We start from the raw sequence: 108,200 nt of genomic DNA on the forward strand, positions 1-108,200 counted from the left end.
TCCATACCATGTGACGTCATGCTCAGTATATGAACGGTAGGCGTGATCCAGGAAGTGCCGATCGCTACTTGGTTATCGGTCAGCGCGGGTGGTGAGCAATTGCATTGTGCATCACTCATTTTGTATATTCTATCATTATTTATTATCATTATTCTCCCTTTTCTGTTCTATTAAACTGTCTTTATCTCAACCCACAAGTTTTTCTCACTCTTACCCTTCCGATTCCCTCCCCGTCCCACTGCAGGGGCGGGGGGAGCGAGTGAGCGGCTGCGTGGTATTTGGCTGCCTGCAAGGTTAAACCACGACAGTCCTTTTTTTGGCGCCCAACGTGGGGCTCGAAGGGTTGAGATAACGATAGATCTGACCAAAGCGTGTTAAGGCAAAATTGTTATAAGCATTCATTATATTGATTGGTCACAATGTTGATGTATTGGCTGTCAAAGTTGTGGGGCTGGCTCTCAATGTTGGGTCATGTAATACCTTGTTTGCAGTATGTGTTCCCTTTTGTGCTGTTTATCATTAGTCGGAACTGGGCCAAGATTATCATTTTGCTGCTGTTTTATGAGGTGATAAGATCATTGGTCGTAAGTCTAATTTGGTATCTGTACTCAGCACTGCCGTCATTTCTGTACCTCGGGAACCACCTCTTAGAAATTATTAGTAACTGCACTTTTTTCTCCTCGGAGAACGAATTTAAGGGCGAGACAGGATGGGACACTTTCTCCCACTTGTTCATCTTCCCTTCCACATCGTCAGAAACTCTTTTTTCTTCTATCCTCTTCATGAAGATGTCCACAATGTTCCCTGAGAATTTTGAATATCCTTGGGATGTTCAAACAAGCATGTTCATATTGCTATGTATCCTGAATGTGGTTCAGGCCTTGTCTAGGGTTAAACAACTATTCAGGAATACTGTCCAGAGATCAACCCTCAGGAACAAGAAAAGAGGGAGGGCAAACAGCGGTGCCTTGTCGGGGCAGGCGGAGCGGCGGGTCCCGGGGGCAGCGGGAGATCAACCCCGGCAACAGACACGGTGGCTACTCAAAACCCCACGACGGGCACTGCAGCTACGTCAACCCCCACGACAACCCCTGTGGCTACTCAAACCCCGGCAACACTCACCGTAGCTTCTCCAACCCCTGCAACAGGCACTGCAGCCACTCAAACTCCGGCAACAGGCACTACAGTTACTCCAACCCCCATGACAAGCACTGCAGCTACCCAAACCCCAAACCCCAGCAACAGACACTACAGCTGAACCAGAGGACCAACCCTTGCTGGTATCCGTTGCCCCTGTACAGAAGAGGAAATCTTGGAAGCGGAGGTCAGGTCGTTTAGAAAGGGATGATGGAAGAGCAGGGCCATCACGAGGAGAGGAAGAGGAAGAACTCATAAACGAGACGGAAACGACCCGATCCCTATCCCTGAGTGAGCTGCGAGATATGCGGAAAGATTTCAGCCGTCGTCCAGGCGAGCACATTGTTACCTGGCTGCTCCGATGCCGGGATAATGGGGCCAGTAGCCTGGAATTAGAGGGGAAGGAAGCCAAACAGCTGGGATCCCTTGCTAGGGAAGGGGGCATTGATAAAGCAATTGGAAGAGGGACACGGGCCCTCAGCCTCTGGAGGCGACTGCTGTCAGGCGTGAAGGAAAGGTATCCCTTCAAGGAAGATGTTATATATCGCCTAGGCAAATGGACCACTATGGAGAGAGGCATCCAGTACCTGAGAGAACTAGGCGTGCTGGAGGTGGTTTATAGTGACCTGGACAACGACCAAACACCCAAAGATCCAGATGAAGTCCAGTGCACGCAACCCTTGTGGCGGAAATTAGTACGGAGCACACCAGCGTCGTATGCCAGTTCGTTGGCAGTACTGTGCTGGAGAGAGGAAGAAGCACCAACGGTAGATGACATGGTTAGCAATCTCCGGGAGTACGAAGAAACTGTCTCCTCCTCCCTTGTCTCAGCTGTGGAGAAACTGTCCTGGGAGGTCCAGCAACTCAAAGACGATAGGTCCTATTCTCCGCCTGTACGGACCAGTATCTCAGCCATTAGGAGTCAGCGTTCTTCTCTCAAGAGAGAGGATATAGAAAGCACACACCACGGGGCACCCTGTGGTTTTACCTGCGTGACCACGGAGAGGACATGAGGCAGTGGGATGGAAAACCTACCTTGACCCTAGAGGCACGTGTACGTGAGTTGCAAGGAAAAACAATCACACAAGGGGGTTCTCCCAGGAAAAATGCTGCTCCAGTTTTCAGAAAAAACCTGTCTCACGACGGTCCGGTTTCCAGTGAACAGTTCCCCAGACAGAGTAGAAGGGCTGATCTTACTTTGGATTATAACGAAGGAATTCTTGACTCACGTTTGCAAGAAGTGAGAAACAGATACCATGACCAGAACTAGAGGGGCCCTGCCTCCAGCCAGGTGGAGGAAAGGGACAACCGGGTTTACTGGACTGTGTGGATTCGATGGCCTGGCACATCAGATCCACAAGAATATAAGGCTCTAGTAGACACTGGTGCACAGTGTACCCTGATGCCATCAAGCTATAAAGGGGCAGAACCCATTTGTATTTCTGGAGTGACAGGGGGACCCCAAGAGTTAACTGTGTTGGAGGCCGAAGTAAGTCTAACTGGGAATGAGTGGCAGAAGCACCCCATTGTGACTGGCCCAGAGGCTCCGTGCATCCTTGGCACAGACTACCTCAGGAGAGGGTATTTCAAGGACCCAAAAGGGTACCGGTGGGCTTTTGGTATAGCTGCCCTGGAGACAGAGGAAACTAAACAGCTGTCCACCTTGCCTGGTCTCTCAGAGGATCCTTCTGTTGTGGGGTTGCTGAAGGTTGAAGAACAACAGGTACCAATCGCTACCACAACGGTGCACCGGCGGCAATACCGCACCAACCGAGACTCCCTCATCCCCATCCATGAGCCGATTCGTCGACTGGAGAGCCAAGGAGGGATCAGCAAGACTCGCTCACCCTTCAACAGTCCCATATGGCCAGTGCGAAAGTCTAATGGAGAGTGGAGACTAACAGTAGACTACCGTGGCCTGAACGAAGTCACGCCGCCACTGAGTGCTGCCGTGCCGGACGTGCTAGGACTTCAATACGAACTGGAGTCAAAGGCAGCCAGGTGGTACGCCACCATTGATATCACTAATGCGTTCTTCTCCATCCCTTTGGCGGCAGAGTGCAGGCCACAGTTTGCTTTCACTTGGAGGGGTGTCCAGTACAGCTGGAACCGACTGTCCCAGGGGTGGAAACACAGCCCTACCATTTGCCATGGACTGATCCACACCGCACTGGAACAGGGTGAGGCTCCGGAACACCTGCAATACATTGATGACATCATCGTGTGGGGCAGAGGAAGTTTTCGAGAAAGGGGAGAGAATAGTCCAAATCCTTCTGAAGGCCGGCTTTGCAATAAAACGAAGTAAGGTCAAGGGACCTGCACAGGAAATCCAGTTTTTAGGAATAAAATGGCAAAATGGATGTCGTCAGATCCCAACGGACGTGATCAATAAAGTAACAGCCATGTCCCCACCAACTAGCAAAAAGGAAACATAAGCTTTCTTAGGCGTTGTGGGCTTTTGGAGAATGCATATTCCAGATTACAGCCTGATTGTAAGCTCCCTCTATCAAGTGACCAGGAAGAAGAACGACTTCAAATGGGGCCCTGAGCAACGACAAGCCTTTGAACAAATTAAACAGGAGATAGTTCAGGCAGTAGCCCTTGGGCCAGTCCGGGCAGGACAAGATGTGAAGAATGTGCTCTACACCACAGCCAGGGAGAATGGCCCTAGCTGGAGCCTCTGGCAGAAAGCACCAGGGGAGACTCGAGGTCGACCCTTAGGGTTCTGGAGTCGGGGATACAGAGGATCCGAGGCCCGCTACACTCCAACTGAGAAGGAGATATTGGCAGCATATGAAGGGGTTCGAGCTGCTTCGGAAGTGGTTGGTACTGAAGCACAGCTCCTCCTGGCACCCCGACTGCCGGTGCTGGGCTGGATGTTCAAAGGGAGCGTCCCCTCTACTCATCATGCAACCGATGCTACGTGGAGTCAGTGGGTCGCACTGATCACACAACGGGCCCAAATAGGAAACCCCAGTCGCCCAGGAATCTTGGAGGTGATCACGAACTGGCCAGAAGGCAAAGATTTTGGAATATCCCCAGAGGAGGAGGTGACACGTGCTGAAGAGGCCCCACCGTATAACAAACTACCAGAAAACGAGAAGCTATTTGCCCTGTTCAGTGATGGGTCCTGTCGCCTTGTGGGGAAGCATCGGAGGTGGAAAGATGCAGTATGGAGTCCTATATGCCAAGTTGCAGAAACTGCTGAAGGAGAAGGTGAATCGAGCCAGTTTGCAGAGGTGAAAGCCATCCAGCTGGCCTTGGACATTGCCGAACGAGAAAAATGGCCAGTGCTTTATCTCTATACTGACTCATGGATGGTGGCAAATGCTCTGTGGGGATGGTTGCAGCAGTGGAAGCAGAACAACTGGCAGCGCAGAGGTAAACCCATCTGGGCTGCCGCATTGGGGCAAGATATTGCTGCCCGGGTAGACAACCTGACTGTAAAAGTACGTCACGTAGATGCTCACATACCCAAGAGTCGGGCCACTGAGCAACACCAAAACAACCAGCAGGTGGACCAAGCTGATAAGATTGAAGTGGCTCAGGTGGATCTGGACTGGCAACATAAAGGTGAATTATTTATAGCTCGGTGGGCCCATGACACTTCAGGCCATCAAGGAAGAGATGCAACATATAGATGGGCTCGTAATCGAGGGGTGGACTTAACCATGGACGCTACTGCACAGGTTATCCATGAATGTGAAACATGTGCTGCAATCCAACAAGCCAAGCGAGTAAGGCCTCTTTGGTATGGAGGACGATGGTTGAAGTATAAATGTGGGGAGGCCTGGTAGATTGATTATATCACACTCCCACAAAGCGCTATGTGCTCACCATGGTGGAAGCAACCACAGGATGGCTGGAAACATACCCTGTGCCCCATGCCATCGCCCAGAACACCATCCTGGGCCTTGAAAAGCAAGTCCTGTGGCGACATGGCACCTCAGAAAGAATTGAGTCAGACAACGGGACTCATTTCCGAAACACCCTCATAGACACCTGGGCCAAAGAGCATGGCATGAAGTGGGTCTGTCACATCCCCCATCACGCACCAGCCTCTGGGAAAATCAAACGATACAACAGGCTGCTAAAGACTACGCTGAGGGCAATGGGTGGTGGGACATTCAAGCATTGGGACACACATTTAGCAAAAGCCACCTGGTTAGTCAACACTAGGGGGTCTGTCACTCGAGTTGGCCCTGCCCAATCCAACTCTTAGGTACTGTAGATGGAGATAAAGTCCCTGTTGTGCACATAAGAAATATGCTGGGGAAGACAGCCTGGGTTGCTCCTGCCTCTGGCAAGGGAAAACCCATCCGTGGGATTGCTTTTGCTCAAGGACTCGGGTGCACTTGGTGGGTGATGAGAAAGGATGGGGAAGTCCAGTGTGTACCTCAAGGGGATCTGATTTTGGGTGAAAATAGCCAATTAACTGAATTTTAGGATGTCAATTGTTATATGATATTGTATATCATTATTTCTATGGTTGCTATCAATGGTATAGCAATGAAAATCACCCAGATTAACGAAGAATGAACTAACTCCGATGAAACCGAGCAAAGTGCAACGATGATAGAACTGGACGAGCGCAGCAGTACCGAAATGAGAACTGGCTTCAGGATGCAACAGCCCAACACCACACACCATCTCTCCGGCCCTGAAAGACTGTTATGACAGATGGAGCCCAAAGTTGTGGACTAAATGAATTCAATGGACATTTTGATGGGATAGTCCATAGACTAAGGGAATGATATCTGTGTGTGCGCGCATATATATATATGTAGAGATAAAAAGAAAGATAGTGGTGATTAATTGAAATGTATCGAAAAAAGTCAGACCTAAGCATAACGTAAATGGTATAGAATAAGGGGTGGATACTGTCCTGGTTTCGGCTGGGATAGGGTTAAATTTCTTCCTAGTGCTGTGTTTTGGATTTAGTATGAGGAGAATGTTGATAACACACTGATGTTTTCAGTTGTTGCTAAGTGCCCTCCTAGTCCAAGGACAGCTCCCGTGCCTACTGACTGAGCTAGGTGCACAAGATGGGAGGGAACATAAGCAGGACAGCCAGCCCAGCTGGCCAATAGGGTATTCCATACCATGTGACGTCATGCTCAGTATATGAACGGTAGGCGTGATCCAGGAAGTACCGATCGCTACTTGGTTATCGGTCAGCGCGGGTGGTGAGCAATTGCGTTGTGCATCACTCATTTTGTATATTCTATCATTATTATTATTATTTTCCCTTTTCTGTTCTATTAAACTGTCTTTATCTCAACCCACGAGTTTTTCTCACTCTTACCCTTCTGATTCTCTTCTTGTCCCACTGGGGGGGGGGCGGGGGGAGTGAGTGAGCGGCTGCGTGGTATCTGGCTGCCTGCCAGATTAAACCACGACAAAAACCCAAAACACCCCAACAAAACCGAAGCTCTCAATCAATAGGAAGCTGTGATTGCTGCTTGCTCATTAGCGTCCTCACAGTGATTGGGAAATACCACTCACAAGGGAAACAGATGCTGGGCCTTATGATGTATCAAAAAGTACGGCAAGAAATGAGACACAGAAGAACAAGAAACAGATCTTAAAATATTAGATTACTCTTCTGGTGAATCTTCCAGTTAGGTTTTATTCATTATCGATAAAGCTAACCAGGGAACCCAAAATGTGCACTGATACTTTCATGTGACACAACTCTCTTGGAAGTCCGACAACGCTCTTCGAACACTTATGTTGTACCATACACTCTCAGAAACATCTTCTTCCTTTGAAGGGAAAGGTAAGTAGGACTTTCTCTAAGTGACAAGTGCTTTCTGCCTGTACTAATTATAATTCTTTCAAGTCTGAAAAAAGCACAGAGAATATTATAAAATAAAATGCAATATTTACTCTTCTATATCTATACTGTTTCATCAGTCTGATAAATCAGTCTGCATAAAACTTAAGTAACATTGTCCAATGCACTCAGAATGGTCCCAAATTCAATTACAAGTAAACCACATTAAAGATTTACTGTACAGTAAACAAATGGGTGAAAAACTGTAATTTATTGAAACTCATAACTCAAAAAATATAAGATGCTGTAGTGTACAATATGTTACACAAAGCACCCTGGGGTGCACATTCAAGTCAAGTAATAACTCCATCGCCCCCCAAACCCTGGTACCCTAGTACTTGTTCCATATACAATCATGCACATTTATTCTTCAAGAGGAAGTCCCCAGTATTCTGATGTGTTAAATAGCACCAAGATCAGCATAGTCCATTGAAAATAATGGGGAGCTAAATTAACTTGGCCAATACTTTTGACAGATATTATACATTCATGGAATTAAGCAGTCTAAACTAACCTAAACAGTGTGTACTGTAACAATTACTGTTCTAATTTGAAGTTCTCCCCATATAGCAGTAGTGGAGGCAATCTGCTCTAAGCAAAACTACTTACGTACTTCCTACACAAAGCTCATCTGCCTTTTTTGTTGGAAATAAGTCTATGAGGGGTGTGGAAAACTTGGATCTTTCAAGAACAACTACTGGTCTTAAGTAATGAAGCTGTTTTAAGGCAAGGTCTCCACAGTCTGTTAGTGCCTTGTCCAAGATCGCCCTCAAATTTTCTAAAGAAGGGGCAGATGATGATTCTGACAACAAGGGCTGGATTTCTGTTAGCTGCCCATGATTATTTTGGGTTATGATTACATTTTTGTCATTTACAAAGTTGTTTACTGGTGTATCCCCTTGATCGTCTCTCTCTTTTTGCAAGGTTTTATCTACTGGCAACTGCTCAGGAGACTCCCATTCTACTACCTCATCAAAATCATCATCATCGTCGTCATCCTTTCCCTCACTTTCCTGAATAAATTTTAAAAATGAAGACTCAAATCCCATTGGTTTATATGTCTTTAAATCAAATGGTTTGGACATTGGAGGCTTCTGAAATTTGTCTTTTGTAGCACAAAGTATATTTCTTTTTGCATTTTGATTAACTGCACTATGTTGACATCCTTCTGGGTCTTTCTCTCTTGGCAACTCTAATTGCAAACTAGAGAAATAAGAGCTATTCTCTCTTTCACTATTTTCAGAAAAATCTTCAGTTTTACACATAACTGTCTCCCTGATGTTATGCTCTTCAAAACAGGTGTTCTTTGAACTGTGGTTATATTTTAAAGTGCCTGAATACATAAAGGCACTTGCATCAAAACTCACACTACTCGATGGACATCTTTTTTGGTCTTCATTGCTTACATCTTGAGGATCACAGTCAGTATTTGGAACAAGAGGCTTTTCACTTTCCTGCACATATTCAGGATTACCTGATTTATCTTCTTTAACTTTTACACCTTTTTTATCCAAGTCTAAAGCTGTTTCGGAGCAGGACTGTTTTTCAATCATTATGCCACATTTAACACAAACAACAAGTTTCTGAATCCGTTGCTCTATATACATATTGGTCATCTGATGTGTGCGCTTATAGTGCCTCACTATACTGCTTTCCAATTTGACAACAGACAAACATCCCTGAACCATGCAAGGGTACTGGGTCTGGTTAGACTTCTCTTTGCACATTTGTAGGGCTTCCTCTTTTGTTTTGAAATTCATCAAATGCTTTTCTCTACTTCTGCTAATTCTTTTAGATTTTTCTTTTAACTCCTTCCCATTCTGCTTGCTTATGTCAAAACTGTTTTTCAAATAACTTTGTTCATTTTTATCTTTATCTTGATTATCTTCCTCCTCTTTCTGATTTCCAAAGAGACTATCATAATATTCACTATGTCGGAAATACACATGTTGAGAGTAGTGACTGTAATTTGTGAAAATTCGATCACAGCCATTAAGGTCACAATGGATTTCAAAATCTTTGTTTAATTTTTCTTCATTGGCATGTTCTTCTATTAGGTGCTGTTTAAGCTTATTAAAGGTATAAAATACAGCAGGGCACTGGGCTTGGTTACAAGCAAATCTTGCAGATTCAGCTTCAGAAAGCAGTTTTTGATCCTCTAAGTGTTCATTGTGGAAGTCACTACAATGCTTAGCAAGAGCTTTAGAACATAAAAAACGCTTACCACACTCTTTGTATTTGCATGCAAATATTTTTTTACATTTGACAAGTTCCCTTTTTGTTCCTGCTTTGTCTTTTTCTAAGCAGAGCTGTTCCTTATTATACTGGTGAACGGTTCTATAATGGCGAATCAAACCTTTCTGGTTGGTAAATGCCGAGTTGCAACTTTTATGTATACAATGAAATGGTTTGTGGTACTTATGCAATATGTAACATAAGTTTCCTTTAGCAACCGTTCTTTTGCTTCCTCTTCCCTGTCTTGCTTCCAGTTCTTCCTTATGACTGTCCAGAGAAGCTATGTTAGATGTTTTTCTTGTTACATTATTGTCTGTCTCTTCACTGGACTCCAAATCTGTCTCGGAACTACAGTCTTCCTTTTTAGGATGACACAGCTGTTCAGAGTGGTCTGAATGTTCAATGAATTCAACGTTGGTTGCACAGACAGGTGTTGGAACAGTGCTATTTTTATGCATGTTATCTGTACATAAACCTACATGATCAAATTTTTCATTAGAACATACCTTGTGAGCTACCCTCTCACAGCCAATTTGATGTTTGTTTCTATAGTGAATTCTAAGGTGTGTTTTTCTTGTAAACGATCTTTGGCAAATATGACACTTAAATGGTGAGTACCGATGCTGGAACATATTTAACTGAAGAACCATTTCCTTTGAATAGTTATGCTTTTTAACATAATGCATTAAGAGAGCTTCTCTGGTCACAAACTCACACGTACATCCTTGACATTCACAGAAAAACGGTTTAGCTGCCAGTTGAGTAAGGTACTGGCTGGGTAAATTATCTTGTTGCTCTTGAAGCTGAAATTTTGAGGTAGTTTCATCTACTGACTCAGGGCACTTGGCATCCCTAGATGAATAGGACTGTAAAGAGCCCAAAAAAGGCTTGTGTCTTGAAGAATTCTGAATGTTAGAATTTTTTAAGCTTAGATGTTTCAGGCCTAACATTAGTTCCAACATGTTATCTTCAATATTTGATTCTTTAGAACTGTCATAAACAGATGTTTCTGGGGAAGAAGGACAAGTTTCTTCCTTCAGGCCATTGCTTCCTTTAGCATCTATAGTACAATACAAGCTTTCTGGAGAGTCAGCATTTGTATCTGAATTATGACCTAGCTCTGTACTAATGTCTGTAGGGGATTTACTGTCCTGAGCGTCACTCAACAGATCGAGAAAGTCTTTAGTTTTCATCTCCATATTTTTTTTACCTTTAAAGTTATATGGATGGGCCCTGCGAAGGTGTTTTTGCACACTTCTGGAATTTTTGTGTGTGGAACAGCAGCCTTCAAAACCACAGGAAAGTTTTTTTTCATCAAAGCAAACTGCCAAACTGGAACACTGTTGTTTCACATCTGCTGGATGGAAGACTCCTTCCTGGGACATGAGGAAACCTGAAACTGATTGATTGTGAGCCGTTGTTTCAATCGGTAGAGGAGACACCTGGCCTTCGTTTACTGCAGTATCTGCGCTGTGGTCCCCACAATGAAGACTGGAATTACTTTCACTGTCTAGATCTTCACTGTCAGAGAGAGCTTCTTCCTTAATCTGTGGAATTTCCTGAGAGCCTGAGGGATCCAAGTTATCATTCAGACTGGAATTTTCAGATTGTTCAAGCAGCTGAGCCTCTGGAAGATAACTGCATTTGTCTTTTGAAACCAGCTCTTCAAGTTTTAGTGTTTGCTTCACTTCCCCATTTGACACGTCAATATTATGCACTGCAAGGTGATTCTGAAATTCAGTTTTTGAATAGTAAAACTTTTTGCAGCCAAAGAAGTTGCAGGTGTATGATGCATCTCTGAAGTGCTGTGCCTCGTGGTGGTAAAGTTGCCCTAAGTCACTGAAAACAATATTACAGCCATTTAGCTCACATTTATAACGAAGATCATCATGTGTTTGTTTGTGATTGAGAAGCTCATTAACTGACCCAAATCTAGCATAACAATCCATTGACACACACATATACGGTTGAGGTCCACAGTGCACGCGTTCATGCTCCCGCAAATGAAAGGATGTCATGAAGTGTCGGCGACAGAAAGCACACTTCTCTCTCCTGTTTTTCATATCCAAGTAATGTTTTGCATTCTCATCGTTGTTTTGATGTTCAGCTTTCAGATGTACACTTAAGTATTTAAACTGTTTAAACACTCTAGAACAATCCGTTCCGGGACATGGATAGATGTCTCTGTCTTGTAGCTGGCAATTCTCCAGTTGGCTAAATGTGACATATTCATGTGTGTCATTTTCAAAGTTTTCGGGCAGCTGTGGTTGATGTGACTTTTCCTGAAACGCTGGGGGCGGGCTGCTGGAAGCTGTTGTCTTTTGTGGTGATCTCTCTTTTTTCAGTATTATTTTCTTTTTAGGTCTGTGTGTTCTACTAGGTGGCATTTTAACATGTTCCATTACATGTGGTACAAAAAATTCCTTCCTCTTGAACTTTTTTGTACACACTGGACATGTATAAACACCATCTTCCATATGCATCTTAGAATGATGCAGTATTCTAGCCTCTATACACTCCCTTTTGCAGAGCACACAAAAAAATTTGTATTGAAGCCATCTCTGGTATCTTTCTGAAGAACCAATTGGTTTTTTTACTCTTGCTTTTTCTTTAGGGTGGTTCATTGTGTCTTTTCCATCATAATATTTATGTTCTTTTGTCTCATCGTAGTCACTAAAGAAAGTTTCTAACATGTCGGTTTCATTGATTGACATATTACAACTTGCATCATCCTCGGAATCAGAAGCTACTTTCCCTAACAGTTTAAGGCAATGCCGCTTTAAAGTCTTCCAGTCCCAAAATTCAGGATCAAATGGCCAATATGCTTTTAAAGCTAACAGCAGCTCACAACGGAGTGAATTTGGAACCAGTGCATTTTCTTCATCAAATTTTTGATCTGGTTGCATATAGAGCTCTTCCAACACATTAAATGCACTCAAAGTTGGCTCAAGTAAAAATTCTGTGAGCTGACAAGCTCTTCTAACTTCAAGGTCTTCTGGTAAAAGGCATGCAATTGTTTTACATACTGATGTCTTCATTTCATCACTTCCATTTGATCTGATCTGAAGGGCTCTCACACATAACAAAACAGACACAGCAAGTCCTGCTTCTTCTGCCTGTTAAAAAAAAAAAAACCAAAAACAAACAAACAGCCACAAAACAAATGTTACTTTTCTTTGATAAGTACATTCTCTCTAGAACTGCTCTATGAAAAAAACGTGCAATGAGAGCATCCAATAGACCACAGCCCATTCAGAAAGTATTCAGGCTTCTGAGTGTTAAGTGCCTGAGTCACTGAGCATACTCTAAAAAGTTGTAGTTTACTAAAATGTGAGGAACCTCTTCTACTTTTCAAGCGAGGGGAGCCACTTCACATTTAGTGCACTCTGTGGAGGAGTCACACAAACTAGTTTAGGCATTTAACTCCCCTCTCTCTCTTCATTGAGTGACTCTCAATCATAACTAAGTCAGATGTCTAAAAGAGAATGGTATAAATCTTCCATATACATTCCTGCCACAGCATCCACGCAGGATATATTAATTTAGAACATGCAGTACTATGTAATAAGGAAATTAATGTAAATTCACACCCTGAAACAAAATAACCTTCAACAGCATAAGCAGTACAGTAGCAGAAATGATTCCTGATGAAGATAACTGGCATTTCACTTCCAAACATTTTCTGAGGAGTCTGTGCAACTTTGAGGTGCTGCTCAATAGTATCAGGAAGATACCTACAAATATTATTCACACACTGATTTTAAAAAATAATACATTCCAAATTCTGCATGGACAAAATTGAAAATTACCTTGTTCCAAAAGCACACTTTTCATCGTAAAGAATCTGAATGCATGAAGTAAATATTCAGTCATTATTAATAAAGATAAGTAACAGTCAAGGTATTTATGAATAGTGTAGAGAGATGATATGTGGCTAACACAACCACATCCACACCAGCTCAGATGGTAAAGATCCAGAAGAACTAAGAACAAGTTAAGCGAATTATCAAGCTCTCATACTCACTGTGCACTGCCTACCGGAAGTCATGCAGTACCTTCTTTAATTCAGTAACAGTGTTAATTTGCTAGACAGCAATAAAAAAGCTATTTTCCCAGGAGAAGAAATTTTAATATGCTTTAGCAGGAAACACAGAAAGAACTGGTATATAGTTAACAATGTATTATGCTTTATGTATAAAGTGCACATTCATGCACGTTTTAAAAGTAGAAATAGGCCAACTTTAGAGAAACTAGGAGCAAACATTTCTCTGTGCAATCACTACCGGAATTCATCTCTGCCAAATTAGAGTTCCGGACTCTCCTCTATGATGTGTCAAAAGGACAATCATGTAGTTAACCTTTATCTCTATTTTGACTCTAAAACAGGGCTCTGATTCTTGCTCTTCTCTTACCAAATCACACTTAATAACTCATTTGGTTCACAGGATTAACCTCTAGTCAGTGAAAGAGACTCTCAGGCAAACAAATCTGAAGCAGGAGAGAAATTTAATTGAAAAAAGGAACTGTGTCTGTTTTATTCATAATCCATTTGATGCCTTAACTCTGAATTAACTCATGTCCATATAAGAATGCAAAAAGATGAACAAATTTGGGAGGGTACTGTTAATTGAAACATTCATGAAACTGAAGTTCATATTCTACTCTACATGTGCAAAACTATGCTGTTTTTCAGGAAGAAATATCTGAAATCTTTTGGAAATGGTGACATTCCTAAGGGAAAATCCTGTATCTAATTTAAGGTCCATGATCTGTGTAATACTGTTACTAAAACAGTTAAAATCCTGCTAATATCAGCTAGCTTATTTTTCCTCCATTAAAGTGTGCATGATTCATTTTCATTCATAATTGCGCTCCTCAAACCTACTGTCATATAGTGACCAGACACAGGAAATTTCAGTCTAACTAATTCCAAGAGTCACAGTAGCCATCAAAGGAAGACAGAAACATCCTATTGAGCAACCACCCAGATTAACCATAGCTGTCCCTTCCGCTCTGCTTATGAAGAGCATGCTATATTTGCCTCCTGGTAGATGGATCAATTAAAGTCTTTCCGTTACTCCTCAAACAGAGATTATGAGTTTATAAAGACTGCTGTTAAGCAATTTTTTGAACCTCTCTGCAACTTTCTAAAGATAGGCATCAGAATAGAAGGTAGAAGTCCAGATGTGATTGCATCACACATTTTGAAGAAAAGGTATTTTCTCAGAATATAAAAATATGAGACGTTTCAGCCAAGTCTCCATCTCTTAGAGATGCTGCAGAAAATTGTTGCTGTGCCTCACTTCTAAACAAGCATCAGATCAAAATACAGCCATGCTTTGTTTGCAAAATACTGTCATACTGTATTTTCAGAGTAACAAACAAACCATTCCACATTGATTGAAGGCCACTTCAATGTGTCAAGCTGACACAAAACTAAAATGGCAGGTATTTTTCAGAGATTTTTATTAGTAAGGCACTTAATCAGAAAATATGAATAATGAAGTAAGCTGTATTTCATATCAGTTCAGCAGAATTATTAAGAAAACAATAAATTCTTGTAAACAGTTCTGGCTGTGTCCAAAGACTCTGGACTGCAGCTTACTTACTTCAGATTGTATGACTCTTATCAAGAAAAATAAATGCTGTAGTGTCTTGGCAATGATGCCAAACTGGCGACATCTCTCCAAAAAGGAATCTAAAGAAGGATCTATTCTTCTCTGCAGTTTGCTCCAGAAAAGCGTCAGTTCCCTGCAAAGAGTTGAAAGTGGAACATAAGAACATTGCAGATATACACAATACGTCCAGAGTCTACACACTTTCATTCAGAGTTGACGCCACAATAATTTAAGTGTTATTAAGAAGCAGAACACACTTCAATCAGGTCTACATCTCCGAAAGATGCTGAAGACTACTGTTACTGTGCCTTATTCCTAAACAAGCGTCAGATCAAAACACAGTATATCTCCTGTTATTTAATGGGGAAAGACACTGGCAATGGGATTCACCTCACTTACTGCAGGCATCTATAGCTGCATAGACTTCCTCTATAGACAAGAAAAAAAACCCCACACTGGCAGAGCCTTAACTTTTCACATAGAAATTTAAAATAGGTAAGATGAATCATAATGTAAAGTAGCCGCTTCTCTCCCACTAGGCAAGCAGCTGAGATGTTGACACCTGCATTCAAATGATGTAACTGCCACTCAGTGCTTTAAAAGATACCTCTAACAGAATGCACTTTACAAAGTGTTACATAAGGGACATGTAAGCTGAGGGCTTTGTCTACTATCTTTGAGCAGTTATCTGCTTTACTGCTCGTACCATTTGAGCACAGAGCTGTTCTGTTAAGCAATTTATTATAACCAAGGCAACATAGCCATTGAACGAGGCAATCTGTCACTTTGTGTTGCTTGCCACCACAATGAGTACTACAGAAATGGAAAAGCAGCAGAGTGATAGGATCTGTATTTTTTATATCACTTGAAAAAAGTTTTTCTTCTATTCCTTTAATAGAGCAAACTTCACCTTTGCTAACTTAACCACTCTGTGCGTCAAATTATACATATAGGTTTCTAGATGCAAGGTCAATCATAGCCTCTAGAACCAAAAATCAAGAAAACACACCTAGGCAAACTTTACACTGAATATTGGCAAGGTTTTTCCTTTGAATTATTGCAATCCTACTCTTGAATGCTAAGCCAAGTGAAAAGGAATGAGGCCTTGTTATGGATCTGACCTGGGATACATTTATTGCACAAAAATGGACAATATTTACTGTTAACAGTTTTGGGGGGTTTTTGTTTGTTTGGGGTTTTTTGTTTGTTTTGTTTAAAGGCCTAAAAATGCAATTAACAGCCTTTCATAGTCAGGAAGAGACAGCTGAGAAGCTAGATCGGCCTACAAGAAACTAATATACAAGCAGTATAATTCAAGGTGTTTTAATTTTAAATCCTAAAACAGAACTAGAGAGGGAAAAAAAGGTAGACACCCAGAATATCGGCAACTTTTTCTACTATGCTTTAGGCCCAAGAAGCTGACAAAATGTAAAATTTAATTGAACATCAGGATGACTAACATGGAAGAATTGTATGAAGCTTACGCAAGGAAGGCACAGAAAATATATATATGAAGTATTACAAAAAATTTTAACTCAGCATCACCACAACAGAAACAAACAAACTTGAAAAATTGTTTATCAAGACATCAGTCATTTTGTATATCTATTCAGTACATTTACATAGTTGGGAGTTGGAAGAGTAGTGAGAGAAGGGCTTCACTCTGGGTAATCCCTTATTCCTAAGAGTTTTTGGCAGAGCAAAAAGTTTTCAGTGTTTGCCCTGTTCTCTTTCTCATCCTGTCCCTTCTTTCTGCAAGCTAAAGCACGTTGTTGGAAGGGGTCCTCAAGGATGGTGATGTAGAAGTGTTCCTCAGACAATCTTCACACATATGGAAAGGCAAAAAAGGACAACTCTCAGTATTTGGGCAATTTTCCATTTCAAAATTGATGTGAGGCAGTGCAGAGAACAGAAAGAGCTCCAGACAGACAGATACCTAGTAATACTTAGAAGTAAAAAAAAAAAAAAAAAAAAAAAAAAAATCATCTTACTAGCGTATCAGACCAGAGAGTTTTTTGCAGTTGTGCTTAGCTACAGTTCATACTTAATGCCACTTGCGTTAATGCTAAAGACTACATTATTTTATGGATTGATGAATTGCCTGACTCCTTGGAGACTAAGGCAATCAGCTAGCTCAGAACTACTGCCCAGAGCAGCACTACTTCTTAGATAAAGTTCCAAACACGGCAGATACCTCCAGTCTTAAAAGTAACATTACACATTACTTTATGATTATCAGCAACAATCATTGCAAAATCTTCCAATTTTGGTGAGGAATAACATATACAAACCGAAGTCTGCTTTCATCTTCAGCTGTGAAATGAAGCTTCACACCAACAGCACTAATTCACATACATATATGGTTTACTAATCTTCTCTTGGAGTTACAGACTTGAGGTTACAGGATGAGTTGAGCTAAGCTAATGAAATAGCTTAACCTCTCTAAATATGCAAGAATAATAGTAAGAGGTGCTGCGTTGGAGAGTTAGCACTGTGCCATCAGGCAGATGCTAGAGCAGTGAAGATGGGAGGGAAGGGAAGTAGATTTCCCCCTTCTAGAGCGATGTTACAGCTGAACAGATTTAACAGCTACAACTTCCAGAAGCACCAGTGTTGCACTTCTTCGCTGGTAGTTGTCTGACCACATGGTAAACTAATCAAGCATTAATCTGTAGAAAGCTATACACAGTTTTGGCTGGGTTAGATGAATGTGCTCATTACAGATGGGCCCAGACCCAGAACAACAGGTGAGGCAGACTTGTGCAGCTAGCATCACAACATGGCAAGAATTTATCTTCTGCTTTTCGGCAGCAGCAAATCGTTAGGACTGGCTCAAGTATGAGTATGGCACCAAAGCTCTATCTTCATCCACTGTGTAAGACACTCATCCACACTAAGAGAGTTTCAAAAGCATCGTCACTTTCATCTCCTGTTCACAGGTGTCAACAGGTCTTTTCCTTTGCCTAAACCAGAATACTTTCAATCTGGATCACTTACACTGGCTCACTCTGATACTGCATAAAGCAAGATATGGAGCAGAATAATGGGAATGGGTGGCTGGCAGCAAGCAGGATTGCATTGGACAACACTGCTTGCTTACAGTGTCTGTTAAAGGCCAGCCAGGGGCTACCAAAAAATGTTTCATCAATGTACTGCTACTCTAAAAATCAAAAAGGATGTCATCCAGAAAATTCTGCAGGAAACAATTTTATTTAAGGATCCTACAGATGAGTGAAACGTTTCCAAATACGTATGCTAGAGCTTGTCTGTTGAACTGAATCCATTAACAGCACAAAGGGAAACGACACTGTACCAGAGGGTCTCTGCTCTTCTTACTCCCTGCTCTCCTCTCAAAGATCTTTACTAAACGTTTTAGTCACCACTCAGTTCTGGTCTATCAAATTACATAATGCACCAGAAGTACACTATGAAAACTGATTAAAGCTTAAATCATTTATTGACTTGAAACATCATTATGCAGACTTATGATTAAATACGCACAACAAAAAGTTACATTTTATTATTAACAATCAAAATCCAAAACATGTTAATGACATTGCTAGAAAAATTCTGAGTCCAAATCATCAGCAGAACAAGCATGACAGAGTAAAATAACCTTTCAACTACAATCCTGTCTTTTTGAACTAGACAGGCCCTTCTTTGAAGTGAATTAAGCAATTGCTGCCCCCTAAAACGAGCAGTTGATCACAGAAAGGAGTATGTGTCAGTTTATGTATTCAATTTAACTAAGTATTTTAAGTGTATATTTATGCTCTGCTTAAGCCTATTTAATGGCTAGCAAGCAACCTCTAGCATGTGATTCCTCCACATTAATTTTAGCTGTAGGATTAGGCTAAATATGCATATTGCAGTGAGTCCACCTTAACATTTCCTGTCCTTCCAGCCAGCTCTGACATTTGTCACGCTTTTGACCGAGCTCAATTTATTAATGCAGAGAAAGCAACATTACCTTATCCCTTTTCCAGGGTACTGATTCAAATCAGTTCTGCAATGATTTCAGTGATCACCACAGTTTGTGTGGAGCAGAGGCCTCCTCATTTTTGTGAGCCATAATATCCACTACTTCTGTAATGTGTAATCTCATGCTGCATTAGTTAAGCTAGCTGATCTGACAAAAGTAATCCTCCAAATTAAAAGCTTTATGTCATATCAGCCACTTGAATTCATTTACCTTGTGGCTAAATAATCATTAGATCTGCATCTGCCACAAGGAAAGTAGGTGGAGGTCAATAAAAAAAGGCCACTCTATCAAACAGCCGTTCACCATTAGACCAGCAAGGCATCCTTATTTTCAAGCAACAGTACCTTTTAAACAGACTTAGAGGTACAGCCTCAATGTGAGAAAGTAATCTGATGGTCAAGAAGTATTACACCAGTTTCACAAGACAGGAGTCTATCAGAAGGTGAACTTCTTCAATCTGGGCTCCAGCATCCTGGAAGCTTTGCTCTTCAGTGGGTACAGACCGCATCAGTTGTGTGCAATTCTGTTGTACAAGGAGTGCTATGTATGATACTAGAATTTGAATTTATACACCTATACAATTTCATTCTCCTGTCTCGTCCCTGAGGTAAGGCAGCTGGAACGTGAGGATTTTGTCCAGATAGCAGCAGAGGGGGCAACTGTGGCATGCATGGACATAGCACCACAGTTTGAACCAGCACCTTTCATTTGAACAACCACTAACAACAGTGTAGACGTAATGACATGACTTCAGCACGAGTGACACAAACCTGCTAACACCTTCTGTGAGTAGGAGCATACTTGTGTTGCTAGACTGTGCTAACATTTGTATCTTCAAGCTTTCTCTGCTTGTCACCTAGGCTACCCAATTTTAAAGCTGATGTGGAAGTACCTACTTATGTTACAGCTGCACCATGTTTTGTGTAGACTTATCCTTAGGCAGGCCCCAGACTGGCATGGAGATGAGAAATCTACAGCTCTAATTGATCTCTCCTGACTTATTAGTCAAGAGAAAATGTAGGTTAGACAGAGTTACTGGACCTGAAAGTTTCATTCAAATTCTAACTAGTTTCAGTTCAGACTTCATACTGCAAGCAAAAAATCTACCCACATTTGTTGTCACAAAAAAGAGATGTTGTTCTGTAACAGTAAATGCTACATCACTGAAGTCTGTTCTCCAGTCCCAATAGTTTAAAAGTCTCAGCTACACATGAAGTCCAACTCTCTTCATTTGCACCCTAGGGATACAGCTTTTAAATAGAACTGCTTAACAAGTCTCCTTGGACAACAGCAAATCATTTAGTTCACCCTGAATGAATGTTAGTTGTTGGGGTTTTTTGTTTATTTTTGTTTGCTTGTTTTTTCTTTAAAAAGAGATCATGGGATGGACTTCAGCTTCGCATCTCTTTGGACATGGCTCTAATCTAATCTCTAATGACACATTTCGGTAGTGAAAAACAGTCAGCCTCTAGAACTTCTCAAGTGTGGTGGACCCTCTCCTCTTGAGTCTTTCACAAATTCATTTCTCTCTACAAGGTATGCTTTTGCTCAAAAAGACACTTCTGACCTGAAACAGAAGCAATATGTAAATACTTCTGGCCTTTTTGTACAGATGATTGGACCAGACTAAACTATCATTCATCCTGCTGACACTTAAGTGCTATGAAAACTTTTCTTTATGGCTTTAAAATGTGGAGTGAGTGAACGAACAATGCCACAGCTGACTGAATCCAAATTCCCAAGATATACTTGAAATGTCTGGTAATGTAAAGCTTTATCCAGATCAGCATTTAAACAGGAGAAAACTACACATTCAGCCATGCCTTGAAAGCCAAAACTAAAAACCCATTTTGTAAGGGACAGAAAACAGCTTCCCTGCTTTGGCTGTACCAGTTTGCCACTGCTGAAACAGAGATGCAAAAAGTTTTGATCTCCAGCCACTTAGGAGGGCAGAGAAGTTTTTATAGTCACAATTTGGCCAAGATCTAGTAATACAATTCTCAGTTATAGAAATTACAAAAATATGAAAAGGCTCTTGGGGTGAGGGGGAAGGGAAGTTACAGGGTGCTGCCTCTGCACATTCCTACTACTTACATCTCTGTGGAAGAAGAGAAAAAAGGCATCAAACTCTCATGGGTCTAAGCATTCAAGAGGGAAGAACTGAATTACAACACACTTTGTGGAACCACAAAGCTTAGGAGTTTAATATCAACCCAGACAGCACTGAACCAACACTACTTACAGAGCTACTATATTGTTGAAGCATTACTGTTAATGCCAACAATATGAGTGTTGTATCATTTTTAAATGATTTAAACATTACTTTTGACTAACTGCTCTATTACTGTAGCAAGATGAGTCTTATTTATTTTGTCACAAGTTATCCAGAAAGTACTTCAGTGTGATGTACTTCTCAAGTTAAAGATATATCCACTTTCTCTACATATTTTTGTACTATATTAGTTCAATTCTCTTGCATGGAAACGAGTGAGGAACAGTTAGGAGTAGCAGTAATGCTTACTACCTACCAAGAGCAATACACATTTGCTGTTTGAAGCTGATGAGTAAGGTATGTTGTACAAAGAATAAATGCAGTGTTTTCTTGTCCCTCAGATTCCAGATTACATATGATGTCCAGTACTTCTTTGCAATCCACCTTTGCAATCTTAAAGGAAAAAAAAAAGAAAATTAGAAGGAAAGGCACTTTATTCTCAGTATGTTTACAAAATAAATACATGTTTACTGTATCAAAGGAAATGGTCTCACCAACACACGAACAAAACATTTCCTTTTAATAGCCAGAATAAACCATGTCCTTTTAATACCAGAATTCTTATCACACCTTTCAACTACAGAATGGCATGAGAAGTTCACATAGGTTAGTTCTGATCCCTTCTCAGTATTAGTTTTCTTTGGGACCATCTTCCCTTTTGGGCAGCTTAGCAAATACTTACATACAGGCAACAGTCTATCTAAAACTTCCCATTCCTTCTCTGCACTTGCAGGCATCCCTGTTTTCCTCTTGAAAATTAAAACCCAGGTCCAAAAAGGTCAAGAGATGTGAAAAAGCCAGTCTCTTGTCCTCTTTGTCCATAAGTGCCGATCCTGAATCGCATTCCAACGCATGATGTTAAAAATAGAAGTGTTCAGAGGAGAGACAAATCCCATGGAAGTTCTGGAAAGCCTACTTAAAGATAGTAGCTATCTGTGTAACAAAATAGGGCATTAGCTTGGTTATAAGCCAAGTATTTTAGACCACAAACAGTAATGATGAAGTCCTTTTACTATTAAGATAACACTATTTTTAATACATTTTTTCCACCCGATCTATTCCAATTCACAGAATAGGCTGTACTCAGGCAACATCTACTTTAATCAGCTGTTGCTAGTATAAACAATTCAAACCTCTTGTTAACCATGAAAAATAATGACATAAAAAGAACAAAGGGAAGTTAAAATATACCAAACTAATTTTCACAAACATCTCATTCAGCAGGAGCAGCAGAAGCAGGTATATTACCCGTTTCCCATACTGGCTTGACACTGGAGTTCATTCAGCAACGTCACATTTTCTAGGGTCCACTGACTTTTGGTGTTCAACTTGAGACCCATGACTGATCTTTTGCAGCAGACATTTTTAGAGCAATTCACAAACTGCAAGTGCTTGCAGATGTGTCAGTTTTGCATTTGAAAAAGAGTAAAATGTAGCAGATTATTTTGGTCAGGGGTTTTGTCACTGATTCACCTCTGGCAAGAGAGAACTGATTCAAGTGACAATGCTTTGCTAACTAAGGGGACAGACATCATTGCTCTTTGCATGTTAGAGATAATAAGCACTTACAATATCTGCAAATCAAGTGCCACCTCCATCAGGTTGGGGAAGATGGAAAAGCAAGCCCAAACCAATGACCACATGAAAGAATTTTTAAGGTGTTCATCACTGCAAAGGGGAGAACATGGCTGTTCTAGCTTGCAAATTAAAAAAAAAAAAAAGGATCCTGCTGCATACCATCTCCCTCCAACATCCTTTGCTAGCAGTACCTTTCTTATGTTCTCATCTACCTTTGGTTCTTACAGGCACACAGGCTCTCAGCTTGTGTGCTAAGTCTAGTTGAATACATGTCTGATAGCTGGGCAACTCCAGTCTTCTCACAGTATTCTACCACCTCTCTCCATTCAGCTATTCCTATTCTTTATAGATTACAATTTCCATCAGCACATTTTATAAAGCAGATTAGGAAAACAAAGCTAAGTGACCCAAAGTTTTGTCTTTGATAATTTCCACAATTATACACTGCCATCTCCTCAATACTGCAGCAAACATTCTTAAATAATGCAAGAGACTGCCTGCCTTTGATACAAGCCTGATCTTCCAGGTCTTGGTTTTTAGAAAAACAAAAATTGTCAGTGCATGTAAATATGGGATACGTTTCCTCCACAAATCTGAAAATGACGTGGCAGACTATCTGTGATCTACTTGGCCAGGTATCAATTGACAGAGATCATGCTCAGTTTCCCAGTTCCATTAAAGGAATAATCACTGAACAACACTACCATTGTTTTAAAAACTACAAACTTAAAACCTACTTACTAGGGTTTCTTAGGCTACAGAATGATAAAACCTACATTTTTAATAGCCATCAGTTACTCCTCACTCAGACTCACACTGTAACAAGACCTGGAACTTCTGCTGTGTGCTGGACCAGCAGGAACAGCACAAACATCAGCTCCAGCAACAGGCATGTCTATGGCACTTGGAGCAGCCTGCAGTCACACAGCACATTGGATTCGCTCTCCTTCTCACATAGAAATTTGATCCTTTTTGGCTAAACCCACTCATATTCAGGACATGAACTACTGAGTAAGCAAGTTTTCAATTCCTGTTTGTTTCGAACTTTGTCAATGATCCATCTCATTTCAGACCTTGGTTTTCTGTTGTCCAAATGCACAGCTTGAAATCATCCAACAATATCCAGTCAGTCACTTCAGTGACTAAATGAAAGTGGAACCTGGAATGCTGACCAGTGCTGTTATTCTGTTAGAAACCCAACAAGACCAACAGCTGAATGAATGTTCAGAGCCTACAGAATGAACAGTACTAAGCTATTTTAAATTAGAATTGTTGAAAAATGCTGTCATCCTCCCCACATTCCATTAACAAGAGGGATGCCAGTTTACTCCTCAAAGTTATTCCATGTAACATACAACCACGTAAGATTTATCTTGTCTTTGTCTTCCATGTCATTTTAGTTTGAAGTTTTACATTACAAAAATATTTCATTTTTGTCATCATAAAAATTTCCTTCCACTAACCTAAGCCTTCTACTGTTTTTTTTTAGTGGGATATCATGTTAAAAAAAAGGGCACCCAATCTGCTTATCTAGGGAGACCTACCCTCCTTTCAGGAGCTACAGATACACCATGAACCGACTAAAAGCAATCCCCCCTAGCTGAGTTGGGACAACATACTCTTGAGTCTGTAAATGCAAGCTACTCTTCTGCAGCATATTACCTTATTTACATTAAATAATGCTGCTACAGCTGCAAGAATCTGGAACCTGCTAACTCAAAATTTAATAAAAAAACATGTTTTATATAAAAAATATTTCATTAGGCATAGACAGTTTGCAGGGCAAGGAAGACTTGGGTTAAGTCCTTGTAATCTTCCAATCAAATTGGAAATTACAGAGGGAAGAGAACACTTGGGTTTAACTTGATAATGGAAACAACACCATAACTAAGAATATTTTTGCCAGCAAACTCATGATAAGCAACTATCCTTCCCCAGTATTTTAACAAGCTTCGTTGTCTTTCCCTCTTGCTCTTTTAAACATACAACCCAAGACCAATTCTTTATTCTGTAGGCAGTGTCTGGAGAGGGCCTCCAAAAGATGACTGTTCTTAAGCTCCTCAGTTGAATTTTTTATGAATGGGATAATAGGCATTTGCTTAAATTCAGACTTCCTCAAGTGCTTTACTCTCAGATTTTTGAATGGTCTTTCCCAAAGAAAGTCCAGACTAAAAAAATCCTACATTAATTGTAAGAGATGGCTATATGGAGCTCAAATGCAACCTAGCAAACAATCACACTGACATTCTAGAGAGATGACCAGTTATGATTAAAACAATCGATCTGGCTTTAATTTTAACTGTTTTTTTTTTAAATTTGAAAACTCTGTTTTATTGCTACATGTGGCTGACACTTGCCTTGCAGAGAAAGCCATCTTAGACTATGGAACATCTGGGGCTTCATGCTTTTTGCAACAGTAGAGTGTTATTAACTACTTGTTAGCTACTGTGTCAGAGAACCCCTTTAATTAGCATATTAATTGGTTCAATAAAATTGGCAAATTCAAGCCAAACATTGGAATCAGTAAGTCAGACAGCAATTGTTACGTTTTATGTTTTTGACAAAGCAGCAAAAGATTCTTGTGAACAAATAATTACAAAGTCACATTATTTGTTACATGTATGCCTTAGGATCAATTCGAGGTACCAGAAGGTACCTGGTATGCAAGGGACAACTTTATATATAGTGTATATACACACACACACAGAGTTATAACCATATATATGTATATACACACATACATACATATATGTATGTACATATGTGTATAACATATGTTATTGCCTATAGATATAGATAGAAGTATACTTAGCCTTAAATTTTAGGAGCTCAGCAATTTAACTTCCAAGCCTGACCTAGCCATTCCAATCACTTCCAGTTTCTGGAAAGGGATGACCATACATTGTCTAATCTTCCAAAACAAGTTCTTTCTCTCCAGTCCTCCCCAAGCTATCTTCACTCATATTCACCCTTTTTGTAACATCTACTTTCTTAGCTAAGCCCTGTTCCTCCATCTACCCCATCCCACTCTGAACTTCAAATTTCACTTAATCCTTGTTTCTTTTATTACAGTTAATTCCCTCTTCCACCCGCTGGGTTCTCAGTCATTGCCACCTCTCGTTCTCCAACAGCTGCCATTCTTTGAACTCTTCATCTTTCATCTTTTTTCCATCTCTTTTCCCACTTGTCATTAGACCTGATAACTTTCTACCTGAGGAAGACGATAGGTAACATGAAGATATAACACAATTCTTGCCTTCTGAAAACAAAGGTGGAAACAAAAGTGTTTTAGAAGTCTCAGATTTCAGCAATTCTGTAAAGAGTGCCAACTACACAATACCCGTGACCAAGCATGCACAGAAACATTACATGCAAATCTTCATATTGCCAATTATTTGAGTCAACTTTCTGGCACTGTAACACCACTGACTTTACACTTTTTACAGTGTTGTCTACAGGTCCAGTTAAGTCAATAAATCATACTGTTTTAAGATACTGCTTTGATGCTTAGTGGCTTCACTTTCCATAAAAGGTTTAATTAAGTGATTACCATAATTTGATTCAATTCATCAATCTATGTTCTAGCTTTTATACTCGACTGGCAAGTAAAGACTTGTCTGAGTATCTAGGTAAAACATAGAATCATAAAGGTTGGAAAAGACCTTTAAGATACAGCTACACTTTTCAACTCAAGTGAAACTAAAAACCGAACACAATTTAATGTGATTTCTATGCCATTCATCATTAGTAGCCAATCCAATCAAAGAACATGTTGCATATTACCCATTTATCCCCAATGCCTCCAGTATGCAGATCGTGTCTGCAGTGAGCTGTTAAAAGCATTCATTGCTCCTACAGTACAGCAAACAGAGGGGAATCTGGCTCAGACTGAAGAGACTGTCTGAGGGTACACCTATCCAATATTTATTTCTCAAAAGAAGTATTTTTAAAGGAATGCTTTTAAAATGGTTTACATGTATAACAAGAAACACTCCAAACAAGTCTGCCACTCACGCAAGAAGTGCAGACATCAGAATTGCTTTTTTTTTTTAATATGTGAAGCTTCCCCCAGTTTTACAGAGGCTTACTCAAAATATTCAAGTCTCACATTTAAAACTACACCAAATCCATACAACTCTAACAACCGTGAGATTGATAAAATAACAGATGTGTGAAATCAAGAGGCAACAGTTGTATGACCGCTGTTAAGATTGCAACGTGTTAACACAAATCATTGCTATGACTGCTAAAAATGAGTTTAGAGTTCTGGAGCAACAACTCTAAAGGGGTTTTTGTTTGTTTGTTTTGTGGGGGTTTTTTTGTTTGGTTGGTTTGGTTTGAGTTTGGTTTTGGTTTTTTTGTTTGTTTGTTTGTTTGTTTTTTAAAAAACTTTTCTTTCCTAGGTCAGAATGACTAGAAGAGAAGTAACTGCTCTAGTACTAGTATTTGAGTCAGAAAAGACAGCTTTCCAATTATATTTTGCTTACAAGGGGAACTGAAATGACAAGCTTTATTTTAAGCTTTCAAACACATCTAACCTCAAATGCAAGCATATAATACATACTTATCTACACCAGCAGTCAATACAAACGTTCTTTCCTACTGCAGTCTGCAATAGATTGTTTCTCTTCTGGAACTCTGCTGCAACAGTTTCAGCTTCAGTTCTTAGTATTGCAGAAATAAATTCTAAAATGCTTGACAAATATACATTAAAAAGGGACTATGGATTACTAACCTCCTTAATGGAGTCTTCATTAGGCAGCATAGAACACACACATGTGATGTAGGCTTGGCGAAAAGATGAAACATTTGCAATTTCTGGAGAATCTGCACACAATTTTGACAAGAAAGTAGCCTGTGGGATGCAGTTTGACTTCATCAAATGTTTTATTCGCATCTGCAGAAAGGAAGGCCCTTCTCGTGTAATCAATTTATTAGCTAGGAAAAGAAAAAAGCCTTTGAGAATACACCAATTTACGGCTGACACTTAACTGAAATTGTCTCACTGCATTCACCCTTTATTTTATTACAAACTTGTATAAGTATGGTCAGCTTTCTTAGGAAACTCTAGGTGTGATAAAAAGTGACAGCAATAAATGGAATATTTTCTCCCAAACAAATTCAGATCAACAGTGTAGAGAGAGAATGTTGGGCTGAAGAAAACAGACACCCCCTCCCCCCCAACCAAAAGATAGCATCCATTAACACAATAAGGAAGTATGCTACAGCAGTGGCTAAAGGACATTGATTAGACCATATAACATTTTGAACAAGATAGCAGTAGTTTAGCTGAGATTCAAAATCTTCGACTTTTAATTGTAGCTTCATATTCCAAAGAACTGAAAATATTTCAAACAAAGCATTACGTACTTTTCAACCGGACATTTTTCCACCCAAGTTGTTAAAACCCCATATAATGCCAAAATATACAAAATAAAGTTGAGGGTGAAAATATTATCTTTGTGGTACTTTGGAAGAACTGTGTTTAAGACACGCTAGGCTTATGCTCTAGATCAACCAAATATAACTAACCATTATGACACTTGAACTAATTCAATAGTAAAAATGTAACTTCAGATTATTTTTGTAAGTAGTTAGCAAAATTTCCTTAATCTGATTAAAAACCTCACAGATTTAGTTTGATTCTCTTCCCAGGTACTTATCATAGAATCACAGAATATCTTAAGTTAGAAGGGTGTCCTCGTTTCGGCTGGGATAGGGTTAAATTTCTTCCTAGTGCTGTGTTTTGGATTTAGTATGAGGAGAATGTTGATAACACACTGATGTTTTCAGTTGTTGCTAAGTGCCCTCCTAGTCCAAGGACAGCTCCCGTGCCTACTGACTGAGCTAGGTGCACAAGATGGGAGGGAACATAAGCAGGACAGACAGCCCAGCTGGCCAATAGGGTATTCCATACCATGTGACGTCATGCTCAGTATATGAACGGTAGGCGTGATCCAGGAAGTACCGATCGCTACTTGGTTATCGGTCAGCGCGGGTGGTGAGCAATTGCATTGTGCATCACTCATTTTGTATATTCTATCATTATTTATTATCACTATTTTCCCTTTTCTGTTCTATTAAACTGTCTTTATCTCAACCCACGAGTTTTTCTCACTCTTACCCTTCCGATTCCCTCCCCGTCCCACTGCAGGGGTGGGGGGAGCGAGTGAGCGGCTGCGTGGTATTTGGCTGCCTGCCAGGTTAAACCACGACAGTCCTTTTTTTGGCGCCCAACATGGGGCTCGAAGGGTTGAGATAACGATAGATCTGACCAAAGCGTGTTAAGGCAAAATTGTTATAAGCATTCATTATATTGATTGGTCACAATGTTGATGTATTGGCTGTCAAAGTTGTGGGGCTGGCTCTCAATGTTGGGTCATGTAATACCTTGTTTGCAGTATGTGTTCCCTTTTGTGCTGTTTATCATCAGTCGGAACTGGGCCAAGATTATCATTTTGCTGCTGTTTTATGAGGTGATAAGATCATTGGTCGTAAGTCTAATTTGGTATCTGTACTCAGCACTGCCGTCATTTCTGTACCTCGGGAACCACCTCTTAGAAATTATTAGTAACTGCACTTTTTTCTCCTCGGAGAACGAATTTAAGGGCGAGACAGGATGGGACACTTTCTCCCACTTGTTCATCTTCCCTTCCACATCGTCAGAAACTCTTTTTTCTTCTATCCTCTTCATGAAGATGTCCACAATGTTCCCTGAGAATTTTGAATATCCTTGGGATGTTCAAACAAGCATGTTCATATTGCTATGTATCCTGAATGTGGTTCAGGCCTTGTCTAGGGTTAAACAACTATTCAGGAATACTGTCCAGAGATCAACCCTCAGGAACAAGAAAAGAGGGAGGGCAAACAGCGGTGCCTTGTCGGGGCAGGCGGAGCGGCGGGTCCCGGGGGCAGCGGGAGATCAACCCCGGCAACAGACACGGTGGCTACTCAAAACCCCACGACGGGCACTGCAGCTACGTCAACCCCCACGACAACCCCTGTGGCTACTCAAACCCCGGCAACACTCACCGTAGCTTCTCCAACCCCTGCAACAGGCACTGCAGCCACTCAAACTCCGGCAACAGGCACTACAGTTACTCCAACCCCCATGACAAGCACTGCAGCTACCCAAACCCCAAACCCCAGCAACAGACACTACAGCTGAACCAGAGGACCAACCCTTGCTGGTATCCGTTGCCCCTGTACAGAAGAGGAAATCTTGGAAGCGGAGGTCAGGTCGTTTAGAAAGGGATGATGGAAGAGCAGGGCCATCACGAGGAGAGGAAGAGGAAGAACTCATAAACGAGACGGAAACGACCCGATCCCTATCCCTGAGTGAGCTGCGAGATATGCGGAAAGATTTCAGCCGTCGTCCAGGCGAGCACATTGTTACCTGGCTGCTCCGATGCCGGGATAATGGGGCCAGTAGCCTGGAATTAGAGGGGAAGGAAGCCAAACAGCTGGGATCCCTTGCTAGGGAAGGGGGCATTGATAAAGCAATTGGAAGAGGGACACGGGCCCTCAGCCTCTGGAGGCGACTGCTGTCAGGCGTGAAGGAAAGGTATCCCTTCAAGGAAGATGTTATATATCGCCTAGGCAAATGGACCACTATGGAGAGAGGTATCCAGTACCTGAGAGAACTAGGCGTGCTGGAGGTGGTTTATAGTGACCTGGACAACGACCAAACACCCAAAGATCCAGATGAAGTCCAGTGCACGCAACCCTTGTGGCGGAAATTAGTACGGAGCACACCAGCGTCGTATGCCAGTTCGTTGGCAGTACTGTGCTGGAGAGAGGAAGAAGCACCAACGGTAGATGACATGGTTAGCAATCTCTGGGAGTACGAAGAAACTGTCTCCTCCTCCCTTGTCTCAGCTGTGGAGAAACTGTCCCGGGAGGTCCAGCAACTCAAAGACGATAGGTCCTATTCTCCGCCTGTACGGACCAGTATCTCAGCCATTAGGAGTCAGCGTTCTTCTCTCAAGAGAGAGGATATAGAAAGCACACACCACGGGGCACCCTGTGGTTTTACCTGCGTGACCACGGAGAGGACATGAGGCAGTGGGATGGAAAACCTACCTTGACCCTAGAGGCACGTGTACGTGAGTTGCAAGGAAAAACAATCACACAAGGGGGTTCTCCCAGGAAAAATGCTGCTCCAGTTTTCAGAAAAAACCTGTCTCACGACGGTCCGGTTTCCAGTGAACAGTTCCCCAGACAGAGTAGAAGGGCTGATCTTACTTTGGATTATAACGAAGGAATTCTTGACTCACGTTTGCAAGAAGTGAGAAACAGATACCATGACCAGAACTAGAGGGGCCCTGCCTCCAGCCAGGTGGAGGAAAGGGACAACCGGGTTTACTGGACTGTGTGGATTCGATGGCCTGGCACATCAGATCCACAAGAATATAAGGCTCTAGTAGACACTGGTGCACAGTGTACCCTGATGCCATCAAGCTATAAAGGGGCAGAACCCATTTGTATTTCTGGAGTGACAGGGGGACCCCAAGAGTTAACTGTGTTGGAGGCCGAAGTAAGTCTAACTGGGAATGAGTGGCAGAAGCACCCCATTGTGACTGGCCCAGAGGCTCCGTGCATCCTTGGCACAGACTACCTCAGGAGAGGGTATTTCAAGGACCCAAAAGGGTACCGGTGGGCTTTTGGTATAGCTGCCCTGGAGACAGAGGAAACTAAACAGCTGTCCACCTTGCCTGGTCTCTCAGAGGATCCTTCTGTTGTGGGGTTGCTGAAGGTTGAAGAACAACAGGTACCAATCGCTACCACAACGGTGCACCGGCGGCAATACCGCACCAACCGAGACTCCCTCATCCCCATCCATGAGCCGATTCGTCGACTGGAGAGCCAAGGAGGGATCAGCAAGACTCGCTCACCCTTCAACAGTCCCATATGGCCAGTGCGAAAGTCTAATGGAGAGTGGAGACTAACAGTAGACTACCGTGGCCTGAACGAAGTCACGCCGCCACTGAGTGCTGCCGTGCCGGACGTGCTAGAACTCCAATAGGAACTGCAGTCAAAGGCAGCCAGGTGGTACGCCACCATTGATATCACTAATGCGTTCTTCTCCATCCCTTTGGCGGCAGAGTGCAGGCCACAGTTTGCTTTCACTTGGAGGGGTGTCCAGTACAGCTGGAACCGACTGTCCCAGGGGTGGAAACACAGCCCTACCATTTGCCATGGACTGATCCACACCGCACTGGAACAGGGTGAGGCTCCGGAACACCTGCAATACATTGATGACATCATCGTGTGGGGCAGAGGAAGTTTTCGAGAAAGGGGAGAGAATAGTCCAAATCTTTCTGAAGGCCGGCTTTGCAATAAAACGAAGTAAGGTCAAGGGACCTGCACAGGAAATCCAGTTTTTAGGAATAAAATGGCAAAATGGATGTCGTCAGATCCCAACGGACGTGATCAATAAAGTAACAGCCATGTCCCCACCAACTAGCAAAAAGGAAACATAAGCTTTCTTAGGCGTTGTGGGCTTTTGGAGAATGCATATTCCAGATTACAGCCTGATTGTAAGCTCCCTCTATCAAGTGACCAGGAAGAAGAACGACTTCAAATGGGGCCCTGAGCAACGACAAGCCTTTGAACAAATTAAACAGGAGATAGTTCAGGCAGTAGCCCTTGGGCCAGTCCGGGCAGGACAAGATGTGAAGAATGTGCTCTACACCACAGCCAGGGAGAATGGCCCTACCTGGAGCCTCTGGCAGAAAGCACCAGGGGAGACTCGAGGTCGACCCTTAGGGTTCTGGAGTCGGGGATACAGAGGATCCGAGGCCCGCTACACTCCAGCTGAGAAGGAGATATTGGCAGCATATGAAGGGGTTCGAGCTGCTTCGGAAGTGGTTGGTACTGAAGCACAGCTCCTCCTGGCACCCCGACTGCCGGTGCTGGGCTGGATGTTCAAAGGGAGCGTCCCCTCTACTCATCATGCAACCGATGCTGCGTGGAGTCAGTGGGTCGCACTGATCACACAACGGGCCCAAATAGGAAACCCCAGTCGCCCAGGAATCTTGGAGGTGATCACGAACTGGCCAGAAGGCAAAGATTTTGGAATATCCCCAGAGGAGGAGGTGACACGTGCTGAAGAGGCCCCACTGTATAACAAACTACCAGAAAACGAGAAGCAATATGCCCTGTTCAGTGATGGGTCCTGTCGCCTTGTGGGGAAGCATCGGAGGTGGAAAGATGCAGTATGGAGTCCTATATGCCAAGTTGCAGAAACTGCTGAAGGAGAAGGTGAATCGAGCCAGTTTGCAGAGGTGAAAGCCATCCAGCTGGCCTTGGACATTGCCGAACGAGAAAAATGGCCAGTGCTTTATCTCTATACTGACTCATGGATGGTGGCAAATGCCCTGTGGGGGTGGTTGCAGCAGTGGAAGCAGAACAACTGGCAGCGCAGAGGTAAACCCGTCTGGGCTGCCGCATTGGGGCAAGATATTGCTGCCCGGGTAGACAACCTGACTGTAAAAGTACGTCACGTAGATGCTCACATACCCAAGAGTCGGGCCACTGAGCAACACCAAAACAACCAGCAGGTGGACCAAGCTGATAAGATTGAAGTGGCTCAGGTGGATCTGGACTGGCAACATAAAGGTGAATTATTTATAGCTCGGTGGGCCCATGACACTTCAGGCCATCAAGGAAGAGATGCAACATATAGATGGGCTCGTAATCGAGGGGTGGACTTAACCATGGACGCTACTGCACAGGTTATCCATGAATGTGAAACATGTGCTGCAATCCAACAAGCCAAGCGAGTAAGGCCTCTTTGGTATGGAGGACGATGGTTGAAGTATAAATGTGGGGAGGCCTGGTAGATTGATTATATCACACTCCCACAAAGCGCTATGTGCTCACCATGGTGGAAGCAACCACCGGCTGGCTGGAAACATACCCTGTGCCCCATGCCACCGCCCAGAACACCATCCTGGGCCTTGAAAAGCAAGTCCTGTGGCGACATGGCACCCCAGAAAGAATTGAGTCAGACAACGGGACTCATTTCCGAAACACCCTCATAGACACCTGGGCCAAAGAGCATGGCATGGAGTGGGTCTGTCACATCCCCTATCACGCACCAGCCTCTGGGAAAATCAAACGATACAACAGGCTGCTAAAGACTACGCTGAGAGCAATGGGTGGTGGGACATTCAAGCATTGGGACACACATTTAGCAAAAGCCACCTGGTTAGTCAACACTAGGGGGTCTGTTAATCGAGCTGGCCCTGCCCAATCAAGACTCTTATGTACTGTAGATGGAGATAAAGTCCCTGTTGTGCACATAAGAAATATGCTAGGGAAGACAGCCTGGGTTACTCCTGCCTCTGGCAAGGGAAAACCCATCCGTGGGATTGCTTTTGCTCAAGGACTCGGGTGCACTTGGTGGGTGATGAGAAAGGATGGGGAAGTCCAGTGTGTACCTCAAGGGGATTTGATTTTGGGTGAAAATAGCCAATTAACTGAATTTTAGGATGTCAATTGTTATATGATATTGTATATCATTATTTCTATGGTTGCTATCAATGGTATAGCAATGAAAATCACCCAGATTAACGAAGAATGAACTAACTCCGATGAAACCGAGCAAAGTGCAACGATGATAGAACTGGACGAGCGCAGCAGTACCGAAATGAGAACTGGCTTCAGGATGCAACAGCCCAACACCACACACCATCTCTCCGGCCCTGAAAGACTGTTATGACAGATGGAGCCCAAAGTCATGGACTAAATGAACGCAATGGACATTTTAAAGGGACAGTCCATAGACTAAGGGAATGATATCTGTGTGTGCGCATATATATATATGTATAGATAAAAAGAAAGATAGTGGTGATTAATTGAAATGTATCGAAAAATGTGAGACCTAAGCATAACGTAAATGGTATAGAATAAGGGGTGGATACTGTCCTGGTTTCGGCTGGGATAGGGTTAAATTTCTTCCTAGTGCTGTGTTTTGGATTTAGTATGAGGAGAATGTTGATAACACACTGATGTTTTCAGTTGTTGCTAAGTGCCCTCCTAGTCCAAGGACAGCTCCCGTGCCTACTGACTGAGCTAGGTACACAAGATGGGAGGGAACATAAGCAGGACAGCCAGCCCAGCTGGCCAATAGGGTATCCCATACCATGTGACGTCATGCTCAGTATATGAACGGTAGGCGTGATCCAGGAAGTACCGATTCCTCCTTGGTTATCGGTCAGCGCAGGTGGTGAGCAATTGTGTTGTGCATCACTTATTTTGTATATTCTATCATTATTTATTATTATTATTTTCCCTTTTCTGTTCTATTAAACTGTCTTTATCTCAACCCACGAGTTTTTCTCACTCTTACCCTTCCAATTCTCTCCCCGTCCCAATGGGGGGGGTGGGGGGAGTGAGTGAGCGGCTGCGTGGTATTTGGCTGCCTGCTAGATTAAACCACGACAAAGTGACCCATAAGGATCATCGAGTCCAATTCCCTGCTCCTCGCAGGACTAACTAAAACTAAACCATACGACTAGGAGCATCATCCAGATGCGCCTTGAACTCTGACAAGCTTTGTGCCATGATCACTTCCCTGGGGAGACTGTTCAGGGACTCACCACCCTCTCAGTGAAAAGCCTTTTCCTAATGTCTAATTCTGAACTTCCCCTGACGCAGCTTCAATCCGTTTCCTCGTATCCCATCACTGGTCACCAGAGAGAGGAGATCAGCACCTCCCCCTCCACCGTCCCCCTTGAGGAAGGTGTAGACTGCAATGAGGTCACCCCTCAGCCTTCTCTTCTCCAAGCTGAACAAACCAAGTGACTTCAGCTGCTCCTCATAAGCCTTGCCCTTAAGGCCTTTCACCTTCTTGGTTGCCCTCCTCTAACAGTTTGATGTCCTTATACTGAGGTGCCCAAAACTGGACACAGTACTCTAGCTGGGGCTGCACCAGGGCAGTGTAGAGTGGGACAATCACCTCCCTTGACTGGCTCGCTATGCTGTACTTGATACACCCCAGGACACGGTTGGCCCCTTTGGCTGCCAGGGCACACTGCTGACTCCTATTCAACTTGCCATGAACCCAAACCCCCAGGTTTCTTTTCGCAGGGCTGCTCTCCAGCCTCTTGTCCCCCAGTTTGTAGGTATAACCAGGATTACCCCGTTCCAGATGGAGAATCCAGCACTTGCTGCTGTTTAATTTCATATGGTTGGTAATTGCCCAGCCCTCTAGTCTATCCAAATCTCTCCGTAAGGCCTCTCTACTCTCAAGGGAGTCCACAGCTCCTCCTAATGTATTATTATTGGCAAACTGCCTTACTGTACATTTGACTCCTGCGTCCAGATCATTTATAAAAACGTTAAAGAGCACTGGCCCTAAAATTGAGCCCTGGGGAACCCCACTGGTGACTGGTCGCCAGCCTGATATAACCTCATTTACTATAACTCTTTGAGCCCGACCCATTAGCTAATTGCTCACCCAACGTATTACGGACTTGTCTAGCTGTATGCTGGACATAGCCAGCGGGATACTGTGAGAGACAGCATGAAAAGTTTTGCTAAAGTACATGTACTTTGCCTTAGCTGACAAAATAGTATGCTTCAAGACAGCTATGGTGCTACTTCCAGCTTAACATAAATATTTACAGAAAGGCTTAATACTAGTCTCCAGATTAGTACATATTTCAAAAGACCCTTGAGAATTAAGAAAGAAGAGTCAATACATTCTTATACCGCATGCAATAATACATATCAAGGAACAAACTGTCTGATGATTTGTAGAAGAAATTATGGAAATGCCCGAGACATTCTGATTAAAACCTGTGTTCTGCAGCAGCTGTAGTCAACCAGCTACCTGTAAAGCCTGCAAGAGACTCTGGATTAGCAAATAAGAAAGTTTGCTTTAGAATAACAACTTATTGGAAGAGCCATTGCATAACAATATTTTCCCTATGTTAGTATCTTATTATTACTATGTGAAATGGGTAGCTAAGAAACCAATAGTATATAAATTTCTGAATGAAAAGACTGTACGTAATACAAATCAAGAAAATTCTCATGCTTTCTGCACTTAAATTATTGTCCGAACAGAAAAAGAACATGTTCTAACAGATACTACACCAGTTGGCAGAAGGCTTACAATGTGCACCTAAACAGAAAACTCATTTCAGGGGCCAAGTACATACTACATGCTTGTAGTGAGACTTACTAGTATTCTGCAAGTAAGTTTGCTTAGTGGCCCATTAGACGTCATTTTAAGATTCAAGTCTATGATACTGGTTTCCATTTTTCACAGGAAAAACCTCTGAGCAGTAAACTCTTGACATAGCTGACACTGACACTTCACATTAACTTCAATGGAGAAGGTAAAAAAAGCTGGCTGACCAAGACAGAGTCTGCAGTAAGATCTCCAGTTGCCAGGAAACAAACCTCCTCTCTTTCTTAAAAATTACATCTGTATATGACACTGTGCTTGAAAATTTATCAAGGAAAACTAATAGTGCTTCAATATCCATCCTATTTCATGTAAGAGATTGCTACCACAACAAGGTGGCCAAGAGATCACTGTTAAGAAAGAACTCTAAGAAGGCTTGCTTACTCAACATCAGAACAAAGTCATCTATCCAGGTGAAGCATACTATTCATGGGCATGTCAGCAACAGGTTTTTGTGCCTACAAGCATTCAAAGCAGTTCTGTACTCCATTTCTGCAGCTCTTGGCTCACAGAATAATTAAAAATTTTTTTCAGGTCCATGAGAAGAATAAAAGAAATACTAGGAAAAAATAAGATATTCTATTTACCTGCTCCAAGAATTATTTAGATTCCTCTTGTTTCTTATTACACAGCTAGACATGCACTTAGCAATTGCTCAACCGAAGTTTTTACTGACATGTCAGAGCCAAGACATGGGAAGTGTTTTAAGAGTACCTGCAGTCAGCCAGACAAATTCAATGTTTTCAGGTTAACAGTCACACTTTTATCTTTAAGCACAGATGAGAGAAACTTGCTTATGAAATACAAGAGGTGGACTCACTGCTGGTATGGACAAGAGGGTCTCAACTTGCTTCAATCTTTGGGAGTGGCCAGTAAGCATGTGCACCCCCTCCTCTCCCAAGGGTGGAAGGTCTGTCCCCCTGGGCAGATTCCTCCACACCTAAGTGAATATGTATTGAACTCTGCAAAGGAGGAAAATGACAAACTGAGCTCCTCTGTCATGCAGATGTAAGTGATGAAGGTAGAAGCAAAAGTCTGATATCTGACTAGTGATTTATTTCTATCTTAGCACTTAGTTTTCCTCTGAAGTGTTTATTCTTTTCCAGCAGCCTGCCTGCAACAACCTCCCTTTCCCTGAAAGGGGAACAAAAACTCATTTTGCTGCCTGTTCCTCAGAACAGTTATTTTCCCCTCAGAGAATCTAATTTTGTACTCAATCCTAAATATGTTATGTTTCCAGATTTAGGATTTCCATGCCCATGAACAAGTTTTCTTGTTCCTTCTCTTCCTAGACCTCTTACTGTTGTCTGTTCTGACCCAGTGTTCTACCAAGCATCTCAGGACTAAAACAACTTGCTATAAAAATCAATGCAAAGACACCATGCAACCCTTCCCTTCTCCAAACCCTTTAGAGTAGTAAACGGTCAGTGCAGTTTCAAACTCTACACATATCTAAAGGGCTCTCTTATCCCATGACCAAAAAGTAAGGATAACAGATTCCCCTCTCACTCAAAACACTTGCAGTGTAAGATGAATTTAAGTTATACCACAATATTGTGAATACAGCCTTTATAAAGCATGCATGGCACTAAGGCATGAAAAGACAGTTGATGCCAGTTCCTTTTCAGGGCCAGTGCATTAAAAAAATTAAGAACTCTAATCAAGAGAGACAAGAACATTTCACATTTTCAGGATCTTCGATTCAAGTAAGCATCTGATGATCATTAACATGAACTACCAGTTCACAAAACAAAGCTCCAGCTGGGCACATTGAGCTACTCTCACATCTGGCTCACCAGTGGCCCACAACAGCAAAAACTAGGAACGCTTTTCAGACACGCCCCACAAAAAGCCAAAAAGCATGAAATACAAGGTATTGAAAGAAACTAAGTTTTAGATGATTGAATAGCATCCATTTACAAAAACACTTCAGAAGATACTCTGTGAAACTGTTGTTGTACTGAAGGATAAAAGGCAGTTTGACTGAAACAACTGAAAAACCATTGTGCTAGAGCTCTTTCTGCAGCCCTTACTCAACATGCCTAACAGCAGAACTGTCATCCGTGTTGTGACCTGTAGAAAGTGCATTTTGATTCCTGCTATTTCTATCAAATGGAGCCTGGTAGTCAGAAAAGAGCATCACACAGATCAAACAAGTAAAAGGAGGAAGACAAACCTGGTAACTAATCAGTGACTGATGATGTCATATGACAGCTACAAGCATTTACTTGATACGATTCTGAAGATAAAAGAGGATTAAGTTAATCCAGTAGACATCTAGAGATAGTTGCTTAATTCCAGCTCCAACCATGTCCTACACAAGGCCATAAGAGCTACCCAGACAGACTTTTTGCAAGCCAAACGATATTACAGCAGCATCTGACTTCCTGGCACAGAGAAAAGAAGGGACTGAACAAAGAAATGGAAGTAAAACACAACCAACAAGATTTTACTAATCATAACACATGGTATGCTACAGCTTCATGGATCAGTTCGTATTTCAGCAATACCTTCTGTAGTCACTGAATTACACTTGTCTGATGATGTCAAGAAGATAAACCAGTTACATTAGCAGCACAATTTAGGAGTCAAAAGATTTTCCATGCCATAATTTGTTGGCATAGAGAGCAGGATTTCTTTAAGTTTTCATTCTGCCTTGCACCAGAGTGTAGGGAATACAAATCTGGCACATTCATCTTGCCTTCTGAGAAAAGAGTAAACTTTAGGTATGCCCTCAATCTACTTCTCTCTTCCTGTAACATTTTAGAGTTTTATGACTCACGGGGATGTGCATTATTTTGATTTCTTTGGAATGTTATTGAATAACTGGCAACAATTACAGGAGACTGAATCCTATGTCCTACATTGTCTTTCCCAGCCTTACGTTCTCTCCTACAATTCCCTGCAAATCTTCCATTCCCCAGTCAATCAGTTTGTCAGCAGAAACTTCAACCCAAATTAAAAGCCAAAGGGCTGAACAAGCTAGTTCTATTCCATTACTGCTGAAGTCAAGAGGTAGTCTGAACCATGTCAAGGTCCTCCTGAGCAGGAAGGAAGAAGTACAGCAGCATTTAGTAACATAGCCATTGATAAAACGAGTCATGTGTGTAAGAGGCAAATTAATCTATAATGGAGTCCACACAGATACATATGAGGAAATCGCTCCTGCTGGAATTCACACCAGTCCTCCAGAAAAGCTCTTGGCTGGTAAAGGAAGTTTGCAAAGCTAGCTAACCATTAGCCCTCACTGGCATACCACTCTCACAGCAAGGGATTTTTCAATAGCTGAAGGTTTTCAGTAATACGGACTAATTTTGAAATGCAAGTCCTTTTGAGTAGAAATACACTAAGAGCAGCAACCGTGCAACTGGATGGTCTAACAATACTATAAATGAAAGACTCCAAGACAGGACATTCGTATGGAATGCAATTCTTTTCAAGATATGTTAGAGATGGCATTAAATGCTGTTTGGAGTTCAAATGTTTCTGCCATACTATTGAATACCTGAAGTGAAGGCTAGCAAAGACTGCAGTCCACCCTTGGCTGCTTTTTTTTAATGCTTTCTAGCACAGGGAAGCAACATATCCTCTCAATAACCTTAATGTGTTTCTCATTTATTTATTAAAAAGTACTAACTTAACACAACTCAAAGAGAGGCTACCCAAAGCCAGAAAGAAGGATTATGCTGTGGAAGAAAGCTTGACTTAAAATCCCTTTTTGTGCTTCTTTAATTTTTAAGAAAATATTTTAAGCTCTTCTTCCCCTCTGTATTATTTTTAACTTCAGATTACCACTGAGGTAAACTGCAGCCTCATGTACTGTTAATGGAACAGTTAAAAGAAACACCTGCAAGTACTTAATGATACCAGGAATAGGTATGAAAAAATTTGTGAGTAAAAGAAGAGAGTTTAAGAGAAGGCATTCAAAAGTTATATAAAGTGACACTAAAAACTCCTTTTCCTCACCTCTCAATATTTTCTGATTCAAGATATTATTTCCATAGTCTAAACACAATGAGCTTCCCAGCCCAGAGCTTAATAAAAGGAAACCTCCATACTCATGCCGCCTGTCCTCATGCATCTGGACATGAAAGGTGTGGACATACACAATTCCACCCTGTGAAGCATTCAGGAAAACATTTAAAAGCACAGAGTTATGACGAACAAACCACTTCAGGGAGCAAAATTTCCATATTTATGATGGAAAAAGAAATAATTCTTTCTAAAAACGGAGTTTTAAAATATTCAAACTGATGGATAGTATAGCCCAAGGAGAGATGCATTAGTAAGGACACATTATTCAGAGTGCCAGTGAGACAGTTTCATCATAAATATCGTTTAGCAACACATGAATACTACTGCACAACGCAATTTAAAATACAACTCTCTTCTGACTTCAAATCACTGGTTCCCCGCCAAAACTGCACCAAGTAATTTCTTAATAACCACATATAATCTCTAAAATTACATTCTTACCTTCCTCAGTTTCTACTGGTTGCTGGGATAGAATTTTAAGAAGAACTGGATTCTTCCATACTCCTTCCTTTGTGATATCCACCAATATCTGGAGGTTGTTATTCCCAAATTCCAGTAAAGCATCATGTGAATCCTACAAAATACAACAACAACAACAACAAAAAGAGTCATTAAAAGTCTTTGGTAAAAATTAAACCAATGTAATTTTACATTATCTGTCCTAATATTTGACTGTATTCTAATACTTTCACACCATTCTTCTAAGTCATTACTGTTTTGACATGTTTGCATTGGGATTTTAACAGTACAACATCCTTTCACTTCTCTAATCCTACAGCAAAACTTCCCAATTTCAAAGTACTGAAAGTTAACTGAAATGACTTAACTCAAAAAGCCTATTCTGCAGTTGTAACTCTTCTGCAATTTTTATGTTTCTCCATGTACACATGTACATATAAAATTACAGAAATTATTGTATGAAAGACAAAGGATGATTTTGTATCAAAGCATTTAGTGCCATTTAAGAAACCGGAATGAAGACTAAACAAAATTAATAACAAAATGCTGAGAGTGTAAAATTTTACATTTAGTGTTAATACTAGTGAGATGAGCCAGTCAATTCACTTCTCTGAGAATTATTAAAGCTATCACTCACTAGTCTGAGGAAAGTGGGGGGCGGAGGGCAGGAAACATCCTTAAGCTATATAGGAAGCAGTGCAATGGGAGAGGCTTAGAAAGGACTCATCTACCAAAAGGGTGAGGTTGGGGTCATACGAAGATGCAGGTTTCTTGGTGGTTAGAGATGCAAGAAGTCTCAGGGAATTTAAGAAAGAGGAAGCAGAGCACAACATACACAGCAGAGACTGCTGTACAACACTCACAATCCTGACCAAACTAGATCATGAATAATTTCCTTTATTAGGATGAAAATATCCTTTTACTGGATACAGATACAACATTTCCTTACAAAGTAATCCATGTCCAGTGCATTTACTCTAAGATCCAGGGATTTCTGATCCTGACAGTTTTGATGCTGTGAAGGCTGACCCAGAGAATGAACAGGTCTCCAGCTGAAGTTCATCCACCAAACATGTATACATAGGACAATACTCAGAGTGATCAAGGCCCTACCACTTCTAATTCTGGAAATCTGAGAAGTGAAGGAGGGAAGGAAAAAAAGAGACGTTACACATGGAAAGAAGTCTAGAGCCTAACGCAGAAGAAAAAGCAACTGGAAACAGATTCCAGTACTTAATGTCCCTAGCAGGAAAACCGATCGAGGGTGACTTGCACTGAAAAAATTAAAATATCACCATGCAGAATTTCCTAACTTGACAAATCGAAGCCAACTAACTGCAGGCAATTTGTGGCTCCACATTCAGTAAAAATGCTTCTCACATCAGTCAGAACACATCTTAAGAATTAGTTTCGTAGGTGACAATGACCCCTAGTTCTAGTGAGCTGTGTTTTAAGTTGGCAGTACTTTTAACACTATCATTAACCTCAGGTTTGCTTTCGATAGCCTCTGTTGTATCCTCTATATATACTGGAATCAATTCCATGTTCTGAATTATCAGAATCAAATGGGGCTAATGCTATGACCATTGGGAATACCAGAGTAACCAAAGAGCCTTGTATTGTGGGCTGTCAAAAGACATCAATAAACTGCATTCCAGATTGCAACACAAGATGTGTTTTTCAAGTTCCTGAGTTACTTTCTATAACTAAGTGAAGCTGCTATGAAAATACCCAAGACTTTCCCATTAACCATTCACAGTAAAAGGCATCTTTGCATTTAATGATTAGATGCCCTTTAATAAATTAGATACTGATGTTCCATGTCAGATATCAGATGCTAATTTCAGACCAACTTCTATGTTTTGATGTAACTATCTATTTCTTCTCTAATACTGCAGCAAACTGCACTCCATAAATCTCTGCACAGGAGAACATGGATTCAACTCTTGGGCAAAGCATCTACCCACTAAGGAGTGAAGCTTTATTCCCAGCAAAAGATTCATGAGCGGAAAATTCCATTCTTGCAGTGAAGGTTTCATTTACATTGACCCATAGCTGTCATAAGTAATAGTCTCAGAAGTTTCTTAAAGGACTCCTCTCGAATAGCTATGAAACTATACTATCAGACATGTTACTTAGTAAATCCCAAATTAAAGTGAAGTATAGCTAACACAGGGTTCTTCCCTCCTCACTCCCCAATTACATGTATCTGCTCCAAATATACCACAGCATACTTGTGTACTATATGGAATAAACTTGAGTATTACTTCACCATTGAAGTCTATGTCTAGTGGCAAGTTTATATGGATCCATTCATCCGCTGGATAGTCTGTCAGTCTCTAGAATATGAAACTAAGTGTATGGGGCTCTTCAAGGAGTCTATGCATCCGGATGACTTTGGGGCATTCTTCCACTAAACTGGGAACGCAAGCAAGTTTAGAAGAAAATCATTCCCAGCAAGTACTAAGTGAAGATTCAACAATCAAAAGGGGACCACAGAAAGATGCATATACTCCTACAAAGCTCATTATAGCAACCACCTTCCTGCTTGCTCATCTAGCACACAATGAATTGTGAAATTTTTAGAACACTGGGTCGTGTTCTGCAATGCAGGTGTTAAGTATCTGTAGGAGATCTTGTTGTCACAAGAAGCACAGGGAAGTCAAGGAAAAGTAAAGTGTATTTTGTATGTTTCCCTGTAAGCTGATAAGACAGCACAAAATGTATTCCTGATTCCAGAAACTGGTATTATTGTACTCCATAGCTAGGCTAATCTTCTTCCTACATAGTCATGACATTAAAGTAACATGATGTCCTAACTAACCTTTAAATAAACAGGATTTCCAGCTATAACCAGTCTTTAATGCAATAGGCAAGATGGGAAAGGAGGAAGGAAACAAAACAAGTTGTCATTGTTAAAATCTCATCTAAGCATTTGCCACCTTCAGCTGCTAATCAGACTTCATGTCTCATAAGGTTTGGTGCTTGACGGGGACTTGGATCTGGGATATCGCAGAGAAGCTGCCAAGGCTTGTCCTCAGACTATCACCACTTGCTGCTCACACACCTGGACACCCATCACACTGCACATCCAGAGTAAATACAAGGCTATGGGGGCCAAGCTGAAGGACATGAGCATCCATCTGGTTTTCTTCACTTTGCTGAGGAAAATATAAGACTGAAAGTAAAAGGAAGGCCAAGGAAAGTGTGAGAACAGCTCAATAGGACAGGGCGTCAAGTAACAGAGGACACTGAAGAAGCAAAGGTACTCAATAACTTTGCCTCAAGTTTCACTATTAAGGTCTGCACTCTGGCCTTCCTAGTTCCTATGACTAGGGGCAAAGTTGGGGGCAGGGAAGGGGCATGAAGCAGCACAACAGATGAGATGTTAAGACAATCATGTTAGCATCCATGGTACCAAACAGAAGCCAAGGGTGTCAATGGAGATCATGGATGTCACTGCAATTCCAACACTAGCTCTGAAAGGACACAGCCACTGGGGGAAGGTTCCTGGTGACTGGAAAAAACCACCATACCCATTTTCAAGAACAAGGGGAGGAGACCCCGGGGAACTACAGGCCAGTCAGCATAACCTGTCCCCAGAAACACTATGGGGCAAATTCTCCCGGAAACCATATCCAGGCACCTGAAGAACAAAAATGTGACTGGGAACAGCCAGGATTTGCCAAGTACAAGTCACATTTTATCAACCTGACTACCTTCTGTGATGAGGTAACAGGCTACAGATGACATTAGAGTAGTCAGACTTAGCAAGACTTCTGACAGTCTCCCATAGTATCTTTAAAATCAAATTGTTAAAATATGGAAAAGTGGACAATAATGCAGGTGGAAAAATCAGCTCAACTGCCAGGCTCGGAAGGCTTGTGACCAGTTGTACAAAACCTAACTGGCAGCTGTCTCCCAGTGGCACTTCTCAGGGGTCAACACTGAGCCGATACTTTTAACATCTTTATTAATTGTCTGAACAATGGGACAAAGCACGTTCTCTGCCCGTTCGGAACTCGGAGAGCAGCTGACAGTGGAGGGCAGGGCTGCCATTCAGAAAGACATTCAACAGGCCACAGAACATCACTGACAGGGACTCAGTGAAGCTCAACACAGGCGAATGCAAAGTGCTGCACCTGGCACAAACCCAAGTATCAGTAGAGGCTGGTAAGCAGCTGGCTAGGTTCCAGTTTGGCACAACTACAGGCCTCTAGGGTCTGTAATTTAAGCATAGGTCAGCAATGAGCCCTTACTGCAAACAAGGCAAGCTATGCTCAACAGCTTCAAACAGAGCATAACCAGGAGGTTGGTGAAGTGTTTATTCCCCTCTGTTTGGTAGTTTTGAGACTCCACTGGAGTACAACACTCAGTTTGTGGCTGTCCTGTACAACTCATTTGCCAGAGTGGAGCAAGTCTGGCAAAGGCCACCAGAGGGCCTATACAATCTTAGGAAGAGAGGGTGAAGAGAGAAATTTTAGAGCTGTTTTTATCTTTGCTAAACTCCCCAGTAGGTAGTTGGAGCTGGACTCTTCTTTCTGTCTAGTGAGTCAATAGACAAGTCACATAAAGGGAAATTCTGTAAAGTGTGTGTGTGGGAAGTGTATCAATGTTTAAATACCCTCAACTTTGAAAGGACTACCCAAAGTTTGTGCAATCTCCATTCCTAGAGACACTTAAAATTTGGTGGGGCAGGACTCTAAGTAACCTGATTCAAGATAGCCCTTACTCTGAGTGAAGAGGTGGATCAGATAACTTGAGCTACCTTCCAGCTCCAGCTACCTCACAACTCTTCCACAATAGACACCTTTAAAGGGCTGCATATTCAATGCATTTAGTAGACATACTGAAAAGCACACTTAGTGGGAGTCAGTGCTTCTGCCCTACACTAGTTCTTCTCTGACTGCAAGAACAAAATCAAACTAACATCAGAAGTGAGTGAAAAAGCACACATTAGGAGTTCTTTCCAAAAGCAGAACTTTAGTGCAGACTTCCATCTTCTAAGGAGCACCAAAGTTAAAAGCCTCATAGCTGAATGCAACAATCGAGCAGTTTTGGTAACTTTAACCATCTCATCTTCCTTAGCAGTACCCAAGATTTTCTGTAAATATTGCCCCAGTGTTGATTTTGTTTTTAGGTAACTGCTGTAACTGTGTTCCAACTCTTAGCTCCTAGCATACTTGCTAACTAGAATCAATTATTAAAGACTAAGCTACTTTTAAAAATTATTATAAAGAAAGTAAATCTAGTAAGTAAACTATCGGTGAGACCACCTCAAAATCAGTTGTTGTTATCAGTAGAAGAGTTGGTGTTAATTTGCAGATGCAAAGATAGCCAAGTATGATGCTTACAATGATTGATTTCTGGCCTTGAGCCTGAAATGCTACTCACAAGGTCACAGGGGAAAAAAAAAAAGAAGTTTGGAGTGTCATAACTGCTCCCTGAAGATGCAAGTGACTTTGTACATTCTTAACCAGAGCTCAAACTGCTTTTAACAGCATTGAGAGACTAATACATGGTCTACAACACACAAAGGTTTCAGGCTGTATTTAAGAATTTGAAAACATCACTTAAGCAATCCCTATGCTCATACAGCTGTTCCTCCTCTCAAGTCTTTCCTTCCTGTGCAAGCTGGATCAGGAAACCAAATTCAGCAGAAAGAGCCTCAGTGGAGGAGTGGGGGTTTTTTGTTTTGTTTTTAAAAATTAAAGCATGATCAATTCCCCACTTTACACACAGCTAAATGGCATGCCAGTAGAATCTGGCAGGTGAATGACAGACTTAATGCGTAAGTCAGTGCTGCTGCCAAAAGATGCTCAAGTTATAGCTTCAGGTCAGCTTTAAAAGTGTCAGTGGAAAACAACAAACTGATCTAAATTTATATCTATGAAGTACACAGCCACAGTCCAGAGCTTCCATAAATGGCAGTTATGATCATATAGGAAGTCTACCTATATCATTTTATCCTCAGTCTTGGGTGATTAAGAAAACAATTATGGGTGTGCAAGTAGAAGGGGTACTGTATCTTACCCACAAAATAAATACAAGCCCATTTTGACAACCTCTTGTTTTGACCTCTCTCAACTGTATGGCACCATGCATTGAGTCTTTTCAATACAGTAGGTTGCCACAGCATCCACTGTGCATTCCCCTCCCATATACTAACATTACAGCTTTAACATGTATCACTCTCAAGTGTAGATCAGGTCATAGATCAAGTCCAAAAACCATCAGCATTTAACAGCCTATGACTTCGAATTTCACCTGAAAGACTGAACTCAATGAGCTTTACTGAGCTATAGCACTCTGCGAAGGCATTCAGCCCATGTGTTATGCCTTGGAAAGAGGTGGAACTGACCAGCAAAGCCCTTCTGATCAGTTTGTATCAAATAAAGGCAAGACGTACCAGGTTCCTCACAGTTATGGCTTGTAAGAGGAGAAAGGGCACCACATCTTTTAAATAGCATGTTTTCTTGAAGAAAAACAACAGCCAAATCAAGAGTTCTTGTTATCAGAAGACGTTTGGTAATCAGCCTACATTTCCTTTGAGGGTATTGTTTATATGTTCAGATTCTTCACAGAGAGCTTCAACAAAGCATTAATAATCAATAAAAATTTAACAATTTTACTGCAAGTCTTGAGTATTTATGCCATTTCCTGGCATCACTTGAATAAAAGCATGTAACTCATGTTATATCAGGCAGATATCCTGCTGGGGGTCTGTTATAGACCACCTGGCCAGGAAGAGGAGGCAGACGAAATATTCTACCAGAGGCTGGCAGAAGTCTCCCAGTCGCTAGCCCTTGTTCTTGTGGGGGACTTCAACTTTCCGGATGTCTGCTGGAAATACCACACGGCAGAGAGGAAACAGTCGAGGAGGTTCCTGGAGTGTGTGGAGGATAACTTCCTGACGCAGCTGGTAAGCGAGCCCACCAGGGGAGATGCCTCGCTTGACCTGCTGTTCACGAACAGAGAAGGGCTGGTGGGAGATGTGGTGGTCGGAGGCCGGCTTGGGCTTAGCGACCATGAAATGGTAGAATTTTCGATACTTGGTGAAGTAAAGAGGGGGGCCAGCAAAACCGCTACCATGGACTTCCGGCGGGCGGACTTTGGCCTGCTCAGGACACTGGTCGAGAGGATCCCTTGGGAGACGGTCCTGAAGGGCAAAGGGGTCCAGGAAGGCTGGACGTTCTTCAAGAAGGAAGTCTTAAAGGCGCAGGAGCGGGCTGTCCCCATGTGCCGCAAGAAGAACGGGCGGGGAAGGCGACCGGCCTGGCTGAACGGGGAGCTCTGGCTGGGACTCAGGGAAAAAAGGAGAGTTTATCACTTGTGGAGGAAGGGTCAGGCAACTCAGGAAGAGTACAGGGATCGCGTTAGGTCGTGCAGAGAGGAAATTAGAAAGGCAAAAGCCCGGCTAGAACTCAACCTGGCCACTGTCGTGAGAGACAACAAAAAATGCTTTTATAAGTATGTTAATGACAAAAGGAGAGCCAAGGAGAATCTCCATCCTCTATTGGATGCGGGGGGTAACGTTGCCACCAAGGACGAGGAAAAGGCTGAGGTACTCAACGCCTTCTTTGCCTCAGTCTTTAGTAGTCAGAATGGTTATCCTCAGGGTACTCAGCCCCCTGAGCTGGAAGACAGGGACGACGAGCAGGATAAACCCCCCATAATTCAAGAGGATGAAGTTCATGACCTGCTATGCCACCTGGATGTTCACAAGTCTATGGGGCCGGATGGGATCCACCCGAGGGTTCTGAGGGAGCTGGCGGAGGAGCTTGCCGAGCCGCTCTCCATCATTTACCAGCAGTCCTGGTTAACTGGGGAGGTCCCGGACGACTGGAGGCTCGCCAATGTGACTCCCATCTACAAGAAGGGCCGGAAGGAGGATCCGGGGAACTACAGGCCGGTCAGCCTGACCTCGGTGCCGGGGAAGATCATGGAACGGTTGGTTTTGAGGGTGCTCACGAGCCATGTCCGGGACAACCAGGGGATCAGGCCCAGCCAGCACGGGTTCATGGAAGGCAGGTCCTGCTTGACCAACCTGATCTCCTTCTACGACCAGGTGACCCGCCTAGTGGATGAGGGAAAGGCAGTGGATGTGGTCTACTTGGACTTCAGTAAGGCCTTTGACACTGTCTCCCACAGCATTCTCCTAGAGAAGCTGGCGGCTCACGGCCTAGATAGGTACACTCTTCACTGGGTAAAAAACTGGCTGGACGGCCGAGCCCAGAGAGTTGTGGTGAACGGAGTTAAATCCAGTTGGCGGCCGGTCACGAGCGGTGTTCCCCAGGGCTCAGTTTTGGGGCTGGTCTTGTTCAATATCTTCATCAATGATCTGGACGAGGGGATCGAGTGCTCCCTCAGTAAGTTTGCAGACGACACCAAGTTGGGCGGGAGTGTTGATCTGCTGGAGGGTAGGAAGGCTCTGCAGAGGGACCTGGACAGGCTGGATCGATGGGCCGAGGCCAACTGTATGGGATTCAACAAGGCCAAGTGCCGGGTCCTGCACTTCGGCCACAACAACCCCATGCAACGCTACAGGCTTGGGGAAGAGTGGCTGGAAAGCTGCCCAGAGGAAAAGGACCTGGGGGTACTGGTTGACAGCCGGCTGAACATGAGCCGGCAGTGTGCTCAGGTGGCCAAGAAGGCCAACGGCATCCTGGCCTGTATCAGAAATAGTGTGGCCAGCAGGAATAGGGAGGTGATCGTGCCCCTGTACTCGGCACTGGTGAGGCCGCACCTCGAATACTGTGTTCAGTTTTGGGCCCCTCGCTACAAGAAGGACATGGAGGTGCTGGAGCGCGTCCAGAGGAGGGCAACGAAGCTGGTGAAGGGCCTGGAGCACAAGTCTTATGAGGAGCGGCTGAGGGAACTGGGGTTGTTTAGTCTGGAGAAGAGGAGGCTGAGGGGAGACCTCATCGCGCTCTACAACTACCTGAAAGGAGGTTGTAGCGTGGTGGGTGTTGGTCTCTTCTGCCAAGTAACTAGCAGTAGGACGAGAGGAAATGGCCTCAAGTTGCGCCAAGGGAGGTTTAGATTGAACATTAGGAAAAATTTCTTTACTGAAAGAGTGGTCAGGCCTTGGAACAGGCTGCCCAGGGAAGTGGTGGAGTCACCATCCCTGGAGGTATTTAAAAGACGTGTAGATGAGGCCCTTAGGGACATGGTGTAGTGGGCATGGTGGTGTTGGGTTGACGGTTGGACACGATGATCTTAGAGGTCTTTTCCAACCTGTATGATTCTATGATTCTATGAACTCAGACATTCCCAGCTCTTACTGTTGAGAAAAAGTTTAACAAACATGAGAAAAAGAATACCTCTTAAATCACCAGTGCTTTACTGTACTTAAATGTACTGCAGTACTGCAAGAGACATAGCTTTAGGAAGCCACGAAGAGCTCTCAGCACATATTACATATAGCAGTGTCACCCAAATATCTGTTCCAGCAACTCCAAGATATTTATCAGTGAAGAAGTTTGAACTACAAACAGGATTTTCAGCTCTGGACAGTTCTGAAAGGCAAAGAAAGGGAAACACCAACTCCTGGCTGTATGAACTCACCCTCTCTATTGACAGGACAGGGTTATGCCCATCCTGGTCTCAGCAAGCACTCGGCAACCAACAAGTGCCAAAGACCATACAAGCAGGTTTTGTAATGGCACATTACACTAGCTGAGATTTGTTGCCTTTTAGTGATACTTATCCCAAGTGCCTCTTGGTACTGAGATGCATGTTCTGAGGAGCTAGAAGCCACTGCCTCAGAGAAAGACAGAATAGACCACTTATCTGCTGCCACCACCGGAACGATGTAGCCGACAAAAAAAAAAAATCATATAACTTGGACAAGGGTGAGGTACTATTACTGAAAAGACTGCTATCCCTCAGATTATGACATTCTGTGATCCAGACATCCAATGTAAACAATGCTTTCCCAACAGCAACTCTCCCTAACCTGAGGGCTTCAGGATGCAGTACAGAGCTAGCAGAGCCCAGATCAGTTATAAGGATGATTCATATTTCAGCACCTTTGTATTAAGGGCTGAAAGAAGAACCTAAGAAGGTGAGAAAGAAGGAGCCTATTATACAAATCAGCTGATTTGCTGAGTCAGCAGTGTATTTGAGATTCAGGGTATCAATACTGAAATACCAAATATGAAATTCATCAATGTATGTAGCATAAGTAACTAACTACCAACAATACACTCCACTTCTATTCTAGATGCTTAGCTGAACCTTTCATTATTGGACTTACTGAAGAATACAAGGCTAATATTAATGGAAATATTTACGAAAATCTACTACAAATACTTCAAAAGTCTTTGAAGGAATCTAATGCAAAATTACATATATAGATCTCATTAAGTTAGGACAACACCATAGACAGGTCCTGAGGAGAGGGACACAAAGCATTTCATTGTAGATGAAGTCAGGAAAGGATAATATAGTAAGAGCCTATGAACACAGTTAAAGAGAAAATACGATCCTTGGAACAGTTTATTGAAGATACCATGATTTTTCAGTCCTGGCAATTTAAAGCGATCAGCAAAAGTTTTCATTTTATGCTCACCCTCAGTACACAACTTTTCTAAAGAAAGCATTCATGCTCTTTGTAAGGCCTGAAGGCAACCCTGTTTCGCAATCCATATTCAATTCCCATGACAATACACCTCTACTCCCACTAAAGCCATCTTTGAATGCACTGTTTTATCTTCCTCAACTGGCCAGATTACATCCATCCCACAGTACCTCTCCACTGAGTTCTCCCCCACTGAGTTCCTCCCCCAGATTAATTAAATTTACCTGTATCAAGGGCCCTGTTGTAATTCTGCCCCAATCCTTTCACTCATATTTTACAGCATTTCCCCACCTGTGTCCACATCCTTTTGCCTGCTGCTACTGTATAAAATCTGTGCTGAGACTCCTGCCATACGATCTCACATCTTGTTTTCATTTCGCACAGGCTGCCTCTGGTCTTGCTTAGAGATAAGGAAAACTGGACTCATGGGGGACTGCAGGGCATAACTACTGTTATTTAGGACGAAAGAACAAACAGGTTTAGACACCAAATAAAGCTTTTGATAGCATTTCGTATATAAGCTGAACATCAGTGACACTCCATTTTCAGCTTGAGAACAGTCCCTACACCTTGCTGCTTTGAAATGCTAGGCCCTACCTTTTTCACTCCTGGGATGAAAATTTATTTGAAGTTTCACTGACTCTCACTACCTGTGCAGACTGTTATAGAGCAACAATTACTGCAGGCAGATATGAAAGAAATACCTCTGTCCCACATTTGCTGCAACGACCAGTTACATTTGGAGTTATATTCCTCATCAGCCACACTCACCCCTTTTGTTAGGAAAGGAATAAGCACATTCACATCTGTCAATCTGGGGCATGTGCTAATATATAATTTTGTGGTGCTTTGCTACTGGAGATTGGCACATTAACAGGGTCACAGGCTTTAAACCTACAAGTCCTCACATGAGAGCCTACGACTGATTCCTGTCTAAAGCTCCATATTGCCCTCTGTATGCATACTCCTTCTCTGTTACTCTCTTCTCTGATGACAAGTGGGTTCCTACTGAATTCCAGGACAGGGTACAAATGTTCTCATTTTCATATTTCTGCAAGAGTGCTATTTCAAAATCTCATTAGAAGCACCTGTTTGTAAAAGTCCACAAACTTCTTCAGCAAGGTTTCAGAGTACTACTGTGTTTAATAAGCTTTGCCCAAATCTTTTACTATCTGAACTATGGGGAGCATCAGATGAGTGCTAAACTTGTAAGCCACAGTTTCAAAAAGTCAGTACAAAAGCCAAGTATATTACTACACCTGGCAGCAGCACATCTTGAATTTTCCCTTATTTCTAAAAGTTGACATGAGAGATCTGGGCTTGTGTCACCCTTCTACCCCTGGAATTCAATAGTTTCCTTCCAGCCTGAATAAAGTAATCTCACCTGACCAAAGACTTGCTCTCTATTGACAGAAGTATCAAAGCTCAGTCACTTGCTTCAGAAACCTAGAAACACACATGCTTGTTACATCATAGAAATGAATCTCCTTAGTAACAAGAATTCTCCTTGCAGATCCCTCCAGTTAAAAGCTAGTAATTCTTAGAGCTGCTTTATACCTCTGCTATAATGGGAAAAAGCCTGTATATGCCCTCCCAGACTGAATATGACAGAACATCTTGTTTCAGGTCTAGGCCATCTCAGTTACAAACTTATTATATGCTTTTTAGTGTATGATAAGCTCGTAATGCTTAGGGGAGACCTTATCACCATGTTCCAGTATTTAAAGGGTGACTACAAAGAAGATGGAGACTCCATTTTTACAAGGAGTCACGTAGAAAAGACAAGGGGTAATGGGTACAAGTTAATCCTGGGGAGATTCTGATTAGACACAAGAGGAAAATTTTTCACAATGAGAGCAATCAGCCGCTGAAATAATCTCCCCAGGGAAGTGGTGTATTCCTCAACATTGGACACTTTTAAGGTTTGGCTGGACAGGGTGCTGGGCCATCTTTTCTAGACTGTGCTTTTGCCAAGAAAGGTTGGACCAGATGATCCTTGAGGTCCCTTCCAACCTGATATTCTACGAGTCTATGATTCGCTCCTCTTTATCCAATGATAACTGGATTAGAATTTAAGATCTACCTTGGAAACACGAAGTTTCAACTTCTTCGATCAGCCCTAACACAAAAGATGAACCTGTGGCTGACCACCCTTATTTGTGGCATCCCCACAAATGAATGGGTTGGGAGCACAAACCTAGCCTCTGCAACACCATGACTAATAGCTACAGACTATGTGTAATAGATGGCATAGCTGGGTATTGTCAAAATAAATTGATATACCTTCAAACTTGGTTCTGGAGTGCTGCAATGTCCACTATGATCTGCCGTAGTCACTAAGGGAGTCACAGGACTTACGCACCAGCACTCAAAACAAAGGACAAATCTTTGACACTACTAAGACCACAGGATTTAAACTGTACCTACTGCACTTCTTTCTACTACCAAGTACATGCCATGCCCAACTGCTTTTAGGATTGCCATGGTATTTCAGGAAAAGGAGGTCTGTCCACACCTGAAGTCACAAGTCACAGACCGGCTCTGTCCCTTTCACTACTAGCAGGACTACAAAGCTCTACTAGTCTGTTTCTCTCAGTTTGAAGTGCCAGGTTTATTCATCTTCAGCCTACAGAAGAGTTTCTGTACCTGCAATTTCCCTGACTGCAGGTGAAACAAAAGTAGAAACTCCTTCAGAACCTCTACACCTACATCTTCAGAGCTACTGCCGCAGCAGCAGCCAGGCCTCAGGGACTGAGGAAATCCCTGGTCATAGGGGTGTAAGGTCTTGTGATAAAGTCTGCACAAGGACAGCTGCAAGGTCTAAGTTCACCTCCTTCCAAAGTCTTTACTTCAGTAACTTATAACTGATATTAGCTTCCAACTTCATCAGTCTCAGTTAAAGTCAGAACAGGCAATAGCAGCAACAGATCAGCTCCTGGTCCTGGAAGGGTCTATTAGTATAAACACAGTAAGACTACCACTGCTGTCTTTCAGCTCCATGAGGAACTCAAGGTTCTTGCAGACAGCTAGGTACTACCTGCAGACTAAAACCTTGAAAACATCTCTTCCTCCTACATAGTCTACAGTAGCCATCTTCATTTGAGTGTAGGAATAGTAATATTATGAGCTTGTTTCAGCACCACCTCAGAAAAAACTTCTAGGAACCACCTGGACTAAAGACCTATCCTACTATTTTCATCCCTCTCAAATCAGGTATAGACACTAACTTGCCACTCAGATCTCCACAAAAGCTTTTTTAGTCATCTTCAAAGTTAATACTTCAGAGCTGTTAAATTGCTCCATCTAACTCAGTCTTTCTCTCACACAAACCATTAGACAGATCAAGATTTGCTACGTTCTCTTGCTGCAGTTGCCATTAGTTGTGTAGTTACAAATCTGCTGTTGGGCCTAAGGTTGCCAATACTGTTGTTGCAGTTAGTCTTTTGCTGCTCAGAAATTCTTGCTGCCTAGATAACAGCAATGCAGGACAGGTGGAATTCAGGGGAAGGGTAGAAGATGAGGAGCACAACTTTTTTTTTTTTTTAAAATATGTAAACTGGAAGAAAGAAATTCAGAACACTTACCTGGATGGACTGATGGAATCCTAACCACACCTCATGTGGCAATTCACTCTCAGGAATTGAAAGCAGTAGCTCGAAACAACTCCTAGAAAAGTAAGAGGCAAGTAAGCAAGCTACCTGAACACACTCTGTTGTTACATTAAATAACATTTGTGGCACATATTACTTAGCATTCAGATAAGAAATGACAGTAATATTGAAACATGTTTGACTGCACAAATCAGTTAAAGCCCCAGAATCAGGCACGAGTCATCATATGGAAAGAGTGCTCCTTTTTACTATGCACAGTCTTGCTAGGATAAGATTGCAGCTACTCTTATAATCCAAGACAGTCTATTCAATGTGGCTCAGGAACATTGCATTACAGAATTTCTGCTCTTTCCTCTCACAAAGGAATCCTAATACCCATTCTGAATAAAACTCATTTGACCCTAGCATGGTCTCTTTGCCTAGAGTAAGAATGAATGCCAGCTTTACCTAACTTAAAGTTTCAGTGCTGATATATGTAAGAAAATAAAACTAAAGAAGAACAGCTTGACAGAAGACAACACATGCATCAGCACAGAAATGGACCTAGAGACCAGATCCCTACCAGCATCCTAAAAGCAACAGATTGACAAGCTATGTCAAGAGGTGCATCAGCACAGAAATGGACTCATAGAATACACTCCTAGAAACACCTTATGAGTCTTTGATAGCATGGAGGTGGGGGGAGGAAGCATTTCAAATACCTATGGTGTGAACTGCAACAAGCTCAAGAGCTTACCAAACAAAAAAAACCCCCACCCACATTGACATACATATCAAAGATGTTCAGATTAAAGTCAGAGTTAAGTAGATCAGATTGTAAAATTCCCAGTTCATTAATTCAGGGAGCTACTGTATTTGTGTAGCTCAGTTATCTACATAACACAGATGGAGAACATCCCCTTATTTCTTCATTAAGCCAAGCTCCTGCTTAAAAATAGAACACCTATTTTATACCCAGGAAAGTTTGTTACATCCCATTTTCAACTGTGTCGACGATTAATGTTACTATGAGTCAGCCCCATCACAGCGGCATGTGAACCTCTGCTGTGTATCATTTTCCAAATGAAAATTCAGCAAAGCAAGAAGGGTTCAGAAAATTTTAACATCTCTGAAATATCCAGCAAATTTGAGATCTATATATTCCATACATAAGCTCAGATTCCAAAAACAGAAGGGGGGGGAAAGCAAGACCTACTTGATATTCCCTCATTTAGACCATCAGGTCAATGCTATTCCTTTTCAGAAATAAAAAGGAAATCACTGTATGTATTTAGCACATCCATCTAATTTCAGGGAAAATTCTTAGAGAAAAAGAATCACTGTTTCCTAGGAGACAAACCAATGGCAGTATACAGCCTACATTGTTCTCAAATAGGGGCTATCTAACCTTGTACAGGACATATGGATTACCTAAACCCTAACTGTTGCACAGAACAATTTGACTAATCAAACTAAATGTGTTAACTGACACTCTATCTAGAGATTCACAAGATTTACACACAGCAAAAATGTTCTCATAAATCATGACAATATAAGGGAAGAAAACTGGTCTAAGACTCCGCATATAATAAATGCACTGAATAATTGCTATAAGCTACACCTACATTGTTACATAGTTCCAACTCATGCTATTTTTTCTTCAAAACCTCCACTCCCAAATATTAAATAGAAGAATGACAGGACAACACATTCAGTCTTACCATACAAAGAAGAGCTGAGCTTGGGAAAGGGGAAAAGGAAGAGATGACCATAACGCAAACATGAATTTCAAAACGGCTTAGTACCCAAAAAGAATGCCTTTGCTTTTCCCCTTCCTCCTGACTTTTGATAAATACATTGAACAGTTACCTGCAAAATGCTATGCCTAATCAGTTTTTAGTCAGATTCAGCAGTCGTATAAATAAACAAGATCAAATGGACAAATGCTGAATTAACATCTGGCCATCCTTTTCACATTTCAGAAGTTTGCCTTCACTGCCCAATCCTGTTCCTTTAAATAGAAGCTTAGACCTGCAAAAGCTCTAAACACTTCTATCAGACAGGCAGAAAATATAATAGCCTTCATCACTGTCATTCAGTAATTATTCACGTCATCAGGCACTAGAATCTCAATCATTACTATGCCCATGAAAAAGTGGGCAACAGGATCACCAGATATTCCAACTGTCATAGGTCTCAATATTATAAAATAATCAGGACTTACTTTTCCCTTGTACTCAAGCTTGGCCATACAAGTTAATTCACTAGTCCAGATGTCTAGACCCAGGCAGTTGCTACTAGACTATCAAAAACAACTTTACAAAGTCTCACAGCAGCAGAACTCTATTTTAACATACGCAAAAAAAAAAAAAAAAAACAGCACCACAAAAAAAAAACCCCAAAAAAGTCACTAGGCGTGCATCCACTTTTCATGCATGTCATACAGAGACTCTTTTCTCCAAGGTTTATGTGCTTTTGAAAAGCCTTTTGATGCACACCTCATTTTCAGACTTAAACAGAGTCAATCAATCCTATCTACTTCCACTCTTAATTCCTGGAAGTACTTCTTCTAGAATATTACTTTTTCATATATATGATATTGGTTATATAAAATATCAGGTTTAAACAAAATGGCAAAGCAAGGTTTTACAAATCATTTTTCTGTACTTAACCCTTAAGGTGTTACTTGGACAGTGAAAAAAATCTGAAATTAGATTTTCAAAGTATTGTGTATACAGAGTGAGATGACAGTCTACAAAGACAAGAGGGCTGAATTTATGCCTCAAGAGTTATCATTTATTGCAGTAACACAGGACTGAGCTGAACCAAGAACCGAAAATTCTTTTGTTGTGAGTCCTTAAGTCTTCCTCAGGATCCCAACACCAAGCACTCTAGTTTGGAAATCACTCCATGAGAAATCTGGAGCTCCAGGTGTATAGCCACCACGTAAAACAACTTACAGCACAACTGCAAAAGTAATATCCAGGATATTCCAATTACAATTTCCTTGGCAGAAAAATAATTAGAATTTGAAGTCAACTGCCTAAGTTTTTATTATAAGAACTGACTCAAACACACAGTTGCATAAAGACTAGTCAGCCTTCCCTACTGGCAAGGGGGAGGAATGGCTGTTTATCTTAATTCTTCCTTTTGGTCCTTATTATACAGTACTTCAAAACGCACCTCTATCCCTGAAAGCTCATTTCCTTCTTTATTGTAATGCAACTAAATGGAATTTAGGTATCATGGCTAAGACCACAAATCAAAATACTAGGATCACTTCATGAAGTCAAGCCTTTCTACCCCACTCTGCCGTACCACAATACCTACCTGCACAAAACTCAATTCCAAAACTTTAATTACAGTTTTTGCAAATAAACTGTAACGGGTGCTCAAGTGCTTCCATTATTAAAAAAATCATTCATCTGAAACACTCAGCTTCAAAATATCTTTTAGGAGGTCTCCTAGATTTGAATTTATTTATTTTGGAAAGAATAACTCTAGGCAAAAATCAACACATTATTTGCACACTGTTATTCTGTAATCACTTTATACCTCATTCACTATTATTTTAAGATAGAAATTTTAAAAAGTAAATTTTAAAAGCTTTCAGAATTGTGTTCACCTTTAGATTGTATTAGAAAACTTTTCTTATCCTAAGCTTCTTGGAGTTAAAAAGATGACTAATTATACATTGGATGATCAGCAGGAATAGTTCACCTGTTGCCAGGAATTATCCTGCATTTGTTAAGAATTGAGTTAGCTCTTAACAATAGACAGCGAAGTGGTAAATGCAAGTTAGTGAATCAAATTACAACAGTTTATTAGGTTGAGAAATGCTTTATTAGATAGACAAAGCAGTGAACCGTCACATGTGCCTCCTCACAGAGGTGTTATGGAAAGCAAGCACACTCTTCCTAGAAGCAAAGTGTGTTGGACTCAGTAGGTACAACCAGTAGGTGAGATACAGCTCAAGAAGTTTGAGGTAGACTGGTCTCATCAGCTGAATCCAGTTTTGCTACTTATACCAGATGACATTCAGATCTCCTTCCTCTTTCTATGGTTGAAAAAGCATATAAACACCTTCTCAAAAATGTAGAAATGGCAACTCCCTTTCAGACCAGTGCCATCACAGCAAACAGGAAAAAGTAGAAAGCAGTCAAATATTAGCTACTGGTAAACACAATGTGAACTAGGAACAATTCTTTCTACTTTTTTTAACTTTAATCTATTAATCTTAGGACCATATAAACCATTTTCAGATGGAAGTAAAATTTTCATACTGATGGTAACATGAATGGCACCTTCCCCTTCACACAGTATCCTCAGAAAAAAAGCACTCACAGAAGCTCGAGTGAACAATCACCTTCAAGGGCTTCCTAAGATTTAGGAGGATAGCCTATGACAAAGGCTGAAAGACACCTTTGATATGGCTAATTCTTTATTAATTCTTCTATAGAGGCAATACCTTTGGTATAGTAATATTGGGGGGTGAGGGGAACGTGTTGTGCTTTGTGGCTGTGGAAACAAGCAGTGTTGAGTTCTACTTGACCAAAGCAGGTATGTCCCTTCACAGCCATGGCCAAGAAGAACATTCCTGTTCCCCCACAATCATTTGCCAAATTTGTAAACTACAAGAGCAACCACTCCAAGCTTTCCTTTCATTTCCTAAGGTTAGACAGTGGACAAGGTCTCACACTGCATCAGTATCATGTTTCTCATGGGGGCACAGTCTCTATGTCATGTCAGATTTAACTGACACACAATTCACCTGGTCAGGTGCCAGGGAGGCCACAGTATACTGAATTTTGCTGTTACTGGCTCATCCCGCTGAGAAGGACATCAGGAGGAAGAAGTTTTTTCCCCTTTCTCCAGGAGGGATGTTGGAAGGGAAGGAGGATTTCAATAATAAGTAGAGTACTTTTGCTTTAAAACAGGAAGCTTGCTCTTTCCATTTCTCATCTCAGGGTTCAAGTCTGAAAATACGTAGTGTGTATGACAGCTGTGGGTAACCGAATTGTCTCCCCAAAAATCACAGTTACATGGGAACAGTACGCTTTCACGTCCCTAACCAGCTAACAGTCTTCCTCCCTCATGGAATTTAATTTTTATCTGTAATTGCCTGCTCTAACTTCTCTCTCCCTTCCTTGTTAACTCTCATGTAAAAGAAAAACATGGGAGAGTTCAGTTAGGTATGCCATTTACCTCACGCTATCTGCGACCTCACTCATTGTCTTTCTCATTCTTTAGATTCCTCTCAAATGTAATCATAACAAGAACAGGGGAGATTTCAACAAGTCAGCCTCTCTACTGTCCTCCACCACAAAGTTTTCTGAATATACAAGCAACAGCAAACAAATTCCTTACACTGAAAGACGGAAGAAACCATATTAGCGGAAGCAGAATATTCTGTTTTTTCTCAACAAGAGAAGAGCAATTTTGACACAGAATTGGGATTCCCACCCCAAAGCATGTAACAGTGGCAAAATATATAGCAAGTACTCCAGGTAGAGATGACCTGCATACAAAGACAGTGAAAGACAAACTTTTTAAGTGACATGAGTAGGAAACAGCAGAATATACAAGCTAATTAATGATAATATGATGAAGATGAGAATACTCTATCCATAAAGGGACAGTCTGCAAAAGCAATTAAGATATTTTGCCAAAAATATATGTATTATGTACCAGGTAAATGATTTAGCAGTTTAAGTCTTCAGTTTCCATATTAAGAAGTGAAGACAGACTTTTCCTGATTTCACGTGTTTTCCCTTCTTGACAGAAGGTTTAAAAAAAAGGGAAAAAAAAAAAAGACAAAAATCACTCCTAGTACACATATTTCTCATCACCCCCGCCCCCCCCACCCCCCCAAAAAAAAATATTCAAGGCATCATATGGAGATATTTGGTTCTGAGCTGTTGATTTATATTGCAAGTTAGTACATTACAAAAAAAACCATTTGACCAAGGAGTTCATTGCAAAATCCTTCTCAAAAAGAACATCTGACTTCAGATCACAAAGCAAGTAAGCTACTAATAACAAAGAAAAAACAGCCCATTGAAAAACTGTCACAGAATTACTTTTATTCTACGATGATTTTTATATTCAAGGTTCTAGATCTTCACCCACCCCCCTCGAATGAAACCTTACCAGCAAGGAATGACCAGCACATCAAGTTATCCTTCTCAGGCTAACGGTAGTAACTGATTATACTCCAATGTATGTGAAAGCCCTCAGCCTACACTCTTCAATTAGAAATAGCTGCTTTGCACTTAAAACAGACTTGGAAGAACTACAAATTATTCCAACTTAGCTGATAGACTGTAAAATAGTTCTCTCTTTTGTTTGAAGAATTGCTGTGCTTTAAGTCATGTCTACAGATACTTGTCAAAGAGCTCAGGTTGAATTACTCTGTTTTGCTATCCTATAGCAACAGTCCACATGCACAAGTTTGATTGCCATAAATACAAACCAACTTATCCTTTTCAGAAAGGGACACGTTCAGAACTACCTTGCATTATAGGTGAGAGGACACATGAAAGCAGCATCTGCAGAGCAACTGATACAGGTTTATTAATCCATGCATGAAGGTCTAATATTAAAGCTTCTGTTTAACGAGGACCACACTAAGCTTTTTCTACAGAAAACAATAGTAATTTTCAGAATGTTTAAGAAAGAACAGAACCTTCCTAATACCTGCACGATTATCCAAATACAGAAGAACAAAGCCTTACCACTTGTCCACATTAATTACAAAATGCTCAAGTACATTTTTGTGGTACGATTAAAAAAGTACTAAAGAGATTTACTAGATAATAAATCATAAATACAGTTGTCAAATTAAGTATTACACTATTTCAACAACTTGCCCTTTCATTTATAAAGTCCTTTTTTTTTTTTTCCCCAAATATTAATGTACCAACTTAAAACTTACAGCACTAGCCTGCCAAGTACCAGAAGAACATCTTCACATTCTGTAGTCAAGTAAGGTCGTGCATTAGCAAAGCTTTGGATGGAGATTCGATATACTTCCAAAAAAGGCAAAATATGTTCCGATGCACCCCGACTGCCAGCATACTGAAGTAGTGTCTGAAAGAAAATGAGTTATCATTAGAAGTTCTCATAAGAAACTTTTGTTTAAAAAAAACAAATATCAATATGCAATATCAAGCATATACAGTGGAAGAATTCTGGAAGTGAGAAGTTTTTACTCTGAAGGAGATTTAAAAATGATAGCTTTTCTCCTCAACAGAAGTTCTCCCTTTTATTAAAAAATATTTTCATTTATTTTATTATTTTGATAGAGTTATCAGAATTTCTACTGGGGAGCAAGCTAGATGCAATTGGCAGAAACGTGAACTGTTAAGTTAAAAATTCAGGGAGAAGTTCTGCACTCAGCTTCTTTTGTACAACTGCCATGGAGACAGAACCACATAAGTAACACTGGAATCTTTATTACTAGTGAGAATGCAGAAAAATCGGCAAGAAGTTCAAGATTAAGAACATTATTCCAGCTGTAGTATTTTCAAGATACATGCATTACCCATACAGCAAACATGAAGCCATTAGAAGGGGATACAAAACCCAGATCAGACTGTTATGTAGTAATTTTTCAAATGCAAAATTACCCCAGATTTTACTACTTGACCACAGCAATCCTACATTATCCAGGCACAGTACTGAAGAAGCAATGTAAAATCTAACCAGTTTTAAGAGAAATCAAAATAAGTTTCAAAAATCAGCACAGGGAAGAGTAGTATCTCCCAGCCTTTTTAAAACTTCACTACACTACCATGTTATTTTCCTACAGGTTATAAAGTAAAATTGAAAGCAAGCAGGGCACTGAGCTAAGGACACCTTAGCTCTACTGACAGCTTGCTTCACAAGTAACATCCCTTCTGTGTATGCACGCCCTCCTACAACTCCTGACCAGTTGTTCTTACCAGTTACAATCCCTCTCATGTTGCACCCTCCCTAGGCCAAACAAGGTACCAATCTTGATTAAGGCCAGCTGTGAAGAAAACAAAAAACTATGAAAAAGACTGTGCTTTGTGGAACCCTTAGGGCCAAGAGACTATGGAAAAAAAGTTCAGAGCTCCCCACCCTATAATTCAATACAAGCCAAATTGTCCTAAGAGGATAATCAGGTCATATCAGGCTTCAAATCACTCACTTCAAGTTGGGACTCTGACACAACCAATTTATTTTAACACCTTAAACAAACACATGGTCATATTAGATTATGACTGGAAGGAGGACAGTACTGAACAGAGCCTACAATGAGCTTATTAAAACCAAGTGCAGTCATTATAATGGCCTTCTAAGACGATGCCTAACTTCCAACACAGCAAGAAATAAGTGGCCAGCTACACACTATTTTGTGGACTATCCAGTGTTATGTCAGTGATCTAACCATACAATACTAGTCCTAGGGTTAAAAAAAAAAAAAAATGCAGACATTCACTAGACTGGCACAACCATGTGTGATATTTAAGAAAAAAAAAATCTATTAAAAAATACCATCTAAGAATCAGTAAAAATCAAGACCATTTTGTAGATTATTCTCCTAGAACTCAGTATCAGTAATACAACTCCTGGATGAATGGAAGTTACAAATTCTCCAAAAAAACACACAATATTAATAGTTATAAAGATGTAAGGAGGGTGGGGGAAGGGAAGATTGGAAGTTTACAGAAATCATCCTTAAACACAGCACAAAGATCATTAGCAGAAGCAATGAATGACTAGTAACTAACCAGTCTAAGTGCTTCTCTAACAGGTTAATGAAGGATTTGATAATATAACTCAAATTATATATGGCATTAGAAGCATTAAATTACATTCAAAGGCTGTCAAGCTGGAATCCCTAGAGATACTCAGTTGATGACTATCCTAAAGTCATCTGTTTAGTAAACCCAGTAGTAACACTATCATTATAGTGACTATAGAAATAGAAGATCAAACATACAAATCTCTGCACTTTTCCAAAAATACATCCATTAAAACCAATCTATTTAAAAAGCCAAATTTAGTACTCAATTATTTTGACAGACACTTAGAGCATAAACTATCTGGTCTGTGTAAACCATAAAACATGGTAGAATATTTCCTAAGATTAAATAAACTTACTAGAAAACTACACTGCACCCTTGCTTGAGTGCAGTCCTAGCACTGAGATCAAAGTCTTGCAGCTAATGTTAGCAATTCATTGAGTAGCTATTTATCAGAAACTTCTCTCCAAATAGATGAGCAATGATGGTTTCAGTGTATAAGACAGATTCAAGGCAAAATTAATAGCTTGAACTTCAAAGATATGGAGTTTTGAACATTATTATGCTATTAGTATTAACATACTAACAAATAAGCAAAACGCAATAACTGTATTATAGAGGCTCTTAAAAGCTCTTAAAATTGCTATTTCACAAGCAATATAAGTAGGAGTTTTAGTAGTCCACTACAGACTTTTCTTGGCAGTCTATATACAGGATAAAATTAGACAATTTTTAACTTGTCAGAAATATATAATCTACATGCTTAATGAACAGTCAAGTAACAATATTATAAGCAATTACTACCTTACAGTCTAACTACCTGAAGAAAGTATTCAAACATTTTAAGTCTGGTTAACACACATCCACTTACACTTTATTCTATCCTCCTTCCTTTTTCTACAGTAACATATTTAATTGGTGAGTGGGTGAGAAGAGCAGAGGCCACACACATCCACGTACCATGTAATCTACAGACCAGCCTAGGTCCTCAACACTGCACAGATTCTCATGTCCTGTAATGCTGGAATACCTGCTTAGCTGCATTTCTTCTGAAGCATCCATTTTTTGCTCAGAACCAATTTAAACATGTCCAAATCGCCTGACCTGTTATTACAGCTTTAGTCTCTGTTTAAGAAAAAAACATCCACCTCTTCTTAAACATACCTGACTGCAATTGACAGTCCTCAACTGTGTCACCTTTAATAATTTCAGAAAGCCAACAGGTGCTGGGTATTGGAAGATGGAACGCTTTGATGTCGTACAACCTCTGCTTCACTGATAACAGTTCTTTGTATTTACGATAGCGCAATCCCAAACACACATACACACTGTTCATTCTAGTTGGCTGTTTGGGTACATATTGAGCTCCCCAACAGACATGTTTTTCCTAGGATGAATATGCAAAGCATTCACGCTTGTACAATATAAAATTGCAGAGTCAACCCACTATTTAGGCTTCATGAGTTTCTTTGTTGTGTTATCCTGGACACCAATCTTACTTCCCGGCTCAAAAATACGGATCTTCAAGGAAATTGTGCCATCCAGCATCACTCTCAGGAAGAGCTACTGGAAAGCTGCACATGGCAGCACAAGTTTACATGTAGTAAAACACATCATCCAGACAGCTCAAAGCATAGGAAAGCTACTGATTTGGTTCACAATTTGCTGCGTCCCAACAGCCTCAGTAACTTCCACGGCAAAACAGAGCATCTTTCAGGACCATACCGCACATGTACACACAGGATGGCAAATCTATCGCTGTCCCAGAACATTTCAGCTACCCTCATCGCAGGTAGTTCCCAATATCATATTTAAGCCCAGTTAAATTCAGCTTCTCTCCAAGCATGTTCTACTCTAGCTTAATAAGCTTGTGACAAATACCAGTCAAGTCGTTAATACAAAATTAAGTTGAGCTCCTTAAATTTCACTTAGGGGCAGACCTTAAGTTATTTTTAAGTTTTATCACTCAAACTCTGTGCAACATTCACAAATATGCCCAGTCAAAAGGAGAAACCAAGATGTAAAATGACACTGTAACCACAGTGGTTTGATGGCACAATGACATCACAAATTCATGCTCCATGGAAGTTACTACATGACAGACTAGCAATTTCATATTTTCCACTGTATCTCTTGGTGTACAGTCATTAGAATCAGAAATGTCGCATACTGATGGCAACCCAAGACAGATCTTTTTCATTTTTATCTGTACTATCTATCATAGTGTTCTAAAACTACCATTCAATAACAGCAGAAGTCGTCCCTTGTGGGACAGGGTTTAGAGGATTTTTTTTGTTTGTCTGTTTAGTTTTTAGGTAGCAGAACGTTTTCCTACCAAACTCCATTGACCAAGTACCTCTAAAGCTTTATCTGTACTAAACTATTCTGGGCGACTGGACCTCTACATGTACTGATCATCTTTGACAACCTTTACTAAGCATTAGCTGAATATTTGTTTCAATGTTCTGATGCAATGAATGCTACCAGAAATAATTTTAGCAAAACCTGAAACATGGAGAAAGTCACACGCATTATACTGGGCTCCACGTAAATGCAAGGTCCCAGATCTTAACAGTATGCTTAACTTGGGACATACACAGCAGTATGCAGCAGCAGCATCCTACAGTTGAGAAGCAAGAGTTTTGAAACCTAACAAATAAACTCCTCCTGTTGTTTGAGTAAGTGATGAGCTAAACATCCTCCCAGAACAGTACGGCAAAGTACACAACCTGTGGATGTAAAATGGAAGACTGTGAAGGGTAATATCACTTACCTATAACGCACCAATAGGATTTTTTGTCCCCTTTGACATACGATTTTACCATTCACCATTCAAATACAGTGGCTGTATCAGCTGAGGTGTGGTTAAACTAGCTTGTAAAACTGATTTTTTTATTTTATTTTTTATTTTAGAAGCCACAATCTCTTCAGATTCAACATGGACAGATCTCCAACCCAGCAACCTAACAACACTTATTCAACCTTAGCGCTTACACTAAATGATGCTGTGGGGGAAGCAAAAACTAATTAACCACTGAAAGAGTTTATTTAAGAATAAGTTATCTCCATCACTACGACTTCAATCAAGTTCAGCTCTTCTTCTGGAAGTTAGCAGCTCGATTCAGAAATTGCTGATCCTTACCCTGAGTTGCATTAAGCAAGTATTCAGACAAGATCACCAGACCACAGAAGCTCATTCAGTGACTTAACTGAACTGCAGGCCTTCACAAACCAGCAAGCATCGCTTATTCCACAGCGGATCTCAATCAAGGCAGAAAACATAGTTTTGATCCCGAGGCAGGTAAAGAACAGAAAAGCAGAGGTCTAGGAACCGAGCCAAGACCGTACTGAGAAAACGCGGTGTGGCCCGCCTGCCTCAGAGAACCTCCCAGGGGCTACCAGCTGTTCAGGCACGAAGCGCTGCCAGAGGCCAAAGGCGAGCGGCTCCCTCGGTGCAACGGGTCCGGCCCGAAGCTGGCAGCGGAGCGCCCACGGGGACACCCTTCCGGCAGGGCGCGCACGTCCCCGCTCGGCAGCGGCACACGCCGCCGCGAGCCCCGCGCCGCACCATGGCAGCTCCGGAGGAGCAAGCGGAGCACCCAGAAGGGGAGCCCCTTGCCGCCGGCAGCGCTGGGCGCGCACCGCGGCGGGGGAGGCGCGGGGGAGGCCCGCCGGGCCCGCCCCGGCCCCATCCCCGTCGCCCGGCACCCGGCCTGCAGCCTGCGCCGCGGCCCACCCCTGCCCGGCCCCTACCTGGCAGAAGCCCCGGCAGTAGGCCCGGGACGAAGCCTCCGACACCTCCTGCTCGCGCAGCTCCGTCTGCAGCTGCCAGAGGCGGGCTCGGAGCGCCGCCACCAGCCGCTGCATCTCGGGCCGCGGAGCCGCCTCGGCCTCAGCGTCCGCCATCTGCACCCGGCCCCACTGCGCGTAGGCAAGGATCACGTGACTCGCAGCCACTGACCTCATCGTCCCGGGACGGCGTCACGTGACGCACACGTGACACAGTGCGGCTGTCGCTGTCCACGCGACACGCCGTCTGGGGCAGCGGGCGGACGCCTCCTGTCGAGTGGCGTCACATGGCGCGGCGGCGGCGCGCGTGTCTCCTGCGGGGAGGAGGGAGTGGGGCCGTCCGGCTGCCGCCGCGCGCTCCGCCCGCCTCAGAGCTCCCGCGCCAGGGGCGGGGCCGCCGCGCTCCTGTGAGCCGCCCGCGCGGTGCTGACCGCTCCGGCCAGCCCCGGCCCCGGCCCCGGCCCCGGCGCCGGCGAGGGGCGTGCTGCGCGGGCGGGGTGCGCGGGAGCGCGGGGGAGGAGCGAGGCGGTGGCGGCGGCGGCGGTGCGGGCAGGGCGCGGGCAGGTCCGGCTGTCGCTGGAGCCTGGCTCTCCGCGTGGTCTGTGGACGGGGGTTTCGCGGGACGTCTCCATGGGCGCTTTTTCTTCCCTCGCTGCGACGCGGAAACGCAGCACCACCCCGGTGGACATTGGCAGCGGTGTTCCTCCGGCGCTTGGGGGAAGGTCACCGAGAGGGGCTGGAAGTTTCCAGCGCACTGCTAGTTCCAGAACTAGCCCCAGTAGGTACCCATGTGTTACAAATGTAATTGCAAGATTACCTAAAAGATGATGATGGACACCGGGGAGAGTCAACTTTTTAACTTAGGTTGTGGGTTTTTTTGATCTCTTGTTTAAAAGCATGTTGTTGAAAGCAAAAATTCGAATTGAGGAAGGCCCTGGAAGGTCCAATGCCCAGCCAAACACGGGAACCGGGAGGACAGTAAATAGCTTTTACCAAGAACTTGCAACTTGCAGCGTGTCCTGTGAAATAAGATGGTACATGGGTCAGGAAGCTCTGCAGTGCATTGCCATGGAGCCCTCTGGTTCACAAGTTGACCTGCCAGCATGAAAAAACAGGAGGGCAAGTCCAGCAGTAGAGGTTGTGAAACCTCGCAGGAAGGGATCAGTGCCAGTAAGGCTTGTTTTTACCACATCTGACTGCGAAGGGAGTCCCTGAAGTCCACCCAGAAGTAGAGGCTGAAATGGTACGCAGTTGCCCGGAGCTCCCAGGCCAGAAATCTGCTGCCAGACATTTTGGCTTCCTTCATTTGTCTTTCTTAGGAAGGAGGGGAGGTGAAGTCCTATCTCTTTCTGCAGGGAAAAAAAGAAAACCACAACCAAAACCCCACAAACAAAACATTTTCCTTTGGTTTTAGTCTGGGTAGCTCAAAGGTGTGCTATTTCCTTTTTTGATTCGAGAATTTAGGTCAGGGAGGCCCCTGGCTTGTTTATGAGCATAAGGTTGGGGTTTCTACCCTCCAGTGAGATGGGAATCTCTTTTTTTCCTTTTCATACTCTGCCTAATTGGGCATGAACAGTGGGAGGAAAACATGTCTCTGTCCACCTGGTAAGAATTACTTGCTTTTTTCCACCTCCGTCTCTGCAAGGCAAATGAGAAAGGGAGAGGAGTGGAGAAGTCAGGAAGACCTGGGGTGAATTGACATGGAACCATTTGGGAAGCTTTTCCTAGTTGCCAGCAAGTTGTATGATTTCAGCTCATGGCTTTGTGGTACAAAGCAAGTGGAGTGCTTAATGTTTGGAGAGGTGGTGAAAACTAAAGAGATGGCTTGGGAACAGCAAAACTATCCTGCAGATTTAAAGCCAAAGGGGGCCTTAAGAGGTGTCCTGGGAAGAAGAGAAGAGATGTAAAACAAGAGCCTGGAGCTCCTGGGCCGCAGATCTGCCCATGAGCTTTTGCACATCCCCATTATCCTCCAGCAAATTAAATGGTTTTGTAGTTTTCCTGTTGGGAGCGGGTGTCTCCTAGATACCAGTCTGGATTGCATGGTAGGGTGAACAGTCTTTAAGTATGAGAAATCTGCTGCTGGGGAGGGCTATTGTTCGCCCTTCAGAATGGACCCTTCCCCCTTTCCAAAATCTGGGAAAGTTCCCTCCTTGCATAAGACGTTATATGGGGCCATGGATGTAAGGAAAAACTTTTTAACCATGAGCATGGCCAAGCAGTGGAGTAGGGTACCAAAAAAGCTTGTGCAGTTTCTGTTCTTAGAAGTGTCCAAGACAAGACTGGGTAAAGCTCTGAGCAGCCTCACCTGACCTCATAGCTGACCCTGTTTTGAATAGGAGGTTGGACTAGAAACCTCCTGGGGTCCCTTCCAACAGGAATTATTCTCTTTGTACTGACATTTTTTAGCTTGGTACAGAGTCCTGGGCCAGGAGCACCAGAAGGTGAGCATGTGGCCAGAGAGGTTGTCCTCCTCCCCTCTGAGCTTGCTTATGTCCTGGTGTCCTTCCTCTCAGCTGGAAGGGGCAAGGTACATCTACCAGGCCTGCACTGTCAATGCCAACATCTGCTCTGGCAGTGGGAGGAGGCCAGAATGGACTCCTCATGGCAGATCCACAAAGTTGACAAAGAGTGACCAGGTCATCCAATCAGTTGGTAGAGCTGGCTGGCTTGTGATGGCCCCTAGGACCCTTGGGGAATATTAGTCCTTGGTTTCTCTCTCACACCATGCTTGGGAGAGAACCACAGCAGCCTGCCAGGCACACTTGGCCTAGCACATCTGACTTAACTGTAGGCCACCATAGCCTCGTGCCAGGCCCTCCGCATGTTGACAGCTCCCTTTTCCATTACCCTCAGGCACTGGGGGAGAGCAGCCAACTGTGTGATCCTGCAGGACATCCATTACATGGAGTGGCTGCAGCGAAGAGCCAGCCTGAGAGCCAGTATGTACGACTTTGAGCATTATCTGTCTCCCAGCAGCTATTAGAAAAGGAGGGAGGAGGACAGATCCTTGTACAAAGGCCTCTTTTCCATGCCTCCTCTCTGGTGTTTTTAACCTTCTCCCCTCTCTCCGGGTCTTGATTCTGCTTTCCTGTTGAAGTGAGGCTGGGGCAGAGGGAAGCCTCTGCATTTCATCCCTCAGCAGCAGGACAGAGCACTGAAGACACGCAGAGGGAAAAAGTGGGGATCTGAGTACACCTGGAGGCTAATAGCAGACATTGCACGGAGGGTGGTGGAGGATGACTACTAGTAGAGTGTTTATATGTATATCCGTATATATATGAGATAAATGCATTTTATATGTGTTTGTACACCTTCATACGTATACATTAGTTACACATGTTTAAATGCATACATATATATGGATAGGTAAAATATATGTTTATACTTACATATGTGTATGAGAGCCATTGAAGTAGTTGCAAGATAAACCTTTTCCTTTACCCTTAGGACATTGTCCTTAGCACATGTTCTGTCACACAAGGGGTACCTTTAACAACTCCTTGCCACTGGTTGCCAGCTAAGTCCAACCTTTTTGTTTACACACACTTTTTATAATATAGCTACATATATATATACACATAAAAAGATATAAAATGTTTTATTGGTTGTTGGTTTTTTTAATGAGAGATAATGGAATTAATTGTATATTTTAAACATTCACTGAAAGAAAATTATATAAAAATGTGGCTTCATTGGCCACCTTTTCTACAAGTCTGCCACAGAAGCTTTAACAGGTCTGGGGTGAGTGTGCAGAAGAGGGAGCGGTGTAAAGGGCCAGTCCTGTGAGTCAAATCAAGGGACCCCCACTCAACCCTTGCTCATCCAAAGGAGAGACCCATCTGTGAGTCTAACAAAGAGGCCCAACAACTTCCCTCCCTACTCCTGCTCTGCTAAAAGCAGTTTAGTCGTACGTGTTTCACTGGCACGAGGTGGTGGCAAGAAAAACCTAGATAAATTTACAGACTTTTTAGAATTATGCTTACTTTAACTTCAGGCTGTTATGCCACAACTAGAATTTCAGTTCTCTACTTCTGTCATCAGTCATGGATATTTAGCTCCAAAAAGATTTTAGAGAAGAAACGTGGTCAAGTGGGGAGAAAACCAGATATGCACACATTCACTTATGCACAGAGTACCACAACCATTAAGAAAGTCTTTCAAAATCAGGAGTGCATTGCCAGAGGAGTACAGCTGAAGAGTCAGGAATCTGTATGCAATGCTACCGTCAGGGTTGGACGTTCTGGACAGCAACAGCCTGCTGCTGGAAAGTCACCTAATTCATCTCTCACAGGCAGGAAAAGCCAAAGTATAAAATACCGTTTGTTTGAATGATGTTTCCATTTTAGATTGCTTTCTGCCTCTTTTGCCATTTCTTTGTTTCATCCATTCCTTTCTTCTGTATATCTGCAGGCACAGAAGCCCAGAAGTTTCTTTGCTGCTCCTGCTGACAACGGTGGCACATTCCCTGGAAAGCCACAGAAATACAACGGCATGCAGTATGAGTCTCAACTCTTTTTTTTTTTTTTTCCTGAGGCGTGACTAGTTCTCATTCTCTCTTTGTCCTTCTCTTTGAGTCTTTCTGTCAGCAATGTTTTGCCCTCAAGGCACAACTGAAAGGCCCTTCTACTTTGACCAATGAGCTGAATGACCAGTGGTCTAAAAAGAAATTGCACTTTTTTTACCCCATAAAAGCCTGCAAATAACATGTCTAGTATAAACAATGCCCAAAGAAAGCGTTCTAATATGTTTCATGAGACCATAGGCATGAAGATTGTACTCTATACTTGTCGCCCTTCTTTGTACCCGCTCTAACAGGTTCATGTCTTTCTTGTACTGGGGACCCCAGAACTGGACACAGTACTCCAGGTGGGGTCTCATAAGAGCAAAGTAGAGGGAGAGAATCACCTCCCTCCACCTGCTGGCCACACTTCTTTTGATACAGCACAGGATATGGTTGGCTTTCTGGATGCGAGCGCACATTGCTGGCTCATACCCAATTTTTCATCAACCAGCATCCCAAAGTCCTTCTCCTCAGGGCTGCTCTCAATCAATTCATCCCTCAGTCTGTACTGATACTGGGGATTCTCCCAACCAAGGTGCAGGATCTTGCACTTGGCCTTGTTGAACTTCATGAGGTTTGCACAAGCCCACTCCTCAAGCCTGTCGAGGTCATCCTGGACGGCATCCCTTCCCTCTTGCATATCTGCTGCACCACTGAGCTTGGTGTCTTCTGCAAACTTGCTGAGGGTGCACTCAATCCCACTATCTGTGTCACTGATGAAGATACTAAATATATCAGGGGCTTGAGAGATGTGGGAAGAGAGATTACTATTGAAAACTGAGGCCAAAACATTGTTGAGTACTTCAGACTTCTCCATATCAGTTATCACTAGTTCTCCTGTCTTATTTATCGGGGGTGGTGGTGGTGGGGTGTTAAATTTTTTTAAATCTTCCTTTTCTGAACAATGTACCTGTAGAAGCCCTTATTATTCTTCACAGCCCTCACCAAATACAGCTCCAACTGTGCCTTAGCTTTCCTGATCCCCTCCCTACACATCTGGGCAGCGTCCCTATATTCTTGCCAGGATACATGTCCCTGGTTCCACTGCCCGTGCATTTCCTTCTTACACTTTCGTTTGACCAGGAGGTCTGTTCTCAGTCATGCTGATCTCCTGCCTTCCTTTCCTGATTTCTTACACCTGGGAATCAAGAGCTCTTGCGCTCTAAGAAAAACGTCCTTAAAGAGCTGCCAGCTCTGTTCAGCTCCTTTATCCCTGAGGGCAGTTTCCCAGGAGTCCCATCCCCACTTAAGCAACTGAAAGTTTGCTCTCCTAGAACTCAGGGTCCCAACTCTACTCTTCACCTAGCCCATATCGATCAAGATTGTGAATTCCACTAGGCCATGATCAGTGCAGCCCAGGCTGACACCAATCTTGACCTCTCTAATTAGTTCATCCATGTTGGTAAGCAACAGGTGTAATAACGCTTCTCCTCTGGTCAGGCTGTCTATCACCCAGATTAAATTACCTTTGACACACTTCAAGAGTCTCCTGGACTGCTTACAGGTTGCCATACTGCTTTTCCGGCAGATGTTAGGGTGATTGAAGTCCCCTAGCAGGATCAGAGCCTGCAAGCGTGTTGTCTCCTGTAGTTGAAGTAAGAACGCTTTGTCAGCAGACTCCTCTTGATGGGATCGCCTGGAGTAAACACCAGCCACAAGGTTTCCTTTGATGGCTTGGAATGTACCTGTACAATGTACCTGTCCAGCTCTCAGACATCTTTCACAAACAGGGTATGCCAGCTCGAGTCAGTCTTCAGGTGTTTTCCTGCCCTGGGGAGCTGCTGGGACATGGTGATGATCTGAAAGTACAGAAGGAGATGGGTTCTTACGCATGGGATGAGTTTGTTGTCCATTTTGTGCTCACAAGCTGTGTGCCTGCTTCTGCCATGGGAGAATTAGGTGGTGTGTTATCAACACCTTTCTAGCTACAAATACAAAGCACACAACTATGAGGGCTGCTATGGGGAAAGTTAACTCCATCCCAGCCAGACACAATACAATCCCCACCCCTTATTCTGTACCATTTGCATCATGCTCAGGTCCCACATAATTTAATACATTTATATATCTTCTAACCATTCCATTGTATCTAATTCTCATTACTGAAATCCCTTCTTACCAACAGTTACAACTTACGCTACATACTGAAACCATCTTTATACCCAACATACAGATTTATACATTCTCATTAGCTACTATCCTCTGTCCCTTAACAAGTAGATACTATTCTCCCATTCCATAGGCTTCTTCCACTCCTCCAAACGTTCATAAGAACAGGCTATGGCTTGCGCCCCGTCTGTCAAGATGGGTGCTCAGGACAGGAGAAGCAGCATGTTTGATTGTTGGGCACCAACACAGGCCTGGTTTGGGCCATCGTTGCCCTTGCCCGGTTCCTTGCAAAGCTCACTCTTCATCAGTTCAGGTCATTCCTGCTACATTACTTTCTACAACATACAACTCACATCACAGATTATTTTTCCCCCAAGGTTAAATCTCCTTGAGGCACACACCGGGTCTCCCCATCCTTTCACGTTACCCACCGAGTACATTCAGGTCCTTGAGCAAAGACAATCCTATGAACGGGTTTGCCTTTTCCCAAGGGAGGAGCAATCCACACCACCTTCCCCAGCCACTTCCCTATGTGCACTATGGGGACCTTATCTCCCCCCCAGTATGTAGGGGTTTTGTCTGGGCAGGACCAGGATGCTTAGCAGTTTTTCCGATGTTAACCAGCCAAGTGGCTTCTGCTAAATTTATATCCCAGTGCTTCCATGCCCCATTGCCCAACACTCTCAACATAGTCTTTAATAGTCCGTTATATCTCTCAATCTTTCCAGAGGCTAGTGCGTTGATAGGGGATGTAATACACCCAGTCAATGCCATGTTTCTTGGCCCAGGAGTTTATGAGGTTATTTCGGAAATGAGTCTCATTGTCTGATTCAATTCTTTCTGGGGTACCATGTCGCTACAATATTTGCCTTTCAAGGCCTAAGATGGTGTTTTGGGCAGTGGCATGGTTTGCAGGGTGTGTTACTAGCCAACTGATAGTTGCTTCCACCATGGTGAGTATGTAGTGCTTGCCTTGGTGTGTTCATGGCAGTGTCCGATATAGTAAATTTGCCAGGCCTCGCTATATTGAAAACCCAGCCACCATCCTCTATTCCAGGGACACTTTACTCGTGTGGCTTGCTTGATTGCAGCACATGTTTCACATTCATGAGTGACCTGTGTGATGGCTCCATGGTCAGGTCCACCCCTCGATCGCGAGCCCATCCATGTCCTGATGTTTCGTGGGCCCATCGACTACAAATAGCTCACCCTTACGCTCCCAGTCCAGGTCCACCTGAGCTACTTCAATTTTGACAGTCTTGTCTAGCTGTTCATTGTTTCGATGTTCTTTTGGGCATGTGAGCATCTACATGACATATCTTTAGAGCAATGTTTTCTACCTGGGCAGTGATGTCTTGCCACAATGCAGCAGCCCAGGTGGATTTATCTCTGCGCTGCCAATTGGTCTTCTTTGATTGCTGTAGCCCATAGGGCATTAGCCACCATCTGTGAGTCACTATAGATACAGTACTGGCCGTTTTTCTCATTCAGCAATCTCTAGGACTAGTTGGATGGCTTTCACTTCTGCAAACTGACTTGACTCAACTTCTCCTTCAGTGGCTTCAATGACTTGTCATGTGGGACTCCACACAGCAGCTTTTCATTTCTGATGGTTTCCTACAACATGACAGGATCCATCAGTAAACAGAGCATAATGTCTTTCATCTTCTGATAACTCATTATATCGTGGTCCTTCTTGGGCACAAGCCACCTCCTCAAGCAATGCTCCAAAATCTCGGCCTTCTGGCCAGTCCACGATCTCTTCCAGGATTCCTGGGCAATTTGGTTTCCCCAGTTGAGCCCGTTGTGTGATCAGTGCTACCCACTTACTCCCTGTAGTGCTGGTTGCATGATTTGTAGAGGGGAAGTCTCCTTTGAACATCCAGTGTAGCAAGGGCAATCGCAATGCCAAAAGGAGATACGCTTCTATACCAACAACTTCTGAAACGGCTCGAACCCGGTCATTTGCTACTAGTATCTCTTTCTCAGTCAGGATGTAGTGGGCTTCTGATCCTCAATACCCCCGTCTCCAAAACACTAGTGGTCAACCTTGGGTTTCTCCTGATATTTTCTGCCAAAGGCTTCAGGTCAGACCATGCTCCCCAGCTGCAGTATAGAGTACATTTTACAGAACTGGTCCTGTCCGGACAGGCCCAAGAGCTATCGCACAAGCTATCTCCTGTTTAATCTGCTCAAAGGCTTCTTGTTGTTCAACGCCCCACTCAAAATAGTTCTTCTTTTGGGTTACTTGATAGAGAGGGCTCACAGGCTGACTATAACCTGGAATATGCATTCTCCAGAATCCCACAAGGCCTAGGAAAGCTTGTGTGTGTTTCTTGTTGACCACATCCATAGGGACATGACAACGTCCATCCTGCCATTTTATTCCCAAGAACTGAATCTCCTGTGCAGGTCCCTTGACCTTGCTTCTTTTTATGGCGAACCCAGCTTTCAGAAGAATCTGAATTACTCTTTTTCCGTTCTCAAACACTTTGTCTGCTTTGCTGCCCCATACGATGATGTCATCGATGTATTGTAGATGTTCAGGAACATCATCCTGTTCCAGTGCAGTTTGGATTAGTCCATGACAAATGGTAGGACTGTGCTTCCACCCCGGGGCATTTGAGTCCAGGTGTATTGGACACCCCTCCACGTGAAAGCAAACTGTGGCCTGCATTCTGCTGCCAAAGGAATTGAAAGAAATGCATTAGCAATGTCAGTTGTAGCACACCACTTTGCTGCCTTTGACTCCAGTTCATATTGGAGCTCTAGCAAGTTTGCTACAGCAGCACTCAGTGGCGGCGTGACTTTGTTCAGGCCATGGTAGTCTACTGTTAACCTCCACCCTCCATCAGACTTTTGCACTGGCTATATGGAACTATTAAAGGGTGAGTGAGTCTTGCTGACCACTTCTTGGCTCTTCAGTTGATGAATCAGCCCATGGATGGGAGCCAGGGAGTCTTGGTTCGTACAATATTGCCACAGGTGCACCATCCTGGTAGCAGTCAGCACCTGCTGTTCTTCAACTCGCAGCAGTCCCACAACGAAGGGATCTTCCGAGAGGCCAGGCAGGGTAGATAGCTGATCTTCTCTGTGTTCACAGTGGCTACACCAAAAGCCCATCAGTACCCCTTTGGGTCCTTGAAGATCCTCTCCCGAGGTAGTCTATGCCAAGGATACAAGGGGCCTCTGGGCTGGTCACAATGGGGTACTTTTGCCGCTTGTCCCCTGTAAGCTCACCTCAGCCTCCAATACAGACAACTGTCACTTCAGAGATCCAGATGGGTTCTGTGCACCAGTGTCTACCAAAGCCTTATACTTCTGTGGGTCTGATGTGCCAGGCCACCAAATCCACGCAGTCCAGTATACCTGGTCATCCCTTTCCTCCTCCTGGCTGAAGGCAGGGACCCTCTATTCCTGTTCCTGGTCGGAGTATTCACTGTCTGACCCTTTCAGTGCCAGACCAGAAGTCCCCTCATCAGGATCAAGGGAGGTGATCTCAGTCCTATGTTTGAGGGATCACTGATTGCCTTCTTGTGTCTTTATAGCAACTAAGCCAACAGGCTTCTTTGGTCGCCCTTTCTTAAGAGCTGTCTTCCCTCTCAGTTCACGTACATGGGCTTCCAGCTTCAAGGTGGGTTCACCATCTCAGTTCCTCACATCCTCCCCCTTGTCATGCAGGAAGAACCAGAGCGTGCCACATGGCATGCGCCTGGGGCTTCCTTTCCCTCTGACTAGGGCAGGGGGGGACTGACTCCTTGGGGTGACCCTGACAGCCTTCCAGCCTTTTGCTCACCCCCAACCCACTGGCCTTTGGAGCATGGGTTTGGAGAGGCAGTCTTGATGCTGTGCAAGCAGTAGCCAAAACATCAGTGTGTTATCAACACCTTTCTAGCTACAAATACAAAGCACAGCACTATGAGGGCTGCTATGGGGAAGTTAACTCCATCCCAGCCAGACCTAATACACTCAGACCAGGGCCCTCTCCTTAAGAAACAAGAATAGGAACAGTAAATGTAAAAGGAATGAGAAAAAGAATGATCCCAAGCCCCCAAAATGGTTGTTTGCAGTTAGTCAGCAAACAGATCTGTGCACTGGAAGCACAGTCAGCAGAAAAACGAACTCAACATGCGAGTCTCACAAAAAGCTGTGACACATTTCCCACCCAACAAGAAAATGCCATTGTGCCCACCACTTTTGACAGGTGATAATTACCTATCAGAGTTAATACGGACTTTTTGTGCAGGGGAAACATCTCCCTCACACAAGTACAAGAATGTGGTGCCACCCTACACCACTTCTCCAAGAATCTCACTTCACAGGAAGCTCTGCTCCATTGGCCCTTTCACTTCCTTCTTCCTTGAAGGTGAGCTGTATATGAACTTGAGAAAGGGAGAGTAAGTCTCCTTAGATCAATGAGTCACTTCAGAGGATTCCCTGAAAGGATGAAACAAGATAAATTGCCCATTAGGTAGCTCAAGACAGCAGTATGATACTCTCCCAAGGCCCTCTCTTCTGAAGATGAAACAAACCCAGATCTCCCAGCATCACCTTGAACATCACCTGTTCCTGTGCCCTAATGGTAGGATGAAAGGAGAGAGCTCGTCAGTACAGGAGCTTGGGGACACCATGCAGATCTGCTCTAGTCTGCTGTGAAACTGTCTGAGGCAGCAATCTGATTTCCCTCCCAGCCACGTTTCTGAAAGGCCCTTGGAGCTTTCCCTCACAATGCATCTGGTGCAACTCAATATCTACAGTGCAACATTATTCCCTGGGGTATTACCCTTTGCCTGCTTTTTCTAGTCCATATTCTTCAAATGGTGGGCTGGCTGAGGGGCATTGATGGCCTAACAGAGTCCCTTTTACGGTTAATGATTTCACATGAGAGGAACACGTTCTCCTGTAAAAGTCGGTTCTTCACCAGCCGAGGAGGGAGACAAGGATGCTTAGCATAGAATTACCAAGGGAATTTATTCTCTTTTAGCTATGTGCATAGTGGTGCTCCAGCCTAATGCACGGGGGACCCCAAGACAGAGGAGAGCAGCATTTATATATGTTACAATACAGTTGTGTAGACCAATCAAATCACTTGCGTTAAGGAGTGGGCTGATCAGTTGCTATTGCTCACGTAATCGGTATGTACTTGTGTCATACAGCACTAGTACATGCTTGTCCCATGCAGGTGATGTGGATGTATGGTCAGTGGTGTGTTCATCTTCATTGGTCTAAACTGATGTCCCGTGCAGGTGGGGGGTTTATCCTGGATTCTGGTTGGTTGCGGTTCTGGCCATGGTTATATGCCTGGTTTCACTGAAAGGTAAGTCTTCTGTTGTTTTGTTGTTGGATTGGGTGTTTTCAGCTGGTAAGAGCTGGCTTAGGTTGGGTCTTTGGGTTACATCCACCCCAAGGTAAAAGCTCATAGTCTCAGGTAGTGTTCATTCTGCTAAGCATACCAAAAAGCCCAACATGAAGAATATAACAGTTATACTGACACATGTATAACAAAATTTTTACAAGTTCATACAAAATGAAACAATGTACAGGTTAGGCTGCACAAGAGAGATTAGGAAATGCAAAAGTTAAGAGGGGTCACAATTCTTAAGTACTGGTTTCGCATCATAGTTACATAGTTACATGACTTACAGTATTTTACAATACTATTTTCATTATCTTTTATAATTGACCTTTTTGCTTCCTTAAGTTCATCATGTAGTAGATCATACTCTAACTATATTTTGCAATGCCAGGCATTTCAGGATTCGTTTTTTACCCAGTTGTGCTACTGATGAGCAGTGCATTTCAGCACTAACTCAGAAAAGGTTTCCTTTAAGACTTTGTATATCACACATGTGTTGCAAATGAGTCGTTTAGAGGCCTCTTAAAGAATGACCGTCAAAGGTATTAGCAGAAAGTGATTTTAATAGAGATTTATAAAAACGGGACTTAACAGAGCTCAATGCAAGGTTCACTCTATCACTTACTACATGGATGATGTATACAAAGGAAAATTGTGTTATAATTGGGCTAGAATTATTTGTACAGAGACCAAGGACGAAAAGGGTAAGGGAGACTCTCCCGTTGAGTCACGAGGTTCAAAGACCCGGCTGGATCCAATCTTAGTCTCAGACTTGGACAACGGTTTGTGTCTATTACAAAAAGGGTAAGGAGACCCTCCTGTTGAGTCATGAGGTTCAGAGTAGACCCCCTTGCTTTCCAAACTCCTTCGCAGAGAGGAGTCTAGGTGCAGCTGGACCTACCTCTAGTCTCAGACTTGGACAACAGTTTAAGTCTAGTACAAAAGGGTAAGGGATTGTATGTGTTTAGCAGCAGCCTAAGGTTCATTCACAGTTTTAAGGTGGATCACAATATTTTAGCAGCACCTAATCATTAACTAATTTAACATTTACAAAGTAAGTTAGTAGAGTTTACTACGATCACGACTTAATTACAAATTATGCTTACTATTAGTTCACACACACACTCACAGACAGAAATATATATATAAATGTACAAAAGGTACCTGTTAAAAATTCCCCTCAAGTTCAGTGAAGAAATACTCACATCAAATGTCTAGGCATTTTTTCTCAATGGGCGAAGCGTTGAGCCTCGAGGAGTGAAGGATTTCAGCCCAGGTCCCATCGTCAGCTTTCGGTGACGGTCGTCTGAGTATCGCAGACCCGAGAGGTCACGAGCTCTGAGAGGCTCCCACTCAGAGGGAGATGCTGGGCGCAGCCGCTGCGGTCCAGGAGAGCTCAAAGGGTCTCACTTAGGACCGCTGTTTATAGGTTCGCAAGATGATTGACTTCAGTCATCCATAAATTTCCATCCTGGCCACAGTCCCAGGTGGTAGTTACTAAAATTCTCAAGGTTTCAGTGTTGTTACGCTTGCGCTGCGACCCAGATAAGGGTATCAGGGAATAACACCTGGGCCAGGGAGTGGGAGTACATTCTCAGCCTCAGCTATGCAGAGTTTCTGATACAGTCAAGGAGCGCTCAACTGTCGGACTCAGTGCACCAAGGCCAAGGTTTCATGGGAATTTCTGTGATCAACAAGTGGCCCAGGAGAAGGAGGGGGTGGCGGGGGGGGAATGCACCACCACAACATGTCAATCCTGGGTGAAATCTAGTTGCCCCTGTTGCATAGAGCAGGGAAAGATTGCAGCATAGGATTGAGAGATCCTTTTAGGAGGCTGTTTTTTGTTGTTTTGTCCCTGCTGCTTCTTTCTCCATCTCTGTCCAGATCCCTGTTCCACAGTAAGGTCTGGGTGTCAGCTATGTAAGATTCCTTGGCTACTAACAAATAATCAACAGATTGTACCGAAACATATCCATTTTTAAACACAGCATCCTGCAAATCTTTTACTAAAATTCTTACAAAAAATAGTGGAGGGGCCAGTAAAGCCCTGAGGGAGCATTGTCCATGTGAGCTGTATCTTTTCCCAGGTAAATGAGAAAAGGTATTAGGGCCATGCTCTGACAAGTCATCGGTCCATTTGCCTACCTAACAAATAATTTTTCTTCCTGCCTTTCTTTTCGTTCTCAGGCTCTCAGAATGGAGATGGCCTGAAGGCCATTCTACCTTCTTGATCAAGATGTATATATAAAAATCCATGTCCCTTTGAAAGTTCAGAGGCCTGTATTTGATCTGTTTGGGTCTTAAGCACAGTCATTAGGGCTCAGACCTGTCTACAAAGATATTTCTGGTAAGTAGACAGATTAAAACCTTTGCTTTGCCTTGCAGCGTTCGTGGACGCTACACTAAGCAACTCGTATTGCAGTTAGTGTCTTGCTTTTCACACTCCATACTGTGCTTACATGCACAAACTTGCTAGGTCAGCACATTCAGTCCCAAACCACAGCTTTTTTATATGAAAGAGCGGTTACCCCAGACTTAAGCAGAGTTGAGAAGAACAATTTGCATAAAGCCTAGAAAACAACAGAACAGCTTTATAGCGCAAGTCAAGGAGAGTGGGACCAGTTCCCTCTAAATTCATAGCCAGTTGTTAATGCAGTTTTTGTGTGAATTTGATCTGCCACTGCTGAGCCACAAGGAGTATAGACCTATAGATTTCCCTCAGAAAGTCCTGAGAACAAGTTCAACTTTTCAAAAATAAATAGCTAGCACGTAGCATGAAGTTCACCTGTCTTTGAACTGCTTCCATGTTTTTGCCTGACTTCAGAGGCAGTATTTCATTTGAAAAAAATGAAACTATCCTCCAACAGTGGATTAATGGACAGGATGAGATGGTACCCCCATTATGAAGAAATCCCCCAAACTCTCTCTGAGAAATTAGCAGGCAAGCAGGCCTCCTTTAAGGAAGAGAGTCCTTAGGAAGGTACAATTCCTTCCCCTTCTTATAGGTGACAAAGCAAAACTCTTGGAGGACATAACTTCCTGACCTACCGATGAGCTCCGATTACCATTTATTTCCAGCTTGGATGTCTCTTCTGAAGAAATTACCATCATGCATCAAATATTTGGGGGCTTTCTGAGATCCAGAGGTACTTTTCCACAACTATTGCTTGCCTTGGAATTGTCTGTGCCCTTCTCTCTGCCTGTGATAAACAGCTGATTGTGTGACTGGCTGTGCTGGTTTTAGCTGGGATACAGTTAATTTTCTTCATAGCAGCTAGTATGTGTTTTGGAGTTGTGCTGGAAACAGTGTTGATAACACAGGGCTGTTTTCGTTATCGCTGAGCAATGCTTACACAGAGTCAAGGCCTTTTCTGCTCCTCACCCCACCCCACCAGCGAGCAGGCTGGGGGTGCACCAGAAGTTGGGAGGGGACACAGCCGGGACGGCTGACCCCAGCTGACCAAAGGGATATCCCACACCATATGACGTCACGCTCAGCATATAAAGCTGGGGGAAGAAGAAGGAAGGGGGGATGTTTGGAGTGATGGCGTTTGTCTTCCCAAGTCACCGTTATGTGTGATAGAACCCTGCTTTCCTGAAGATAGTTGAACACCTGCCTGCCAATGGGAAGTAGAATCATAGAATCATAGAATCATACAGGTTGGAAAAGACCTCTAAGATCATCGTGTCCAACCGTCAACCCAACACCACCATGCCCACTACACCATGTCCCTAAGGGCCTCATCTACACGTCTTTTAAATACCTCCAGGGATGGGGACTCCACCACTTCCCTGGGCAGCCTGTTCCAAGGCCTGACCACTCTTTCAGTAAAGAAATTTTTTCTAATGTTCAATCTAAACCTCCCTTGGCGCAACTTGAGGCCATTTCCTCTTGTCCTATCGCTAGTTACTTGGCAGAAGAGACCAACACCCACCTCGCTACAACCTCCTTTCAGGTAGTTGTAGAGCGTGATGAGGTCTCCCCTCAGCCTCCTCTTCTCCAGACTAAACAACCCCAGTTCCCTCAGCCGCTCCTCATAAGACTTGTGCTCCAGGCCCTTCACCAGCTTCGTTGCCCTCCTCTGGACACGCTCCAGCACCTCCATGTCCTTCTTGGAGTGAGGGGCCCAAAACTGAACACAGTATTCGAGGTGCGGCCTCACCAGTGCCCAGTACAGGGGCACGATCACCTCCCTACTCCTGCTGGCCACACTATTTCTGATACAGGCCAGGATGCCGTTGGCCTTCTTGGCCACCTGAGCACACTGCCGGCTCATGTTCAGCCGGCTGTCGACCAGTACCCCCAGGTCCTTTTCCTCTGGGCAGCTTTCCAGCCACTCTTCCCCAAGCCTGTAGCGTTGCATGGGGTTGTTGTGGCCGAAGTGCAGGACCCGGCACTTGGCCTTGTTGAACCTCATACAGTTGGCCTCGGCCCATCGATCCAGCCTGTCCAGGTCCCTCTGCAGAGCCTTCCTACCCTCGAGCAGATCAACACTCCCGCCCAACTTGGTGTCGTCTGCAAACTTACTGAGGGAGCACTCGATCCCCTCGTCCAGATCATTGATGAAGATATTGAACAGGACCGGCCCCAGTACTGAGCCCTGGGGAACACCGCTCGTGACCGGCCGCCAACTGGATTTAACTCCGTTCACCACAACTCTCTGGGCTCGGCCGTCCAGCCAGTTTTTTACCCAGCGAAGAGTAAAGAGTAGTGAATGAATTCCTTATTTTGCTTTGCTTGTGTGTGTGGCTTTTGCTTTACCTATTAAACTGTCTTTATCTCAACCCAGAGTTTTCTCACTTTTACCTTTCTGATTCTCTCGCCCATCCCACCGGGGCGGGGGAGTGAGTGAGTGGCTGGGTGGTGCTTGGTTGCTGGCTGGGGTTAAACCACGACACTGGTGTAGTGGGTGTGAAGGACGGAAACTGGCACAGTCAGTCAAATTCCCCTGTTGCTGAGCTTTTCAGGATTCCAATCATGTGCTTGAGCTGCAACGCAGTTTCTAATTCCTACAAGGCCTTCCTGGATGTTCTTTTGGATATAAAAGTAAGAGGGTTTGTAATTGTGCTTCAAGATGTCCCAAAGCCCCTGTAGCTTTCCAGAATCCACGCAGTTGACTTAAAAATGTATACTGCAAACACAAGAGAGCTTGGTGGTGAGTGGGAAATGGAATGGACTGTGCCCTTCTGGGGAGGCCATGGCAGTGGTCTCCCTGTAAGTGCTGGGTTTCAGCTGGACAAGCACGCATTATCCTCTCTGCACCTTTGAGGTACTCTCATCGTTCTTCCTTTTGCTTCCCTCAATACCTGTCTGACTCCTAGGCTGATGAGTTGTCTTGTTTTCATTATTGCTGACCCTGCACACCATTGGTAGCTGAACTGTGCGGTGCCACAGAGAGGTAGATCTTGATAGCCCTGGGAATCCCTTGGAAATGAGGGAAATGTTCAGCATAATACCCTCTTTCTGCCTCCTTCTGGACACTGCTTGTGGGTTCACAGTGGACCTCCTCAGCCTCAGCTACCTGGGTCTTCGAGTAAACTCCTAGTAACTGTTTGGGAGAGGGCGTCTACCCAAGCTCAGTGCTCTGCTTTCTTACTCCTCCAGGCAGCCTCATCTGTCACCATAGTTTGGAGGAGCTTGTGAAACCTGAGCAACTGGATGGCAAAAATTGCTTTAAATGTAGCAAGTAAGATGATTACTAATGACATAATACTAGATCCTGCGTGAATGTGTCCCATGTCATCAAGCATAAGTTATCTTTTCCCATAGATTAGATGCACCATAATGAGACTCAGTTCTGGGTTTTTTTAAATTTTTTTCAATTCAGTTCTTATGGAACTGAATAGCCTTAAAATAGTGTAAGGATGTGTGAGACATGAAAGCTTGTCTGACTTTCTGGGGGGAAAAAGGGTGCATTTCAAGGGTGCATCACACTTGGCTCTGTGCTTGGTTTCAAGGTGTGAAAAGATGGTTTGCTCCAACAGAGCTGCTTTGGCCAAGAATTTTCCTGCCATCCAAACCATTACATGTTGCTTTGGGGAAAACCAAGTGTTCATGAGCCCCAAAGATGTGTTTATACACCTCTAGCCCCTCGTCTTTGAAGGCTATTTCATGAAATACTTCAGAATAATTTCTGAGCCCTCTTGGTCTCTCCGTAGGTTGTGGAATATACTTGGATCTTTGGTCATGCACATCACAGACAGCTGGAGAACCGCTCCTCTACACCTTACATGCTGTCCTGGTACGTAGCGGTGTCAGCTGTCATGGGGACACTATTTCTGCTACACAAAGGTAAAGAGCAACTTCCTTCGTAGCAGGGGAAAAATGCGTGCTGACGAAGACAAACTTTCACGGCAGTGTTACTGGCAGCCAAGGTTTTGGGGGAGAAGGTCTCCTTATGGGCTGGACTGGATTTGTTTTGGCATGCTGTTGGTTCTGCAGTTTTTCTGCCTGGGTTTTTGTTATGAAACCATGCAATTCATCTCCAGATATCGATGCCTTTCTTTGCAGGCCAGCAATGGACTGTGGTACGAGACAAATAATACATCTGTGATTCTTTGTGACATCAACAGCAAGCAACAACACTTTGTGACATCAGGCAGCAAGCTTATCTATTGTTTAATGTCAGGTAATAACAAGTATTAAAGTGTATTTAGAATATGTTTCCTTTCTATTGTTTTGTTATTTTTCTTCTCATCATCCTGAGTGTTTCTCTTTGTGTCATAGGAGACAATTACTACCTGCATCATTCAGTTGCTCTCTTTTCCCTCCCACACTGCAGCTTTCTTCACAGCTGTCCTGCTACAGCCACACACTTTCGAAGAGTGGCTGCTGCTAAGCTATGGATCCATGCTATTTCAGGTCTCCATCATCGAGGACTGTCTAGACCTCACTGGATGAAGCACCGAGCATTGCGGTCGGACCTCTTAGCTAGTGCTGCTTGGAGCCGGAGGACTGCAGGACGGAGGCCCTCCTGGTGTCCTTTCACCTGGAATGAACTGATGACCTTGTCATTTTCCTGGATTTGTAAGCATAAACTGATTTCTGAACATAACTTCTGCCTGTAATTTTTCCAGTAAATCCCTTCCCAATAAATTAATTGGTCTTCCTTCCGTTATCACAAACTGATGGTGTGATAAATGTGGACTTACTTCTAGTAATAAAGGAATTGTTATCCCCATTGTCACAGGGTGCCTCTCAATTCCTAGCATCTAAACTTTCTCTTGACTTAATTCACCTGAATATCGATTTACCATAGAGTAGGTCGCACCCATGTCTATCAGAAATTCTAAAGTGTGATTATTGACTTTTATCATGATTCGAGCATGATCTCCTACCACTAGTTTGCACGCTGCAAGGTTTCCAGGCTCTCCCACCTCCTGTGAATGTTGAGCATCATACTGGGGGAATTCTGGCAATTCCTCAGCATTTTCTCTGCTTGGTGTTTTCCAATGATCCTCTCGTCATTTGTGGCCAAACTGGACATTCTGTCTTCCACTGGCCACCTTTCATACAGTATGCACAACAATTTGGGTCTAATTGTCCTCTTCCCATTTCTCCTGCTGTTCCCATACCCCTTCCTCTGTGTCCCCATCCTATCATATTCATTCCTCTTCCTCTTGTCACCAGAGTTCCTCCCAATGCTACTGCCAACATATTCACTTCCTCTCTCTTTCCTTTTCTTCCTTTCCTGTCCCCGACCTGCCATTATATACATACGCTGCCAGAGACAGTAATCTTTTGTGGATTTGTCCCCTGCCATCCTGGAGCATGCTTTACAAAGTATTTATGAATGTCTGGGGCTGCCTGTTAAGCGAATACTGCCAATTTGTCATTAAAATCATCCTCAGTCATTCCTCCATATTGTAATAATGCTTGCTGCAAGCAATTCCCAAAGTCACTTGGGTGTTCATCTGATCTTTGCCTCACTTCCTGAACTCTTTCCCAGTTACCACCAATTTTTCCCGAAGCCATTATTGCCAGGACCAGATTATGGCAACCTGTTTCACAGGCAGCTCAGTCACTTGCATTATTATAATCCCGGTTCAGGTCTTGCTCCTGGCCAAGGCTGTCTGTTTCCATCACGATTTGCTAATTCTCTATCTTTTTCCAATATCTGATCTCTATCTCCTGACCGAAATATTTGCTGCAACAGCACTTGAACATCCCCCAACAGGGGTGATGTCCCTCTAATATTGTAGAGAATAGTTGGGCAGCCTTTTCCAGGTCCTCTCAAACCTGGGGCATCTGTTATGCCCGTTGAGTCAAATCTCTGGAAGCCCATGGCCGATAAATATAGGTATGTAATATTGGAGACGGTGGTTGCTGTCCTGCTCCACAGGCATTCCTGCAGCTGGATTAGCCATCACCATCTGAATCATAGGAGCTTGCAAAGCAGGAGCGTGATTTTCAGGAGGAGGTGGCAGGTGCAGTGTAAGGTCTGAGGAGTAGCAGGTGCAGGGTGAAGCAGAGCAGAGGTCAAGTTTAGACTCAAGTCTCCCAGCATTTGTTGTGCTAGCATCTGTCTTACCTTGGCCAAATCCCTGTATCCCCCTGGTCATTTAAAAGCCCAATTATCCCAGACAAACTAGTAATCTATTTGCTGAGGTTTCCAATCCTCCAAGCCTTGACACAGGAAGGTCAGCTTACTCATATCAAATGAACCTTTCAGGGGCCAATGCTCAGAGGGCATCCCCTCTTGAGTCCCAGCTGGCCACTCATCCTGACAGAGAACTATAGCTTGAGCTTTGCTGAGTCCTGAAGTATGGTCAATTTTCTTCCAGTTTCCCAGAGTTTCCACCAGCGGTGAACCCTATTTTACCCTAGCTATTGAGCCCCCCATGACTTTTGCTGCCCCCAGTTTTAGTGCCTTTCCAGTGAATGCAGGTGTCACAAGGACAATCGGGTGAACTCACCCAGTCCCATCTGTGTCGTATGTGGTAGCCATGCTCATCAGGTCAGGAACCCACAGAGTCCCCTCTGGGTCACCAAATTGTTACCAAAATGGATTTACTTGTATTTTTCTTCTCTTCTAGTTCGTGCACGGGTACTAGAAAGAAGGCAGCAGATGTTCACACTAGCTTTTTATTGCTGGCCATAAAGGTGCCTCTTGGCTGGGAGCCTAAGAAAGACCCTGTGTGACAATTCTTGATTCCTAGTCTTAAGGCTACTCACACATTAGGTTTTTTTACAATCTACAAAACCTATTGGCTTTGGCCACGATATCGCTTGTTACCATTCACTTTTGAATATTTGTACATGTGAACCCCTTGTGCAAGTACACTTAGTGCATATTTATCAGCTGAGTTTGCACTATTTGGTTGCACAGGCCATCAAAGCAGACGTTGTTCCAGGTAAGTGAACGCTGGGAAATGCATACCCTTGCAGACTGAGTGTCTTCTAGTGACAATCTGCTGGTCAGCTTTTTCACTAGAGCTAGTTCAAAGCCTACACAGCAGGACGCAACTGCTGCCTGACAAGTTTTCTTTATATGCCACAGGCGCTCGATGGTGATAACACCATTTCTAGCTTGGCTTGGGAGACAGGGAGGACCAAAGCTCTTCTATCACAGCTTGGCTTGGTCAGAAAAGGCAGGGTGAAAACCTTGTGGCGGTCACAGACGCGGCTGTCCTGGGCTGTAAGCTGTGCAAATGCCAGCAGATTGCTCTGGGAACACTTTGCATGTACGCCAAAGCGTTCCTGCTGCTATCCCAAGGGTCTCCAGCAAGAACTCTGGCAGCTTGAGGCTGGCGTTTCATGTCAGCAGGCCAGGGGAAGGTCACCAATCTCTGATGACAATGACAAGATGGATGGCTTTATCTCTGTTGACAGTCTTCCATAAATGGGGATTTGGAGAAGTGGAAGTTGTTTCTCCCTCCCTCCCTGGTGGGAGCACACAGTGGGGCTTTGTTGTCAGAGAAGCAAGTAAGGAGTGCTTCTGGTTGGATACAGCTCCCTTGGCAGATGCTTGTGCTTGTCTCTCGGCCCTGAGGTCTGAGGATTCATGCCTTCCCCCCAACCCAAGCTGCACTGCCAGCTCTTGGGAAATGGGGATATCGAGGGCGGATAGTTTTACCACAGCCAGGAAGTACCAGTCAACCCATCAGGGATGTTTTCTTCCTAGTTCTGGCAGTTACAGGTTTTCAACCAATGCAGCAAAGAAGTTTTCCAAGGAAACCTGACCAAGGAAAGTGCAGGGTTTAGCTCTGATTGCTCTTTGTGTGGATTGTGTCTGGCCTCAGGCAGGCACGCAGTAGCTTTCAGACAAGAGAGGGGACTATTCCAGGCTGAAGTGAGCAATCAGGACCCAAAGTCTGTTTTGTTTAAGGCAATCAGGTGGAAATGTGCAGTTGGAGCCTTCTGCATCACTTACTCTTTGATTTCAGTGCTGTCCTCTAGTCCGAATCTGCAGCGTTTTTGCTGAGGCATGAAAATTAAATGGAGAAAGCAGATCTTCCTCACCCACACAACGCACCTTCCCCCCAGTTCAAGGTGAACAGACAAAATCTCTGGGGGGTACATTATTTTATTAAAAAATTGTATCAGATATCCAGCATCAGGGGTGTTGTGTTCGGTGAATGGCTGCAGGTGCCTGGGCCTTGGTTAGCATCACCTGGAAGGGGAAAAGGAAAAAAGGTGACCACAGGGACTTTTTACCAAGTTTATTTGTAATTTCTCATTGTGTCTGGCTGTGTGTGTGCCTTAGAACATTTAGCTTGCAACACTTCCTTCTCCTCCTCCTTCTCCACCTCTTTGTCATCTTCGGTTGTTGTCCTTGTCATCCTCCTGATTGTCTTGCTGCTCCTCCTGTTCCTACTCTTCTTCATTCTCTTTCTTTCTTCTCCTACCCTCCTTCTCCTCCTTCTGTTTGTCCTCCTGTTCTTCGTTGCTGTTGTCATCCTCATCCCTCTCCTCTTTCTCCCCCTTCCTCTCACTCCTCCTCTGCAACTTCATCCTATTCCTCCTTCTCCCGTTTGTCATCCTCATTCTCCTGTTCATCCTCTTGCTCATCCTCTTCCCGTTTCTTCTCCTCCTTCTTCTCCTCTTTCTCCCTCTCCTCCTCCACTGCCTCCTCTTTGTTCTGTTCCTCTTCATTCTATATCTCATCTTCCTCCTCCTCGTCCTCTTTCTCTTCTTCTTTCTTTTGTTTGTCCTCCTCCTCCTGTTCTGTTTCTTGTTCCTCCATCTTCTGTCCCTCCTTTGGCTCTTCCTTCTTCTCTTCCTATTCTTCTTTCTCCTCCCACTCCTGTTCCGCTTGTTCGTCTTCCGTCTGTTCCTCATGTTCCTTCTCCACTTGTTCTTCCTCTTCCTCCTGCTCCTCCTCTTCCTCCTCTTCTTTCTTTTCTTCCTCCTTGTTCTCATTCTCTTCATACGTTCCTCATCCTGTTCATCCCCTTCCTTCTCCTCCTTTTCCTCTTTCTTCTGTCCTCCTCTTGTTCTTCCTTCTGTTGCTCCTACTGCTGTTCCTGCTCTTGGTCATCCTTCTCCTCTTCCTCCTCTTCCTCCTCATCCTCCTCTTTCTTCCTCCTTTTTTCTCATTCTCTTCCTCCTGTTCCTCCTCCAGTTTCTCTTCCCCCTCTTCCTCATTTTCATCACCCTCTTCCTCCTCCTCTTCTTCCTTCTCCTCTTCATCCTAGTCGCCCGCTTCCTGTTTGTTGTCCTCCTCCTCCTGCTGTTCTCCTCCTGTTCATCTTCCCGTTTATCCTCCTCCTCCTCCTTCTGTTTCTCTTCCTCTTTTTCCTCTTCATCTGCCTCCTGTTGCCTCCTGTTCCCTTTTCCTCCTTTTGTTCCTCCTCCTGCTTCCTCCTCTTCCTGTTGTCTCCTGCTGCCTCCTCCTGTTGCCTCCTGCTGCCTCCTCCTCCTCCTCTTGTTGCCTCCTGCTGCCTCCTCCTGTTGCCTCCTCCGCATACTCCGTTACCTCCTGTTGCCACTGCCTCCTCCTCATCATCTTCCTGTTGCCTCCTTATGCCTCTTTGTTTTCCTCCTCCTCCTGTTGCCTCCTTCTCTTGTTGCTTCCATTTCCTGTTTCCTCCTTCTCCTCCTGTTGCCTCCCGTAACGTCCTGTTGCCTCCTCCTTTTCCTCCTCCTCGTTCTCCTGTTGCCTCCACTTGCCTCCTCCTCCTGTTGCCTCCTGATGTCTCATCCTCCTGTTGCCTCCTCTTCCTCCTACTTCTTCTCCTATTCCCTCCACCTCCGCACCCTGCTGCTTCGTCCTCCTGTTGCCTCCTCTTCCTGTTGTCTCCTATTGCCTGCTCCTCCTGTTGCTTCCTCTTCCACTTCCTGTGTCCCCCTCCTCCTGTTGCCTCTTCTTGTTGCTTAGTTCCTCCTCCTCCTTTTCTTCCTCCTGTTGCTTATGTTCTGTCTCCTCCTCTTCCTGTTGTTTATGTTCTTCCTTTTCCTGAAGTCTTTCAGGGCAGGAGAGATGGTATGTGGTGTTGGATTGCTGCATGCTGAAGCCAATTCTGGTTCCATTATCGCTGTGCTCATCCAGTTCTATCATCGTTGCAGTTTGCTCGGTTTCATCAGACTTCATTCTTCATTAATCTGGGTGATTCTTACTGCAGTACCATTGACATGACATATAGCAACCATAGAAGTGATGACATACAGTGTTATGTAGCAATTAACATCATACAATTCAGTTCATTAGCTATATTCACCCAAAATCAAATCCCCTTGAGGTACACATCAGACTTCCCCATCCTTTTGCATTACCCACCAAGTGCACCCAGGTCCTTGAGCAAAAGCAATCCCACGGATGGGTTTTCCCTTGCCAGAGGCAGGAGTAACCCAGGCTGTCTTCCCCAGCATATTTCTTATGTGCACGACAGGGACTTTATCTCCATCTACAGTATGTATGGGTTTTGATTGGGCAGGGCCAGCTCGATTAACAGATCCCCTAGTGTTGACTAACCAGGTGGCTTTTGCTAAATGTGTGTCCCAATGCTTGAATGTCCCACCACCCATTGCTCTCAGCGTAGTCTTTAGCAGCCCGTTGTATTGTTTGATTTTCCCAGAGGCTGGTGCGTGATAGGGGATGTGACAGACCCACTCCATGCCATGCTCTTTGGCCCAGGTGTCTATGAGGGTGTTTCGGAAATGAGTCCCGTTGTCTGACTCAATTCTTTCTGGGGTGCCATGTCGCCACAGGACTTGCTTTTCAAGGCCCAGGATGGTGTTCCGGGCGATGGCATGGGGCACAGGGTATGTTTCCAGCCAGCTGGTGGTTGCTTCCACCATGGTGAGCACATAGCGCTTGCCGTGGCGGGTTTGTGGGAGCGTGATATAATCAATCTGCCAAGCCTCCCCATATTTATACTTCAACCATCGTCCTCCATACCAAAGAGGCTTTACTCGCTTGGCTTGCTTGATTGCAGCGCACGTTTCACATTCATGGATAACCTGTGCAGTAGCGTCCATGGTCAAGTCCACCCCTCAATTACAAGCCCATCTATGTGTTGCATCTCTCCCTTGATGGCCTGAGGCATCATGGGCCCACCGAGCTATAAATAATTCACCTTTATGTTGCCAGTCCAGATCTACCTGAGCTACTTCAATCTTAGCAGCCTGGTCCATCTGCTGGTTGTTTTGATGTTCTTCAGTGGCCCGACTCTTGGGTACGTGAGCATCTACGTGACGTACTTTTACAGTCAGGTTGTCTACCCGGGCAGCAATATCTTGCCGCAATGCGGCAGCCCAGACGGGTTTACCTCTGCGCTGCCAGTTGTTCTGCTTCCACTGCTGCAACCACCCCCACAGGGCATTTGCCACCATCCATGAGTCAGTATAGAGATAAAGTACTGGCCATTTTTCTCGTTCGGCAATGTCCAAGGCCAGCTGGATGGCTTTCACCTCTGCAAACTGGCTCGATTCACCTTCTCCTTCAGCAGTTTCTGCAACTTGTCATATAGGACTCCATACAGCAGCTTTCCATCTCCGATGCTTTCCCACAAGGCGACAGGACCCATCACTGAACAGGGCAAATAGCTTCTTGTCTTCTGGTAGTTTGTTATATGGTGGGGCCTCCTCAGCACGTGTCACCTCCTCCTCTGGGGATATTCCAAAATCTTTGCCTTCTGGCCAGTTCATGATCACCTCCAAGATTCCTGGGCGACTGGGGTTTCCTATTCGGGCCCGTTGTGTGATCAGTGCGACCCACTTACTCCACGTAGCATCAGTTGCATGATGTGTAGAGGGGACCCTCCCCTTGAACATCCAGCCCAGCACTGGCAGTCGGGGTGCCAGGAGGAGCTGTGCTTCAGTACCAACCACTTCCGAAGCAGCTCGAACCCCTTCATATGCTGCCAATATCTCCTTCTCAGCTGGAGTGTAGCGGGCCTCGGATCCTCTGTATCCACGACTCCAGAACCCTAAGGGTCGACCTCGAGTCTCCCCTGGTGCTTTCTGCCAGAGGCTCCAGGTAGGGCCATTCTCCCCGGCTGCGGTGTAGAACACATTCTTCACATCTTGTCCTGCCCAGACTGGCCCAAGGGCTACTGCCTGAACTATCTCCTGTTTAATTTGTTCAAAGGCTTGTCGTTGCTCAGGGCCCCATTTGAAGTCGTTCTTCTTCCTGGTCACTTGATAGAGAGGGCTTACGATCTGACTGTAATTTGGAATATGCATTCTCCAAAAACCCACAACGCCTAAGAAAGCTTGTTTCCTTTTTGCTAGTTGGTGGGGACATGGCTGTTATTTTATTGATCACATCCGTTGGGATCTGACGACGTCCATCTTGCCATTTTATTCCTAAAAACTGGATCTCCTGTGCAGGTCCCTTGACCTTACTTTGTTTTATTGCAAAGCCGGCCTTCAGAAGGGTTTGAATTATTCTCTTCCCTTTCTCAAAAACTTCTTCTGCTGTATTGCCCCACACGATGATGTCATCAATGTATTGCAGGTGTTCGGGTGCCTCACCCTGTGTGAAAGACTGAATTATAGAACTTTCGTCTCAAAGACTGCTTATCTGGGCGAGGGTTCCTTTGGCTGCTGAATATAATAAGATCAGCTGCAAGGCGTGAAAGATCTGGGCGAGGATTCCTTTGGCTGCTGAATATGATAAGAATGGCTGCAAGGCCACAGAGATCTCCGGCTAGTAAGGTGTGAAAGATCTCCGGCTGGCACATGCTTGGACAGTCAAGACTCAGGAATGCAGAGACATGTCGTTGCCATGGAAACTGCAGCCCTCGAACGAGAATAAAAGGGACTGCCAAGAGGACCCCAGTGCGATTGCCGACCCCGCCGAAACACCGTGGATCCTGGAGCGACCGCCCACCGCCGGAAGACCGAGAGACTTGGACCCCCGGGACGCCACGGATCCATGGTGGGGACTATTCTTGCAAATCTATCCTGAATACCTGCTTGACTTCTGTCTTTTTACTCTATTCTGTCCTATCGCTACTAATTTTCTACTTTTGATATTAAAAGTTGCTGTTTTGGGTATACGGCATTTGATCTCGTTTTGTGTCTTAATCTCGCTCTTGGGATCATATCGAAACCTCCCCCGACTTCGGATCGGGACATTCCCGACATCGGATCGGGACATTAAATTGGCGTCACGGACAGGATCCCTTGAGACGAGAGTGCCGTACTATTTCCCAAATACGTGAGACCTCTCAGGAAAGTGAAGGGGTGCGGGTCTGTGTTTGCTGTGTTTAAAATTTACGTGCTGCCTTCCTGAGACGACCGCTTCCCCACTTTGTCTGTGTTTAAAACTTACGTGCTGTTTTGTTTTCTAAATACGTGAGACCTCTCAGGAGAGTGAAGGGGTGCAGGGCTGTGTTTGTAACTTACGTGCTGCCTTCCTGAGAAGACTGCTTCCCCGCTTTGTTTTGCAAATACGTGAAACCTCTCAGGAGAGTGAAGGGGGGCGGGTTTGTGTTTGAAACTTGCGCGCTGCCTTCCTGAGATGACCGCTTCCCCGCTTTGTATAAAGATGAGTGATACTAAAACTGTCCCTTCGGGGAGAGAAGTTTTGTTTGAGTTTTTGGAGAAACATAATGCACGACCCTCTGTAGCCGGAATGGACTGGGCTCAGGGAAATTGGTATAATTTGCAGAGTGTGGTTGATCGGACGAGTGCTTTGCAAAAGGATGCGAGAGTGAGATCTGGAAGAGGAAAAGCGTTTGTTTGTGCTGTTCTTGGTGCCAGTTTAGCCGCTGCTGTAGAGGCGAGAGAACGTTGTCGCGTTGAGGAATCCCTAATTGTTGAATCCCTCCAAAACCTCGTTCGGTCCCTTCAGGGGCAAGTGGCAGAATTAAAGGAACAGCTTGAAGGAGAGAGAGACCAGGTGAAATATCTGCAGATTGCTCTTAAGGAGCAACTCCTTGCGGGCACTGCCCATGAGGAAATACCCCCAAGATCGGAAACTGGTTATCCTTTTAACGACTTGCAGGCAGCAAGAGAAAAAGTAGAGAAATTGGAACCGCCCTCGCTGCGACCCTTGGTTAAGACCGAGTATATTTATGATGATGAGGAGGATCAGTTCCCCCAGGTTACAACCAAGGAGGTCCCCTATACTGCCACTGAATTGGCGAAGCTAAAAAAGGATTTTGGCCGAACCCCTAGGGAGTCGGAGACGGAGTATGTGTGGAGAGTGTCGTTATCTGGGGGGGATCAGATTTTGTTAAGTGAAAAGGAGGCGGAGGGGTATTGGGGACCGGGAGTATTTTTAACCACCGGGAATTACCGCGCCCCCTGGTCTTTAACCCAGCGGGCAGCCTATTGGGCGGGGGGATTGAACCCCTTGGAGAGGGGGGATCCCCTTGCAATCACAGGGACTGTTGATCAGTTGGTGGAAAGTGTGCATAAGGCAGCTTGCTTGCAGATGATGTATGATCGGAAGTTGGAGCCTAGGCAGGAGTCCCCGATGATGATGCCTGTAGATCCTGAGCGAATGACTCCCCTTATAAGGGGACTTCCCGATTCCTTAAAGCCGATGGGTATACAGTTACAGGGGAAAATACAAGCAATACCTCAGGGCGAAAGAGTTGCAGCTACTTTAGAAGGACTTACACCCGATCGGCACTGCCGGTCCCCGGATAGGAAGATGTGGACTTGGGGGGAGGTCGCCCAAGAATTGATCAATTACGGGCGCAAGTATGGCCCTGTAAACCTTCCGGCCACTAAAACAGACTCTAGAGGCCTGAGGCGAACTGAAGTAAAAATGGTTCCACGCCCTGAGGGTGATGGAAAAACACCCCTCGCTAAACCACCTGGAGGGAGGGACATCCCAAATAAGCGCAGCAGTCTGTGGGCAAAGGGGTGGCAAAAGGGGATCCCACGTGACTTAATGGATGGATTGCCGACTAACAAGTTAGAAAAACTGGTGTCTGAATAGCCCGATAAATCGGCAGATAAAGACACGGGTTCTAAAAATACCACCCCGAGTGCACCCTCTTTAATTGACTTATCAGAAACAAATGTCCCCCGATATTCGGCGGGAAACTAGATGCTTCGTCCTCTGATGGTGAGCGGGGGGGCGAAGGCTGGATGTACATCAGACAGCTCACTGAAAACGGCCAGGGTGATTTACTAATCACAGGTGTTGTGGGGCCAAAACAAGTCCCGGTCACATTTTTGGTAGATACTGGGGCTCAAATTTCAGCTATTAAAACAAAAGATGCTAGTAGCTGTGGGGTTAAATTTTCTAAACAGAGACTGTTTGTAACAGATGCATTTGGCAATGTTCAACCACAGGCGTTAGCAATGGTCAGCCTACGATTGCCGGGAGAAGATATTGCTACCACGGTAACAACGGTTGTGGGAGATTTTCCACTCAACCTCCTGGGACTTGATGTCCTGAAAGGGAGGACCTGGATTGATAATAAAGGGAGACAGTGGTTGTTTGGCTCTCCAACAATAGACATTCGACTGCTACAAGCTGCGCCGCCACTTCCCCCTTCGAAGCTTACGAATGTTAAGCCTTACCCGATACCCTTGGGGGCCAGAGAGGGAATAACACCTGTGTTAGAGGACTTAAAGGGACAGGGCATCGTGGTTCTGACCCACTCCCCTTTTAACTCCCCAGTGTGGCCAGTACGAAAACCCAATGGCAAGTGGAGACTAACTGTGGATTATCATAGACTTAATGCAAACGCCGGTCCATTGCCAGCCGCAGTACCGAATATTGCTGAGCTTATAGCTACAATCCAGGAACGAGCCCACCCGATCATGGCGACGGTGGATGTTAAGGACATGTTTTTCATGGTCCCCCTACAATCTGAGGACCAAGACCGTTTTGCTTTTACTTGGGAAGGTCAGCAATTCACTTTCACCCGACTCCCGCAGGGATACAAGCATTCCCCAACATTAGCCCACCATGCATTGGCGCGGGAGCTGGAAAGAATCCAGGTAGAGAAGGAGGTCAGTGTTTACCAATATATTGATGATATTCTTGTGGGAGGGGATAAGGTAGAAAGGGTTCAGACAACCCAAGATAATATAATTTCCCATCTGGAAAGTTTGGGACTGAAGATTCCGCCTGAGAAAACACAAACACCCTCGAGTGAAGTAAAGTTTTTAGGGATCTGGTGGAAGGGAGGAATGACATGTATCCCACCTGACACCCTCTCCTCGCTAGATCAGATTAAGATGCCAGAGTCAAAAAGGAGCTTACAGCATGTGCTGGGGCTGCTTGTGTTTTGGAGAAAACACATTCCTGATTTTTCAATTATTGCAAGACCCCTGCATGACTTATTGCGAAAAGGGGCGCAGTGGGAATGGACTGAGCCTCATGAAGAGGCATTGCAGTTGTTGGTGTTTGAAGCAACTGCCCATCAAGCTCTGGGTCCTATTCACCCTACAGACCCAGTCCATATCGAATGGGGATTTGCCAAAACTGGGCTATCGATACATTTGTGGCAAAAGGGCCCCAAAGGACCCACTCGACCTATTGGATTCTATTCTCGCAGTTTTAAAGATGCTGAAAAAAGATATACAGCTTGGGAAAAGGGTTTGTTTGTGGTCAGTTTAGCCTTGAGAGAGGCTGAACGAACTATCCGACAACAACCAATAGTGCTCAGAGGCCCATTTAAAGTAATTAAAACAGTTTTGGCAGGAACTCCACCCCCTGACGGGGTGGCCCAGAGAGCTTCTGTTCGAAAATGGTATGCCCAGATAGAACATTACTGCGACATCTTCACGGTATCCGAGGGAGCCACAAAGATGTTAACCATTCAGGAGGAGATGGGCCCGGATAGGGAAACGAGTGAATTCCCTCCCGTAATACAAGTGGCCCCTCCATTTTCCGGGCAGTTACAGAATGTTTGGTTTACTGATGCTTCTTCCAAGTGGGAAGGAAAAACCTGGAAATATCGAGCCGTGGCACTCCGTGTAGACATTAATGAACAAATAATTACTGAAGGGGAAGGTAATGCTCAAGTAGGGGAACTAATTGTAGTATGGAGTGTTTTTCAACATCAGGCCCAATCTGCTTCTCCTGCCTATATTTATACTGATTCCTACGCTGTATTTAAAGGCTGTACTGAATGGCTTCCGTTTTGGGAACAGAACGAGTGGGAAGTCAATAGGATACCTGTGTGGCAGAAGGAGAAATGGCAAGACATTCTAACTATTGCTAGGCAAGGAAAATTTGCAGTGGGCTGGGTGGCTTCCCACCAACAAGATGATACTCCTGCAAGCCAGTGGAATGGCAAAGCTGATGAACCAGCCCGATTGGCTCCCCTGCAGAACACCCAAATAACTGAAGATTGGGAACGGTTGCTAGAGTGGCTACATGTAAAAAGGAAACACTCAGGGGCTAAGGACCTCTATTGCGAGGCCCAAGCCCGAGGTTGGCCAGTTACCAGGGAAGAATGTAAGACTTGTGTGTCTGCTTGTGAACAATGTCGTATCCGCTTAGAAAGACATCCCCTGGAGGATGACCCCCTCCACTTGAGGGAGGGGAAAGGCCTGTGGGAAGCCTGGCAGGTGGACTACATCGGCCCTTTCCGGAAATCAGAAGGTAAGCATTATGTGTTGGTTGGAGTAGAGATAGTGTCGGGGCTAGTCCAGACCAAAGCATTTGCTAGAGCAATGGGGGAAAACACGGTAAAAGCTCTGAAGGAGTGGTTTGGTACCTTCCCCAAACCACAATCAATTCAATCGGATAATGGTTCCCACTTTATTGCCAGAGTAGTCCAAGACTGGGCAACTCAGGAGGGAATTTCATGGGTATATCATACTCCGTATTACCCACAGGCAAATGGGATTGTGGAAAGAACAAATGGCTTGCTGAAGCGCTTCCTTAAACCACACAAGCCAGGCTGGGCCGAACGGCTGTGGGACGCAGTGACTAGTGTCAACAGTCGTTGGGGCATAAATGGGTGCCCGAAAATTACTGCATTTTGTCCGAAGGCCCCAACCATTATACCAGCCCCATACGGCCCTGATCATCTTAAAAATCCATCACATTTTCCCGGCCAACCAGTTTTGGTCAAACTCCCTACTGTGGGAGCCGTACCCCTGGTACTGGAAACCCCAGTAAATAAGCACGCCTGGAAGGCAAAAGATGCTCGTGGGAAAGAACACAAGATTAACACGAGGTGGATTGTTCCATCTTTCTAATAACAATCTGTCCGGTTCCTTAAAACGAACCGAGTCTGCTTTCTTTTCTTTTTCAGGTGGAGACTCTGAAGCCAACCAGAAGAAATAACTGAAGCCGAGGATCATCTGAATGGTTTTGTTATATCATTGAAAATAATGTTTTGGTTAATTATTTTTACTGTGTTTGGTGTTTGGGGAGGCTTCTGTGCCCCCCTTTTCGACGTGTCATGGCAAAATGAATTTATTGTTTTAGGTCAACAAGTAGCTGATACCTTTAACCTTACCAATTGTTGAGTATGTGGAGGACCCTTGGGTTTAGAAAGTTGGCCCTGGACTTCCATCCCCCTTTCTCCTAAATGGTTAGTGAGTAATTACAGTGAGATCAAAAATGATTCCTATTGGAGCGAGGATACGCGACCTTGGACGATACAATACCCGACCCGAGGTGAATATTGTCTAAATCGAACACAGGAGGGTGGTGTTTTTGTAGGAAATAGCAAATGTAATTGGACCTATACATATGGAAACCATTGCTTCATTGAGGGCTGTAAGACAACGCTTAACTACAATAATGAGCCTTTTGTACCTCGCGAGCTGGGATGGGCCTGGGTGAATGAGACCGGACACCGGAAAATATTTCCTTCCTATTGGTCTCCGATCAATCGCACAAAAAATATTACCGGTGTTGCTGAAAAATGTTCCTGGCGTAATGATACCGGTGCTTGGTCCTGTTCCATTTACAAGATACCTGGCAACAACGTACCCATACTGTTAAACCATCCACTCGGAGCAGACAATACCACATATTTCCAATTACCACGAACCCCCACAGGTCTGTTTGAAAATGGTGCCTGGGCAATGAAAGGTCATTATTGGATCTGTGGACAGCATGCATACAAGCAATTGCCCAAAAATTGGATTGGGGTGTGTTATGTGGGGCTAATTCACCCCTTGTTCTTTTTGCTCCCAGAGGATGAAGGTGACCGTTTGGGTGTTAAGTTATATGATGATCTCAATCAATATCGGCGGTCTATTGATACCTCTATAACAGGTGGAAGTGGTCAAACCTGGGGTAAAGATGAGTGGACCCCTCAGCGTATAATCCAGCATTATGGACCTGCCACCTGGAACCCCAACGAGTGGATTAGCAGTGCTCGAGAACCTATCTATAATTTAAACCACATCATCCGGCTACAAGCTGTCCTAGAAATTATTACTAACGAGACGGCCCGTGCCCTGGATCTATTAGCAGACCAGGCTACGCAAATGTGAACAGCAATATTCCAACACCGCATGGTTCTCGATTACCTGCTAGCCGAAGAAGGGGGTGTCTGTGGTAAACTGAATGATTCCAACTGTTGCTTAAAAATTGATGACAGCGGTAAAATTGTTAAACAAATTACCGCAGGAATACGAAAATTGGCCCATGTTCCTGTCCAGACATGGAAAGGCTGGGATGTTGACTTGTTTTCCTGGCTCCCAGGCGGCCCATGGGTTAAGCGAGTCTTATTTTATTTGTTATGTAGTTTTGCCATGTTATTGTTCTTGCCATGTGTTATTCCATGTTTTATACAGTTAATTCAACGTGTTGTAACCAATATGCAATTTGTAACCACCATTTCACCTGATGGTGTTAAACAAATAGTGCTGTGCGTCGAACCATGCCTTCAGTAGTGTGGATTGTATGAATTGCTCTTTTCTAGTCTTTTCTACATAACTATCTTTCTCAAAACCGCCATGGGTCCTGAAGCAATCTTTGAGCCACGGGGTGGTGTGAAAGACTGAATTATAGAACTTTTGTCTCAAAGACTGCTTATCTGGGCGAGGGTTCCTTTGGCTGCTGAATATGATAAGATCAGCTGCAAGGTGTGAAAGATCTGGGCGAGGGTTCCTTTGGTTGCTGAATATGATAAGAATGGCTGCAAGGCCACAGAGATCTCCGGCTAGTAAGGTGTGAAAGATCTCCGGCTGGCACATGCTTGGACAGTCAAGACTCAGGAATGCGCAGACATGTCGTTGCCATGGAAACTGCAGCCCTCGAACGAGAATAAAAGGGACTGCCAAGAGGACCCCAGTGCGATTGCCGACCCCGCCGAAACACCGCGGATCCCGGAGCGACCGCCCACCACCGGAAGACCAAGAGACTTGGACCCCCGGGACGCCACGGATCCATGGTGGGGACTATTCTTGCAAATCTATCCTGAATACCTGCTTGACTTCTGTCTTTTTACTCTATTCTGTCCTATCGCTACTAATTTTCTACTTTTCATATTAAAAGTTGCTGTTTTGGGTATACGGCATTTGATCTCGTTTTGTGTCTTAATCTCGCTCTTGGGATCACATTGAAACCTCCCCCGACTTCGGATCGGGACATTCCCGACATCGGATCGGGACAACCCTGTTCCAGTGCGGTGTGGATCAGTCCATGGCAAATGGTAGGGCTGTGTTTCCACCCCTGGGACAGTCGGTTCCAGCTGTACTGGACACCCCTCCAAGTGAAAGCAAACTGTGGCCTGCACTCTGCCGCCAAAGGGATGGAGAAGAACGCATTAGTGATATCAATGGTGGCGTACCACCTGGCTGCCTTTGACTCCAGTTCGTATTGAAGTTCTAGCATGTCCGGCACGGCAGCACTCAGTGGCAGCGTGACTTCGTTCAGGCCACGGTAGTCTACTGTTAGTCTCCACTCTCTATTGGGCTTTCACACTGGCCATATGGGACTGTTGAAGGGTGAGCGAGTCTTGCTGATCACTCCTTGGCTCTCCAGTCGACGAATCGGCTCATGGATGGGGATGAGGGAGTCTCAGTTGGTGCGGTATTGCCGCCGGTGCACTGTTGTGGTAGCGATTGGTACCTGTTGTTCTTCAACCTTCAGCAACCCCACAACAGAAGGATCCTCCGAGAGACCAGGCAAGGTGGACAGCTGTTTAGTTTCCTCTGTCTCCAGGGCAGTTATACCAAAAGCCCACCGATACCCTTTTGGGTCCTTGAAATACCCTCTCCTGAGGTAGCCTGTGCCAAGGATGCACGGAGCCTCTGGGCCAGTCACAATGGGGTGCTTCTGCCACTCATTCCCAGTTAGACTTACTTCGGCCTCCAACACAGTTAACTCTTGGAATCCCCCTGTCACTCCAGAAATATAAATGGGTTCTGCCCCTTTATAGCCTGATGGCATCAGGGTGCACTGTGCACCGGTGTCTACGAGAGCCTTATATTCTTGTGGATCTGATGTGCCAGGCCATCGAATCCACACAGTCCAGTAAACCCGGTTGTCCCTTTCCTCCACCTGGCTGGAGGCAGGGCCCCTCTAGTCCTGGTCATCATATTCGCTATCCACTTCTTGTAAGTATGAGTCAGAAGCCCCTTTGTTAAGGTCGGAAGTGGAATCAGCCCTTCTACTCTGTCTGGGGAACTCACTAGAGACTGGAGCAGCAGTTTTCCTGGAAGAACCCCCTTTTGTGGTTGTTTTCCCTTGCAACTCACGTATCCATGCCTCTAGGGTCAAGGTAGGTTTTCCATCCCACTGCCTCATGTCCTCTCCGTGGTCACGCAGGTAAAACCACAGGGTGCCCCGGGGTGTGTACCCACGATGTCTCCTCTCTTGAGCAGAGGGAGGCTTGCTCCTAATGGCTGAGACACTGGCCCATGCAGGTGGGGAGCAGGACATATCCTCTTTGAGTTGCTGGACCTCCTGAGACAGTTTCTCCACAGCAGAGACACAGGCCCGTAGGGAGGAAGAGAGGCTTTCTTCATATTGCCAGGTGACAATGTGCTCGCCTGGATGACGACTGAAATCTTTTCGCATATCTCGCAGCTTACCCAGAGATAGGGATCGGGCAGTTACCATCTCATTTACAGGTTCTGCCTCTTCCTCCTCCTGTTCTCGTGATGGCCCTAGTTCATTTTCATCCCTTACTAAACAAGCTGATTTTCTTGTGCATTTTCTTTTTTGTATAGCGGCAACTGATACCGGCACAGGTTGGTTCTCTGTTGCAGGGGGTGGAGTAGCTGCAGTGCCTGCTGTGGCAGGTGGGGTAGCCACAGGGCTGTTGTTTTGTCGTCAGGGCTAGAGACCTTTTCTTCCCCTTGAGGGTTCTGAATAGTGTTAAACAGGGCTCGGTAGTGGTTTAACCGCAGCCAGCAACTAAACACCATGCAGCCACTCGCTCACCTCCCTGGCTCCGGTAGGATGGGAGAGCGAATCGTGAGGGCACAAGTCGGAAAACTTGCGGGTTGAGATAAAACCAGTTTAATAATTGAAATAAAAGAAAGTAGAACAGTAATAATAACAACAACAATAATAAAATGTACAAAGCAGGCGATGCACAATGCAACTGCTCACCACCTGCTGACCAACACCCAGCCCTTCCCAAGCCGCGAGAGCCCCCCCAGTTTTTATACTGAGCATGACATCACGTGATATGGAATACCCCATTGGTCAGCTGGGTCAACCGCCCCAGCTATGCTTCCCCCCGCAGCTTCCCGTGCACCTGGCAGAGCATGGGAGGCTGAAAAGTCCCTGGTGCAAGCACCGCCCAAAACATCAATAGGCTATCAACACTCCTCTCATACCAAACCCAAAGCACAGCATCCCCCAGCCACCAGAAAGAAAGTTAACTCTATTCCAGCCAAAACCAGGACAATAATGAATGATGAAATACATCTGACCAGGACTGTATACCTTCCTCTGTATACACAGGGGGCACCATTTTCTTTCAGCTGCCATTTTTTAATTAAACACCATAACCAAGTTATTTTCATTTCATTTCATTTCATTTCATTTCACAGATGTCCTGTGATTGGCTGGCAACCATTTCTTGATCCCGTCATACCCATCTGCTCTCAGGCAGACCTATGATTGGCTGTCAGGACCAGCCAACCCTACCCGTGTACCCAGAAACACATCAGGCACGGAAGTCCCCACTCACTAAATATGGGAAGAGGCAACTTTTGACAGCGTCATTCCCCATGGATTCTCATATTGCTTTGTGATTGCCTGATTTGACAGTATCATGCCCACATGTTCTCCCTATGATGTGCTGTCCATTTCCTTCGGACCAAGAAGTGTTCAGATATAAAAAGATATACCATGCAGTGGTATCCACTCTGGAATGAAGACAAGCACCTAGTGCAAGCGATATTCCTGTGGATGGCCCACCGCTTGCACAATCAACATCCAAGTGATCTTCTGGCTTCTGGCCCATCAGGTACTCAGGTAGCAGGGAACTCCCTTGCAGATACCCATGCCATCTTCCTGCTGCCAGCTCATGGAAGCACTCGGACAAAGAGGACTTCTGGAAGAGGCCACTCTCCATTGTCTTTGAAAAGGTCATGGCAACCAGCAGAGGTTCCTGAGGCCTGGAAGAAAGTCAATGTCACTCCTATCTTCCAGAAGGGCAGAAAGGAGGACCTGGGCAATAGCAGGCTGTTCTGCCTTACCTCGATCCCTGGGAAGGGGAAGGAGCAATTCATCCAAGCACCCGGACATGCCCAGCACCCAGCACCCCCAGTGCACCTGTGGGCAGTACTGCCTCCTGCTCCTCCAGATCAGAGCCTGGCCATGGACAGGCCCAGCGCCCAGCACTTGGACATGCCCAGCACCCAGCACCCGCAATGCCCAGCACCCAGCATCCCAGTGCCCAGCATCTATCCCCCCTCCATGCCAGAGGAAAGTCCCCACCGCACCTCAGGAGAATATACCCACCCAACCTGTCCCCATGCCAGAAGGATATTCCCATTCATCCCATCACCATACCAGAGGGACATAGCCACTCAAGGTGCCTAGGGACATGGTTTAGTGGGCATGGTGGTGTTGAGTTGATGGTTGGACTCGATGATCTTAGTGGTCTTTTCCAACCTTAATGGTTCTATGATTCTATGATTCTAACCCTTGCCAGAGTCAAATCCCTAAACGGACACCCACCACCTTAAGCTCCAATGCTACAGAAGTGGCCAGGAGTGAAAGCTGCTTGAGGCCCTCACCTTCCCTTGACAGCCCCTTCTCAGCCCCACCAACACCGGCCGTCTGCATTTAATCCTAACATCAACCTATGCCTTACTGTCATCAGAGCCCAGCTAAAAACGGACATGCACCAGATGGGGCTCCAACACAGAAGTAGCCAGGACCGAAGGCTGATGCTGGCCCTCACCTTCCCTTGGCAACCCCTTCTCAGACCCACCAACACCAGCCCCCTCCCTTTGTTCTCCCACCTAAACATCAACCTGAGCCTTGCCGTCATCAGAGCCCAGCTCCAAAACGGCCACCCACCACATGGGGCTCCAACACATTCCCAAAAACCAGCACCTCCAGCATGCAAGCACCCACCACCCAGACATGGCCATCACCATTCCAGGCAACAAGCACTCCCAGTGCCCAGAAGCCAGCACAAGCATATGTTGAGCACGCAGCACCCAGCACCCCCAGTACGCAACATCGAGCACCCGCACATGCCCAGCACCCAGTACTTCTAGCGCCCAGCACCCTGCACCTAGCCATGCCCAGCACCTGGACATGCCCAGCATGCCCACTGCCAAGCACTCAGCAACCTCATTGCCCAGTGGCCAGCACGCAGCACCGCCAGCGGCCAGCATCCAATGGCCAGCACCAAGCAAAACCTGTGCCCAGCAGCCAACATCCAGCACCCCGATATGCCTAGCATCAGGACGTGACCAGCACCCAACACCGGACATGCCCAGCACCAGGACATGCCCCCTCAGCAACAAGCACCAAGCACCTCAAATGCCCAGCACCCTCAGCACCCGGCACCCCAAGCACCCCACACCCCTTACACCAGTGTCCATCAGCCCCAACACCCAGCACCCAGCCGCCGGACATGCCCAGCACTCAGCATCATGACGTACCCAGCACCCCAAGTGCCCCGAATCCAGCACCCCCAGTGCTCAGCACCCAGCATCCAGCACACAGCACCCAGACATGCACAGCACCAAGTACCACCAGTGCCTAGCACCCAGTACCTGGACTTGCCCAACATCCAGCACCCTCAGAGCCCAGCACCCAACACCCCAAGCACCCACCGCCCAGCATCCCTAGTGCTGAGCATGCAACATCCCTAGCACCCGGCAATCCCAATGCCCAGCAGCCCCACATGCCCAGCACGTGGACATGCCCAGCACCCAGCACTGCCACTACCCAGCACCCCCAGCACACAGCACCCCCACTGCCCAGCAACCAGTACCCCCACCGCCCAGAACCCAGTACCAACAGTGCCCAGCACCCAGCTCCGAGCACCTAGACATGCCCAGCACCAACCACCCCCAGCGCCAGGCACCCAGCAACCCCAATGTCCAGCACCCAGCACCCGGCGATGCCCAGCACCCCAGGTGCCCAGCACCCCGCACCTGAACATTCCCAGTACCCAGCATCCAGACATGCCCAGCACCCAGATATGCGAAGCACCCACCCACCCCACCAGCACCTCCACTTTCATATAGCCAGAACCCGCAGCGGTTAGCACCCAGCACTCCCGGTGCCCAGTAGTCCAAAGCAGAGAAGCACCCCATCGGGCTCCCACACAGAATTAG

General features: G+C 44.2%; 1 protein-coding gene and 1 long non-coding RNA gene across 15 annotated transcripts; one reads left to right on the forward strand and one right to left on the reverse strand.

Moving 5' to 3' along the window:
* Nucleotides 1-6,740: 6,740 nt before the first annotated feature.
* RLF (RLF zinc finger) lies at nucleotides 6,741-68,276 on the reverse strand. 12 transcript variants are annotated; one of them, XM_075173826.1, is made up of 9 exons: nucleotides 68,049-68,276; nucleotides 62,459-62,613; nucleotides 55,519-55,600; nucleotides 42,302-42,484; nucleotides 41,335-41,467; nucleotides 27,394-27,596; nucleotides 21,337-21,473; nucleotides 14,818-14,959; nucleotides 6,741-12,324 (listed from the first exon to the last, which is right to left on the reverse strand). In XM_075173826.1, exons 1-9 carry the CDS (start codon nucleotides 68,259-68,261, stop codon nucleotides 7,579-7,581), a joined length of 5,994 nt encoding a protein of 1,997 aa, XP_075029927.1. In that variant the 5' UTR covers nucleotides 68,262-68,276; the 3' UTR covers nucleotides 6,741-7,578. The 12 variants fall into 12 exon arrangements, with proteins under 12 accessions (XP_075029927.1, XP_075029932.1, XP_075029930.1 ...); XM_075173831.1 differs by lacking the exon at nucleotides 42,302-42,484 and adding an exon at nucleotides 63,468-63,535 and having other exon boundaries at nucleotides 68,049-68,132; XM_075173829.1 differs by lacking the exon at nucleotides 68,049-68,276 and adding an exon at nucleotides 67,671-67,900.
* A 368-nt stretch (nucleotides 68,277-68,644) lies between these two features.
* Nucleotides 68,645-89,486, forward strand: LOC142092984 (uncharacterized). 3 transcript variants are annotated; one of them, XR_012677265.1, is made up of 11 exons: nucleotides 68,645-69,689; nucleotides 72,498-72,583; nucleotides 74,379-82,200; nucleotides 82,301-82,460; nucleotides 83,119-83,259; nucleotides 83,435-83,743; nucleotides 85,436-85,658; nucleotides 86,273-86,405; nucleotides 86,625-86,742; nucleotides 86,976-87,140; nucleotides 89,150-89,486. It is a non-coding gene; the product is annotated as an uncharacterized LOC142092984 (long non-coding RNA). The 3 variants fall into 3 exon arrangements; XR_012677264.1 differs by lacking the exon at nucleotides 89,150-89,486 and having other exon boundaries at nucleotides 69,620-69,689; nucleotides 80,004-80,074; nucleotides 86,976-87,479; XR_012677266.1 differs by lacking the exons at nucleotides 74,379-82,200; nucleotides 89,150-89,486 and having other exon boundaries at nucleotides 69,620-69,689; nucleotides 86,976-87,473.
* Nucleotides 89,487-108,200: the final 18,714 nt, after the last annotated feature.

This window comes from Calonectris borealis, chromosome 25 (genome assembly GCF_964195595.1).
Source record: "Calonectris borealis chromosome 25, bCalBor7.hap1.2, whole genome shotgun sequence".
In the NCBI taxonomy this organism is placed as follows: Eukaryota; Metazoa; Chordata; class Aves; order Procellariiformes; family Procellariidae; genus Calonectris; species Calonectris borealis.

Bases quoted from the DNA above. Each gene is read 5' to 3' on its own strand.
- RLF (XM_075173826.1), bottom strand. From the start codon at position 68,261: ATGAGGTCAGTGGCTGCGAGTCACGTGATCCTTGCCTACGCGCAGTGG. The intron at 62,614-68,048 runs GTAGGGGCCGGG...ATTTTCTTTCAG, and splicing joins ACTGCCGGGGCTTCTGCCAG to ACACTACTTCAGTATGCTGG. The intron at 41,468-42,301 runs GTAAGGAAATGT...TGTATTTTGTAG, and splicing joins CACTGGACATGGATTACTTT to GATTCACATGATGCTTTACT.